General features: G+C 35.3%; 18 protein-coding genes across 35 annotated transcripts; 8 read left to right on the forward strand and 10 right to left on the reverse strand.

The window, feature by feature from the left end:
* The first annotated feature begins 1,626 nt into the window (after positions 1–1,626).
* LOC142552341 (protein unc-13 homolog) lies at positions 1,627–7,361 on the forward strand. Its single transcript, XM_075662087.1, has 5 exons — positions 1,627–2,248; positions 3,851–4,717; positions 5,265–5,723; positions 5,947–6,139; positions 6,220–7,361. The coding sequence occupies exons 1-5, from the start codon at positions 1,694–1,696 to the stop codon at positions 7,146–7,148; spliced, it is 3,003 nt and encodes a 1,000-aa protein (XP_075518202.1). The 5' UTR covers positions 1,627–1,693; the 3' UTR covers positions 7,149–7,361.
* A 2,314-nt stretch (positions 7,362–9,675) lies between these two features.
* On the forward strand, positions 9,676–13,448 carry LOC142552340 (uncharacterized). Its single transcript, XM_075662086.1, has 2 exons — positions 9,676–12,383; positions 12,831–13,448. Exons 1-2 carry the CDS (start codon positions 9,758–9,760, stop codon positions 13,280–13,282), a joined length of 3,078 nt encoding a protein of 1,025 aa, XP_075518201.1. The 5' UTR covers positions 9,676–9,757; the 3' UTR covers positions 13,283–13,448.
* A 9,702-nt stretch (positions 13,449–23,150) lies between these two features.
* Positions 23,151–25,814, forward strand: LOC142552342 (pentatricopeptide repeat-containing protein At4g17616). The gene has a single exon (XM_075662088.1). It carries the CDS (start codon positions 23,596–23,598, stop codon positions 25,690–25,692), a length of 2,097 nt encoding a protein of 698 aa, XP_075518203.1. The 5' UTR covers positions 23,151–23,595; the 3' UTR covers positions 25,693–25,814.
* Positions 25,815–26,526: 712 nt separating this feature from the next.
* Positions 26,527–29,541, reverse strand: LOC142552343 (serine/threonine-protein kinase Aurora-2-like). The gene is made up of 9 exons (XM_075662089.1): positions 29,400–29,541; positions 28,505–28,621; positions 28,087–28,233; positions 27,916–28,011; positions 27,528–27,623; positions 27,339–27,435; positions 27,021–27,138; positions 26,859–26,931; positions 26,527–26,763 (listed from the first exon to the last, which is right to left on the reverse strand). Exons 1-9 carry the CDS (start codon positions 29,430–29,432, stop codon positions 26,662–26,664), a joined length of 879 nt encoding a protein of 292 aa, XP_075518204.1. The 5' UTR covers positions 29,433–29,541; the 3' UTR covers positions 26,527–26,661.
* A 942-nt stretch (positions 29,542–30,483) lies between these two features.
* Positions 30,484–47,018, forward strand: LOC142552344 (calcineurin-binding protein 1). Of its 4 annotated transcripts, XM_075662092.1 has the most exons (20): positions 30,484–30,615; positions 30,707–30,781; positions 31,396–31,515; positions 31,643–31,683; positions 32,324–32,535; positions 32,741–34,533; positions 39,813–40,022; positions 40,138–40,839; positions 41,016–41,251; positions 41,350–41,560; positions 41,671–41,826; positions 42,040–42,197; positions 42,285–42,477; positions 42,760–43,145; positions 43,759–43,939; positions 44,767–45,008; positions 45,239–45,902; positions 46,248–46,320; positions 46,420–46,566; positions 46,651–47,018. In XM_075662092.1, the coding sequence occupies exons 1-20, from the start codon at positions 30,610–30,612 to the stop codon at positions 46,719–46,721; spliced, it is 5,877 nt and encodes a 1,958-aa protein (XP_075518207.1). In that variant the 5' UTR covers positions 30,484–30,609; the 3' UTR covers positions 46,722–47,018. The 4 variants fall into 4 exon arrangements, with proteins under 4 accessions (XP_075518207.1, XP_075518205.1, XP_075518206.1 ...); XM_075662090.1 differs by having other exon boundaries at positions 46,420–47,017; XM_075662091.1 differs by having other exon boundaries at positions 44,779–45,008; positions 46,420–47,017.
* Positions 35,068–39,187, reverse strand: LOC142552346 (uncharacterized). Its single transcript, XM_075662094.1, has 5 exons — positions 38,822–39,187; positions 37,015–37,994; positions 36,119–36,928; positions 35,906–36,024; positions 35,068–35,793 (listed from the first exon to the last, which is right to left on the reverse strand). Exons 2-5 carry the CDS (start codon positions 37,739–37,741, stop codon positions 35,323–35,325), a joined length of 2,127 nt encoding a protein of 708 aa, XP_075518209.1. The 5' UTR covers positions 37,742–37,994; positions 38,822–39,187; the 3' UTR covers positions 35,068–35,322.
* A 324-nt stretch (positions 47,019–47,342) lies between the features above and the next one.
* LOC142552347 (phospholipid-transporting ATPase 2) lies at positions 47,343–61,595 on the reverse strand. 3 transcript variants are annotated; one of them, XM_075662097.1, is made up of 26 exons: positions 61,459–61,595; positions 61,095–61,333; positions 60,394–60,607; positions 59,609–59,725; positions 56,714–56,806; positions 56,464–56,638; positions 55,735–55,901; positions 55,547–55,651; positions 55,222–55,319; positions 54,993–55,135; positions 54,209–54,305; positions 53,956–54,065; positions 53,682–53,846; positions 52,368–52,522; positions 52,164–52,244; positions 51,905–52,025; positions 51,639–51,745; positions 51,012–51,143; positions 50,634–50,787; positions 49,865–49,982; positions 49,584–49,757; positions 49,392–49,443; positions 48,725–48,852; positions 48,228–48,378; positions 47,767–48,113; positions 47,343–47,631 (listed from the first exon to the last, which is right to left on the reverse strand). In XM_075662097.1, exons 2-25 carry the CDS (start codon positions 61,217–61,219, stop codon positions 47,778–47,780), a joined length of 3,318 nt encoding a protein of 1,105 aa, XP_075518212.1. In that variant the 5' UTR covers positions 61,220–61,333; positions 61,459–61,595; the 3' UTR covers positions 47,343–47,631; positions 47,767–47,777. The 3 variants fall into 3 exon arrangements, with proteins under 3 accessions (XP_075518212.1, XP_075518211.1, XP_075518210.1); XM_075662096.1 differs by having other exon boundaries at positions 47,343–47,665; XM_075662095.1 differs by lacking the exon at positions 47,343–47,631 and having other exon boundaries at positions 47,650–48,113.
* Positions 61,596–68,022: 6,427 nt separating this feature from the next.
* Positions 68,023–75,539, forward strand: LOC142550817 (uncharacterized). The gene is made up of 5 exons (XM_075659865.1): positions 68,023–68,163; positions 68,518–68,607; positions 68,714–68,833; positions 73,751–74,124; positions 75,143–75,539. Exons 1-5 carry the CDS (start codon positions 68,023–68,025, stop codon positions 75,537–75,539), a joined length of 1,122 nt encoding a protein of 373 aa, XP_075515980.1.
* Positions 72,902–81,565, reverse strand: LOC142552348 (vacuolar protein sorting-associated protein 32 homolog 1-like). 7 transcript variants are annotated; one of them, XM_075662101.1, is made up of 8 exons: positions 81,402–81,565; positions 81,108–81,246; positions 80,706–80,805; positions 79,523–79,608; positions 79,347–79,438; positions 78,513–78,627; positions 78,252–78,435; positions 72,902–73,086 (listed from the first exon to the last, which is right to left on the reverse strand). In XM_075662101.1, the coding sequence occupies exons 2-7, from the start codon at positions 81,177–81,179 to the stop codon at positions 78,256–78,258; spliced, it is 645 nt and encodes a 214-aa protein (XP_075518216.1). In that variant the 5' UTR covers positions 81,180–81,246; positions 81,402–81,565; the 3' UTR covers positions 72,902–73,086; positions 78,252–78,255. The 7 variants fall into 7 exon arrangements, with proteins under 7 accessions (XP_075518216.1, XP_075518215.1, XP_075518214.1 ...); XM_075662100.1 differs by lacking the exon at positions 72,902–73,086 and adding an exon at positions 77,522–77,797; XM_075662099.1 differs by lacking the exon at positions 72,902–73,086 and having other exon boundaries at positions 78,104–78,435.
* Positions 81,566–88,057: 6,492 nt separating this feature from the next.
* Positions 88,058–90,641, reverse strand: LOC142551059 (protein neprosin-like). Its single transcript, XM_075660101.1, has 6 exons — positions 90,501–90,641; positions 89,986–90,072; positions 89,552–89,836; positions 89,160–89,375; positions 88,917–89,063; positions 88,058–88,456 (listed from the first exon to the last, which is right to left on the reverse strand). The coding sequence occupies exons 1-6, from the start codon at positions 90,633–90,635 to the stop codon at positions 88,076–88,078; spliced, it is 1,251 nt and encodes a 416-aa protein (XP_075516216.1). The 5' UTR covers positions 90,636–90,641; the 3' UTR covers positions 88,058–88,075.
* Positions 90,642–95,553: 4,912 nt separating this feature from the next.
* On the forward strand, positions 95,554–102,617 carry LOC142550819 (uncharacterized). The gene is made up of 4 exons (XM_075659866.1): positions 95,554–95,664; positions 95,753–96,249; positions 101,593–101,854; positions 102,441–102,617. Exons 1-4 carry the CDS (start codon positions 95,554–95,556, stop codon positions 102,615–102,617), a joined length of 1,047 nt encoding a protein of 348 aa, XP_075515981.1.
* Positions 102,618–102,706: 89 nt separating this feature from the next.
* LOC142552349 (vacuolar-processing enzyme-like) lies at positions 102,707–107,981 on the reverse strand. Its single transcript, XM_075662106.1, has 9 exons — positions 107,703–107,981; positions 106,354–106,518; positions 106,119–106,275; positions 105,880–105,965; positions 105,589–105,788; positions 105,307–105,355; positions 104,111–104,320; positions 103,553–103,759; positions 102,707–103,156 (listed from the first exon to the last, which is right to left on the reverse strand). The coding sequence occupies exons 1-9, from the start codon at positions 107,907–107,909 to the stop codon at positions 102,974–102,976; spliced, it is 1,464 nt and encodes a 487-aa protein (XP_075518221.1). The 5' UTR covers positions 107,910–107,981; the 3' UTR covers positions 102,707–102,973.
* Positions 107,982–109,103: 1,122 nt separating this feature from the next.
* LOC142552352 (uncharacterized) lies at positions 109,104–118,140 on the forward strand. Of its 3 annotated transcripts, XM_075662112.1 has the most exons (6): positions 109,104–109,212; positions 115,266–115,368; positions 115,434–115,531; positions 115,921–116,026; positions 117,075–117,218; positions 117,653–118,140. In XM_075662112.1, exons 2-6 carry the CDS (start codon positions 115,315–115,317, stop codon positions 117,905–117,907), a joined length of 657 nt encoding a protein of 218 aa, XP_075518227.1. In that variant the 5' UTR covers positions 109,104–109,212; positions 115,266–115,314; the 3' UTR covers positions 117,908–118,140. The 3 variants fall into 3 exon arrangements, with proteins under 3 accessions (XP_075518227.1, XP_075518225.1, XP_075518226.1); XM_075662110.1 differs by having other exon boundaries at positions 115,266–115,531; XM_075662111.1 differs by lacking the exon at positions 109,104–109,212 and having other exon boundaries at positions 114,952–115,368.
* Positions 110,264–113,694, reverse strand: LOC142552350 (uncharacterized). 2 transcript variants are annotated; one of them, XM_075662108.1, is made up of 2 exons: positions 112,237–113,694; positions 110,264–112,154 (listed from the first exon to the last, which is right to left on the reverse strand). In XM_075662108.1, exons 1-2 carry the CDS (start codon positions 112,300–112,302, stop codon positions 111,672–111,674), a joined length of 549 nt encoding a protein of 182 aa, XP_075518223.1. In that variant the 5' UTR covers positions 112,303–113,694; the 3' UTR covers positions 110,264–111,671. The 2 variants fall into 2 exon arrangements, 1 of the variants encoding a protein (XP_075518223.1); XR_012821732.1 differs by having other exon boundaries at positions 110,279–112,154; positions 112,237–113,691.
* Positions 118,141–118,191: 51 nt separating the features above from the next.
* On the reverse strand, positions 118,192–120,518 carry LOC142552351 (putative protein phosphatase 2C 72). Its single transcript, XM_075662109.1, has 5 exons — positions 120,228–120,518; positions 119,517–119,846; positions 119,303–119,417; positions 118,824–119,047; positions 118,192–118,612 (listed from the first exon to the last, which is right to left on the reverse strand). Exons 1-5 carry the CDS (start codon positions 120,399–120,401, stop codon positions 118,433–118,435), a joined length of 1,023 nt encoding a protein of 340 aa, XP_075518224.1. The 5' UTR covers positions 120,402–120,518; the 3' UTR covers positions 118,192–118,432.
* Positions 120,519–121,651: 1,133 nt separating this feature from the next.
* LOC142552356 (uncharacterized) lies at positions 121,652–124,002 on the reverse strand. The gene is made up of 3 exons (XM_075662118.1): positions 123,611–124,002; positions 122,652–122,810; positions 121,652–122,182 (listed from the first exon to the last, which is right to left on the reverse strand). Exons 1-3 carry the CDS (start codon positions 123,905–123,907, stop codon positions 121,829–121,831), a joined length of 810 nt encoding a protein of 269 aa, XP_075518233.1. The 5' UTR covers positions 123,908–124,002; the 3' UTR covers positions 121,652–121,828.
* Positions 124,003–124,266: 264 nt separating this feature from the next.
* LOC142552354 (uncharacterized) lies at positions 124,267–130,038 on the forward strand. 4 transcript variants are annotated; one of them, XM_075662116.1, is made up of 7 exons: positions 124,267–124,490; positions 124,846–124,916; positions 124,994–125,103; positions 125,242–125,727; positions 125,802–125,892; positions 125,972–126,086; positions 129,897–130,038. In XM_075662116.1, the coding sequence occupies exons 1-6, from the start codon at positions 124,352–124,354 to the stop codon at positions 126,056–126,058; spliced, it is 984 nt and encodes a 327-aa protein (XP_075518231.1). In that variant the 5' UTR covers positions 124,267–124,351; the 3' UTR covers positions 126,059–126,086; positions 129,897–130,038. The 4 variants fall into 4 exon arrangements, with proteins under 4 accessions (XP_075518231.1, XP_075518230.1, XP_075518229.1 ...); XM_075662115.1 differs by lacking the exon at positions 129,897–130,038 and adding an exon at positions 126,319–126,555; XM_075662114.1 differs by lacking the exon at positions 129,897–130,038 and having other exon boundaries at positions 124,268–124,490; positions 125,972–126,254.
* LOC142552353 (glycine dehydrogenase (decarboxylating), mitochondrial-like) lies at positions 126,744–134,798 on the reverse strand. Its single transcript, XM_075662113.1, has 15 exons — positions 133,362–134,798; positions 132,838–133,083; positions 132,681–132,758; positions 132,502–132,602; positions 132,235–132,430; positions 131,998–132,123; positions 131,676–131,861; positions 131,469–131,582; positions 131,162–131,314; positions 130,780–130,968; positions 130,615–130,692; positions 130,408–130,533; positions 130,223–130,321; positions 127,377–127,494; positions 126,744–126,959 (listed from the first exon to the last, which is right to left on the reverse strand). Exons 1-15 carry the CDS (start codon positions 134,595–134,597, stop codon positions 126,865–126,867), a joined length of 3,141 nt encoding a protein of 1,046 aa, XP_075518228.1. The 5' UTR covers positions 134,598–134,798; the 3' UTR covers positions 126,744–126,864.
* Positions 134,799–139,733: the final 4,935 nt, after the last annotated feature.

Below are 139,733 nucleotides of genomic sequence, written 5' to 3' on the forward strand. Positions count from 1 at the left end.
TACAAAAACGCATCAACGACAATGTTTTTTCACTAAAACCGTTGTCGTATACTTTTTAACAACGGTTTTAATAAAAACCGTCGTCTTAGGTGTGTTTTTTTATGCAGCTTAAAACCGTTGTCTTTTGGCGTTTTTTTGGGTCAAAGATAAGGGTTTATATTAACGTGTGTTTTTGGACAATCGACAACGGTTTTAGAAAAATCGTTGTGGATTAGCGTATTTTTTGGACAAATCACAACGACTTTTGTAAATTGTTGCTATATTTAGCGACATATAGCGACTGTTTAATCAAAATTGTCGTATGTTTAAATTGGCGACGGTTTTTGTTAAAACTGTCTCTATATTTAGCGACTATTTTTTTAATAAAATCGTCGCAAATTTTAAATTAGCGGACAGACAGGCGGTTCTTCGTTTTGTCTATTTCTAAATAAGTTATAATTTCTCATCCCACTGTAAAGTTCAGTCAGATTGGCATAATGCAGACTACAAATTGACTGCATTAAGATAATTTGGTTACTGATCCTCCAAATTCTCGCACAAAACATCAATGCTGGAAATATTGGAAATTACATGTTGGACAGGCGGACGGTTCAAGAGAGAGCATAAATTACATTTTCGATAGTTCAATAATTCACAATATTAGTTTCTGATCATTGAATATCTGATCATGTTAAAAGGTGCATAAAATTTCTGATAAGTATTAAATTTAAACCCCAAGAAACATTGACCCAAATAGAAAGAAGTACAACAAATACACCGCAAAATGTGCTCTAAAGCACTTTTCTTTAATGAATAACAGATCCATGCCAAGGCGTAATCAGATTTCAAATTTGAAATAAATATCCAACCTATATTAATCTTGTACCAACACGTGTTTTTTTAGTGTGATTATATACTCACTCACACGCACTCGAAAAACTTCTTAGGGTTCACACAATCCAAAATTAACCAAAATCAAGCACGCTTAACTTTGAAGTTCTTAAATGATAAGCTCTCGAAAAGAAAGTGCACATTGATTACATAAGTAATATCTATCAATCTTTTATGTCGTCCTCGACTACATAATCTCATTTTTGAACAGTTTTTAATAGGGGTGAAAACATATTTTCATGAAAATCAAATCTGTTAGTGAGTGCTTAAATAAAATTTTCAGTATCAATGAATAGGTAAATCATTGGAACAGTGTGTGAGGTTAATAATCTTCATTAATTAAATGATACAAGATCCACTATAATTATATTATATATAATGATAATAAGATAAGCTGTAATGTAATGCAACATGGAAAATGATAGGTGGCCAGAATCAATAATTATTTTATTATGCTGAATGTCTCACCAACAGCGCCACCGCTAACTGCAATTACTGTCTTAAATTATTTTTCAAATATGCTAATTCATATTTTAATAATACTTTATTATTATTATTATAAATAAATACATGCAATAATCATCATTGACGTGTCATTTGAATTTAACTTTTGTCAAATCGAAAATATTTTGTAAATATAATTAAATTTGTGTATGATTTAATTAATTTTTGTAATAATAGAAATAATTGTTATAGTTTAAGATAATAGAGGGGAGGGGGGTTTGTGCAATTTATCACAATTGATGTGTTACAAAGCAAAATTGGGATTAACGACACTTCCCCTTCAGTATATTTCTCTCTCTACCAATCACGCGGCGTAACAATGGCGTCTCTCTTCCGAGACCTCAGCTACAGCAGAAGAGATTCCTTCTCCTCCTCTAACTCCGCCGCCGCCGCCGCATCTCCGTCATCGGCCAACTCACGTCTCACTGCCACCTCAAGTGCCTCGTCTTTGTCGCCGCTTCCCTCTCCATTCGGCGACCTAACTCCCACTCTCTCCTCTGCAGAGCTTCGCGCCTCAGCTTACGAGATCTTCCTTTCCGCCACTCGCTCTGCCTCCACTAAGCCTCTCACTTACATTCCCAGCAGCAATCACGGTAATTCGCCCAACAATTCGAGTACTTCAAACGGCAATTCGAGTAGTACTTTGCAGAGGTCATTGACTTCGGCGGCGGCTTCTAAGATGAAGAAGGCGCTAGGGATGAGATCCAGTAGTTCGAATCGGAGCTCCGATTGCGGGAGTCCGGGTAATTCGGGTTCGGGTGGGAAATTTAAGAAGCCAATGACTCTGGGGGAGTTGATGAGGGTACAGATGAGGGTTACGGAGGCTATGGATACTAGAATTCGGAGGGGTCTGCTGAGGATTTCTGCCAGCCAGGTCAGTTATCACATTACTCTCTATTTTTTTCCCATTTTCATCTCCATCGAAGAAATATTCTGTCTTTGATTGTAATATGTCACCGTTGTTTTAATTTGTTTAGGAAAGGAGTGATCTGTCGGATTTGGTACTGTAAAGTGTTGTTTGTATGTTTATTTTTTCAGATTGAATTTGATATATGAGGTTTATGAGAGGCATTAGAAAGTGGGAACTGCTTGATCTGAAGGATGCCGTATGGATGTGATTAAAAGAGTAGATTTGTTACTGTTTCTTGCATCTCTCGTTTGTTTTTTGTTGATAAAGTTTTTGGATTAGTTAATGATATGTTTGATTGTCTGGGACCAAAAAATTCCATTCTTTATGTTTTTCCAGTTTTCTTCATGATTTAGCTGTTTATGTTTGTTCTTGAGTTCTTGAAAGACTTCAGTTTTTATCAGTGTTCTAAATGGCGGTCGAGACAGCCGCCTAGGCGGTAGACGGCCCTCGACTGCACCGTCTACGCATGAGACGGGTGTTTTAGGCGGCCCAAGTTATACGGTGTTAGGGAGGCGGGTCGAGGCGGTGAGCAGGCGAGCAAGATGGACAGTCAAGATTTTTAAGTTGTAGTCAACAATTTTAAAAACTTAGTCAATGTCAACTAATTTTAAATCTCATAACCCTAACATACCCACTTTCTTTTTTTTACTTTTGGTTTTCACACTCAACTCTCAGATCTCGACCACCAAGCCCACCACACACTGTCTACTTCATGCCGCCAGATGCCAGAATATTTAGGTTAGGCATTGCATATTTATTATTTATCATACTTTTTTATAATATTTCAGATTTTTTGAATTCAAAAATCAAATTTTTTTCTTTATTATTTATTTATTTATTGTCGAAGATTAACGGCGGAAAAGAATAAATAACCGAAGTTGGAATTAGCCAAAGTCTAAAAATATTGTTTGGGAATATGGGGCGTTGTATAATAAAGAGAAAAGAGATTGGATCACATGCAAGTTGTGTAAGAAGCTTATTAAAGGAGGAGTTTATAGGATGAAACATCATATTGCGAGTATTGTATGAAGCTTCTTTGTGCTTAAATATTATTTAATTACACATCTTACGTAAAAAATGATTACTATTTGTGATTATATTGCATGATTATATATGATTATCTATAAAAAAATTACTTCAAAAAAAATTCAACCGCCTGGGCCGCCACTGCCTCCCGCCATTTACAACCTTGTTTTATCCTAATGTAAGTCGACTCTTGATGACTAGACTTAATTTATGTTTTGACTTTTCAGGAGTAAGAAGCAATTTAGGAGTTATATGACGTCATTTGTGATTTGTTTGATGACTGTTGTTTGCTAGTGTTTTGAGTTTTCCAAAATGTGACTAATGTGCTTATTTCTCTAATTTTTTCCTACTGGCTTTATCTGTCAATTGACTCTCAAAGTTTTATATACCATCACATATATGGAAATTTATTCTACTATGTTATTTTGAACTGTAGATGTACTGTATTTTGTTTTTTAGCTAGTTCAAATATTTAATGGATTGTCTATACTTCATGTACTGAACCATAAGGTAAAAGAATTTTTTTTTGGGTCGTTATAGGTTGGAAGGAGAACCGAGTCAACAGTTCTTCCGCTAGAGCTTTTACAACAATTTAAAGCCTCGGATTTTACGGTTCAAGAAGAATATGAAGCATGGCAGAAGAGAAACCTTAAAATGCTCGAAGCTGGACTACTTTTGCATCCTCACACGCCGTTGGATAAAGCTAATACTGCTGCTCAACGACTACGACAAATTATTCAAGGAGCCTTTGACAAGCCACTGGAAACTGGGAGAAACAATGAATCAATGCAAGTCCTTCGCACTACAACAATGGCGCTTGCTGGAAGAACATCTGACGGATCTCTGGAGTCTTGCCACTGGGCAGATGGTTACCCATTGAATATCCGGCTCTACGAAATGCTTCTCGAAGCCTGCTTTGACATAAATGATGAAACATCTATTGTAGAGGAAATTGACGAGCTGATGGAGCTCATAAAGAAAACTTGGGGAATCCTTGGACTAAACCAAATGCTACATAATTTATGCTTCACCTGGGTCCTGTTCAATCGCTATGTGGCGACTGGGCAAGTTGAAAATGATCTAATATTTGCCGCTGATAGCCAGCTCGTTGAAGTCACAAAAGATGCAAAGATAACAAAAGATATAGTTTACTCGAAGATTTTAAATGCTATTTTGACTGCTATATTGGGATGGACAGAGAAAAGACTCCTGGCATATCATGAAACATTTGATAGTGGAAATATAGAGTCCATGCAGAGCCTTGTGTCGGTTGGGGTCTCAGCTGCTAAGATTTTGGTTGAAGATATATCAAATGAGTATCGCCGCAGAAGAAAAAATGAAGTTGATGTGACTCGCAGCAGGATAGACACTTATATAAGGTCATCTCTGCGCACGGCATTTGCTCAGGCAAGTTCCTCTGTTGTTCTTTTAGAGCTTCAATTTTGAAAGGAAAACCTGGTAATCTTCATTAAATTGTGAGTCAGGTGGTCAGTGACTGCCTCGGCATGTGAGCTTAATTAATTTCTTCCTCTGCCTGTACAGGTGATGCATATGTAATTTTGTGATCCTTTGTAGTCTCATTACTTATTTAATGCGTAAACATTCTGAGTGATCACATTTTTGAATTTTTTATGACAAACGCATGCATCTACATCGATCATACTCCTCATCCATGATCAGTCTACCAACTAGCAAACAATTCATTTTCTTCAAATTACACCTGTCTTGAGTTAGGGTCCAATCACATAATTAGCTATTTCCGGCTAGGAAAAAGAGTAGAAAGACATATACATAGTAACAGCAATGGATTATGTGCAAATGATCTTGGTACTTTCCTGAATTTGAAACCCTTCTACGGTATATAATGGATCTGGTTTTCTCCCATGTTATTCCTTTTCCGATCAACTCATGAAATATTCAGATAAGAAAGATATTTACAGTCTTGACTTTACAGAGGATGGAGAAGGCCGATTCCAGCAGGAGGGCATCTAGAAGCAGCCAATCAAATCCCCTTCCTGTTCTTGCAATCCTTGCAAAGGATGTTGGCGAGCTTGCAGCAAAAGAAAAGGACATGTTTAGCCCTATTTTAAAGAGATGGCACTCTTTTGCCGCAGGTGTTGCTGTTGCCACTTTACATGCTTGCTATGGGAACGAGTTGAAGCAATTCATTTCAGGTATCACAGAGTTGACCCCAGATGCTGTACAAATACTGAGAGCTGCAGATAAGTTGGAGAAAGATCTTGTCCGAATTGCGGTAGAAGATTCAGTGGACTGTGATGATGGTGGGAAGGCTATTATTCGTGAGATGCCTCCTTATGAAGCTGAAGGTGCGATGGCTGAAATGGTAAAAGTTTGGATAAAGACTAGAGTAGAGAGGCTGAAGGAATGGGTTGACAGAAATCTCCAACAAGAGGTACCTTATATTGATTCTCTACTATAACAGCAAATCAGATTTTATACTAGTTCATAAATTGAAACGATCAATTTTTTATTTTATTTAAATAAAATTTTTTACTACTGTTATCAAAGGCTGTTGTCGAAAAAGAGTTCACTTACTGCTGTTTCGGTCTTGACAGTGGTAGAAATGGTTTCTTCGTAATGGAATTTTTCATGCCATTGTATTTCTCCAATTTTAGATTTGGAATCCACGAGCCAATCAAGAAGGATGTGCTCCTTCAGCTGTAGAGGTTTTGCGAATAGTTGATGAGACCTTGGATTCTTTCTTTCAGTTGCCGATATCAATGCATCCAGCACTGCTCCCTGACTTAATGACTGGACTTGATAAATGTCTTCAATATTATGTAACAAAAGCAAAATCGGGCTGTTGTGGTAATACTGCTTAGCTTAACTAAATTTTGATGAAATTGTCAATGTCCCAGAAGTCTACTTATGAAATCTTTGGTACGCAGGATCAAGAAACACTTATATTCCCACAATGCCGGCATTAACCAGATGTACCACTGAAGCGAAATTTCAATGGAAGAAAAAGGATAAATCAATATACTCTCAGAAGAAGAATCCTCAGGTTGCTACAGTTAACGGGGGTAGTTCTTTGGGGGTTCCGCAACTTTGTGTACGTATAAATACCTTGCATAAAATACGAATGGAGTTAGAAGTTGTTGAGAAAAGAATAGTAACCCTATTGAGGAACTCAGAATCTTCTAATTTAGAAGATTTTTCAAACGGATTGAGTAAGAAGTTTGAACTCACGCCAGCTGCTTGCATCGAAGCCGTTCAACAATTGTCTGAAGGAGCTGCTTACAAAATTGTCTTCCATGATCTCGGCCATACTTTATGGGACTCACTGTATGTTGGTGACCCTGCATCGTCTAGAGTTGAGCCCTTTCTCCATGAACTTGAGAACACTCTCACTATTGTAGCAGACACTGTTCAAGAAAGAGTGCGCACCCGTATTGTTGCTGACATAATGCGAGCTTCATTTGAAGGTTTTTTATTGGTATTGCTTGCTGGGGGCCCTACACGAGCCTTTTCTCGCCAGGACTCACAGATAATAGAGGATGATTTCAAGTCCCTTAAGGATATATTCTGGGCCAATGGGGATGGATTGCCTGCTGACATAATTGATAAGTTTGCAACCTCAGCAAGAGATATACTTCCCCTTTTTCGAACGGATACAGAGAGCCTCATTGAGCGGTTTAGGCGCTTGACTTTAGAAACATATGGTTCCTCTGTCAAATCTCGACTCCCATTACCTCCAACATCTGGGCAGTGGAACCCAATTGAACCAAATACGTTGCTGCGAGTTTTGTGCCACAGGAACGATGAAACCGCGTCAAAGTTTCTCAAGAAAACATACAACTTGCCGAAGAAACTGTGATAGATGCTATCTTTTGGTGCAGGATTGTGGACTATCAAGTGCATAACTTGGCCATAATTTCTGCTGTTTTGATTGCCTTGAGACGCTGCATAGCCTTGTACAGTAATTCTTCTGAAACTTCTTGTCGGGTCAAGTTTCAGTGGGGATTGGATTATTGTTGTCTCATTCTTCTATTTTATTTTAATATATATAATGTATTTATTCCTATTGCTTCGCAGTTGGTTGGCGTATGGAAGATCCTTATTCATTTGTTCGTTTATTTCATTTCACTCACTGTATGCATATTTTTTTAGTGTTTTTTGTTGTTATTATGTGTCCATGTTTATCTGTGTAGTGATAGATTTGCTATAAGTTGATTGAAGGGAGTGAAGCATTTATTTTGTGGGACAGCTACATTTCTTCTCACTTCTCCTTCGGCTTGAATAAATACGAAGGATCAGTTTGGATGTAAAAGGTTATTTGATTAAGTCTTTTTTTTAAAAGAAAAAGAGAAACGATAAGTATTCTAACATTCGACTATCGAAGTAATTTCTTTTCCCTCCTTTTTCGAAGAGAAACACAAGGAGACGTCTGAAAATTACAGAATATATTATCTGATTTTTTTTTTTTACTTTTCTAAAATTTAAAAAGATTTTGAAAAGCATTTAATAATAATTTTTTATTTACACTAACTTTTCGTTTATTGAAAGTAGTTTTTGAGAACCAAATCGCTTCATAATGATAAATGCAACTGTGGTCAGCCCTACTTACGATGTCAATACGGACCGGCGACATAGGACCGGGTCAGTTTGCAACTTGAAATTAGGTGGGGCGGGCCACTTCATTGTCAACTAAGCCCAACTCGAGTTAGATCACGGGTTAGGCGTGCCGATCCGACAATTTTTTTTAAAATAAATTGAGAAAATGTTAATAATTTTTTTATAATAACAAAAATGTTATTTTATAAATCTTAATCAAATTAATTTAATCAATATTTAAAAACATTACTTTAAGAAATTAATAATGTTTGGCCAGTGAATTTGATTTTGTTGAATTCATTCTTTAAAGAAGTTTCCACTCGGCTGCCAAAAAAAGATTTAAAAAAAAATAAAATGAAATAAAAAAATAGGCACAATGATTGTCTGTCTTCTAGAAAATGGGCCCAGTGAGATTTGTATTGTTGCCAAATGTCGAAGAAATTAAGCTTCTTACAAAAAAAATGAAGTTGCCAAAAACGAACATTTGGTCTAGATGGAATAAATACAATGTTTTCATCCTGTTTCTACTTTTTTGCCTGCAAACTACTCGTCCTCCAGTCTTTAAAAAAAAAAATTAAATTTATTTGTAAGAAATATATTAAAAATAAACAAAGTGTCGGAATCTAGTCATTTTCAAACAGAAAATACAAATTCAGTAACTAGATTGAAGGACTAATTGAGATTTGATCAAAGTAGAACAAAACATATGCTAATCTAATTTATTGATCTGATTATGATGTAATAACAAAATATTCAAAGTAGTAAAAGATCTCGCTGGTTACATTTGTCATCTCTATGAGTGAATTTTAAGGTTAAAGAATAACTCATTAGAGTTGTCAAACGGACAACACCAACCATCGAATGGGCATGGGTAATCATGTCACAATCTGTTTCTTGTTTAGGTTGACTTGATCCATGACGCAACAGATTAAACAAATAAAAAAGTTCGTCAAAATAAGATATATACCACATAAAATTATTTTGAAATAAGATAAATTAGCCTAAAATTTCCACTCAAAGTTTTTGCTTGCAAACTAGTCCCCCTGTCAGATTTAAATACCAAGGGATCCCTATTGTCAAATCATAGAAACTCTTGCGAGACGGTCTCACGAATCAATTTTGTGATATATATATTATATTTGGATCATCCATGAAAAATATTAATTTTTATTGTAAATACGGACAGAACCCACGAATAAAAGTCCGTCGAATAAATATCTGTCTTACAAACAAGAGACTTGTTCTTATCAAATATATAAAGATATAACTATATTTGATTATTATTTTTTATATATATAAAATAGAGCATTTCCGTTATGAAAACACCGATTGAAGTCGTTCTCGTTTGATCTAAGTTGACTTCTGTGTTATACTTTAAGACGAAATTAATTATCAACTTCATCATAAAACAATATTATCCATTTATTTCACAGTCGTTATAATGATACTTACGATATACTGTTATTTAAATATGAGTTCAGTATTATGTAGCTTGCGAATAAAATATCATACGATAATTTATTTATAAAAGTATATTATTTAAATAAGTTATTCTCCTGTCACAAATTATTATAGATTTGATCTAAAGATATGGGTTACAATTTCATTTTTATTGAAAGGGTAATCATCTGAAAATAATTAACTTCTTGATTGTTCGCATTTTGACCATATAATTTCGTTATCATCATTTAGTTATTAATTTATAAATGTGGTTCTTTTTTTTAATGTAATTAATAATAATAATAATAACAACGTATCTAATTTTATCCAGACAGAATTTATAAATCTCAATTATCAATCCTTTCAAACTTGATTACACCAGGCAGGCAAAGTAGCTCATTCCTTCCCCTCCCGCGGTGCCGCAGCCATCAAATGGCGAATCTGCCCTTCACCGGTACTAAAACCCAACTCTCCTTTGCCCTCCTCGTCCTCTCCTCTTTACCCTCTTTCGTAATATCACAGTTCTCACCGGCGGAAAGAGCCGCCCTCCTAGACCTGAAACAAGAATTCGGCAACCCCCAACTCCTTCAGACATGGAACTCCACGTCCTCCCCCTGCGACTGGCCGGAAATTCGGTGCTCCCCTGAGGGCTCCGTCACTGGAATAGCCCTTCAGAAATACGACCTCGTCGGATACATCCCAGATTCCATCTCTACGCTCCAAAACCTCACTTTTCTCAATCTCTCTTACAATCTTCTCCCGGGAAATTTTCCCACAGCTGTTTTAAACTTCTCGAACCTTCGATATCTAGACCTCTCTCAGAACAATTTTGTTGGAAATATTCCGGTGGCTATCGACAGGCTCCGCTTGCTTCAATACCTTGATCTCAGCTCCAACAACTTCACCGGAGATATTCCTCCGTTTATAGGGAATTTACTTGAGCTGAAAGTATTGAATTTGCACATGAATCTTTTCAATGGGAGTTTCCCGAAGGAAATCTCGAATTTGGTGAACCTTGAATTTCTGAGATGGGCCTATAATGACTTCTTGCCAGCGGTGATACCACCTGAGTTCGGAAAGTTGACGAATATCAAGTATATCTGGATGAAAGACACGAACGTCTTCGGCGAAATTCCGGACAGTTTCCGGAATTTGTCAAGTCTGAATCATTTGGATTTGTCTATGAATCAATTGGAAGGCGAAATTCCTGGTGGGTTGTTCTTGCTGAAAAATCTGACCTATCTTTATTTGTATAATAACAGATTTTCAGGTTCCATTCCTCAAGTGATCGAATCCTTGAGAATGGTTGAGCTTGATCTTTCTGGGAATAAATTGAATGGAAGCATCCCAGAAGATTTTGGGAAGCTGGAAAAATTGGAGCTTTTGAATTTATTCGCCAATAAATTCTATGGAGATGTGCCATCAAGCATCGGCAAATTGCCAAGCTTGAAGATATTTCGGGTTTACAAGAATAATTTAAGCGGGCTTTTACCACCTGAAATGGGTGTGTATTCAAATCTTGAAGCTTTTGAGGTTAGTGATAACTTTTTCACTGGAGGGTTGCCGGAAAACTTGTGTTCCGGTGGTTCTTTATCTGGTGTGGTTGCCTTTCACAGCAATTTAACCGGAGAGATTCCGAAATCACTTGGAAATTGTCGGACTCTCCGCTCGGTGCAGCTGTATGGGAATAATTTTACAGGTGAGATTCCATTAGAGCTTTTTACTTTGCAAAACATGACTGAAATCATGCTGAGTGATAACTCGTTTTCCGGCGGGTTCCCGACTCGGGTAGCGGGAAATTTGACTCGGTTGGAGATCCGTAACAACCAGTTTTCCGGCGGAATTCCTGCTAGAATTTTGACTTGGGAAAGTTTAGTTGTGTTTGATGCCGGTAACAATATGTTTTCGGGGTCGATCCCGGTGGAATTAACCAGTCTCAGTCAACTTACAACTCTGAAATTTGATGGAAATTCACTTTCTGGTAGGCTCCCACCTGAGATCATCTCTTGGAAATCTTTAACTACATTGGATCTTTCGAGAAACCAACTTTCTGGTCCAATTCCCTCCAGCTTGGGCACTTTACCCGACCTTCTCGATCTAGACTTGTCCGAGAATGATTTTTCGGGAGATATTCCGTCTCAATTAGGCAATTTGATGCTCACATCTCTTAACTTGTCTTCGAACCAATTAACCGGTGCCATCCCACGTGAATTTGATAACATGGCTTATGGAAACAGTTTCTTGGACAACCCTAATCTTTGTGCCTCCAATCCAACCTCCAGTCTTCCCAAATGTTACACCAAAATCCAAGAAACCAAGAAACTGTCAACGAGATTTCTTGCTGTGGTTCTAGTTCTGGCTGTTACACTTTTCTTGATCACCATTTTGATGATCCTGTTTAGAGACTACAGAAGAAAGAAGCTCAAACGTGACCTCGCTACGTGGAAACTAACCTCATTCCAGAGGTTGTATTTCACTGAAAACAATATTCTCTCAAACTTGACGGAAAGCAATGTGATTGGAAGCGGTGGATCAGGGAAAGTGTACAAAGTTTCGGTTGATCGAGGAGGTGAATGTGTTGCTGTAAAGAGGATTTGGAGTGACAGGAAGTTGAATCATCTGCTGGAGAAAGAATTTTTGGCTGAGATTCAAATTCTTGGCTCAGTACGGCATTCGAATATCGTGAAGCTCTTGTGTTGCATCTCGAGTGATGATTCAAAACTTCTCGTGTATGAGTACTTGGAGAATCAGTCTCTCGATAGATGGCTACATGGGAAGAAACAGAAAGACTTATCTCTCAATATTTCTGTTAACAACATTGCCTTGGATTGGCCAGCAAGGTTAAGAATTGCCGCTGGAGCTGCACAGGGCCTTGCGTACATGCATCACGACTGCACACCACCAATCATTCACCGTGATGTGAAATCGAGCAACATTTTGTTGGATTCTGATTTCAAGGCGAAAATTGCTGATTTCGGGCTTGCCAAGAGTTTGATTAAGAGAGATCAGCCTTACACCATGTCTGCTGTTGCTGGCTCATTTGGTTACATTGCCCCAGGTAATAAATAATGCTATATTAAGTGTTAGAAACCAACTTTGCCCCCTCTCTAGCTACACTCTTGAGTAGCTGCCTATGTGATCGAGCATGCGATTTGGTTGCAATATAATCAACAAGATAAGAGTTGCACAGTAACTGTTAGCTAAAGTTTTTGTTCAGTATGCCTCAGCGTTACTATTAATGTCACAGTCAATATCACATATTTGATTCCGATGACTTGCACTGTGGTGGCATTTTTGGGGTCTCAAGTAGATGACTATGTGGCACAACAATAGAAACATGTATCTTTGGCTACGATATTCGATTTTTGTTGTTCTTATCAGCTTTAGTTTTTTATACGGACAGTGACAAGCATAGGATCATAAACAAAATATAATGCTAACCCCTTTCTAACCGTGTAGGCACACCTCTTTGTACCATCTAACCGTGTGTCACTACTTTTTGCAGAGTATGCCTATACAAGCAAAGTAAACGAGAAGGTTGATGTATATAGCTTTGGCGTCGTGCTGTTGGAACTGGTGACTGGGCGTGAAGTAAACTGTGGAGAGGAGCACACAAGTCTTGCCGAATGGGCGTGGAGGCTATATGGAGAAGGAAAGCCAATTACCGATGCTTTAGATATGGAGATGCAAGAAGAACACTACTTGGAAGATATGACAACTGTTTATAAACTGGGGCTCATTTGCACCAGCACATTGCCTAGAAACAGGCCTTCAATGAAAGAGGTCGTTCAGATTCTCCATCGGTGTAGATCTCTGGAGGTTTACGACGGCATAAAGATGGGAAAAGAGTATGATGCCGCACCCCTTCTTCAAGATGACAAGTATCTAAGAAGCTATAGGTGTAATTCGAAGAAGCTGATGGATTTAAGTGACAGTAGTTTGGTGAGCCTTGCGTAACATTGGATAAATCAGATAGCAAATACAAAAAATCCCAGTGGATTGTAAAGGTAGTGTATTTTAAAGGATTTAGATGTATATTTAGAGTTTTTATAACAATATAATTAACGTATGTGAAATTCAAAAAACCGGTAAGTATTATTTCCCCGAGTTAAATCACAAGGAAAACATGCAATTACAACAACTAATTAAAATATAAATCCATATATCATAACACGCTAGGAATTCATGTCGAATTATAAGAAAATATAAATAACAGTAAACACGTACCATAATCCATTGATTGATCTAGCGTCAGAGTTATGGATCTTCCAAGTCAACAAAGAATCGACCACCTTATTCTTGCCTTTGATGGGAGAAGGAGAAAGATCTAAAATACGTGTGCCGTATGTATTCTGTGTTATATTCGCTGTGCCTTGGGGACCATAACCTTATGTAACCTTAGCAGTCTTCCACCCATCATAGAAGACCTAATTGGGCTGGGTTTCTACACATAAGGTAGACCATACCAATTTATTTAATACTTTGGAAACCCATAATTAATTAGATCACTTTATTGGGCTCTTTATTAGATAACTTGTCCATGTACAATTAATTAAATTATGTGAGCCCACAAAATAATTCCAACAATCTCCCACTTGGGCCACATAAGTTATCCGGATATTGTACATGCAAAAACTGGATTGAGATCTTGTTATCTAAACCAAAATATCCCTTAACAATCTGGTCTATCAATTATACCAATATCGAACCAAAGCAGTCATCGCTACATTTAAAATCACTAGACTCATCAATGATCACAACATTAGCATAATCAATAACATAGATCAAGTATGGATGTGTAGCATGGAAATACATAAATGTGATCCAAGAATAAAACATGTATTTCCAACTGGTCCTCCTAATTACTCAAATAGTCCAATAACAGACTTTCAACCAAATGCTGAACCACAATGAAAGTCATCACTTTATTTCAGAGTAATTCAAATAAACCATAGTTTGTACAGAAACTTCATGTCAAATGAGTCAAACCGAATACAAACTCCCACTGCACATGCATATCAACTATATGGACAACACCAATGTGTGTCACATGCCCAAAAAATCTTGGGTGGCCAACCCATGACAACTGCATCCGCAATTATAGAGTTTGCAATAACATGCTCAATTGACACATAACCACTCTGAATTATTTCCTTCCAACTGGAATCTTCATGTCAATATATTTTGACTTTGACAAGTTTCAGTTGTTTTTTAAGTATAATATATCGGCTTTATTTTCACAATTGATCCTCAATGATTTCTTAGACCAATGATCATTACCGGTGATAAAATTCCGCAACTTTATTCGGATTCCAAATATCCAACTATTTCCAAATGTCAGATTTTCGATGTGTGAACATAAAATCATTAGTTCACTTTATGTACCGCATAACCCGTTTAACAATACAATGTCGGGTTTCTTAAATATCTGTCCAACATTCTAATGATGTTCACCATATTTAAACAATGTTCTCTATAAATATGAATGAGATTACCACCTGATAAAATTTATACCACCACATATATGGACATAAACATTAATATATTCTTCTCAATGTTGACTTTCCAATATACTCACTCCCACTAAAGTCAATATACGAAATTAATTTGCATTTAATTTCAAAATTTCATGCATGCATAATGTCAATGTCATTTAAAATATTGATGTTCAATTTATCAAGCTTATCAATCAAAGAACTCATACCAAACATATTTGAATTTCGAAAAATTAAAAATACCACATGGATAAAGCAAAAAACTTGATTTGTTCAAACATGAAACTAAAATCAAATTTCGTTTTTCAAATTCAAATACCAGAAAATAAAAAAAAATCAGTTCCTAAATAAAGCTTTAAAAAAAACACCAACAGTTTTATTGTCATTTTCCATAAGATGTATCTTTCACCATCAGTTGGCAACTGGCTCTTTAGGCAACCCTTTCTTTGCACGCCAATTGGCGTATTTGGGACAATCCTTCTTCAAATGCCCATCAGTCCTTTTGCAAAAGAAACAAGTGATCACTTTATCTTGTTTCTGTTGCTCCAAATGCTGTGAAGTCTCAGAGTTTCCTTCCTTATTGCTCCATTTCCTTTTCTTATTGATGCAATTACCTTGATAGTTAGATGCCAAGTGAGCACTTTCAATCACATCTTGTTTCAATCTCTCTTCCTCTGAACGCACTGCGCAATAAGCTCATTCAAAGTCCACTTTTCCTTCTGGGTATTATAACTTATTTTGAATTGATTAAATTGCGCAGGCAGAGAGATCAAGACTAAATGCACGACTATGTCTTCCGACAATTCCAACTTGAATGCTTTTAGTCGAGTCACAAGATTTGACATTTCCATTATGTGCTCCCTTATATTCCCTTTCTCTTTGTACAGCATTGAGACAAGTTTATTCAGAATAGTACTTGTCTCGACCTTTTCGTTTGCAGCGAAACGATCTGCTATTTGAGTAAGGAACTTTTTGGCATTATTTTCTTCAGGAATTGCACCCCTTATAATATCTGGAATGGAATGTTTCATAATCATCAGACTCATGCGATTTGATCGCTCCCACTTTTCCAAAGAACCCTTTTGATCAGCAGTTCCTGAACTGGTCAAAAGTGCGGGGCGATCTTTCCTTAGCGCATAGTCCAAATCCATGCAGCCGAGCACTATCATAACATGCTCTTTCCATTTATTGAGGTTTGAGCCATTAAGTACTGGAATGTTGTTCAGATTGACAGATATAGAAGATGCTATAACAAAAATAGAACAAAAACTCACAATAAAATATAGTCCATGCATATATTTAAATTAAATAAATCACAAAATATAAGCATGCTGGTGGTGGGCCCATAAAAAAATGTATCTAGCACAACATTGATATTTAGTCTTTGAACAAAAATAACAATTTGTAAGTGGTACACTCAAACATCATGGTTATTAAATATTGATAATAAATCCGGCCAACAATATGCCTTTCTTTGGACCGACAATTGCATGCATGGATAAATCCGAAATTATCACATATTTAGTACCACATATTGTGCTAAAATTTGGCCAGAAAATGACCTTCCTTTGGGCCGATCATTTTCCGCATAAATATAACACAATTTAATATCATATAATGTGTCTACGATCTGGCAAGAAAATAATCTTTCTTTGGGCTGATTAATTTCTGCATAGTTTTGACACGCTTTAAGACGACATAATTATGTGCTTATAATCTGGCCAAAAAATAACCTTCCTTTGGGCCGATTATTTTCTGCATAGATATCAACACATTTTTTTTTTAAAAATCTGCAATCTGGCCAAAAAATAGTCTTCCTTTGGACCGGCTATTTTTCGCATAGATATAAATGCACTTGAAAAAGATATATTGAATCTAAAATCTGGCCAGAAAATAATCTTCCTTTGGGCCGATTAATTTCCGCATAGATCTAGATGCACTTTAAAATCATCTATTGTGTTTGAAATTTGGCCAAAAAAATAGTCTTTCTTTGGGCCGACTATTTTTTGCATAAATTGAAACACAATTTATTTTGAACTTGAACAATATATACATATCTCAAAAAATCACTTTATTAACATGTAATTTAAATTTAACCAAATTTGAGATACAAGATATCAACTTAACTTAAAATTTTAACAAGAAAATTTAGTTTACCTTAATTGGGCCAAATAAAGCATAGAGACTAAACATGTAAGAAATAAAATATATGCATCTTATAATTATTCATCCACAAATATTTTATCGAAATAAACAAACACGATAAAATAATGAGTAATTCTATATTAATTTTATTTCATGCAATTAAATTTTGAAATGGTCGAATTTAATTTTCACAAATCAGAATTGCGGAAGTCAAAATTTAATAAAAGGTCAAAATTCTGGATTTCAAAATTTGGACAACCAAACAAGGCCTTAAATTCAACAAAAAATTATCACCAAAATTCGAAACCCTAACCCCAACTCACAAATTAAAGCCGCTAGCCGCCGCGGCCGCCGCCTGAACTCCGACCAAATGCCGGGAAAAGACGACCCATAAGTCGGCGGCCACCTCAGAACAGAATCAGTTTAACATCAGGCCGAAAATCGGCCGAAATATGGCCAAAAAAAAAAACGCATGAGATCGCGATTCATGATGATATCTCGACGAAATTCGATCGATACAGAAGCTTTTACGGCTAATTGATGGAGGGTTATGGAGCGCAAAAGTGTTTCGAACAAAAAAGCCTAAGAATTCGTCGCCGGAAAGAGGCCGAAGAACGTCCGATTTGGCCCAAAATCCGGCTGCCAGTCCATAATTCGAAAATTCGAATTTCCCATTTTTATTTTTTTTTAATTTCGAAAATAAATCTGAATTTTTTGAATGAAAAATTCGAAAATTGTAGATCCAAAGAGCATGAATTTATTCAAATCTAAATTCAAAAAATTTAAAATAATCAGATCTGAATCCAAAAAATTATAGACAAGAAAATCGTATCAGATCTGGGAATAAAACATAATTTTCTGTTTTGATCCATCAATAAACAAAATTCTCATAATTCAACATGAACGTGGCTCTGATACCACTTGTTGGAGATTTAATAAAATAAATCTATAAATCATGTGATTAAATCCATATATCACAACACGCCAGGAATTCATGTCGAATTATCAAAAAATATAAATAACAGTAAACACGTACCAGAATCCATTATTGATCTAGCGTCAGAGTTATGGATTTTCCAAGGCAACAGAGAATCGACCACCTTATTCTTGCCTTTGATGGGAGAAGGAGAGAGATCTAGAATACGTGTGCCGTATGTATTCTATGTTATATTCGCTGTGCCTTGGGGACCATAACCTTATATAACCTTAGCAGTCTTCCACCCATCATAGAAGACTTAATTGGGCTGAGTTTCTATATATAAGGTGGACCATACCAATTTATTTAATACTTTGAAAACCCATAATTAATTAGATCACTTTATTGGGCCTTTTATTAGATAACTTGTCCATGTACAATTAATTAAATTATGTGAGCCCACAAAATAATTCCAACATATCTATGAAAGTGATCATAAGTTTTGTTTTCCAATTGTGAAAAGATAAACATGACATTGTTATCTACATAAATCTAAAAACTCAACAAGAATATATATGTATAATTGTAATTGTCCATCCACTATATAATTAATAGTTAATGAATTATCACAACAATGTATATCGATTTTAGTAATTTATATCACTTCAAAAATAAAATGTATCTTCTATATTAATTTTATTAAAGAATTCATCTTTATATTACATTTAAATGTTTTATTCTTTTAATTTTCTCTCTACATGTTTTTTATAATTTTAGTATAATTTTTAATTAAGTAATAAATTATAGTATCACAAGAACATATATGAAAAAAATTAACTATATATGTATTAATAGAATAACATGATAAATATAGAATAATATGATAATATAAAATTTAATATTAACATATTTTATAGGTTTTTTAACTAAAAATTGATATTAAAAAGTTTAATATATTATTTAGGAGAATTTATATCAACAATTATGAATATTAATAATCTCATAAAATATGAATCTCCTGGAAGAATTCAGAGAGAGTATAACTAAAAAATTCCATGCAATTGATCATCTAAATCTATCATCAATCAAAACCATAAATATGTCATGCACGAAAAAAGATATTAATAAATAATTATAAGACACATAAGTTTTTTTCTACTATAAAACAATATATGACATAATCTTTATAATAAATATAATTATAACGATCATTGATTAATATTTGTGAAAATATTAAAACTTTTACATATGAGATTTTAATATCATTATGTAATTATTTTGAAATCAAACTAACTAATTCACCAAATAAAAAAAGTATTTTTTATGAATGTTTATTTCTTTGGTTATATTTTAAATTTTAATTCTAATCATCACACCAATAATTTAAAATTTTTATTAATGTGAATGTGTATTTCATTACACATGTCGATTTATTTATTATTTTAAAATTATATTTAACAAGAAATTAATAGTCATTAATGTTAGTCTACAAAAGATAGATTTTGATATAAAATTAATTATCAGAGATAAATAATTATAAAAACAAAAGGTAAAAAAATCACGTATTGAATATTATGAGTTATATTTTACTATTAATATTATTATTTCATTAATTTTGATATTGTTTTGATGAGTTAGTTACGAGAGTTTAAAATTGATAATTATTTGTTCTTAGTTTGCTTAAGTTATATAAATTATGATTTATGCATTGATAAAATCTATAATTCGGTTGATTTTTATATTATTATGTCTTATACATAGTGTTTGGATATATATTGTTTAATATATAAAATAAAATCAATATCTTGAATTTTAATTTGGGAAACAATTTTAAAAGTAATTAATATAAGTTCTTAATTAATTTATTCATACAATACGACAAAAAATTAAACTCATATAAAAAACAAAATGATTCAAATTATTTTTAAAAAAAAATTAAATTTTTTATTATATAATTGATATTTGCGTAAAAGAAACAATCCAATAGATCAAAACTGCATCAGAATCTAAACATGTATAAAGCATCAACATGTGTTCTCATGGCTTCATATCGTATCGAGCATTATTCTTTGCTCCATCGAGGATGGTTTTGTCAGCATTGATGAAGAAGGCAGCAATGGATGCTGTAAATCATCCAAAAGAATTTAAAAAACAATGATAAATGCATATTTTTCCTTATGTTTGTGCTATAATCGATCGTAACAAATATTTGAGCAGAATCCTAAATGAAGTACATGTACCTCCAGAGATTATGAGAGCTTGGCCAGTGTAATTTATGCTTTACATTGGCCTAGGGAATTGTACGAACTGCAGCCAACTGCATTGTGCATGGATGAAATCAAATTAAATTGTTATAATAATCTTGTCTTCTTTGCTCATGTTTGTTTGTGTTTTGTTTCCTGATCAGTTGTTGCTATGAAGTTGTCGGATCAGAGAAAAATGTGTGAAATAATAAAATAAGTGGAAAGGAGATGATCAATTAATGGATGGTGTCAAGTGTTTGCAAGAACACAACTCTCTCCATACCATGCAGCATGATGCATACACACGCACCTCTGACTTTATCAATTTACTTCACCAACATTCTTGATTTCATTCCTTTATTTCTTTGGGTAGAATAGAATTTAACATAGCATGAAGAATTTTTTTTAGTGAATCAGCATATTTGATTTTAAAATAAAAATATAATATAATTATTTAATATATCAATAAAAATTATTAAAATTTGAATTAAATAATAACTGAAGGTAGTAGCATACATAAAATTGGGTCAATAAAAAATATATTATCCACTAAAAATTTAATTAAATAAAAATAATTTTGATTTTTTTTAAATTGAGAAAAGGGAGTTGGCTCTGTTAATTAGGTAAGATCATTAATTAGCTTATTAATTAGTTAGTTAGATTTCACTTTTTAAAAAAATATTTTTTAAATGGTCTCGTCTTCAGGTTTCGGCGTTTCATTCTAGCTATTTTTGTGTTCCTCACAGCAAACAAAACAAAATATAATCAAATATCATTTGAAAGTTTGAAGATTTGTAAGAGAAGTAAGTATATATTCGTAATACTATTAATATTATCGTAATGTTGCAGCAACTAAATTTGTTTCAGTTTAGGTCTTGTCGTTCTTGGTTAGAATTTTTGTGGGTGGAGTTAGTGTGAGTGTTTACGATCGAGCAAGGTAGTGTGGATTGAGTGTGCTAAGTGTGTGGGTCGAGCAGGTGAGTGGAGTGTGCTCAGTGTGTGGGTCGAGTGTGCTAAAATGTCAGTTGAGTGTGTTAAGTGTGTGGGTCGAGCAGCTCTTCACACCTTTGTATATTTCAAATGATTGAGCCGTGGGTTGAGTGGGTCGAGCATGTTGCATCTGTTAGTATTACTTCATGTGATCAAGAGAAGACGTGAAAGAAAAAAATAAAAGAGATTTTCTTATATTGGAGAATTTGGTAGAAGATCTGATTGAATGATACGTAATTTGTTTGAATTTAAAGAAAACCAATTTTATTAATGTGTTAAATTTTGTTTTTTTCTTGACAGAGATTTTAATGTGTTTGTGGTGGAGTGGGTCGAGTAGATTGAGTTTGGATGGAGTGATTATTGTAATGTGTTTGTGGTGGAGTTTGGGTGTAGTGTGGGTGGAGTAGGTGGAGTTTAGGTAGAGTGAGTTATTGTATTGTGTTTGTGGTGGAGTGGGTCGAGTAAGTGGAGTTTGAGTTGAGTAGGTGCATTTTGGGTGGAGTGGGTCGAGCTCCACCCAAAATGCACCTACTCAACCCAAACTCCACTTACTCGACCCACTCCACCACAAACACAATATAATAACTCACTCTACTCAAACTCCACCCAAACATCAAGCCTCGACCCAATGCCTCGACCCAAACATCAAGTCTCGACCCACCACTTGGGTCGAGCTCGACTCAGATGCAAACAAGCTCGACCCAGTGTGAAGCTTCGACCCAAAATTCGTTATATGTGTGCTGTGTGTCGAATAAATTTCATAAAAATAGTGGAACCTAAAAAATTCATAACAAGTTTCACTCCAACATGTTCCCTCGACTGAATATTTAATGTATCTCAATGTGTCGAGCCTCCATGTTATTCGTGTACTGAACATGGGTCGAGCCAGCTTCCATGGTCGATGGTTCGACCCAAACCTCCACTTTGGTCGAGCTCGACCCTGTCGAGCCTGGTTCGACCCAAAAACTGCAAGATGGGTCAAGCCAACCTCCACTTTGGGTCGAGCTCGACCTATTCGAGCCTGGCTCGACCCAAAACCTTCAAGTTCAGTCGAGCTCGACCCAAAACAATGGGTTGGGTCTTTGGTTCTTTTGGCTCGATCCAATGAATTGTTTTCATTGTTCAAAATAAATTGAGGTGTATTGGAATTACAAAATTCTAATCAAAACTTCTTAAATAGATCACATAAATTCAACTCAAAATCAATAAAAATATCAAATATTGTTTTTATCTCAAATACTGGAACTATAAGTAAGTATTATAAAATTTGTATAGAAGTAATATTATAACAATTTTACAGAAATCAGTTTTTTTCGAGATTGTGATTCATTTATTGGGTAGGAGTGTGAGTGGGTCGAGCAGGGTGTAGTGGGTCGAGCATGGGTGTAGTGGGTCGAGTTGGGGTAGTATCTTGTTGCATATTTCAAATGAGCGTGGGTCGAGCATGTGGAGTGGGTGGAGTGAGTTTTGTGCTTTTGGGTGAAGTTTGGGTACATTTTGGGTGGAATGGGTGGAGTGAGTGGATTTTGGGGAAGTGACTCTGCAAAAAAAAAATTAATTGTAAAAATTAAAATTGTTTTGTGTTATAGTAAAAAAATTGGGTTGAGACTCGACCCAAACATCAAGCCTCGCCCACCACGCGGGTCGAGTTCTTACAAGCTCGACTGGATGTTAAGTTTCGACTCAATATTCGCTCAGTGTTGTCTCGTTGGATTTCTTCCAAACATAGACTCATTGTTACTTGTGCAGTGCAAAACCAAACAAATTTGATAAATTTGACAAAAATGGTGATGTAAAGAATGATAGAACCGGAAAGATTGAGAAGTTCGGAGTGAAAAGTGAGTCGTGAAAATTTTAAGTTTTTAAATTAATAAAATTTTAAATTTTATTATATATAAAATTAAAATTAGGTAAAATTAAAATACACTAATCAAAAAACTTAAATGTAAATAAAGGATAATATAGTAAAATACACTCACTCCCTTTTATCGAATGAACACTCTCACCACTCCCATTTTCCTTTTATTCCCAAAAAATTTGAATTTGATATTGTCGTAAACTGAAGAAGCCCTAGTTTTTTTTTTTGCCAAACTATTTTCAACGAGTTCCTCATTTTTTTAATCCCTTGATTTTCTTTTTTGTGCTATGAGAACAAACTTCAGAGTGAAAAATTGGAGTTGGAGATGGAAAACAGTACAGAGTGTAATCGTCGGCGCAGAATGAAGTTGGGGTTCAGCGAATTAAAGCTTTATTAATGGAGATGGAAGGAGCCTGCTAAAACGGCACCTTTTGGTTCCACTTCCTGCAGCTTCTTTTTTTTCCTAAAAAAATAAATTCAAATACCCAGTAGTTGTTTCTGTTTGGGGAATATAGAGAAAGTTTATATCCTGAGAACTAATTGAGCTACAGAAGCTCCTTAATGATGAGATTTGGATTATATTATCGTAATGAATGTGTTGGGTGGCATTTTTGCCTTAACATATGATGCGAACATTAATCAGAGTTAGGCATAGGGGAGTCCTGAGTTTGATATTTGGTTGGAAATTTGCACCCAGCCATTGTTTTAGGAGTTTTCAGTTGTTGGATGGATATGATAAACTTTATGGAAAGCCATTTTCCCGGTATTTATGTATTGTTGGTGCAAAGCCAGAAAAGCTACGGTTGAAAGAATCATCTGACTCGATTTTGATGCAAAAGATTGATGGGGCTTTGAAAGAGCATCAACTAGATGAGGCATGGGAGACATACCAGGATTTCAAGCGTCTGTATGGTTTCCCCGGCCAGATTCTTATGTCCAATCTGATAACTGAATTGTCTTATTCAGCTGACTCTAAATGCCTCCATAGAGCTTTTGATTTAGTTCTTTCTATTTCGACAGTGAAAACAATTTCCCTGCAGCCTGACTTGATGACGAAGCTCATGCTTTCTTTGGCAAGGGCTCAAATTCCTGCTCGAGCCTCAAGCATTTTTAGACTGATGTTAGAGAAAAAAAATCTACCATCACTTGATGTATTGCAAACGGTCTTTCTACATTTAGTGAAGACGGAGATTGGAACTCTTTTAGCGGCAAATATTTTAGGTGAAATTTGTGATTGTTTTCAGAAGTTAGATTCAAACAAATCAGCTCAAACAGTGTTGACAAAGCCCAGTGTGGCCATTTTTAACCTCATTCTTGATGCTTGTTTGAGGTTTGGATCACCTTTAAAGGGTCAGCAGATTATTGAGCTGATGCCAAAAATAGGAGTTGTTGCGGATTCTCAAACTGTTGTTATTATTGCCCGGATCCATGAAATGAATGGCATGAGAGACGAGTTAAAGAAATTCAAGAATTATATCGATGCAGTTCCAGTCACTTTGATCCGCCACTATAGGCAGTTTTATGACTGTCTGCTGGGCTTGAATTTTAAATTCAATGACATTGATGCTGCTTCTGCTCTCTTGCTGGACATTTGTGGATGTTGCAAGTCAAATCCGATTCAAAGCGGTGAGAGAGCACGACATAAGGTATGTACGGTCTCAATTGGATCGGACAATATCAAAAAGGGGTTGAGACTTCAGTTTGTACCCATTCAAGTAAACATGGATTCTGTTTGTAAAGTAGATGGCAGAGAAGAGTTTATCATGCATAAGAACGGAAAATTTGTTCTCAGCAATAAAGGGTTGGCTATGCTCATCATAGGATATAAGATAGGTGGGAGAATTAATGAGCTCTCGAAGCTCCTTATTCAGATTCAGGATATGTTAGTTTCATCTGAAAACAACACTTTTTGTTCATATCTGATCCGTTCTTGTATCCATTTGGGATGGCTTGAGACAGCTCATGATATTTTAGAGGACTTGAAATCTGAAAATTATCCTATATGCGAAGATTCGTATACTTCCCTTTTGGCAGCTTATTTTGATAAAAATATGTTAAAAGAAGCAGAAGGACTAGTAAGGCATATCAGGAGAATCCGCCCTGATATAAATGTTTCTGATACAATGGTTTTCTCCTCAGATATTTCTAGTAAGTCTGAAGAAGCCAGGACTGCATATTTGAAAGAGCTCACTTCATTCTGTGAATCAGATTTAGCAGAATCCATTGCCCATGGTAGATCAGTTTTCCCAATGGTGCATGAGTATAATTCCTCTATCTACTTCTTTACAAAGGCCAAAATGATCGGAGATGCCATAATGACATACCGAAAACTGCAAGATATGAACATCCAACCCACCACATCAACTTTTTTCTATATGATTTGTGGATATTCTTCGTTGGGAATGTATCGTGAAATCACAATCTTATGGGGTGATATCAAGAAGTACATGTCGAATCAGAATACAGTATATAACAGAGATCTGTACGAGTTATTGTTGTTAAATTTTCTTCGGGGTGGCTATTTCGAAAGGGTCATGGAGCTCATTGGATTTATGTCAAAGAATAGCATGTACCTAGATAAGTGGAATTATAAAACAGAGTTCTTGATGTTTCACAGGGATCTTTATCGGAGATTAACAATGTCTGATGCGAAAAATGAGGCTCAACTCCGGAGGGTTGAGTACGTTCAGGCATTTAGAAAATGGGTTGGCATTAGTTGAAATGCACTGTAAAGTTTGAATCCAAAATCAGCCATTGCTGGCTGTGTTTAACATCTTTCATGTAGTAATGAGCATTTGATGTTAGAGACTTGTGCTTTTTTGCAGCCAATTAATTACCATAATCCTATCATTTCTTGGGTATCATGGGGCCGGGGAAATTTTTTATTATATTTAACCATAAAATGTGACATGTATCCGAAAATTCACATCTTGTTTGTTATTAACTATACAAAAATAAATAGTCATTTGTATTGGCCTAACCTTTTTTTGGGTTATGCACTTGATTAAATTTATTGACCAAAGTGACAGTTCGACTCTTTAACCAGTTTAAGTTTCATACCAGTTTGTGCAAAATATTCAAGCACATTTAACACGAAAAGCATAAACAATATTGCCATAACTGACAGGATGTTGGACAAGGCCGTGTCTTTGACTTATCAACCGAGATTCCTGAACCCTAGAGAAATAGATCAATTCAAAAGAAAAACACCCTCGGACCAAACTACTGGATAGTGGGAGGAATTGTGAAGACGTGCTCAGGTAACAGACACCACGATTGACATAAAAGTGCTTCGCACTTGAATACTTCATGTTTGCACGATTTGGCACCAAGTCTCTATATTTGTGCCACTTCTTGGAGTGTAGAAGACCAATAACTTTAACTATAAACTTGCAACATTGAATCAATCTTGATTTTCTAGCTTAAATGACGAGTCCTTTTATAATTTATATTTCTGTTTGTTTCTTAGGTTGACTTTTGTTGGTGCGATTGATTTTTTAGTGACGGATGGAGAGCACCAAATTATGCTCACAATTTAATCAACGGTTAACACATAACACCACAAAAGAACAATTTGGGATTACGACGGTGAATCATCAGTTCAATCAATTTAAGGATGCACCAGAATTACAGATTAATTTTACAAAGATAGCAACACATCAATGTGAGGTTTTTGGCGAAAAGTTGGTTCAACTTCTGTAGACACCTGATGGGTCAGCATTTTGCACAATCCATGGATGCTCAAGCAGCTTGTGCAGAGGCAGACGCTGTGAAGAATCCTTGACAAGCATCTGTTTTGAACACAATCAAACAACTATTAACTTAGGCCAAATATCCAAACTTTAAATGGAGTATGTGACAGAATACAAGTAATAATCTAACGTACCTGACTTATGAGATCTTTGGCAAGTGATGAGACAATAGGCTTTGTGGGGAATTTAAATTCCACCTGGATAATCCTGCACATTAACATAGCCCAAATGTAACATTAAGAGCAAAGCAAACTATAATGTGCTCTTCAGCAATGTGAAATTCGGAAATCATTTACCTTTTATACGTGTCTGAATGTTTTTTCTCTTCGAAAGGGGGCATCCCATACAGAAATTCGTAGCAAAGGACACCGAGACTCCAAATGTCCACACTTGCATCATGCTCCACGGTCTCCACTGTAGAAAAAATAATGTTAAATATTAACAAACTGGAAATTCATATATTGTCGAAGAAAACAATTTGTTGACATGTTCGCTTAACATTGGGTGCGTCCATCAACTCAATTACTTAAATGCGCAACATAGCAGTTTGAAAATTTTCCCACCAATCCTCAATCATGCGCTGACAACACATTCCTACTAGAAAAAGCGTATACCCATCTCCGGTGGAAGATAATCCAAAGTTCCACACATAGTCCGCCTGCGATTGAATGTGTGCACGGACCAACCAAAATCTGCAATTTTGAGCTCACCCTGACAAAGAACACCAAAGAGAGAGAGAGAGAATGCAGCAGCACTCTTTCTGAAAAAATTAGAGAAGAAAATAAACAAAAACCAAAAATTACCTGTGCTCCAACCAAAAGATTCTCTGGTTTAATGTCTCGATGAATCACATGTTTTCCATGACAGTATATTAGCGCACGAGCTAATGAAGCAACATACTGCTCAATGCGTCCAATAAACATACGAAAACCATTACATCTCGTCAGATCATTAGCTAAAATGTGCACCAAGGAAACTAAAATCATTCCTACCATGGACATGTTCGAAAATCAAGATCGGTACTCAAAATTCAAGTTGCTTGAAATGAGAAGACAAAAGAAATTATAATTTCCAAGCAATAACTGAACACATTCTGAGGAAACTAACCCCCCTCACTCAACTAAGGTATATACTATATGGCGTGGGAAAGAAATAGAAAAAGACCGCAGCACTGATAGAGAGAGGACTCGCCGTAGCTGCACGTCTTTCACTGAAATATTTGCACTTCTGCAGCTCTTTGTAGAGTTCTCCCTTGGCAGCATATTCCAAAATCAAATAAACTCGTTTCTGTGGATTATTGATAACCGTCAAGTCTTGAACAGATTTTATTTCATGCGCAAAAATAAAGAAAAGCTGTCATGCCTGGTCATAAAAGTAACCATAGAGTCGTAATATGTTTGGATGTCGAAGATGGCTCTGTATTTCAACTTCACGGCGAAGCTGGTGCTCAACCTGAGACTGTTTCAGCTGGCTCTTAAATAGCACCTTCAGTGCAACTATGTGATTGCTCTGCTTTCAAGAGGAAAGGGGTTGTTTAGTTCATTTGTACAAGAAATACTCCAAAATTATTCACCAACATTCCCCCTTTTTTTACTTGGCAAATGCCATTCCCATCAAAATGAAACAAATCAAATGTTTATGCGCGACCATATTTAATGTCTAGTACCACTCCAAATGAAGAAAAGGTGACATATTTTAAAATTAAATGTTCGAGCTAACTAATGGAAGTCATCCATCGGTGTTCAATGGAAGAGAAGCTCCCTGATTTGAGTAGACTCACCCTCTTTTCCCTAGCGAGATATACATGCCCAAACTTTCCTCTACCAAGAGGCTTTCCTATGTCGAAATCATTGATAGTCCACCTTTTTTCGTCTGCTGTTGTGCTCTCTGACGAAGCCTACAGCAAAATGGAGAGCATAAACATATACTCAAGCATATCTACAAAGAGCGCGCAGATATAGGGAATGCCACTCGTACAAGCATATTCTCATATTGGTGACAGGTATATCATAATAGGAAACAAAAGTTATAACGTAGACTCTAGAGACTCCTCAGCCTAGAGGAACTCTCCTTAGTTCCAGCACAGAAAATCTAATATGAATGAAATTAATCACCACAATTGCACTTAACGTCAAACAAAAGTTATACAGAATTCAAACTTACAACAATGAATTTCCTAATGAAATTTAAGCTATATTCCTCAAAAGCCGTGATTTATCTCACATAGATCTACCCAGTGTAGATAATCACTTTTCACATATGGTACACAAATACTTTATGATAAATCTTCATGCCAGATCCCCAGCCAAATCTCTTTTTCTCATAAGAATCACGTGGCATCATGGAAATGCGAATTCATAATCTTAAAAAAGATGAACTGGAGCCCGAAAGAAGAGCTCATAACTAGCTAAAAACGGCTAATCCTCATCCTCTATTATTACCTGTCAAATTAATCCTTATTCCGCAAAAATGTCAATGAAAAAGACGGAGACGGCCTACAACCCTAGCAAAAATTTTCTCAAACATAAAAGGGAAAAAAGTAGAAAGAATCCCAAATTTATCACAGAAAAGACACAAGAAATCGCAAAATCCTCGCCATTGTCCGTGAACAAAATTTGAAGAGAAGGGAAAAGAAAAGGCAAATTCCTGAAAAGGAACGTCATTGGTTCTATTACCTTGTGTTCTTGTTGAGACTCGGCAATCGCCATTTCCGAAACCACACGAACTCACACGCTCAGAATGTGAGAGAGAGAGCCTGGAGAGAATTCGGGGAAGGCGAACGGTGTTTGCAGTGCTGATTTTGATTTGAAATTTAAGGGATGGGATTGATTGAAAGAAGGTATTTTTTTTATTTTGTTTTTTATTTATGCAACGGTCATATTCCCCACGTGGTTGGTTTTGCTTTTCAAATTTTTGCCATCAAGAACCGTTGGGTTTGTTTCAACCTATCCGTGAAGGCACTGCCTGTACGGGCCGTGCCCATCTCCCTGTAAAAAAAAAAAAAAAAAAATTGGCTCGGATTTTGGATCGACCCCTGCAGGCAGTGCCCGCAGGGATAGGGTCGACCGAACCGAAACGTTCTTTGTCCGTAGCTTCTTAACGAATATCTTATTTATTACGCGATATTCATTAAAAAATTAAATATTTTCTTTGTATTAAAAACAAATATATATATATCCTACACAAGCTCTAATATTTCTTTTGATTGAGCGGTCGACTTTATTTCTAAACAAAAGTAGAATTTCTTTGGTTTTACGATGATGATATATCACCCACCCCCATCATTTTATTTCATTTAAACTAAACTATAACAGTGACATGTACAAGATATCTATTTATAATAAAATCAAATTAATTTTTTTTAAAGACCTTCAAAAAGTTGGTCAATGAGCCGTTTTCTTACTCAGAAATAGAAAGAGATAGACAAGATGTATACATACTTACTGAAGCTGGGCATGATATTTTTAACTTGATGATGCTGCCTGTATGGTCTGATCTAATCTCAAATTTTACACCAATTTGTAAACTGATATACATATTATGGATTTTTTTAACTTTATCATCATCAATCTCTTATTTAATTTCACTTTTCATTAACTTAATTTTTTTTTTGTTGAAATAATGACGAGTAAAATTATTTATTATCATTATCTTGATTATTTTTAAATCTAATCTAACGAATCAAAGGTGGTATTAATTATATGTTTTTTTTTTCTTTTGTTTATTGAAAAGATTATCAATTAAAATTTATTGATTATTAAAATATAGATTGGCAAAGTACAATGCGGCCATCGATAAGGTTAGAGGGGGATGAATAGAGAATACTGGAATTCAAGCACACCACTTTAACTTCACAAGGCCCCGCCTAAAATCTCAATACCCCAAATGATGGTAAGCGTTAACTCTAGTGTAGAAGAAGCCTTAATTTCAGCCGATTTATCGAGAATAGTTTTCCGCCGTTCTTAATTTTTGTTGGTTGCAGTTTTCAATCGCAGCTATCAATGATACAGACTCCAGAAACCTGTGGCAACCATTAGCTCCGACAAAAGAAGCGCAGGCAAGAATTTTGTGCTCGTGATCCCAATTTTCGTTCATGCTTGCAATTATGTAGTTTTGTTCGACTTGGTTTAGTGTTTTCATGTTTGGAAAGTCACCCCTATTGTAATTTTCCGTTAATATTACCGTCTGAGACATTCTAAATTTCAACTTTGGATGGAACTGGTTTTAAGTTATCCTTTGCTTGGCTGATACCACCTCTCTCTTTGTTGCTAATGATATTGCAAAGGAGCGTTCTACCTTGGATTTAATTTCATTGTAGCATAAAGTAATCACGAAGCTTGGTTTGTTCATTTGAGGAATTTATCTTAACAGTTGTTTCCTGAGCCAAGCCAGAGTCGATCTCAAGCAGCTTGATAATATTTTCTCTGTTATTTTTACGTTGCTAGCTTATCCAGCACTAATCAACCAAGAACAAATGATTTTCAATTTTTTGTAAAATGAGATACCTGAGCTTAAACAAGGATTTTAGCAATCCATCAAGAGGTTGAATCTCGAGTGACTGGGATCATTTTTCTGCAGTATCTGCTCCGAAGTATTCTAGCTATTGTGTCTTATCCACTAGGTATTGGTTGTAAACTTCCCTCTTTTCTATAATTGAACTTTGTTTTCCAGGAGTTTCGTTTATCACAATTATATCACGATGGACTGTTGAGATTACAAGCTAAAGATTATGAAAAGGCCCGGGAACTTTTGGAGTCGGTCCTACAAGATCCATTGACATCAAATGCTCAGGTTGTGCAAGCTCTAATCTTCAGCTTTTTTTTTTCCTTTTGATATCTTTTCTTCTTTCATGTCTATTTCTTCTTTTGATTTTTTTCGCTTTACGTTATTCTGTATATATATTTTTTGTTTATTTCAGGTGGAAAATAGTGCTAGTGGTGGTCATCTGTCACAGCTCAGGTAATAAACATTCACAAATAAATTTCCTTTCAAACGGTTTTGATATATGTATGTATGTATGGTTATGTTAGGTACTCCATTGGAGATAATTTTTTCAATGATCACTCAGCATCCATATGGAGGCGTTCATTTATTGGTTTATTTGCTAGGCAGGAATGCCTATGTTTTGTTTTTGTCTATCCTGTAAGATGGACAAATTGCTTGATCCCACTATCATTTTTATACCAAGTTTGTCCATCGTTGAAATGGTGATGGCTCTATCCCTTTGGCTACCTTGGCTTTACGCAGTCATAGCATATTCAACAAAGAATCCTTCAATTTATTTTATAATGCTTTTATATACATGCAAATTAAGTATAACCATGTTGAAATGGTCTTGGTAGTTGAATGTTACTGCTTTCTTACTATACTTTATGCTCTCTCTGTTATTTAAACATCTAGTGATCAGTTAAGCTATAATTGAGCATATCACAATTTGGTATCAGTTGAGGGTTTTTTTAGTATATCAATGACGATTTATTTTTGTTTGATTGCTAGTTACCAGAACTTGGCTTCTGGAAATTTGCAATAGGAATAGTTATGATCCGTTTGAAGCTATTTGTAAACATTTTTTATGACTCGACTTCTTGGTTGTCTGCAGATTTTTGGCACTCAAAAACCTTGGCATGGTCTTTGTTCAACAGGGCCCTACCTATTATGAGAGTGCTTTGCGGTGCTATCTGCAAGCTGTCGATATTGATGGCAAAGATTCTGTTCTTTGGAACCAGTTAGGTACTCTGTCATGCTCGATGGGGTCTTTAAGCATCTCTCGGTGGGCTTTTGAACAAGGACTTGTTTGCAGCCCTAATAACTGTAAGCTTATTTTTGTCTTTCTCCACCTTTCATTTTTCACATTTTCATTTAAACGCTACTATATGCCACCCATATTCCCTTTTATCTTGTACTAGATATTTTCATAATTTTTAATTTATCTAACAGCCACATTTCTCCCCAGGGTATATTGTTGACATAAGCCATGTCTCTACCAATTAATGTATGGTTTATTGACGAACTGCAGGGAATTGCATGGAGAAACTCTTGGAAGTTCTTATTTCCATTGGTGATGAAGTGGCCTGTCTTTCTGTTTCAAAACTAATATTAGAACATTGGCCATCTCATTCTCGCGCTTTGCATGTTAAAAAAACCATCGAGGAGTCTGAACCAATACCATTTACCCCTAGAGGTATCGATAAATTACAACCGAAACATGCACGACTGAAATTTCCAGAGAAGAGAAAAGCATCAGATGGGGAATTGGACAATACCACGGCGTCTAAAAAGCTGAAGCAAAAAATTGAAGTTCAACTCTCAGAAGCCTCCTGGATAGCACTTGCTTGTGAGCTACTGGAGATCCTACAGAAATCTGGGGATGTTAGAGTGAGCATACAGTTGTCTTCCTCATCGGCAAAAGTGACAAGTTCTATTGAGATGAAAGAATTCGCGTGCAAGCCAGGTGGTACAGGCATCCCTGTTGTTGATCATAGCTCTACTAATGATAAGGAAGGAGCTGTACTCGAAGAACAACCTCAAGAGAGAAGAAGCAGTCGTCTTGAAAGACTTAGAACTCGTAAACCAGGGAAAGAAGAATTAGAATTTTCCACAAATAAGGATCTTGCTAAAGTTGTGAAGCAATATCTAGTACCTTATTTGGTCAGCAGAGTTAGTACTATAAACTGCGAGCAGAATTCTAAGGTTTCTTTGGATTGTTCTGAAGAAGCTTCCAATTTGTTAGATTCGGAATCTGCTGATGTCATTGCATTTGTTCAGAGTACGTACAATAACTGTGGTGCTTACCACGTGAGTCACTTGCTTTTAGAGAAAATTGCAAATAGAGGCATTTTGTATCAGGATACTATTGTAAAAATATTGGACTTGGAGAAGTCGACAAGACTCTGGGGACAGGAAAGAACTCCTGAGTGTAGTCTTTTTCTTTCTGAGCTTTATTATGACATTGGGTTACTGTCTTCTGAAACATCAAAAAAGAGCAGTTTGATGTCAGAGGCATCCTACCATCTTTGCAAAATTATAGAATATGTAGCCATGGAATTTCCTTTCCATATTACTGGAATGGATGAGAAAGAACATTGCAACATGACAGATGTTTCTGAAAAAAACCATAATACTGTGATGGACAACAATTTTTTGTCAAATTATAGCCATTGCTTCTGGATACGTTTTTTCTGGTTAAGTGCACACTTGTCTCAGTTGGAAGGTGACGAGGTAAAAGCTCAAAGGGAATTATCTGTTGTATCGTCCCTTTTCATGGACAAGGATAAAATGAACTGCCCTCCTGTTTCTATTTGCTTGCCGCACTGCAAAGCCACTAAAAAGCTGTCTATTGATAGGGTTCTTCATGAAATCAATTTGATTGAGGTTAATTACTTGCTAAAGAAGTCTGTAAGTGATATGCTTGAGAAAAACATGCATGCAGAATGTGTTGATCTTCTTGCCCCTCTTCTATTATCAGTAAATGATGTTCATTTTGATGTGTTATGCGCCTCGGGTCATGAAGGTAGTGGGTTTATTTCAATCGAGCTATCTGCATTAGATGTTTTAATCAAATCGTGTGAATTAGTAGAACAGATGTACGTTGATGTTTTTTTGGGTTGTCATAGAAGGAAACTCCAAATACTTTTAGCTAGAGCTGGTCTGGAAGGCAGTTCTACTGATAACCATGCATTTTCTTTTTCTGAAAGTCAATCAAATGAAAGCTTATGGCTGCAGTGGAACCATTCAGTTGCTGAAGAGGTGAAGGCTATATCTCAATCTGCATCAAAAATCAAGAGCACCATCAATCCCATTGACTTTATTGTAAGTCATTGTTCCTCAAATTTGTTATTGTATTTAGGTTTTTGTTGAGTATTACGGAAAGCCTTGAATAGGGTTTGGCAATGGATTTAACAACAAACAGCAACAAGATAATCATGATTCGTGAGTTAGGATGGTACTTTTCTATCTGAAAGCACAAACTTATTGATTCTTAGCTAATATGACAATCAACTTGTTTGATCTCCCTTTTTGGTGCAATCTTGTTTGTATTTCTGATTTTTTATTATCTTGTCTATGGTTGAATATTAGAGGTTCCTTATAATCTTTCAGGGTGCTTTAGTTATTTTGTTCCAAGCAATTAGGCAGCCCTTATCATCTTGTAATCCCTTGGATTCTTCCAGTTTACTGTGGGTTGTTTAGAAATATGGGGGAATGACATGCTTATCAATAGCAGATCAATTTTTTTCTTAGCTCCTCTTTTAGAGCCATTTGCTTGAACATTTGTAGCTTTTATATGCATCTGTGACAGTAACAAGATAATCAGAATTATATATTTTCTTGCAAAGGAAACTTATGTATAATATTCATACCCAACCATAGTTGTCAAGGGCGCAAGGCGCACCGGGGCGCACAAGGGCTCTGGAGCCTGAGGCGCGAGGCGCAAGGCGAGGCGCGCGCCTTACCGAAGCAAGGCGCACGTTTTTAATTATTTTAAAAAATATATTTATCTTAGAATAATATATTAAAATATGAAATAATTAAGTCATAATGTCACACAAAACAATAAATAATTAATAAGCTCATAATAATAAGTAACACGATTAAAATTCTTCAATCATCCAAATCAAGTTCATCTTCTTCCATCGAATCATCAGAGTCCCTAGAATTTTCGGACTTGTATTCTTCTTGATCTTCACCACTTTCTTGATCAACATCAATTTCTTCTTTCTCTTCATCCAAAAGATGTGAAATTGGTCTTTTTCTGGTTGTTTTGGATGTAGATGCCCTTACCTCGTTTGAAGAAGATGAAGCACGAGATCTAAAACCATAAATCGGCTCCCCAACCCTAGCCGCTCGGCCTACATCACCCCATGTCAAATCATCATCCCCAAAGACTAGATTATTTTCTTCATTGTCCAATCCTCCCATCAACCATTCATTGCTATCATCGATATCATCCAATGAAATAGGATCAATTTTGTCGCGCAAATCATATCGACGTTTCAATGCCCTGTTATATTTAATGAAGACTAGATCATTCAAATGTTTCTGCGCCAACCTGTTTCTTCTTTTCGAATGAAGCTGCAAAAATTTTAAAATACATTCATCATTCATGAATTGTTCAAAATAATAACTACAATTAATATATCAAGACTCAAGAATATTTATTCAATGTTAAAATTTAAATACTTACATGTTGAAACATACTCCAGTTCCGCTCACAACCAGAAGCACTGCACGTAAGGCTGAGAATTCTCACAGCAAAATCTTGCAATTGTGGGGTCGTAGAACCACAAGCCAACCACCATTCAGCTGTCAAATGAGATAAACAAAATTTCAAAGTTAAAATTCTTCAAGTTTTCAACAATATGTTATGATCTTGAAATAAAAAACAAGAAATAATTACCTGGTGATAATTTATTTCTATGTCTAATAGCCATAGAACCGCCAAAAAGCCCATCAGCATTTTTATATTTTGAGAGTTGATATGTGATTTTATCTTGAACGTCAACATCTTCACACATCTTTTCAACACACTCGTACAACCCCTTCATAACTTCAGCATCTTTTTCTATCTCAGGATTCGTATAAAAGAATTCCGGGTTCAAAAAGTAACCAGCTGCATGCAAAGGCTTATGAAGCTGATCCGTCCACCTTTTATCAATGATTTCAAAAATCTTTTGGTACTTCTCTTCATTGTTGTTGAAAGCCAAAGCAATAGCCTCCTTAGCTCGATCCATAGCCTCGTACATATACCCCATGGCAGGTTTTTTTTCACCATCAACTAATCGAAGCACTTTAATAATTGGGCCACCAACTTTAATGGCATAAACAACATGATTCCAAAACGAAGGCATCAATATAATCTCTGTTGCACGTTTACCTTCTACCTCCTTCGCAAATCGACTCGTGTTCCACTTTTCTGAAGTGAACATCTTTCTTAAATTCACCTTCTGTTTTTGAAACCTTTTTAATGTCAAAAAAGCAGTGGCAAAACGAGTTTTCCCAGCCCTAACCATTTCTCTTTGACCTGTGAATTCTCTCATCATGTTCAAGACTTGTGGCCTATTATATATATAGCCATTCACCATCATCCCCCTTTCATAAACCTTCTTCAGTACAGGAATTTTGAACAAATCTTCAAGCATTAAATCCAAACAATGGGCAGCACATGGAGTCCAGAATATGTGTGGAAATCTTATCGTCAAATACTTCCCTGCATATTAAAGATTAATGTTATTCCTTATAAGTAAAAAATTTAATACTTATTACAAAGTAATATCTTGAATTCACATTTCATACCTGCTGAAATATTTGCAGAGGCATTATCTGTAACCAGTTGAACAACATTCTTTGGACCAATTTGCTCCACATACTTTTCAAGTAAGTCAAACAACTTGAGACCGGTATGAGAAAAGCCGGATGCATCCACAGATTCCAAAAATATTGTCCCTCTTGGACCATTCACCAAAAAATTAATCAAAGTTCTATTTTTTCCATCAGTCCATCCGTCAGCCATTAATGAACATCCATATTTTTTATAGTCTGCCTCGTACTCTTTCAAAAGGATTTTCGTACTTTGTATTTCTTTATTTAAATAAGTTACCCTAACTTCATGGTAACTTGGGGGCTTCCAATCATGAGTACAATAAGATGCAGCTCTACAAAATTCCTTGAAACTATCATACTTTACAGCATTGAACGGAATACCTGCATCGTACATCCATTTGACAAAATACTGTACCACAGAGTCTCTCACTTTTTTCTGACTCTCATCATATTTCTTTGAATCTTTTGCTCCCTTCTGCTTTCCTTGACTAACAACCTGATCCATATTGTTGACAAAAAAATAATCAAGAGGACCAACAGTCTTTGTCTTTTGACTTGAGAAAACAGGGGGGATGGTGGCGGAACTCGCTGTTGAACTAAATATTGGTTGTTTCCCTTTTCGAGGGATTGGAACCACATCATCATCTTCCAAAATTTTCAATTGCTCATCAAATTCATCAAAACTAGGATTCATGTCCATTTGCCGCTTGATTTCTTTTTTTTTTGATATGTAAACTTGAATTTCAGTTCTAACATGCTCGGGGCATTTTGGACATGCTTTGGCATTTCGATGACCTCCAGCAAGATGTTGCTTGAGACGAAAAATTCCTCCCTTGAGAATTTTGTCACAAAAAACACATTGCACGGAATTAGTGTCTTTTGGATTGATTAATTTCCCATAATTTCAGCCAGGATCTTTACGATTCTCCAAATTTTCAGAGGCAGACATTAACCTGGAGAAAATATTGCAACATATTAATCAATAATTCGGTATATATACAATAACATAATTTATAAAAAAACCCGAGGTAGACATGACCACAATCTCAGTTTATGGCAATGAAAGTAGTTAAAAGATATTTCTCAATTATTCGTGGGTCATTCATCCACATCAAAGTTCTAATATTCATCTTCTCAAATATCAGATATCTTACAATCAAATATTTCACAATTAAATATTTACGAGTCTCGTGATCAAAATATTTAAGGTTTCCGTTTCACGATCAATTAATTAATATTTATTTACTTTTTTATTTAAGGTAAAAATTTATTTTTTGAAAAAAGCTAACATGGAGCATGGTGGGATGCGGTTGGCAGCCACCACCGCGCTGCATGCAGCAATATATTTTTTAAAAAAATAAAAAAGTGGAAAATTCGAGAGACAATTTGTAAAATAACATCATTGCCAATTATTTTCTTAAGATGAGCTATGATACTTTCAAACATACACATAGTTATTGGATTTATCATGCCACAAAAAAGATATTAAACTCTTAAAGGTAGTGGGATCCCTGGTTTGTCTAAAGATTAAAAAATATTAAAAGATATTAAAGGCAGTCCAATTGATATTATTGATTACGTGTTCCTTTAGCTGTGGTTTCATGGATTCAAGACATGTGTAGTTTTTAATATGCTTTGATTTCTGCATGCCTTTCTCCCAGTTCTCTTTCTTTGCACATGTGCTACATTCTTTAATATGAATTCTAAAAGAGGTACCGGCACTTCTGCTTTTAAAAAGTAAAAATAGAAATAAGATATCGACAATGTCAAGAACCGATACCTGAGCTTCTTCAATAAATGGTTCTTGGCCTTTCTCTTGTCTTATTCACGCTGTCGTCACTCGTCACGTTGTTGGCTGTATTCTGTGGTAGTCTTCACAGCTTTGTCGCTTATATAATTTCTTACCTGGGCTGCTAGGGTTTGGGATTGGGCTGGGCCTTTTACCTTTAAGTTAATATTAAAAAAAAAAAAACAGAGAAGTTGCATTTTGAAAATGCAACTTCTCTGTTACAGAATTTTTAAAAAAAAAAGCAATCTCAGGCGCGCCTAAGGCGCGCCCGAGAGCCCTTCCAAGGCGAGCCCAGGCGCGCGCCTGGGCTCGCCTTTGTAAATTGTTGCGCCTGGGACCCGTGCCTGGTGGCGCCTCTCGCCTCAAGGCGAGAGGCGCTCGCCTTTGACAACTATGTACCCAACTGGTTTGTGCAACCATTTGCAGAGTATGTATGCAAGTATTGATTCATTCACGGATATAAAGTACCAGAAGCTAAGACCAAAATATGTTTATCTTCCAAAATGGCCATTCTGAAATACAGACATTGATGAAAAATTCCGGTGGTGATCAACTATGTGAAACATGCTATCATCCTGACTATATATGTGTTGGTAAAAAGGCTGAATAATTTTGTTTTTGCTGGATATCATTTTCTGCCTTTTAGAATTTTTATTTTGTACATTTACCATCTATATTATTGCCTTATTCACATGTTTTATGTTTACATCACTTTAGAAGTTTTTGTTTGGGCTTAGATCATTCTTATTTATTTACTGATCACATGAGCTAATTTCGTCATGTTCTTTGTCAATGAATTTTCGATAAATATTTATATTACATAACACGTCCCATTGTGTAGAGCAATAATTTGAAAATGCTTAAGATTGTTCAGTTCTGGATAGAAAGAGGCAATCATAGATCGCTTTTTATACCCGAACTTAGAGAAATTTTACTGGATTGACATGCTATATTTCCTGACTTGTTTGTCAATGTCTTGCAGAATAAAGTTCCCATGGAAATTATTGGTGATATCCAGTGTTTATTGCTAACTCTCATGTGCAATATTGCTAATTTATACTTCTCTAAGAAGTCCTCTGGGATTGGCGTCCCAGATTCAATTGAGCTCACTGAACGATGCTACTTTGTGGATGCTGCTATTGCCTTTTGTAAACTTCAGCACTTGAACTTTAATGCTCCAATCAAGTCTCAAGTGAGCATGTGCCTATCTTCTACCTGTGATTGCTTTGTTTAATTGGTCCATCATTGCTCCTCTATTTTCCCTCTCCAGTTTACATTCTAATCTTCTTTCATTTTTTTGGGATCAGACTGAATTGGTCGTGGCGATTCATGATATACTTGCGGAGTTTGGTATCTGCTGTGCTCGAGGGACTGATGAAGCAGAAGAAGGAACGTTCTTGAAACTTGCAATTAAGCATCTATTAACCTTAGATATGAAGCTTAAATCTAATATTCACTCTCCTAAGAAAGGGCAAGAAACAAAGTTCGATCTGCACACTTCCAGCAAAGATCAGTTTACAGAGTCAGAGAAGCTATCCCATGATAGTCCTATCCCAGGATCTCCAAATGTATCACAACAATCCCATGTTCTTGATAATGATCTGGATAAAAAGGCCAGGGATGCAGCTAACACTTCAGAAAACGTATCTGTTGAGAGGTTAAGTTCAGAAAGCATTCCATCTTCCTTAGATAAAGAGAATCTAGGGAAAAGCAACACGAATGTTGGTTATGGGTCTGATAGCACACACAGCGAGCGAGAAATAGAGAACAACCATATTATTGAGTGCAGTGATGAACTAGCTGAGGATGAAAGAGAGGAACTTGAGCTTGGCATTGATAATGCTTTGGATCAATGCTTTTACTGTTTGTATGGTTTGAATCTGAGATCAGATTCATCTTGTGAAGATGATTTGGTAACCCATAAAAACACAAGCCAGGGAGATTATCAGACCAAGGAACAATGTGCTGATGTTTTCCAATATATACTTCCATATGCAAAAGCTTCATCTGTGAGTTTCTTGACTCGTCTGTTTCTTCCTTTCTGTTTTTCTGCTTTCAAGACCTCCCTCCATCAATATGGCTTAGTATTCTTTTTGTTGTGCTATGATTAAAATATACGGGATAATGCTTCTAGAACTGAGCCATTGAATTTACTTTGGTGTACTAAGATGTGTTTGACTTTCAGAGGACTGGGCTGGTTAAAATTCGAAGGGTTCTCAGAACCATTCGCAAACATTTTTCCCAACCACCCGATGATGTTTTAGCTGCAAATGCAATTGATAAGTTCTTAGACGATCCTGAATTATGTGAAGATAAGCTCTTAGAGGAGGCTGAATCAAACGGCTTTCTAGATTCCACTATGAAAGTTATGTTTTCAGAGAATTCATTTGGTAAACTACAGAACACATCATCAGTAGAAAGGTATTAATATATACTGAGGTTGTTGATTCGGTTAAATTTTTTATTACATGATATCACTTGGAGCTAACTTCACTATATGATAAACGTTTTGTTTTCAGTTCTGACCCTTACGTGGAAGTTTATTGCAACTTGTATTATCTTCTCGCACAGTCCGAGGAAATGAGTGCGACTGATAAATGGGCTGGTTTTGTTCTAACTAATGAAGGAGAAGAATTTGTAGAGCAGAATGCAAATCTATTCAAATATGACTTGCTGTATAATCCCATGCGTTTTGAAAGTTGGCAAAAGCTTGCCAATTTATATGATGAGGTAAAGTTTATGACATTCTTCTTTCCTCAGACAACATAAAATGCAATAGGAGGGAGGTTAAGTGATCCAAGCTTGATACTGCCTAATGTTTATGGTGCTTTATCATGCAGGAGGTGGACTTGCTGCTTAATGATGGCAGTAAGCAAATAAATGTTCTGGGTTGGAGGAGAAATTCTAATTTACCTCAGAGAGTTGAGGCAAGTCGAAGAAGGAGCAGAAGGTGTTTATTGATGACTTTGGCTTTGGCAAAGACAGCAAGTCAACAGGTTTCATTCCCTTTTTAACACTGATTATTTTTATATTGCGATGATAAGAACTCCATGCACCTCATGCTGGCTGGCTATTTTTTTTGCTAGAATGTTCTCTGCATCGATGTTGTGGTGTTGAATTATGGATTGTGTTGATTTTTTAGCTGATGCCTGTAATTACAATGTTGTGCAACTCTTATTCATTGTTTGCTACTGTTTTATTGGTATCAGGGGGAGATACACGAGTTATTGGCATTAGTATACTATGATGGACTTCAGAATGTTGTACCATTCTATGATCAAAGATCGATTATACCGCTAAAAGGTGCGGAATGGAAGATATTTTGCGAGAATGCTCTGAGTCAGTTCAAGAAAGCCTTGAAACACAAGTAACTTTCATCCTCTTGAATCCTGATATCTCAAATGCTTTCTTTCCATAATCTGATTATGCTACCTATCTATTGAAAATTTTGAAGGGAAGATTGGTCTCATCCATTTTATGTGGGGAAACTCTGTGAGAAACTTGGGTACTCTCATGATATAGTGTTCTCTTATTACACCAAGGCTATTGCCTTAAATCCATCAGCTGTAGATCCATTCTACAGGATGCACGCATCACGGCTGAAGTTGCTCTGCAAATGTGGGAAGCAAGATGAAGAGGCCTTAAAGGTTCTAATCTAGTACACTTGATGTGATTCTTTTTTCTGAGGACTGTATATGCCTTTACTTCTCCTATTTATTTGTTTTTTTTTTATTGCTATGGAAATCAGTGCGCAAATTCTTTTGTATGGGTGAAAGTGAGGTTACATTTGCATAAAGAATCCATAGAAATGATTTTCTTGTGAGCTCTTTGTTGAATTTTTGTGATCTTTAATTGATCAATGTCTACATGACATCTACTTGATTACTGCTAAAACATTGTGGTTTTGATCAGTATTCTATGTGTTGCAGGTAGTTGCGGCGCATTCCTTTGTTCAGTCAACCAAGGAATCTGTGATGAATATTTTCAGTGGGCTCGGTTGTGAAAATTCCAAGTCATCAATGTATGTGGAGGATGGAATTTCTTGCACCAATTCCAAGCTTGTTGGACTCCATCAATTTGAGAAGATATGGAATCTGCTTTATAGCGATTGCCTTTCTGCCCTAGAAACTTGCGTGGAAGGAGACCTCAAACATTTCCATAAAGCCAGATATATGATTTCTCAAGGGTTGTACCAGAGAGGTGGACCTGGGGATCTAGAGAAAGCAAAGGAGGAGCTTTCTTTCTGCTTCAAGTCATCTCGCTCTTCATTTACAATAAACATGTGGGAGATTGACAGTATGGTAAAGAAAGGAAGGTACAGAAATCATGTGCACATCAGCTTTAATATCAATATTGAAGCTTATTCTGTTGCATCTCTGAATAGGTCTTAAGCATCCAAGGTCCCAAAGGAGTATTAGAAAACTGAGAATTTAACATAAGGGCTTAGAAAGTTTCAAGGGTTGGGACATACTAATAAAATTGAAATTTAGCAGGCATGTGCGTCATCTTTTTCAATCTATCATATGTTTTTCGTCAATTAGGTGGTTGTTAATTCATTAGTTTTAATCTTTGCAAAGTCACTCCAATTTTACTACTTGGCATATGTCATGAGCCTTCATTGCATCAATACGGAAAGTTCAAGCCCAAAGGATTACTCTGCTAATCTTTTGTAGGATTTGTCTGGTTATCTTATCCTTTATTTAAGTTTTAAATAAATAAGACCATTACATAGTTAGAGTGACTTTTATTTATATTAGGATATGATTTTCTTTATTTGAATCATCCTACTCTCTTAGGAGATCACATGGTTCTCTCAAAACGAGCCTCGAAACTCTATCCAAAATATATTGATCATCCCATAACATGATCCAAACCTGGGACCATAACAACATCTTTTGTACTTTTAATATCATCTCTTTGTAATACAGGCGCAAGACTCAAGGTCCTTGTGGGAACAGGAGAATTCTTGAAGTTCACTTAGCAGAGAGTTCTCGAAAATTCATAACTTGCATAAGGAAGTACACACTGTTTTATTTGAAGTTGCTGGAGGAGACTGGAGATATCTCTACCCTTGATCGAGCTTATATCTTTCTTCGGGCTGATAAAAGGGTATTGCGTCTTAATGCCTCTGGCCTATGATAATATTCTTGCAGTAACCAGAGTACTGGGTGCTAGCAGAGAGGGACATTGTTTAGAAATTTTTTCAATTTTGACAGCCCCCTCAATCAGAATTGTTGTGGATTTATCATGAAGAAGAGGCTGCAATGATTCTAACTAAAGCAAAGTGGTCCACCATACTGAAACAGAGTAACTAATGGCTGTTTAGAAGAATTTATGTGCATAATTGCTAAAATAACTTTTGATATACTTGTTAAAAAAATTTGTTTCAAATGATCTGTGGAGCCTTCTATTTTCCAATTTCATCCTCAGTTTTAGATACATGAGTGCACATCATCTGTGGCCATGTGATGTCTTTGGGCAAGCTAGTTCAAAACATCTGGTGGCAACATGGAAAAGTAACCTATGTGTTTCTACAATTGTTGCCGTGAGCGAAAATGTTACAGAATGAGTTCCAGTGTGGAATATTTTCGTAGAGCCAGAAGAACGGGTAAATTTTGGATGAAAGGAATTGAGATAAAACTTGGAAATTCATTTTTTGCCTCTCCCTTTAGGTTCTCCTCCGGTGAATGTGCTATGTGTTCATCACTATTCTACTTTGTTTCCTCTTTTCTGTAGAATGCCATGAAAGTACTTTGGCATGGAAACACTTTGAGATGTTTCCACTAATTAGGGTATCTATAGGGAAATCCAGATTGATGTCCACTTTGCAGTACACAAATGTTTCTTTTAATTAAGAGTCTATAAATCTGACCTTAAATAGGTGAGAATGATTTTACGATAAATATTTATACTGGAAACTGTTATGTCTTACTCAGTGGTTAATGCAGTTCTCCTTGTGCCTAGAAGATCTGGTTCCTGTGGCTCTTTTGAGGTACATCAAGTCCTTGACCATGTGTATATCTCAAGTTGGTCCTGGCTTTGATGCCACTATCGAATCCATCGAGCATTTGTTGGAGAGATTATTCAATTTGTTCTTGGAGCGGGTCAATTTATGGCATGATATTTTCTGCTTGCCTGAGCTAAAGGGCTCGGAGTTGACAGAAAGCAGCCTGTACGGGTAAGTGTACCAGAGAGAATTAGTATTCCAATAAAAGTGATAAATGCATCAGCATTTGTTTTTTTTAATCTTCTTGTTATTGTTTGCAATCACTAATAAAGGGTTTCTATCTTTCCAGTTGAAAATTTTAATGAACAAAAAAATGTCTATTTTCAAGTTGAAATATATAGTTAAGTTTGGTTGCTTGATCTTGCATGGCATTTGTCTTACCATTACATTTTCTCTTGCAGATATCTCTATGACTTCATACAGCTATTGGAGAGAAACGTAAAGGTAGAAACACTTGAAGGCATAAATGAGAAGATCCGAAAGCGACTGAAGAATCCTAAGTTGTCCAACAGTATTTGTGCTAAAGTATATAGGCATGTTTCTGCTGCCTGGTGTAGATCCCTTGTCATTAGCATGGCTGTTATTACACCCTTGCTTTCAAGGCTCTCAACTGAGATTTGTGATGTGAATTTATTGGGTGGTGGACTGGAAAGCGACCCACTACTTTGTGTTGATCTGCAATCAGAAGAATTGTGGAGTACAGCTTTTGAGGATTCAAATCATCTCAAGAATCTTGAAACCAAATGGAACCCTTCATTGTTGAAGATCAAGAATGTTATAATCAAGAGAGTTTCAGATGAAGATTTGGAAACGGCAGCCGCACTTCTCAGATCTTCGTACAACTTTTATAAGGATACCTCTTGCGCATTGCTTCCATCTGGTATAAACCTTTATATGGTACCTGCTCAGCTGGCGACAGAAACATATATCCAACCAGGCATTGATGGGGTTGACATACTTGACATGAATACTTCAAGGAAACTTCTGTTATGGGCTTACTCACTTTTGCATGGCCATTGCCCAAACATCTCACATGTTATCAAGTACTGTGAAGAGAACACAAAGGTACGACTTGTTAATACATACGGATAAACCAATCATGTAATTGGTGCAAAAGGAAATAAATACTCGGCCACGAAAAGAAAAATATAAGCATACAGTGAGAAGCTTTCTGCAAAATTTTAGACTTAGAACATAGGCTTGAGTCAGATTCTTGCCATTTGATGGAATACATCAAATGGAAAATGCGAGTGTCTCGGATTTTATGTTTGGTGAAGGTTGCCACCAAGTCATTTCCAACTTAATTTTGCCTCTTAAAAATCAATTTCTTGTTGCAATAGCACAAATATTAATTCCGTAATTTTGGTTTGCACTGGGTAATGGATTTTATATTCTGTTTGTGCATTTAAGTCGAGGATCAAGAAAGGAACAGGGGGTTCATCCACTCCTCCGAGTGCCCACGTGTGTAATGCCACTCAATCAGGTCCTTCCCAAAACTTTCTTGTGGTTTTGCAAATAGATAGTATTGCCATAATCATGCACATTCCTTTCCTTAAATTTGATCCGAAAATCTGCAATGCAGGTGGCATGAAAGATGGGGTTGGTAAAAGCGGTGAACCAGAAGTCCATCCCCTACCCCCTTTTAGTCATATTGCTCTATTACCTGAAACTCAGAACATCCATAAACCGGAATGCTCCACTTTGGTAGATTCCGAATTCACACAAAAGGGTACATCGACTTTGCCCAAGAATGCAAAGATTAATAACTTGGACGAAGATTTTTTTACTGAAAATGAAGGCAAATGCGTTACAGTTGATTCTCAGCCGGAAGCTGGCAGTTCTTGCAACGAACAACCCCCTACATCTTCATCACTTTGTGGGTAATCACGGAATGGTGAGAATTGTGGACCATCTGATGAGAAAGAACCGATACTATCAGCAACACATTCACTTCAGTTCAACGATTCTGAGTTGAAATAAACAGTTTGGATTTGCAAAATGAGGTTGCGAAATTGAAGGAGGTTTAATTCCGCCTGATCCTTTCAAGAGTTTATATCCAATTCCGGCGTATTTTACAGTGTTCTTGGGAGGAATTGTATACCTGTATATGTACACAACTCAATATGTTCCTCAAAAAATCTGATTCGTGTGGATTAGTGAAGATAAATTATTTTGAACCAAATCCAAAATTTTTTAACATAAAGTCGCAATATAAAACATGTGTAGTATTATGGCCGCCGTTACCCATACGTTTGTTAATCATCACAAACAACGATTAGATTACTTTCCAAAAATTTTCATTCAATTCACTTCATTTCCTTGAGGTTTATATATCATTTTCAATATTAGCATGAACTCCAATTTTCTTGGTTTTTGAATTGAAAATTGATCCTTGATCGGTTCTTGTTTCCTAATTAAGAATTTGATTGTTCTTCTGTTCATAAAATTTTTGAAGATTCAAATAGTAAAATCAAAGCAGAACTTTCAGATCAAAACCCACCATTGTTTTCTTAATTTTTGTACAGTTGATCGATATCTTGTATTGTTATTCTCACTGCGGTTATGTTATACTCTGTTGAGTATTCTTCCCAAAAGTGGAAGATGAACGCAATGCACGCACACTGGGTGAAGCAATTTCAACAGGAGGGTTTGGGACTTTTCAAAGTAGTGTTCACTTTCACCGGTATCAGTTGGCTTTCATCCTTGAACTAGCTCCAAATTAGTTGAAGTCGATCATGAATATTGGATCCAAAAGTTGCCTCTTCATAATTGCATATATCTGCCTTTACTCGCTCTTTCCAAAAGAAAGTACAAGTATTCGTTATTTCCTATAAAAATTTGTGAAGTAAGTTCAAGAGTAAGCTTGCCCTATATATTTTAATTAACTGAATTAAAAAACAGGTAATATGCTATCCTAAAAATTATTCACCTTTGAAATCTTCAGTTATCCTTACTATTTCTTGAATAAATAGAAGATAATCTAGACTGTGACTGAAAGAAATCAAATGGTGCTCCTGTTCCGATAGAACGTCTTGTGGCATTGGGAGAATCAGACAGCAGAGGTTCGGATACAGAATTGCGGTTCCTGGATTGTGATATAGATAAAGGGGAAAGATCTTTTTCCAAAGATCTCAACTGGGGCTCAATGTTCCCCAGTGACAGGATGGGCCCTCCCAAACGTTCGGCTTGTTGGAGTATGTTGATTTTACTTGACCTGTATGTGTATCGAAAGTACTTCAAGGCAAGGACAGGACCCATTCCTGCCGCCACAATTACCTGAAATACCAATAATGGACAGAGTCCTAAAAATTAACGAGAGAGTCGATTGGGGGGGGGGGGGGGGGGGTGTTTGGGAGTTACGGGGAAAGAGAATTATAAAAGTGAACTTACAATCATTGTGCACCAGTATGATTGCTGCCTACATAGACGAAACATGATTGTGTACATCCCGGATGACGGGAGAGCGCTGACAATCCAGTTGATGGCATAGAAGGCCACCAAGTTCCCCCATATTGCCAAATGTTGCAACGCTGTAAAAGAACTGCAAAAACAATCCAAAAAATCAAACAAAAGGTAACTATTTTGAATAAGAAAAGAAACATAAACTACCTGAGACCAACCAGAAACTATTTCCCATTTTGCATATAATTTCAAGGAAAAAAAATTATTTTCATACTTGGTTTAAAGCCGCAAGTTGTATTAAAATTTTGACTGCATTGTAGTAAAAGAACAGACCAATTATCATCATTTGTAAGAGTAACAAAACTTAATTTTTTGCATTAAAAGGCTTCAAACAAAATATAAAAATGCCCACTCATCACACATCACATGCTGATTATCAGATGACCGTGTTGTGAGATAAAATGCAAGAGAGAGAGGTAACTCACTTGGTTTCTATTGCAACAACAAATGCCTGCAACCAAATACATCCAGATAGTGCCACCATAGATATCTCCTCCATCTCACTTTTCTCAAGAGCGTAAGAGTGTATGGTCATGCCAAAAACAACAATTGCCTGAAGAGCATAGAGAATTAACACCACTAAGTACTTTGCCATGGAAAGATAACAATTTCACCAAAGTAAATAGGAACAATAAACAAAATAAACTTCACAGGATGAGTTGATGGTGGATTGATAATGAGCTCAGTTAATTTAAGTTCTGAGCTCCAGACAGATATGATCCACCTGCTTTTGGACTCCAACTTCCTATAGAATAGGAGCCACCACCCATTCATGGAAAAAGGTTTATAGTGCTTCATTCATTTACTCGATTAATTCTCGGTGCAGCCAACATTTGTCCAACTATGTAAAATGTTTTTGTGGAGATCTTTATAATCCAATTCTTCTTGCTATGCCTATAAATTAATTTACACTGTATTCGTGACCAAAAGGTTGATTGCTTCAAGATTGCCACAAGGGTGTCCAAGGAAAATAATAGAAACTGGTAGATTGTTTTGCATTTCTGACTTTAATACATTTCTTCCTCACTCAGAACCATTTCACTGCATTTGTGTAAGAAAACAAGGCAGAAATCAAAAGCTAAAGATACTCACATGAAAGAGAGATCGCCCAAACCATCCCGCAAATGTACTAGGATTAAGAAGTCTGTTTCAAGTTTGACTTGATTAGTCAATATACCAAATAGTAGTATTTAAAAGAAAAAATATTGGGACCTGCTGTTTAATCTTGAGTTTAACATACAGAAACAATAATGAACAATGTGTAGCAAGAACACAGATTCTAACCTTCCAGCTTGGCAGTAAAATAGAATTTGAGGATGTCGCATTACAGTTTTTTCACTGAGATCTTTGTCAAGGACATTGACTAACACGGGAACACTAGTGTAAAAAACATTATAAGCCATCAAGCTGACAGAGTTGAAAAGACTGGTCCCTGAGATGCCTGAAATGAAAGAGAAACTGGAAGCATTCTATTGTTAATAACTAGTTTTGCAGATAAATATAACATTACAGCTAGATATCAGGAACGAAATGAAAATAAGTGGAAATCAAATAAAGAAACTTACAAAATCTGGATAAAGCAGATCAGCAAGGATTTATAAAAGGAATATTGGGAAAGAAATGCCGTGCGATTATAAGAGTAGCGTCCATGCACAAGTATCAACCTTTTCAAAAATCTGAATTCTGCAAGGCAGGAATTGTTTAGTGTATTAGTGGTTGCTTGGTATAATGTAAGATATAGCTCAAGCCCAATTCCCACATATGAATGCTTTGTCAAAACAATTTTACACTATTCTCCCTGGAAAGATTAAAAAAACCTATTTAGAGTGAATCGATGTGTGAGTCGATGAATATTTCATGCAGGTGGATACAAGGAACATTATTTTGGATGGAATAAATTGCATTTTACGGGAAAAAACGCCGAGTCTAAAAAAATGTGAGATGGCCATTTAAAATCAATCCACAGCACTTTTGGTGAACACGGGAAGGAAGAACCGAAAGAAAAGGGAAAATTATACAAACTCCTCACAACAACAAAATAATAATGCATGTAGAGTTCTAAATATCTTTCAAATACACTAGTTTATTAAGCTAGTGAACTATCTTCTGCAGTAACGCATGCACACAGGCCACGAAGCAATTTAATATCTTTCCTATACCCGCTTACGATAGTTGGCTGCTTTCAAATCATAGCAAGTAATAAAAATTTCAATAGTTTACAAGTGTTTCGCTATAACTTCATGGAAAATTAAATAAAAAGTCCCAGCAACTCTGGGTACTCGAACAACATAAAGATCCTATTAATTTTTTAATAGAAAAAAATGAAGTTCTTACTTCCAATGCTATAATCAGCAGCCCTTGCTGCCTGCAGTCCTTCTCTGCCACTGATGCCAACCCCTATATCAGCTTGTTGAATCATCCTGACATCATTTCCACCGTCCCCAATGGCCAGTGTCCTGTAGTCGCATGATTTCAAAAGTTCTACAAGCTGTGACGGGGAAAAAAACTTCACTGGTGTTACCCAGATAAGAAGGTGAGTATAAACCTGTAATATCATTTCAAAGGAGGATGCATAATATGCTCAAGTCTTTCTAAGTTCTCCTTTTTCCATTAATCAGAACAATCGTTATGCTGTTGAGACCAGAATACGCATACACCAACTATTCAAGTGAGTAAAGCAGATGGATACTAAAATGATATTGAGAAAGGTACCTGTGCTTTTTGAGATGGAGTAACGCGGCAACATATTGCCGTCCTCGACAAAATTGCAAGTTCTGTGAATGATTTACTATAGTGCTTAAGGGCAATCTCAAGAGCCCACCCATCAACAACAAAAGCTATATCCTGCGACACAGAATCTCAGTTTTAAGAAATTTCCGTATCTTTAAATCAATCAATGAATTGCGTAGGAATAAAATACAGTGAAGTTTCATTGATAGAACACAAATAACATAGTATAATAAATATGGAACCTTGATTGATTGTGCGCGGGTAGTTTCGCTTTCATACCCATATACTTTTTGAGCGAGGGGATTTTACTTGCATATTCCGTACTGCTACAACTACAAAGGGCCAATTTCTGTACATTCTAAAACCCACTACATTTTTCTCAGGCTACATATATTCAGGGCACGCAAATGAATTGATAACTATGTCAAATTATCTGTTTCTTTGTACAAGATGATTAATCATTAAGAATCCTCTTGAACAAACAGTAGATTGAACAACATTTTGCTTCAACAATTAACACATGAAGAACGTAAAGAACACAAAACTTTCTAAGTACCTACAAATTGTAGTTCAGCTTAAATGGTGATTGGTGAAACATGAAAAATATACCTTAGGTTCTGCATCCGTGATTCTCATTGTAAGCAACACTCTTTCTAGATTCCTACACACTTCATCTTCAGTTTTCCCATTAAGTATCAGAAGCTGACCTTTCGGCTCTGTCAACAATGAATGAAGCTGGTTTGACATGTAAGATTATACATATATGAAGCGGAATTCCTAGTATTGTTTTTGTGAATTTGGTACTTATTTATTTTCGGAAGTTTAAATTGTTACAAGCTAGTACTATACAAAAGCAAAGCCAAACTCGAGATCACCTGGGGACACGAAATTGCAAGAAAGAGCAATCTGAATAGCAGTGTTTTGCTTGTCTCCAGTCAGCATCCAAAAGTTAATGCCTGCTTTCCTGAGTGTCTGGATTGTTTCTGGAACACCATCCTAGGTCATTATAAGAAGAGAATAAGTATAATGGGAAAACCTGCACCAGTAAAAGATTAAGGAAGCTGCAGCTGGAAACATAGAGGTTACGCGCAGTGAATCTGCTAGAAAAGGACTTCCCTAATTAAACAGGATTACCTGCAAACGATCTTCTATGGCAGCAACACCAAGAATATCAAAACCATGCTCTAATCTCTGGCAGACTTCAGCCACTCTCCACTGAAAAATTCTATAAAAGGTAACTATCTTGTTATGCAATAAACATATAACTACATGCATAGACAGATGCTTAGCCAGGTGGAAAAGAATGAGAAACAAAATGTGGAAAATTTCTAGCACAACCTCTCTATCCACTAATGTACTATTAGCCTCATTGAACAATGATGCCCATTCTTGATACTCATCATCATCTAATTCACGCCAAGCAAGGCACAAGGTCCTGAGGCCTAGTTGAGCATATTGTTCCACAGCTTCAGCAAAGGTCCGTATCTGTTGCCCTGACAAATACTTCACATTTAAATATACAAGGAAAAATTTTCATCCTATTCTGCAAAACGAAAATCGATATTGTGGGAACCAAAAGTTAAAACCCTTGGGCAAATGCTGAAACAGAACGAGCAAACCGACTAATAAATATTTCAAAGAAACTAGCAGGATGGCAAAGCAACAAGTATAAATGCAAATAAAAGGACAATATCTGTGGGAAAAAATGATAAAGATTAAATGTAAATTAAGTTCTTGGACTATGAAATATATACATGGGAACAAAATAGGGACATGATAACTACTTATGGTTACCTAAGAATTTTAATTAAGAGGAATCATGTTGACAAAAAATGTATTCAATTTTAAATTGATGTATTGCTAGCTCAATATGATGTGAATTAATTTCACATGACATTTCAAGCTGAACAGATAAGATCCACCCAACCAGGTCTATGGGTGTGTCAACGTAAACTCGCTGAAGATTTAAATTGATTGTGGCCAAGAACAATAAAAGCATAGAGTAGACTCAATAGTCCAACATGTAGTTGTTCAATGTTCACTGTATCAGCCAAGAACGTAAATGAAGCTTCTAATATATAAATAGACTTTGGTCAATCGAGCAATCGAAATCACTAGAAGAATCAACTTTCACAAAAATAAAAGGCAACAAACGCATCTGGTAGTCATATTTTCCTTTAACATCACCAGTAGTATATAAATAATGATCAAATCTTCCAAAAGTCAAAGAACGTGGAACAGAGCCTGACAATGATATTCATAAAGGTAATCGTATAAAATCAATATTTTTCCCGCTACAAAAGTATATTTCTTGGACTGCGATCATATTTCCAATAGATACCTCGTTTTGGTTTTAAACAGTACATTTACAACTAGTTTATACCTTGAATAAGGTCCATCTCCAGGATTAAAATGGCTATCAGAAATCAATTCAACACAGATGCTCTATAGTTTTATTGTGTAGCAAAAAAGACAAAGCATGTGCAACCTTGGGTATGAAGTAAGCAAGTTAATGGAAGGTCGTGAAGTAGTAGTCTAATTTCCGGGTGTGATTTCTCAAGCACTGAGTTTAAAATCATACAACCCGTTGACAAAATTTTCAACTTTCTCCAGCAATGAGTAAAAAGTCGACAACAAATCATGAAAAACTACCTGCACGTGCGTGAGGAAGAATAGATTCGTCTGCTCCTTTAGACAGAAGTAAAATTTTCCCACTTTGACAGTCTTTAAGCACTATAGACATCCTTTTACGATCAGAAGTGAATTCTAGAATGTCTAGCACTTCATACTGTATTAGTGAGGAATTAAAGTTGATGTCTGCATAACCAAGAAATTTATGATATCTCAGGTATAAATTACCAAAATACACCGAAAAGCATCATGCTTATTGACAATGCCTAGAATATACCAGAACCATTATGCTTACCAACAATATTGCCACTCTTCCTCGCATAAACCATAAGCAACTGTGCAGCAGCACGTACAAGAGCTTCTTCATCTTGGGATTGTGCCTTGTATGAAATTGTGCCGCTATTGCTGCATAGGGAAACAGATAATGCAGCAACAGACATGGCCAATAGATTCAATGATACCACAGACATCGTTAAATACACTAAACATCAAAATTCTGGCTTCTTCTGTATAATTCTTATTGTGGCAAGCATTTGATAACAAAATACCTTTTCACGGGAATAACAGTATTGCAAATGGCCATAACTTTTAGAAATCGAATCACATCAGGAGTTCCACTCGAGACAGCATTAAGCATTTCTGCATCTGGACATGGAAAAATACAGGACGGTCAATCCCTTACACTTCATATGTCTGCCTAAAGGATCCTTGCATGCGCAGAACCCAGGAAATGCAAAAAGGATTCTGTTAAATAGTATAAGTAAAACCATGTACACTAACAAAATCAACAAATGTTGCATGAAAACCAATGACACTAGCAACTAGTACCACAAGGATGAGATTTTCACTTTAGCAAACATCAAATGACTATGACACTAGTCAACTTTATATCCAAATTCAAAATTATAATCTCGTGTACGGTGTAACAACCATTTGTTGCTTCGTTGAGGCACCACCAAAATCGGACATCAAACATAAATAGCATGCACGAGTTTTCTGCTTCATATAGGGAAGTCCGAGAGGCGTTCCTTTCTCTAAGTCCAAAAAAAATCACCATAATAGAACATACAAATCTATGCAACAAAGGCAAGTATACACTGTTTTGTTTAATATAGTATCAAGACAGATAAGATTATATTGTTTAATTATTACAATAACCGAGCAGATAGAATTAGTACTAACAAAAATTATGTTCAAAGACAAGAAACTACAACAGTCCATCACACCGTAATTATAGATGATGCACATGAAATGACTTTTAGCAATAATCAAACTTTCATGGGCTAAGACTGAAAGATATTTGCTAAGTCCAGATACATCAAATAATTTTACCTGATAAAGCATCCCCAGTCTCATTCCCATAATAAGATCCGTTTATGCAACATCTTCTGAATACCATTTTATTTTCAGTAAGTGTTCCGGTTTTATCTGTCAATATATATTCAACTTGCCCCAAATCCTCACTAATAGCTGTGCTGGCAAATACAAGAAACGAGTTCAAATATATCAAATCATGCATGTATAGCCACAGAAAATGCCACGAGCATCTAAAGTTTCTTACTTGGTCGCATGAGACCGAGTTCCAGTCTCTAGATCAACCATCTGGTCATCCCAATCAATAAATTTTGCATACAGGCTTTTCACAAGATCTAAGGATACCTTCATCAGAGAAGAATGAACGTATACCAAGATAACGATTTCACAATCACCGTCACATGTTAATTTAAGTTGTGATTGCCAATTGCAGCAAATCTCATAAATTGATACAGAAAGGGTATCTAACAAAAATGTAGCCAGATCACAATTTCTTTAAAATATATAAATGTCTTTGGGCTCCAACTTACCCATGAAAATTGATTCTATAACTACAAGACTCAAATGTTTACCTTTATAGATATGGGGATCATAATGGAGCAAAGAAGCTCAAATCGCAGAGGTATGATGAGCAGTTCATACCAAGGCCCTTCATTTGGATATTGGACATACCATTGCTACAAGGCAAATCAACAAAATGTGGAATAGTTAATTACTGAAGACAAAAGCAACAAGTATATAGTCTCTTATTGAAACAAACCTTCCTCGCTTCTGTATCCTTCCAAACATTCCCAGCTATGCCTAGAACGATAACGACAACTATCTGGAAGACAAATATTGCTCCAGTCAATTTGTCAATCATTGCATCTACAGCTGTAAGCTTTGGTTCGGGCACTCCTCTACTCATGCCTAGCTTGGTTTCATTGCCTACACATAAAACGGTGATTAAGATCACCAATTCTGTTAACAAATAGGTGGAGTAGGAGGCAAAGCATAGCAATTTGGAATCTTTAGTGCAGTCCAGGATCAACAAATAATTACAAAAAGAGATGTAAGAAGTACTGGCACCCAAATGAAAACCAAGTATGTGCAACCAAAGAAGTACAGAGAACAGGGACGAGGAGGGGGGGTGTTCGTAACTATTAACGGTAACTTTACAGTAAATTTAAAAATGATCGGTAATGACGCATCCTTTTACAGGTCAAAATAGATTAGCTCCCGGAAGAACTGCAAAACATACATACAATGTATTCCAGCTCAGAACCATTCATCCAAATAGGAGGTAAAAGTCCTCTTCCACTTCTCATGGTATCTTGCTTATCAATTGCAGCTCCTTCTTGTAACTTATTGTTTACAACACCAAAAGAAAAATATAATAATGTTTTTTTATCGGTATCCCTAATTGAAAACTCAATTTTACAGTTAATGAGTAATAAGTTTAATGTCTAATATACAGCTTGATCTCAGCGCACAATAGTTACACACTTGCCTGTGTAAACAGCAACTCCACATGCCCACTCTGTATTCCTCAAGTAGCATGATTGAAGAACTGTATTTTTTATGGTCAGCGGGCATATATCATTATCAATAAATGGAGGAAACAGCCGCATGTTTGCATCACATCTTCTAATATCTTTATCGGGACTTGGACACTCAATTACTCCCTGGTAAAGAGGATATTATTAAATTGTGTTTCCTGCACATCATCGGGTTATTTAAATGCAAACAAAACGCCTTACCTTGATTTTGTGCAGCAACTCAAAATCCATTCCCATGCAAGCAGAAGGTATCACTCGTGTTTTCAGGTCAGTCTCACCATCTAGTGCTGCTGTCTACAAAAAAATACACATTATTAATTCCCATATTGTAAAATTAGGTATATCAGCTAGGAACTTTGTCATAGCATAAAACATACGATATTAAAATTAAAGTATTGAGATTTCTAACTATTCATGTTCACAAATACAATACAATGTTATAGAACACGAGATCATTTTCAGAATACTACCCAATAATTAAGCCTCACAATTTTGAAAATGTGAATAACCAAAGAATTCAAAGGGGAAAATTCAGCAAAGCTAAAACACATCACAAATTATCAGTCTTTGACATATCTTCTCAACAGTTATAACATGGCTACAAATTACCATTAAAATGAAGTGTTTCTGCAAAATTTAAAAGTCTACATGAGATACAATCAAAATAGATATTTTGATCTTGATCTTTTCTCAGCACTATTTCCTCGTATCCTCAACATTATCAAAAGTTCTTCTATTTTTCTCCATCCACACGGACCAACATATGTCATGAACCACCGTTTTCCAAAAGATTATGCCTCTCTGGCCAAGAAAATGTCTAAGATCTGTATTGAATAAATCTTTAATGGATTTCGGCATCATCCAAACAAATCTCAGTTCTTCTAAAACTCTCGCCCACAACCCACTCGTGAATGTACAATGAATCAATATATGATCATGTGTATCCCTGTCATTCCGACACAACACACACCAATTTGGGCACAAAATACACGTAGGTCATCTCTTTTGGATCATCTCCGAGGTCGACAACTTACCCAGAACCGTTATCCACGAGAATACTTGAATCTTTGTTGGGACTAGAGCTTCCCAAAACATTGTAAATTGGAAAAGCGCGAAAGTTGTATAAGATCGTTTTTCATAAATGTCGTACGCTGATATATTGACTAAATCAACAACAATAGAGACACCCAATGGGCCACGTTGTGTTAGAATCTGCATGAAGCTATTAATGAAACCACCTACAAGTCCTACCACTTTAATTTTGGTTGCCGACAAGTCTTTGAGCAAAATAGTGTCTTGGCTAATGTCCACCAATCCTCCACATTGCTCTCTTATACTCTTGAACGGATCTATCGTCCACAAGTCCCAAGGTATCCCAAAAATTCTCACTCAACTGTTAGAGCACTCAAACACTTATCTTCCTAATAATCTCTTGCCTCCAACACTCAAAAGACAGGGTAACTTTCTTCTCAAGGAAACATATCTTCAATTTCAAATAAAAAGAAGTGTCATCTTCGTTGTTCGGCCACCAAACAGTTAATGGCTTGGAATGGAAACATATCCATCCGCCTCTTAACCGCCTTACCAAGAACGATATGCACCATTTCCCAAGAAATATTAACACACTCTTTTGTGATAATAAGTGCTTTCTTCCAATCCTTAACCAAACACGGACGAAAGTGTTCATATGCATCCATGTTTCATGAATCTCTTGTACTCAATATGACTTTTCCAGTTTGCTATGGTTGCTAGAATCCATCTGCTCGTGGATATATTTCATTCACATTCCTCTTCCGCATAAATTTGGATACGTGGTTTGCCAAGCATTTTCACTCCCCTCATAACGTCCACTTGGTACTGTGACACACTACCTATAGCACATCCGTCCATATTTAGACACTTCAAGAAAACTGGCCATAGACATATTTTTGCATAGATATTATTGCTTCTTTACCCCCGAACCGGTTGAAATTCGGACATGATTTTGGATTGTTAATGTAGTCCCACATTTTCGACCATAGTCAATGGGCGCACTCAAAGTCCGCTTCCAGCATGTAGCTTGCATTTCTTGTTCTTTCTGTCAGACAGATTGAATCCCCCCTCCTATCCACCTTGATTAGAAACAATTTTTGCTTGATGTTAAGTCTTTCTACTACCTGAAAGATGGAACGGTCCCAATATTCCCGTCTGTTCATGTCTGGGTTCGCAGCAGGGAATGATTCACATGGTTCGGTTCGACAGGTTGGATTTGCAGGGCTAGACACTTCATGGTTCATGAACTTAGTCTCGGAAATTTGGGTTCACAAGACTATGGTTCTCTCTACTGAAGCTGGGTCGTTGGGCTAAGGTTCGCGATTCATTTGGTTTGAAAGTGAAGTGTATTTTAGCGAAGATGAGAATCTGGTCCAAAGGCTAAGGTTCGCTCTTCAACTGGTTTGAATATGAAAAGGATTTCAGCTAAGATGAATAACGGAAGAAAAAACAAGATGGTAGTGAAAAAAGCCGAAGAGAAAAGGCCCCGACAGCTGGCGGCGGCCAGCGAAGAGATGTGGTCGGCGACGATCGGAAATACGATGACACTGGTGGATGAAGATGAGTTACAAAGGAAGCTGCCTCCGAACGATAAGAAAGAGCATTTTCAAAAAATTATCTCTCTATTACCATGTTCCAATCCCGTTTTGTGACTTACTAGACAAGCTTCCTTTAATCTCAACTAACACTGGTAAAACTCTCTGAATTCCCCTTTAATTGCATAAAATCTTGTACTGAGGCGTAGTCTACTTGATTGATTTCTTGCCATTTATTTCATGGACACTTTCACTTTAACTTTTATTGTTCAATAGCTAATGCTAAAACCTCCAACACACTTGAAAATTTTGAAAAAAAATCAACTATTTGTATCCAGAAATATGGAGTTGGAAAAATCCAAAGAACAAGAGCATGTAAAAAAAATCTGCAAGTGTCCATTTACTGTTTGATCTCGGTTAAGCATCGAAAAAACACATAAAATTTTAAATTAAAGGGGGAAAATTAAGCTAAACACGGGGTAAGAAACCAACATGAAATATTAAAGCAAAGGTGGAAAAATATATTTACCTCCACATAGCATATACCCAGTGGATCAGCAGTGCCAAGTAGGACAAGATCACAAGGTACTTCATCATTTTCACGCAGCCAAACAATGTTACCGACCTTAATGTCTTGAGCTTGAATCTAGAAGAGTATTATGAGGACAAACGATAAATGATTCGATACGATAGAACCAGCATTCCACGGCAAGCATCATGTTTATCCCAAAACACTAGTTTCATCTATTCTATATGCTACATTGACTGATGGCAGCATATTGATAACCCGTGCTTGTCAAAAGGGTAAATTATAAATCTCAAAACATAACAATCATCAGGTTTTTTACAAGAAAATGATCTATATCGGAATCAAAGTAACAGTTCCCGATTAAGACTTCGGACAACATTAATCTTACTTTGCCTGATTACATTTTGTCTGCACTCATTCAGAGAAGCATAGCAAGCTATTCAAACCACAGAACCAAGATATTCTATTTCAAGTGCATCCAAGACCGACCACCTTGAAGTGGCACCACTTGAACTCATGACAATTAACAATGGGAAATAGAGGACAAATAGTAAAATAGCAGAAATTATTTTACCATGAAAACCAACAATAAAGAGAGAACTAAAAGGGCCCCCTCTCTCTCTTTTTGACAAATAGAGAATTAGAACTAATTGCTAGAAGTACAAACATAAAATTGCAAAGTAAAAATGGATCTCATTTGACCCCATAAGAAATGGAGAGAGAAAATTAGAAAATAATCTAATAAAAATAATACATAAACAAATAAAAAATGAAGCACCAAATACCAGCTTTTTGATTCCTTGCCGCACAATCCACACTTCTTTCTCATTTGCTTTCTTATCGGAGATATATCTATTGTAATCATCCCATGCTTCTTTTGTTGCAGAGACTGCAAATATGAATATAAGAGGACCCCATGTACTAGCAGGATTCACTGGAGTTATCAGAGGCCAAAGTTGAAGGCACGCAATCAACAAAAAGTACTGATTCATAAGTCGGCTAGAAACAAAGAGAATCGTTAGAGACTATAAAAATAATGTAAAGCATTCTATGTAGATTATGACAAACAATATGTGGACATAAAAAATTTCGCTCATATAAAATTGCAAGCAGCCAGTTGGCAGACATTTGAAACGGTAAATAAAGCATAAAATGAGAGAAGAAAGTAAATGTGCTGAAAACAGATATGCTATGAGATTCCTAATACAAAAATAGTAGGTAAATAGATGAGGCAAGGGCACAGTTGTCCAAAAGAAACCACGATGAGGCCAAAAAAAGTTGGAAAATAAAATCCATTACGAGTGCATCAAAGGGAAACGTAGCTCATCCTCTTAGTGAAAGGGAGGTAAGTTAATAACTAACTAGCATCACAGTCACATATAAATATAATTATTCATGCAACACCAGTATGCATAAACTGATTAACACCAATTTCACTAGTACACATTAGAGTTTACTGATGGGTCTGCAGAAACAACTAGTTTACCTGAATTGTTCCCATAAATTTTTTGGGAGAAAGTTCCATATGGTATACTTTCTGTTAGATATCCGATTATCACCGTAGAGATCCTCAGCTAGATTGTCGTCGTTTATATAAACACGTCGCCTCATTTTCAACTTAAAGTCATGAATCAGAGATTAACATGTCCGATCCAGAGCCAACTTGGATTGAAGGGATGCTGGACTCTTAGCAGTGCCCGATGAATCAGAAAGATGTACAGCAAGCTGGTATGCGAGTGTTGAGATTTCTTAGATATTCATTACCGGAAAAAAAATTATAATCCTCGTGACATAGGAATAGATTCAGCATAAAAGATTCAATCCGTCCAACAGAAAAAGGAAACTTTTACCTAGGAACTGATTGGCAAGCAGAACAGCGGATCCAAATCCTTCAGAACGACTGTTTTGCGATTTCAGTTGTTGAAAATCTCACTGCGATTTAGTTAGTCAGTCAACATTGGGGAAAACTAATATAAGGCTCCCTCCCTTTTGTCTATTGATTAAATAAATATTGGATATTCTTGGTTTTATTCCACTCTTGTTATATCTAATCTATTTATACCATATTATTAAATTTAAGATATTAAAATAACTAACTTTTGATGTGTTTGTTTTAATAATCATATATATTAATAAAATGTAAAATTTTAATTAAGTCACGTGTAGTTCAGTTGATAAATTATTTGTTTCTTAACCATCAAATTGTAAATTCAATTCTTTTTTGAGTCTTTTTTTATTTATTTTTTCAATTCATATATCAAAATTATAATATAGTTTCTCAATATTTTTTATAATTATATTTTGATCCTCATTTAAATACAAACCAAATGAATTATAAAAAATATTGTACAAACATGCAACACGTGTGTCGATACTATAATGTGTGTGTGTGTGTGTCAACTTTACCATTATATGATATTAATATTACACTTTTGTTTTTGTTTAAAAAAAAAAAATTCAACACACACTTTTATTTTTATTTTTTTATTTCAACAATTCAAATATCAATTTAGTCCCTCTATAATTTGTCAAATTTCATTTTAGTCAATCGATAATGATAAAAAAAAAGACTGTATAAACACACATCGCGTGGTAAAGTAACTAGTAAGAGGAAAAAAAAGCAAACTAAACATCAGAGGATAATTAACAAAAAGATTGTATACACACGCATCGCGTATGCAGAATAACTAGTATATATATATACATGTATATATATGTGTGTGTGCACGCATGTATCATACCCGATAATAATAATTAAAAAACATTGTAGTCTTGTTTAAATAACAAGTGGCCCATGAAGGGTATCCAAAGCTAGCTCATTATATTATTTATCGAACGATAATAGGCACATGAAGGGAATCCAAGGCTAGCCCATTGTTTTATGGACCCAAAGTTTCATACAAAGTATCACGTAATTTCGATCGAGTTGACAATCGTCACCTTGAAAAAAAGAAATTTATTATCTTTTTTTATAAATGGGAAAAAGAACAATCTTCGTCCGGAATATTTCTAGAGTAAATTGCTCATAAATCCCCAAACCCAAACTCAACTTTACCCAAACTCCCTACACCTCAAAACCTTCTTTAAACTCCCTAATATTTTAAAATGGATAAAAATACCCTTATTCCTATTTTAAGTTTAATTGATCCTCACGCTTCTCAAATGATATCAGAGCGAAAGGTTGATTTATTTCAAACACAGATTTTATTTTTTAATAGTAACTAATTGTAAGAGAAGGAGAATTTCGAAAAAATTATGAATCCGAACTTAGGTTCGAGAAAAATAATTTACAAGAGCTATTCCAATATTTTGGGATATACACAAGTTCATCTAACTATTGTTAGATATCAGAAGCAGAAAGGGACGCATCAGCACCCTCAGATAAAATCTCAGGTAAACTTATGATTCAAGCAAATAAGTTTCTGGAGATAGTACCAGACTCTTCTAAGCTCTCTTTAGATCTTAGAGAAATCCAAAAAACAGTACAAAATTATGGCAACATGCTATATTTTGTACCTCAACGGGTTGAAGAAGACCTTAAAACCCAAGAAAAAATTCTTGGAATATTAAAGGATATTCAAACAAGAATTCAGAAACTAGAACAACAACCAGGTTCTAGTAAAAGAACTTCAAGAGAATGGTTACCACCATCATTTGGCACCGAACCTTTGTTACATCAACAAGGGAAGGCCAGAGTGGTGTCAAAACCATTGACTGAAGAAGAAAAGATGATCAATCTAATTAAATCTGTCTCAAAAAAGAAATTTATCTGATGACAACTTTAGAAAGGATTGGTCTGGAGGATTTACAAGAGCTTGCGGAATCTTTCGCAAATCTCAAAGTGATAGATCTAAAGATGAACACAGCAGGAGGAGAAATACCTGCTATAACCTGGTCATCTTCTCAGGAACCACCCAGGGAAAGTGTGGGATCTCAGAATGTAAACATGAGAGAATCTCAATCTGATTTCCATACTGGTGGAGGATCACACCCTGCGGGAACTAGGACAAGGAGAAATCAAATTCCCTTGCACCAAACACCCTACGGGAAGACTGTTTTAGATCCGATACATCCTTACGGGGTTATGTTTAACCTTGATGTATTAGATTTCAAAAACAGGGAAGATCTCATAGATGACTGGACATCTGCTATGATAATCGCAGCAGGAACACTTGATCTCAACAAAGAAGGATTCATTAAACTTTTAGAAATGAGTCTAATGGGATCGGTGAAAATTGCTTGGGACATGACTTCATTAGAAATGAAAGAGTCGGTCCTGGCCGGAGAATCTCTGAGCGAGATAGCCGAAAAAATGGCCACCCTATTTAAAGCACAGTTTATAGGGGTAGACTATTTTAATAGTCAGGATACAGAGAAGAGGAAGAAATATACTCAGGCTCTGTATAGTCTTGAATTACACGATATATGTTTAGTGGATGAATATATTATGTTATTCACTAAATATCGATGGAATTCAGGAGTCGAAGAAGATATAGCTATGCAGCTTTTCTTCGCAAAAATGCCAAGCCCTTGGAGAGAAATGCTTATAAGGGAATACGTACCTGGAAATCCAGATACGTTGGCACGAAGAGCTTCTTTCCTTAAAGGAAAATTGGCAGAATGGTGCCATATGGCAGCATTACAAAAGAATTACAAACGCTTAAGGGGTATCAACAAAAGAACTCCTCTGTGTTGTAAAGAAAATGATCTTCCAACAATTATTGGAAGTAAACCACAGAAGCATAAGAGGAAAAGTTTTAGGACTCATCCTTATGCTAAAAGTGGAAGAAGTTCTTGGAAGCCAAGAACTGTATGGTTTAGACAGAAAGCCAGATCTTATAAATCTGGACAAAGAAGCGGACCATCAAGGAGTAGGATATCATCCCAAGCATCAAGTACATCTCGAAGCACATGAAGAACACCTACGAAGAAAACTTTCAGAAGAGCTCATACTCGAGCCAATGAAAGTTTCAAGGATTGCAATTACTGGACATGTGGGAGCAAGAGGTCATATTTCGGCCAACTATCCAGAAAATGAAAAAAGAGGTATTAAACGCTTCGATCCTACCCCGGATATTGAAGAAGCATTTTATTACCAAGATCTTATTCAAGTATACCGATTTGAGGACATTGTCTCAGATGAGAGTATATATGAAGAAGAAGTTCTAAGTCAGGAAGGATCCGATGGAACTGAATCGGAATCTGACTGAGGACGAAGTGTTTCGACACGAAACACATGAAGATTTGTCTGGGTTTTTCAGTCAGACAACAATCTCTCATAATATGGTCCAAAGGATCATGAGAGAAAATCCTAGCCTACAGAGATATCAAGGATTCTCTGCAGGACAGGTAGAAAAGTTCTTAGGAAGTCTTGGCCTAAGGAACAGAAAGCATCATCTAATCTATAAAGTTTCTAGAAAGGAAATGGCAATCCCGATGGAACTTACAGGAAATAGAATGGAGATGCAGTTAATTCCTTCCGAAGAAATTAAGGAGGAATTACAAAAACTCAAGATAGAAGTAGCAAGGACTATGTCCTGGATTCATATTGGAGCAATCCAAATTATGATAAAAGCTACTTTTAAAGAAGAGATAGATTCACCTATTGATATTGCTATATGCGATAAAAGAATGGGGAATCTACAAGATTCAGTATTGGGAACAATCTCAGGGAATTTCTGTGCAGGAAAGATTGTAGGAGTAATCTATCCAAGGATAGCCTACAACCTGGCAGATCGAGATTTCAGCCGAGCCTTGACATTGCATCAGAACTTCAAGGAAAAAAGGTTGATGAAAGAAGGTAATAGGCCATATTCTATTACCTATCAAATTTCATATGCTCTATCTAATACACATCATTCTGAATTGTTTATTAGAAATGAGTTTATTGAAATCCCTGAGATATTCGGAAAAGTTGCTCAGGCAATTTATCCAGAAAGAGTCGAGTTTCCTTTAATACAGGAAACAGATATCCAGATCCAAGACAAACCGATTCTACAAAGCAATCAAAGTCTTAGATTGGAATCAAGAAGACTATCTTTTCAAGGAGATAGAATTACAAGTTACAGATGGGGAAAACCGCCTGTCATAGAAACCCAATAGGAGCCGAAAAATTTTTCTACAATGAAAAAACTTAGATGCCCAGAAGGGTGGAAGGAAGTGATATTACTAAGCAAAGGAATCAATTTCCTTGTAATTCAATATACTATTTGGAACAACCTATGATAGGAACTTACCGAGGACTGATTAATATCGGAGAATTGGAAGTTCATATTCAAGGAATTCCAGGGAAAGAATTAAATCGACTGATTCTTGGACTAGAGTTTCTCGAGGAACATAAACCTTGGAAACGTCTAGAGTATGGAATGGAGTTTATGGCAGATGATAAGATGTGAAAAATCCAATGACCACAAGTCCATTCTCCATATATATTCCAATAGGAATGTTGTATGAACAATATAAGGCAGAATATTTTGCTGTTTATATTGATTCAGGTGCTGGAATCTGTACAGCAAAAAGAGGTATTTTTCCAAATAATTGGGAAGAAGAATTACCAAAGATTGCTGGAAGAGATTTTTCCAGAAGAATCTTAATCTTAAGTAAAGGGATTAAGATGACAGAAATCATGATTGATGGTGCTGGACAAACACCTTGGTACAAGGTAAAGACACCACCAATTTATTTTCATGATACAGGAGCTGACATATTGTTAGGAAATAATTTCCTACAGATGTTCAAGTCCTATACTCAAGAAAATGAGACTAGAAGATTAATGTTCACAACACCATGTGATCACAAAATCATAGTCCAGAGACTAAGAGAGACATTTTACAGAAAATTGTCAATCCAGTTTCGCAGCAAGCGTGGTGATTCAGGACAACTTCTGAACCCAAAAATGAAGGATTCTAGATGGTTTGGAGAAACAATGCTCCAGTTAAGGGCAGATCAAGTACTCAAACCAAAAGATATAGAATGCCTTAAGATAACTCTACAAACAAATGAAGTAGAGTTTGAATCTAAGGTATCATTGGAAGATGTCAAGAAAAAGATCAAAGAAAATTACAACGAAGATCCCTTGGCATGGTGAGACAGAAATCAACTCAAAGGTTGCCTTAAGATTAAGGAAGGCAAAAGGTATGAATTTGTCCGTTGCAAGCCTATCCCAATGAATATCATTGATCAAAGGGATATGCAGATTATAATCAAGGAACATTTGGACCTTGGTTTAATCAAAGCAGGTATGTCACCATATAGCAGTCCAGGTTTCCTGGTAAGAAACCATGGTGAGATAAAACGAGGAAAACCCAGATTGGTTATTAATTATCAAGAAATTAATAAACTTCTGGAGTTTGATAGGTATTTTATACCAAGCAGAGAACATCTAATTAGTTGTATACGCAATACAAATATATTCTCTAAATTTGATTGTAAGTCCGGATTTTATCAGATTCGGATGGAGGAAGGAAGCAAGAAATTCACAGCTTTCTCCACACCTCAAGGACATTATATTTGGGAAGTGTTACCAATGGGATTGGCTAATTCACCCCAGATATTTCAAAGGAAAATGGATAGTCTTTTTAAAGATTATTTTAAGTTTATGTTTGTTTACATTGATGATGTTTTAATAGCATCTAAAGATATGAATGAACATGTTAAGCATTTGGAGATTTTCTCTAATGTTTGCAAGAAAGAAGGACTGGTTTTATCTGAAAAAAAATCAGTCATTGCTACAAGAAAGATTGAATTCCTCGGAATTGAAATCGATGAGTCAGGAATAATTCTGCAAGATCACATAGTTGAAAAGGTGCAGAATTTTCCAAAAAGTCTCAAAGACAAGAAACAACTTCAAAGTTTTTTAGGAGTTGTTAATTTTGCTGGGATGTTTATCAAAAACCTAGCAAAACACAGGAAGGTGTTCAGTCCATTATTGAAAAAAGATACAAGATTTATATGGACAAAAGAACACACAGAAGGACTTGTCCAGTTGAAGAAGATTTGTAAAGATATTCCGAAAATGGCGATTCCTCAAGATAAAGATAATCTGGTATTATACACAGATGCCAGTGATCATTGGTGGGCAGCAGTTCTTACTAAGCTCACACCAGATGGAGAACAACCATGCAGATACTGCAGTGGGTTATTCTCAGATGCAGAAGCCATTAGATGGCATATCAACGAAAAAGAATTTTATGCAGTAAAAAGGGCTTTTGAAAAATGACCATTATTTTTACTTGCAAAGAAATTTACTTTGAAAGTTGATAACACACAGGTAAAAGCTTTCTTAAGGAATAGAATTGAGTCTAAACCCGAGAAGGCCAGATTATTAAGATGGCAGGCACTTTGTCAGAATTATATTTTTGATATTGTGATAATAAAATCTCATGAAAATATTCTTGCAGATTTTTTAACAAGAGATGGACAGCATTGACATTGATGCTATTATCAAGATTCAGAGGCATTTGAGGGAACACATTGAAATGCTTCAAACCGAGTTCAACAAGTTGGCCGTTAACGCAGAAGTTGCGGGAAGGCTACAACAAGCTGATAAGAGAATTGTCTCTGATCGAATTACAGGTTGTTTACAGGCATATACTCAGTTATGGTCTGTAATGCAAAGGCCTATCCTCCAAGGCATTGAGAAGCCATTGGTTTCCGAAATGGAGAGTTTTCGAGTACAGGACCCTATACCTGTAGCGGGGGATTCAAATACCCCTTGCACAAGTGTTAAGTCGGGATCATTACCAGATGAGTCGGCTGAAACAAAAATTGAGACTCCTGATCCTTATCTTGAGTCTTCAAGTCAACCCTTCACCTCGGGGATTGAAAAGGGAGAGATCAACCTTAGGCCTCATATTGACAAAGGCAAATCTAAGGTTGGTACTAACGAAGCAACAATTTCTCCATTTCAGGTTTATCAACATAATTGGGAGAAATTGAAGACAAGAATTTGCATTAACCCAACTACCAACAGGGTTGATGTTTCAGGAAAATACCCCAGGGTATGGATGAAAACAAATTCATATCCAAAGGAGGTTAAAGCATGGTATGAATTCGGGGCTCTTGCCTCAGTTTTTACTACATCACCTAGCTTTCCGGAAATTTCAGGATTACCAAAATGGATCCAGGAAGATGTTCATGAAACTTGGGCGAATAATGATTATTTGTCCAGAGGAGATGTTTTGGAGCAATACTTTTTTAGTGCAGCACCAGAACCAGCAGGAAAAGGTTCTCACGAAGCCTTTCATTCATTAAGTTAAGGAGGCCGGATACAAATATTCAAAAATTTATCAAGGACCCTCCGACAGAAGAAACACCCCTGGTTGCTTCAATTGCTGAAGATGACATTTCTACCAGAAGAGCTTGGGGTCTATGGGTCTGTCTCACTGAGATGGACAAAGTCAAGTTCCCGTTCAAATTTTATAATCATTCGGTGAACGGATCATTCCTGTTAAACACTATGACAGGAAAAACCACAAGTTTTGCAGAAGATTTATTTGAGAAAAAGAGAAATCTTTTGTGGAACAGCAAGCTGCCGGCTAGTAAAGAAACTCGCCGAAAATTCTGTAACATGGCACATATAGGAAGATGGTCAGAAAACATCTGCCTTGAATGCCAAAACCAGAAGGAACCTGAATTCGGTAAAGGATTCAAACCGAGATCTGATCGGAAACACTTTACCGACACAAGCACAAGTGGGGATGGACCACCTTCACGTTTTCCTCGAGGACAACGAAAACCAAAGATTCCTCGACAAAATTAAAGGTGTACATGTGATCAAGCTCACTAGCAAAAAGAAAACCCACCATGTGAGTGGAAGGACAAGGACCACCAATAATGGGTGGAAAATGACAAGGATCATTGAATACCTAATTTAAAAAGGGAATCCAATGAATAAAAGCAAGATAACTGGTCCCGAAATTTTCATCTATAAATAATGATAGATTGGAACCAGTAAATCACACCAAGAAAATCAAATGTATTTTACATATATGAAGGTTTTAAAAAGAAGACTCAAACATGAAAGGAAGGAGTTAAAAGCCCTCAGATCATTAGCTCAAACGTTCCAAGAAGAAGGGAACAAAATTACAGCTGATCTTTTTCAAACGCATTCCTACTGGCAGTGCGGTGAAATAAAAGAATGGGAAAAGTTGATGTCTATATTAATAATCTAGAAAAAGACAGTTCAAGAAGGGACCACTCAACCACTACAAGGTCCCAAGGCAAGCTGTAAAGGTTTATGAAGATTTGAAGTCCGAATTTCAAATCCGAAGGAGCCGTCTATAAATAAGGATGCAGAAGGAAGATGAAGGCATCGATCAACCTCTTCATTTTTCTTCAAATCATTTGTAATAACTTTCTTTCAAGTATATGTGTGTAGTGAGTTCACCTACTATTAGTAGCTAAACAAGTTAGAGGAGGTTACTATGTATTAATAAAATGTTGGTGTTTGAATAAAGAGATATTTGCTCTTAGCCCCTCTCATGTATTATTTTCAAAATTTTATCTTTTATTGTACACCCTAAGGTATGAAACGAATTAGGGTTGTGCCAAGTACTGCTGAAGGAATCTACGTCGGTAACCATCGGTTGCATCGCGTGGTTGGACTGTGAGGAGCAGTATGTAAAATACGGTGGATATAACCCGGTGGTACTCCGGTCAGAGAGGTAAAAGATTTGATTTATTTTACGGAAGTATGATGGGCCATTATTTAAAAATGAAAAATTAATTATTCAAAAATAAAGATATAAGAGTAAATTTGAAAAATTAAAAGAAATGGGGAGTTGAAACAAAGTTTTAGTGGGATATGGAGTAAAGAGAAAGTTAAGAATGAGTATAGGGATTTTTTGACAAGTTCCCCATATTTCTATCTATAACCATTTATTTATTTATTTTTATCATTTCCCGAGTATTTAAATGTTACTTTTATATTTTAGGAATTTTGCATAATAATAATTTAAAAATGGATTTTACATATAAATTTTTTAACTAGTGTAGAGTATTATGGGGGTGGCACTCTACTCTCTGGCATGCATTCCTTGTGTATGTTGGGACTTTTGTGGACAAGATTTGAGAATGTGGATCACACGATATCCAATTTTAAACAAGGCATTGGTTTACATTTATCGAGAGAGAATATAATATTTATATAATTAAAATCATGTAAATTGAATTATGTTTGTTCCCTTTTATTTGATAATACTAATAATAATAATAATGCATGAGGGGCTAAGATATATGGAAATGGATTAGGAATTATGCTTGTTCTAAACAAATATACACAAGGCATCGGATATATTTTAAAAAATAATGATTTGACAGATAAATAAAAAGAAAAGTCAAATGAATATCCAAAACTACCTACTGCAACCTTTCGCGTGTCGCATCTTAGGGAACAGTGCACCGGACACGTGTAGGTACCTTTGGACTGCGATGCACACACATGGAAATTCGTACATTTTGGTGGCAAATTAAAATTAAAAATAATAAACTGAGAATAATTTTGAAGTAATTTTTTGATGTAAATTTCAAAACCTCAGTTTATTTTCTTGTACATTTAAAGTTAGTTTAAACTCTAATATATTTAAAATTTTGTAAAATCATCCTTGAACTCTTTTTTCTACAAGTGACGTTGTTATACCTATTAAACACGTCTAACGATATAGAGCTACGTAAAGTTTCTAATCTATATATTGTTAATTAAAAGGTTTTTTTTAATAATTCATCATGCTTTCGTATAATAAATTAAAAATTTTAATTCTTTAACCAAAATGTGGTCGAGTTGTATCCACTGGGTTTATAAACGAGTCGGTCTCTTGTGAGACGGTCTCACGAATCTTTATCTGTGAGACGGGTCAACTCTATCAATATTCACAATAAAAAGTAATATTCTTAGTATAAAAATTAATAATTTTTCATGGATGACCCAAATAACAGATCTGTCTCACAAAATACGATTCGTGAGACCGTCTCACACAAGTTTTTGCTTTTATAGACTACTGATCACCTGCATGGTTGTTCTCCTGTGTGAGCTTCTTAAAACCGCTGATCACCAACGATCATTGGAATCAGTGTATAATATCAGATCCTCTTCATCTGAAGAATAACTACTTTTGGAAGATTTTTACAAACTCCTTTGGGTGACTAATTTCTTTTGTATGTTCTTTTATTTTTATAATCTTGCAATTTCTCAGTAATTAACTAAACATTTTTATGTATTTTGCTAAATCCTTAATGAACATTCTAGCAAAGTTAACAATTTTTAAAAAACTTTGAAATATATGGGGTGAGTTTATCAATCTCAATGATAATACTTAACAAATATAGTGTCTGTGGTGTCGAGAAAGCAACGAACTTCTTGCTTTCTTCTTCCATCCAAATTTGATAGAATCCAGACTTACAATCATATTTATAGAATATTTTAACGTTACATATACAACTAATCAAATGTTCTCTGCTAGATATCAAATATATATCAAACTCCAATATTTTGTTAATTTCTTGATAATTAATACCGCAACATGAGTTTGTTTATTTCGATATCACCATGATTTTTTCACCAGAAACCTAGATTGTTCTATGATGATATTCATGTTTTGATTAGTCCAATGTCCAGATGTTCTTTGATAATAATTTGCATATCATTTTGATCAATTATGTTCATTGGGATATGATTACATATAACAAATTCATATTCTCTGTCTTTCATGATGTTAATGCTGACTTTGAGTTGATTTTTATCCAACCATGTCAATGGATCTTTATTGTAATTTTCTTTGATATTTTTCTTGACATCTTCCAAAGATGTTTTCGATTCAAACTCTAAATCATTCTGGTGTAGAGCTATCTTGAAGAATTCTATTTCTTTTGGTCGGAGGTCTTTATCTGCTCTTAAATGGAGCATTGTTTCTCCAAACCCTCTAGAATATTTCATTTTTGGGTTCAGAAGTTTTTTTTCGGCACCATGCTTGCTGCGCTGCAAAACTCGATTGACATTTTTCTATAAAATATATCTCTTAGCTCTAGACTATAACTTTGTGATCGTATAATGTTGCGAAAATTAATATTGTAGTCTCATTTTCTTGTATATATGATTTAAACATTTGTAGGAGAATGTTTCCTAACAAAATATCAGCTTCGGTATCATGAAAATAAATCGGTTGTATTTTTACTTTGTACCGAAGTGTTTGTCTAACACCTCTGCCGTTTAGCTATATTGATTTTTTTTCTCTTTGCACGATTTTTTTTTTTTTAAACAAGGTACACACTTTCATAATGATATATGGAACAATCAAGTAAGGCAAATGATAGTTGCTAAAAATTTGATTGCTCCAATTACGCAGATCAAAGTGAAAAGATTTGATTAGCTCCTAAATGAGTCTATATATTCGTAGACCGAAATAGAAAGATCTGATTGGCTTGTTAAAGAGTCCACATGACTATAGACGATCAACTCGTAAACAATACATATAGTCGTAGACCTGTAAACAAAAAACTTCGTTAATTATCACTTACGTCACGAACAAACGTTAGAAGAGTAGAAGACAATGAGGTAGTGTGATGAAAAATGAGGTGCAGTCATCTATTCCATCAATAACTAACATACATTTTATTCAAAGAAAATTGTTCAAAAGCAATTGAATAAAACTCCGGACTAAGTTTTGAGACTAGTTTCGAATTCAATTTCAATAATCTCTCCACAAATAAATAAATAAAACATGTTCTCCATCTCTATCTAAAGCAGTGGGAAAATCGAGCTCATTATTGGTCCAACATTTACGTTTTATTCCCTTTCATCTTTTAGGTGGAAAATTTATGAACATATATGAGATTGCACTACGAGTACTGCTGTGAAGACACAGCATGTTGCAGTACTTCAAATCGAATCGAAGCATTTGGTCGGAAATTCAACTCCGCTAGATAAACATCTCATCTCCCGCAAGTAGAAAATCTACCAAATAAATATATCTGCACGTATATCCAACAGCATCTGAACCCAACCATAGTTATCTCTAAATCTTTAACCATGGTAAAAAAATCAGTTTAAATTGAACCCTTCCGCATTCGATCGCATGGCGATCAAGACAGTGCCACTACACTAAACTGATAGTACAAAATGATGATGACGATCGGAGAACCTCATAGGTCCAATCCCACGGTCGAGGACCCGTTGGCTCGCATCCCCATAATATTTATGCAAACGGCAACCATCATGGTTGCCTGCACGAAAGCGCTTGGTTCGAGTGCTGGCTCCACCCAGCTCGATACCGCACGCAGCCGTGTAAAGATGGGACTCGCTGCCGGCGTCGCGTCTGTTTCTTCGCTCACACGCCGGAGCAGCTACGAATTTTGCCACATGCTACTAGCCCAGACACGTCCCCAAGTGTACTTAGAGGCGTCTCGTTTGTAGCCTTGGGTTTGTTCGGATCTTCGCCGAAATCCAGTTCATACTCGCCGTCGGTGTCTCCGAAAACATTGTCACCATGGTTTGCCGGAATGGCCGTTCCGGAACTGGAACGGTGACCGCCGTTCCAAAGTTCCAGGGCAAATCGGTGATTGTTTTGTAGCGTTGTTCTTCGACTTTTTAGCGGCGATTTAACGTCGATACAGAACGGAACGGCTGAGCGGAACGATTATGTGTAGAAGAGGCATGGTTCGCCGTAACTGGAACAGTGACCGCCGTTCCAAAGTTCCAGGGCAAATCGGTGATTGTTTTGTAGCGCTGTTCTTCGACTTTTTAGCAGCGATTTAACGTCGATACGGAACGGTTATGTGTAGAAGAGACACACTCTTTTACATTGGATGCAATCATGGTTGGACGAAACGGGAACGGAACGGGCGTTCCGGAACTGGAATGCAAGCGACCTTGACGAGGTTCCGGGGTGTAGGTTGATGGCTTGTATCGGCGTTTCATATACCGAAAACGGGGATTTAACGGCGGAACGGCACGGAACGGAAGGGATATGTACAGCTGCAACAAGAACAAAAAATCTGTGTGTAAAGAAGAGACTACAAGTCAATTATTTCTATTGAGAAATTTTCATTGCAAAGTGTGAAAAAAACTAAGTTAATTATAAAATATTTCTATTTTAATTGATGTTAAATAATTTGTAACATCATTTTATATAAGATTGATGTTTATTATTAGTCCATCACTCTAAATTGATTCAAATTTGTGCGAAATTATATATATCCAATCGAAAATATTTTAAAGTTTTAATTAATTAAATACAAATAATTTTTAATGGTATATTTAATTTTTGATATGGATGGAAATATTTTAAATATAATAACGATATAAATCGTGTTCAATAAATTGTTAATAAAATTTTAAAAATATTTTAATTTCTTATTTACATCAAATAATCTATTTAAATTATATTTATTTTAATTTTCATATTTCTAAATATTTTCCAAAATTTTTAATTTTTATATATTTATAATATTTTTTTAAAATACTCGTTCCGCGAAATTTCATTGTAACTGGAACGGTAGCATCCGTTTCGATCTCCGCGACCGCGACAGCGAACCATGATTGTCACCGCCGCTGGCCCGTGGGGAGCTAATGAACATAAACTCAGTTGATCAACTCGCTGAAGCGATGCGACGGCGTTTGCAAATCAACAATATGAAAATGGGCATGGGCTTGGGTATGAGCCCACCCTCTCGGGGAGCCGAATTCGGGTTGCCCCGTAGCCAAAAAATGATCCGAACCATGTTCACTAGCTTGCCATCTACTCCTATTCGTACCCGTGCCCTTAAACATGCGAGATTGGGTCCTTGCGACATATGGGAAACGTCTTGCCAAGAGGACTCGTTGATGGAATACCCGGAGTTTCGGGTCGGACTAGTTGACTTTGCGAACACGGATCCAGATGTTGGATCCAAATTGGTCAACTCATATTTGATTAGTCTGATCGTGCGAGCGGACTGACTCATGGAAGCTGGTTTGTTAATACGGTGTGCTAATCAATTTATCTCTATTTTGTTGTGGTTCCTTGGTACTGTTAAGGCTACCTTTGGTTGAAAGATAAAATTATGAAATGATTAAAAAAAAAATGATAAAAAAGATGATTGAAATAGATAATGATAAATAATATTATATTTGGTATGATTGTTAAGAATGAGATAATTAATAATCTTTTGATGAATGGACAAAATTGTCTTTCTACTTTTGCGGCGGTGGTGATCGGTCGGCGGCGGCGGCCGGCAGGAGGAGGAGGTGGTCGGATGCGGCGGCGGGCGGTCGGTGGAGGGAAGTGGTGGTGAGTTTGGATTTAGGAGAAGGGTAAAATTGGAAATATATGATGTATTTAGAGTAAGATAAATAATATTAGGGATGAGGAGTGATTATTTTAATATTTGTGTACGTAGTCATTCTCACGAACATTTGTGTACGTGGGATAGATGGTAATTCCATTTGTTTAATATTATAATATTTATTTAGAGGTTGCAGACAATAAACTAAATCAAGCATTATTCGTATGAATGTTCTAATTCACAAAAGAGGCAATATAATAAACTAAATCAAGCATTATTCATATGTACTGTTCTCAAAAGAAGTAATATTATAGTTTTAAGTTTAATTTCGATTCAAATTACGAATAACATATATTTTACAACTGTGAACTATTTTGATATTTATTATCAAGTTATTTGGGTAGTACTGACTGTAAAAAATATCTAACCAATATTAGAAAGTTGATGTCGACGTTAAACCCACCTACATCTCAATCCAACTAAATCGATAAAGAGCATCTCCAACAGCTAGTTTATTCATCTGGGTTCGTTTTTAAAAAAATGAGGGTGTGAGGGAAGGTGCGATTGGATAGTGGGGCTCAAAATAGTTGTTTTTTGGGTTTGTGATTGTGAGGGACAATGGGTGTTAAAAAATGAAGGGTTCATAACTGGAGATGCGCTAGTTAAATAAAATTGAACATGCTTACACAGGTATGTAGCAATCATCTCCCGCAGACACAAATACATCGGAGTCATAAATCTTAACGAGGGACAAAAGAAGGAATCATTTGTTTTTAAATTTTACTGCGTGATGATTTTGGTCCCCTTCTGCGTAAAAGAACAAAGCAAAAGTCCGACAGAGGGGGGAAACTAAAAAGGACGTTTGACTCTATTGATTAATTGGCAGAATACACTAGATGAACTGCACAAAACAAAAACATAAAAAGAACTTCTTTTGGGGCTCTCAATTGTTGTATTCAAAGTTTGAAAATGATATTTCTGCCTAAAAGCAAGCCCTTTGACACATGAATGCTGCTTGACCCTTTTCTTGTTAAATATAATATTTAATATGTATTTAATGTGCTCGACCCTTTTCTTGTTAAATATAATATTTATTGAACTTTCTCAATATTTTACCTTTATTATTGACTCCAACCAACATATAAATGAGACACAAGGGTAGCAAAGTCGTTTATTGAGTCTTAAAAATGAGACTGAGAATCAAATATTAGACCAGCGGAATTAGATAGTACCAGTTGAAACGCTCGAAGTTTGGTTCGGACCCATATCAAATTTACTTTAGCTCAATTGATGTTAATAATATCAAGCTGAGTCTTAAGATAGGTTAACATTACTCAAAAGAAACGAGTATGTTTAAACTAAGTAAGCAGATATTTACTCGAGTACAAGTCAAACATCGAAATTTGAGTTCGATCGAATTCGAGCTCAAGAGCAGAAGGGTTTTAATTGAGCTCGAGTAACTAGGCTCAATTGAAGCCCTGATGGAGGCACGTGTGTTCATATATTCTATTTAAAGTTTTTTTTTCGTGTAACTTTAGTCTCCACTATGATTTCATTATCATGCCATTATTAGCATTTTGATGATTATTGAAACCTGAGTTATCAGACGAGCTTCAATTGCAGCAGATTTTCAAGTTAACCCATTATTATCATCTTTTCAACTTTTTAATGAATTGTGAGCGAAAATGCACAATTGACATATAAAACTTGAAGTCTTAGACGTCCTTTTCATAATATTAGCACAAATAACGATTCAATGAGTGAACTGAATCACTTATATTAGCTAATATACTTGAAATGGACTCCCAAATGCCGCAAAGAAAAATGCGTGCAGATGATCACAAATATCTAGTCTCATATGCATATACAGTTCCCTAAATCCGTGAACGTAACCTCCATGAAATCAATCCGAAAATGGGCCAATAGCTGAAGCTCAGAAGCTGTGATCACTCAAATACACACATTTGGCCAATTAAAATTGAAGATTTAGTCTTTGTAGAAATTACATATAAAACTGCTGAATATCAAATATCAATCTTTAATGACCAACTTCTAAATCATTTTCCTCATATACGCTAATTAACGAAGAATAATAAAGAACTCTAGTATTACTAGAATAAAGTGTAGAGTTTCGATTAAATAACCACAAAAGCGCGCAGATAGGTACATGATTATATATATTTAAAATCACAGGATTTTACGCCCTTTTTTACAGTTTTTTTTAACTACTTTCTAATATGACGAAGTAAAATGCATCTTTACCACATGTTTTATGTATGGATATTTCATCAAATGGCCAATAACCAATAGTGAATTTGCATGATCCAAAGAAGTCCTTTAATTTCAATTAAAAAGAGCCTGATTACTAAACCAGGTCAGAAAATACCTGCTTAAAGGGCCATTTCCCTCTGCAATTCAGCAAGTTCATCGTCCTCATCTTCGACCTTCTTTGCTGGTTGCCTCCCAGCAGGAACTCGAATAGGAGCAGCAGGAGCGGTCGTCGCAGGATACAAGAGCTGTTCCTCCAGCTCAGCTTCTTCAAGTTCTTCAAGCTCTGCCTCCAACTCATCCTGTGGAGGAATAAAGCGTAAGAGAATCCTTCCAAACAAGTAATGTGAAGATGAAGCTGTCATAAACCATAGCTTACTTCATCAAAATCAGCTGCTGCACCAAGTGGTGCTGATAATGCTTCCTGAATTTGTTTCATATTTTCAGTCTGCTCATTGATCTCATCCATTGTTTTGTCAACGTCATCTATATTACTGCAACGCCATGAAAACACAAATACAACGTGAATCAGATAAAGTTGGTAGCGCACCAAGCTAATTTGTTAAACCTTATATTAATCATGAAATTATAGTTAATGAAAGCGCAAAGCACACTACTAGAGGCCAGGCTTAAGACGCAAGTCAAGTGGCACATCTGACATCTGATAGACGAGAGGCTATTGTGGGGAAAAAAAATTAAAATTTAAATGTAGAAAGAAATTGTTTCACGTGGGCTTCTAATACGTAATTACAATCCCTTCAACCATGATGGGCCAAATATTTGTTAGACTTTGTAAAGTAAATAAGAATGATTATTACATTAAATTAAAATCACAGCAAATCTTTTCATTTGCCGTGTGTTTAAAACTCACCTTGAGTGTTAAAGTTGCATGTTTTACGCCGAAGCGAACACGACTTGTTAAAGGGTTGCCCATGGTATATCTCTAGACTCTAGGCGCAAGGCCACTAGCCTAGAATTGCTAAAAATGTGTATTCTGGTTCATTAGTTTGCTATAGCGATACATATAAGAATAATGTGAAGCGGTTCCAGGGTATTAATTCATATTGTAAGGTACTTATTTGTTTTCTTTAATTTCATTATCACGTGTGTCAGTGGTGGTTTTTATCTGCTCTAGAATTTCTTCCTGCTTTAGACTTCATTGTTCCAATATATAAATCAACCAAATGGCTCAGTGGGGAACAATGCAGCTTACGTGGCCTTCTGCATAGCTTTCATTGCAGCTGCTCCAGTTCTCAAAGCGCCAACCGTTTCTGTAGTGGCTTTTGCCCCCTCTAGCATTATCATCTGGAACCGAGGTGCACATACAATAAAACAGGGACATTTGAGAAAAGCTACATGACCATGAAAACTACATCAATATAAACTGACCTGGTCATGAATGCGCAATTGGAAATTTCCTAGCTGTTCAATTTGCTGTTCATAAAGCTTTTTCCTCTTTAAACATTGTATGGCCGCTAATAGTTAAAATACAAGAATTTCATTTCACTGAATATACTGCAATTGAAATCTTAAGAAATCGAAAACACACAGATGAGTTGAAATTTGTGCGGCACATTCAATAGTATAAAAGTAAAACCGAATGCTAAGTAATTTCTCTCTATCTACGATAATTACTGTATAGAAAAGTCTAATGTAGACCTCGGTGGCTCTGTTGTAAATTAATTGCTACAATGGTGAGTTAACACAGTTGCTGTGCTGACAAATTATCCTAAGCAATTTGGATTTTACCTAATATGGACATTACTTAATATGGACACGACATATCGAGATATATGTTTGAGGCAAATTCGTGTCCTAGGAAGGATCGAATTCTGCAACTAAAATACAGATTACTTGCACAGAATGTTTAATGTAAGAATATATTAATTAAATTTCCATGCAGGTTGTGGAATGTATTTGGAAGCAACTTTCCTAACTATTGGGAAAGTCTGTATCATCGTAAGACACCACTGAATCTTTTTCAAGATTGACTCAAATATCTGCAGTATGCTCGTTAAAATGATTGAGTTAAGGATTTATGTCGAAGCTTTTGCAGGGAAAAAAATTAGAAGTTCATACTTCCATTACACAAGAATTTCATGTAAACATTTCACTTTTACTCCTGATGTTTGGTCTTTAAACACACAGAATGCAGCTAACATCATTGTTCATCATGATTTCATGATATTTTGGTTCTTTTGGTTTCAGGAGATTGCACGCAAGCCTGTGGGAGAAGATATTTTGTATAACTTTTGGGAGATTGAAGCAAATCTTTGGAGGAGGGCCACCAATCCACTTGAAGTGAGTTCAACGTCCAGTTGTAACATTCAAGAGGATCTTGACAAAACTCTCAAAGAATAAATCTACACTATTCACAATCAAGATGTTGAGTTCCAATATTAATGAGGGAATCTTTTAATTGCAATAATACCTTTGCACTTGCTCATTATTTAGAGGATTATTGAAATCTAGGTGTGACCCCGAGAGGTAAATGAATCTCATAAAATGTTAAGAGCACAGTTAATTAACTACTATTTAACTTAAGAACACCAACTTCACAAGTATATCATACCCCTTTTATTTTTAGCTCTAGTAAAGTCCTTAGCCTTTTCGACTTCTGCGGCAGCCTTCTTCAAGAGAACTCTCTCTTTTTTCTCTAACATTTCAAGAGTCTGCACACCTCCAAAGGAAGAATAGGTAAATTATGCTGCTGGTATAGAACCAAATGGATTGCATTCTGAAATTTCTAGATTTGAAAACGATCTTGATTTTTTTCACCATTTACAGAATAACTTATCTTCTCCCATATAATTTCATGACAAAAGTATTTTCCATATTAATGAATTATAAACGTGATGATGTTTACTCACATGATACTAGAAGATTGTGATGCAGAAATAAACAATAAATAATTAGATTGCAGCATATACTCATTTACACAAAAGATTTAAACAAAATCGGATCAGAATTGCACCTCGTTTAACTTGTCTAGAGTAGCAAGAGCATTCGTCTCTTGCTTAGGCTTTGCGAAGAGCCCCGAAAACATCGTTGCTTATCTTTTTCAAACCTATGATTAGCAACGGGAAATAAAAACAGAATTGAAATCCTTAAACCTGCAACAAATTCCGAAACTGCGTCAAATTTGATCCTTAGATCTGACAAACAATAGGGAACTAAAAGTTGGTAAAAATGGACAGCTTCCACTGACAAAAAACAAATAATTTATATCTGAACATATCATTCAAATCGTAAGTAAATGAGTACTGACTTGTTGTGTAGACCGATGATTAGATTCAGCCTGGAATTTTGGAGGAGATTTTGCAGATTTAATATAATAACAAAGGTAATTGGTTGGTAATAGAAAACGTGTTTCCAAACTCTTCGGGAAAGAAAGGAATTGTCGGGCGACTTGTTTCTTCGAATAAAAATAAATTATTGGGATAATAATCCCTATATAGTCTTCATTTTTATCAATTTTACCCGATGCACTATCTCATTTTTCAATGGTCTCGACTTATAAAATTTAGTCATCTCGTTAAAAATCAATATCAATTTTTTAATTGAATAAAATAGAAAACATGACTGTTTTAAAATAGAAAAAATATATGAATGTAATTAGGAAGAGTTGAAAAAAAAATAGAAAAATTATGTAACTATAAACAAAAGTTTCATATTATAAGAATTACACTGTAATAAGAGGTATAAGTCGATTGGTAGCGTACTCAATCAAACGAGTGATTTTCTCCCCCAACACGGATCTCATACTACCCCCATAAATTGAAAACCCATAACCCCAATTGCTAAGAGAATACCATTTAGTTGACATATACTTGTTTGAACAATCTCAGTTAATCATGTCTTTTTTTGATAAGAATCAATACGATCTTTACAAGCCTCCTCCTCCAAATGAGTTCAGATTATAAGAATTAATGATAACGACATAAGATAAAAGTTTGAGTAACTAGTCTCGGGATAATAAGACCTTATTTGCTTGATTTTAGATTTATCAAAAGATATATGTGTTTACATTTTTGGAGAAAAATTGGTGGTTTGACGGATTGAAATGCTTATTGTGGGATAAAATTTGTTTGAATTTGAATAAATATATTTAAAAATCAATTGATTTAAGTGAACACAAAATTAGATATTATTTCAAAAAAAATTAAAATTAAAATTAATGTGAATATATGAATGTGAATTGCGAATTTACATCAATGTCCTTACATTCATTTAATAATAATCATTAATACATGTTTATATATGAATGTGAATTGTGAATTTACATCAATCTCCTTACATTCATTTAATAATAATAATTAATACATGTTTAGTTTTTTTTATTTTTTTGTGAATTTACACACTCCATTTTTAATTTTTTTTGGTTTCCATGTTTTTCATCTATTAATTAATGAAATTTAAATTGAAGATAAATGAATTTTAGTCTTTTCCAATCTATTAATTAATGTGATTTTTTTTATTTTTTGTGAATTTACACACTCCATTTTTTATTTTTTTTTTGGTTTCCATGTTTTTCATCTATTAATTAATGAAATTTAAAATAAATTGAAGAGAAATGAATTTTAGTCTTTTCCAATCTATTAATTAATGTGAATTTACACACTCTATTTTTAATTTTTTTTTGAATTTACACACTCCATTTTTTTTTGGTTTCCATGTTTTTCATATATTAATTAATGAAATTTAAAATAAATTGAAGAAAAATGAATTTTAGTCTTTTCCAATCTATTAATTAATGTGAATTTACACACTCCATTTTTATTTTTATTTTGTTTTCCATGTTTTTCATCTATTAATTAATTAATGAAATTTAAAATAAATTGACGAGAAATGAATTTTAATACTTTCCATTCTATTAATTAATGAAATTTAAAATAAACTGAAGATGAATGAAATTTAGCATTATTTTTTGTTGTAATGAAATTTGCACTCTATTTTTTAAATTTTACGATATAACTGATACGATATAGCTAATACAAAATTCACAACTAACAAGTTAAATTCGATTAAAGAAAATCTATATCTATATCTATATCTATATATGAATGTGAATTTACATAAATGTCCTTACCTTCGTTTAATAATAATAATTAATACATGTTTATTTATTTTTTTTGTGAATTTACACACTCCATTTTTTATTTTTATTTTTTGGTTTTCCATGATTTTCATCTATTAATTAATGAAATTTAAAATAAATTGAAGAGAAATGAATTTTAGTATTTTCCAATCTATTAATTAATGTGAATTTACACACTTCATTTTTAATTATTTTTTTTTGTTTTCTATGTTTTTCATCTATTAATTAATGAAATTTAAAATAAATTGAATAAAAATGAATTTAGTATTTTTCAATCTATTAATTAATGAAATTTAAAATAAACTGAAGATGAATGAAATTTAGCCTTATTTTTTGTTGTAATGAAATTCGCACTCTATTTTTAAAATTTTACGATAGAACTGATACGATATAGCTAATACAAAAGTCACGACTAACGAGTTGAATTCGATTAAAGAAAATCTATATCTATATTTATATATGAATGTGAATTGTGAATTTACATAAATGTCCTGGACTTCATTTAATAATAATAATTAATACATGTTTATTTTTTTTGGTGAATTTACACACTCCATTTTTATTTTTTTTTGTTTTTCATGTTTTTAATCTATTAATTAATGAAATTTAAAATAAATTGAAGAGAAATGAATTTTAGTCTTTTCCAATATATTCACATAAATGTCCTTACCTTCATTTAATAATAATCATTAATACATGTTTAAATTTTTTTTTTGTGAATTTACACAATCCATTTTTAATTTTTTTGTTTACCATGTTTTTCATCTATTAATTAATGAAATTTAAAATAAATTGAAGAGAAATGAATTTTAGTCTTTTCCAATCTATTAATTAATGAAATTTAAAATAAACTGAAGATGAATGGAATTTAGCCTTATTTTTTGTTATAATGAAATTTGCCCTCTATTTTTTAAATTTCACGATAGAACTGATATGATATAACTAATACGAAAGTCACAACTAACGAGTTGAATTTGATTAAAGAAAATTAACAAGTATATGATGTTATGATGTGATGTTTTGACATGTTATGCTATTTTACGACATGTTTACCCTTATGCTAAGATCATGAAATGTATGTTGAGTACAGTAATTTTCATTGTTGCATGTTATATATATGTATTTGTTATTAAGTTACAGGTGTTGAGTCTTTAGACTCACTAGGTGTGATTGATGCAGGTGAGCATATTGATCAGTATATCGAAGGTGCCGAAGACTAAGTAGCCGGAGCTGGATGTGCGCACGCTAACCCGATGACCTTATTTTTTCCGCACGTTTTCATCTATTAATTAATGAAATCTAAACTAAATTGAAGTAAAATAAAATTTAGCATTCTTCTTTTGTGATAGAATTTGCAATCCATTTTTAAAAAAAAAAATTTATATCTATAATGAAATTCAATCTATTATCTATCTATCTATCTATCTATCTATTATTATTATTATTATTATTATTATTATTATAAATATATGAGTTTGAATTGTGAATTTCCATATATGTCCTTATCTTCATTAAATAATATTTATTACTACTATAAATATATGAGTTTGAATTGTGAATTTACATATATGTCTTTATCTTCATTAAATAATATTCATTAATATATATCGCTTTGTTTATTTTGTTTTCATACATTAATTAATGAAATCTAAACAAAATTGAAGAAAAATAAAATTCAGTAAAAATTTGCACTCCATTTTTAATTTTTTTTTTGTTTTTCTTGTTTTTCATCTATTAATTAATGGAATTTAAAATAAATTGAAGAGAAATGAATTTTAGTCTTCATTTTTTGTGATGAATTTGTACTCCATTTAAAAAAAACATATCTTTAATGAAATTCGAAACGATAATATTAATAAATATTTTTTTGTTTATTTTCTATCAGCTATTAATGACTTCTAAAATAAATTAAAGAAAAATGAAATTTAACCAACTTTTTTTGGAATAAAATTTAAATTTATCTTTCATTTTTTGAATCTCCATTTTTTGTGATAAAATTTGTACTCTATTTTAAAAAAAAAAACATATCTTTATTGAAATTCAAAACGATAATATTAATAAATATTTTTTTGTTTATTTTCTATCAGCTATTAATGACTTCTAAAATAAATTGAAGAAAAATGAAATTTAACCACCATTTTTTGAAATAAAATTAAATTTATCTTTCATTTTTTGAAATAAAATTTACAATCTATTTTTTAAAATATATATATATATATATATATATATATATATATTTAATGAAATTTAAAATAAATAAAAGAATAATGAAATTTGCATTTTTGTTTTATTTCTATTTTTTATTAATTAAGAAATTTTAAAATAAATCGAATAAAAATGAAGTTTACATTATTGTTCAAAATTTTATAATTCTCCAATTTTTATTAGGTTTTATGTGAAACAGTTTCATTGTTATATAGTCATGAGAGGGGCTGACCCAGTTATTTCAGGGGTGAAAAATAATTTTTTTTCACGATTCAAGTCAGATATGAGACATATTTCACAAAATTCACTCGTGAAACAACCTCATAGGAGTTTCTGTGTCAATTTTATTTTAACTTAAATAAATTAACATCTATGAATAACATAAATAATAATAATTAATATACTTCTCTTCGCTTGTTTGTTTTTTTTCCATCTATTATTTAATATATTTTAAAATAAATTGAAGAAAAATAAAATTTAACCACCAGTTTTTAGAATGAAATTTAAATTAAACATTCATTTTTTGGAATGAAATTTACACATCATTTAAAAAAAATATCTTTAATAAAATTTAAAATAATAATAATAAATACATATTCTATTGTTTATTTTTTTCTCAACTATCAATTAATTCTAAATAAAATTGAGCAAAATGAAATTTAGCCATCATTTTTTGAAATGGAATTTATAATTTATTTGTTTTAAAAAATATATCTGTAATATAATTTAAAATGAATAGAAGAATAATAAAATTTACAATATATTTTCACAGAATGAATTATATCCTTATTTTAAAAATAATTCTTTTTGTTTGACTTCTCTTTTTTTTAATGAATTTTTATAGTTCTCCAATTTTTGAATTGTGCTTATGTGAGCCGATCTCATTAATATATCCTTCAGATGGCCAACCAGTCAATTTTCAGAGTGAAAAACAATGATTTTTCATGATTAGTGTAGGACATGAGACATGTTCTCGTGAAATAGTCTCGTAGGAGTTTTTATGAAATTTTTATTTTAAACTTGAGTAAATTAACATCCATAAATAACGTAAATAATACACGATTAATAAATTTGAAAACTCTAATAAAATTGTGTGAATTTACATATATTTCCTTATTTTCGTTAAATAATATTAATAAATACATGTCTTTTTTTGTTCGTTTTCAGGTATTAATTAATTTTATAATAATTGAAGAAAAATGAAATTTCATTTTTGGAATGAAATTTACAGCTTTTTAAAATATATATATATATATTATATAATATATATATATATATATATATTTAATGAAATTTAAAATAAACGACACAATGTCAGCAGTTTAACTCACTAAAACTTCATAGGAGTTCACTCATCCCAATACTACCTTCACTCTTGCATGTTTAACCTAGCAAAACTGAATGATAGTGAAAGATTTATCTTTTAGTTCGAATGTTGCTTAATCTTTATGTCAAAATTTATATTTGTTACCTACGACGCATTATTTATTTCTTATAATTGTGATTTACCATGCAAAGCCCTATACTAAGCAAATGGTGAATATAATGAGGATTGCATTGACGTGACTGTCAATTTTCCAAATTGTAAAACCCTATGCATGACAAACACAAATAATTGTTTGGTATCATAAAAAAACATTTCAAAAGAATCAAAATGAGTTTAAATTAATTTTATGTGTAATAATTACTCTTATATACATCAAATGGATAGAAAAAGTGGAATAAAAATGAAATCAAATCGTTTTTATGTAAAACTAATTACCAATACCCAACCCAAGTTTTAGATCACACTAAAAAAAAGGTGATCATTACTTTACTTCTTTATGTTACAAGTATAGAATAACAATCACAATTGAAGATGAGAATGAGATGGCAATAATAACATTATTTGGAAAAGTTGCAGCGTCTTTTGTTGGATGTTCTATTGAAGATTTTATTCAAATTCATGACCAGGTATAAGATAAAACTAACAAATGATTTTATATCTACATAAATATTGCATCTAACAATAAAAATTTTCAATGCAGAATTTATCAAATAACCCATATAAAGATTCGCTAAATCAACCAAGCTCCAAGCTCCACACATTCTTGTTCAAGTTAGATAATTCATTGGAAAAACGTGATGAAGTGTTAAAAATTGTGGCAGAAGCTATTGAGATACATGTCAATTATCCAACAACAAATGTCAATATCAAGAAACGGAGATCTCGAAAGATTATCAAGCCAACTAAACAAAGCTGTGTACCACCAAAGGTAGAAAAATCAAATGAAATAAATATCAACAAAAACATGAAGATCCATGAAGACGAAGATGAAATAGAGATTCGAGATGAAGAACCAATTGCCGAGTAAAAAAAAAAAGATAAGAAGATAAAAACCGATGGACACAAAAAGATTTCAAGAGGTCTTCGAATCAAAGACAAGAAAATGTGATGATTTCATTTGTAACTAAATAATTAATTATTTATCTATTAAAAGTTATTCTTATTTCAAAAATAATTTAAACACATTTAAATAAAATTATCATAGACAAATTATCTCTATTTATCAACGTGCAACGCACGTGCATTTATCTAGTTATTATTAATTTTATGAAACTAAATCGTACATAAAAAAATAAAAGTAAATTGTAAAGTCTCAAGGACATCTGGGATTTCTACCAGGTCCTCCATAGTAGAACTCAGGATCTTGCACATAATCACTGATATAATACGTATCGTAGCAATCATATTCATCTGTATAACTGAATACCCATTGCGGAAACCTCAAAATCAGGTTGTTTTCGAGTACTCGCATTCTCTTTACGTACCCAGAATCGCCGGATACGTAGTCCGCGAAGTGGCCGCTGCCCATGCCCGTGCCGGTGTGGGGATGAGTTCCCACTCTCGAGCTGTAGACTTCGCCGCCCCATTGTACGGTCTCGGCGTGGTGGCTGAGAGCACTGAAGAGTTTGGGCGGCCAGTATCCGATGTTGATTCGTTCTCCATATTGCACCCACCAGTTATTTGTGGCGGAATCCTCAAGTGTGAAACAATTAATGATAAAAGGAAATGGAGTGACTAGTCAGATTACATGCAAACCAAAAAACACAACCATAGTTTAGTTTGTTATTTTTACAATAGCTTCGGAAATTATACATGCTTAATTTGTGTAGATTTTGAAGCCTTATTATTAATGTGTGATACAAAATATCTTCGATCAAATAGTTTAAATTTCAATGAACTCTAGTTCAAAAGAAACTTAAAGACAAAGGAGTAGTTCTTTTTTCTAGCTTTAATCTGAGGCAATGTTTGGTCCGAATCATTTTGTTTTCACATAAATTTAAAGTACTTCCAAAATATACTTAGAGTCTATTTATCTGTAAAATAAAATATGAACCAGATTGGATAAAAAGATGTGCTATGGAGTGTGAAAGCAGCACATTTGGACTAAAACCGTAAAACTTATATAATATGAGAAGCTAAAGAATTCTTTTAACCTTGTGGATGTAAATGGTTATTTGATATGGGAGGCCAGTAGGATTTGAAATAGGATAGATTGCGGCACCAAGCGCTATCTCATTGCTGATTTGAACAAATCCAGGACAAGTAAGATCGAAGCACCCTGTTTCCTTCGAAGCATCAGCCTGATATATATCAACAAAGCATATAGCATTATGTTAATGTAGATACATACATACATCAGCAAAAACGCTTAATGCATTCTTTTTTCATCGACTTACGGTCCAATAAACAAATAGTCGAGTCTGCCTATCTCCGTAGACACTGGGATTCACAGCCCATCCTGATTCAATCGATTCATAATCATAGTAGGGCCCGCTTTTTAAAGCCACCTGAGAAGTGCTGTATTCATCATCTGATTCTACCGAAGGGTTCCAAACCTTGATGTCTCCTTTGGCTCCTAAATAAGCATACCCTTCCGTGTGCAAGATTGCCAGCTGCAAAAAGTGGAGAGATTGTGAAAACTAATGACAATTATTTATGGGGCTGAAATACGTTACTGCTCTTCCTAGTTGTATGTAAGAATATAAGAAAATATATATGAAGGGTGGTGAACTTTCCTGTTCTACACCCTTTGACCTATGAGAATGGATTCAAGGATGGTCTTACATACCGAGTGATTTATCTGTTGAAGATATAACATTTTACTTTCATTAGACTTCTCATCATAATGCAGAACAGTAGGCTTTTTCCTACCATAGCCATCGATTTTGTCTTTGGTTGGAACGTGGTTTCCTTGTATTCTTCGAATTGGAATCGTTCCTTTTGGACAACTACCACTTCTCTGCCAGAGTTGAGTCATGACAGTCCTGGAAGAGTCTACATTTCTTCCCACGGACATTTTCTTGCCTTTCGTCGAGGATGCTGCATCCGTCTTTATGGCATTGCTGGGGTACCACTGAGAAGCAATGATTTTGAGTTTTTTATTACCATGTTATTACCGTATTACAGGAGCTATTATATTTTTAAGAATATAAGTTTTAACTGGGCACAACTGATATAATGTGATACTATGATATAAAATATTGATAATTTGAGAGAGGGTACCTGGATTTTGTGATCCATCAAAGTAGGATGATCAAAAGCTGGCTGTTTGTAGATATTTATGCAATCAATGATATCTCCATCCTCACTCTAACAAGACAGAGATGATAAGGTTTCAAATACAATTTAAAATTTTTTGCTTCATATTTGAAAAACTTTATATTTTCTGCAGTGAAGGAAAGAAACCATAGGACTAATACTTTTACTAAAATCTGAAGTAGCCCTTCGAAGAATGTTAAAAAAAAAAAAGGGAAGAAAAGGTAGTTCTATATTTTCAAGATGTCAAAATAGTTGAATTGCGTCATACACCAGATTTTAAAACAACCGCAAGTCCAACGAGCCCATGGGATTTGGGACGCGACACCTACTATGATTTTTTTGTCATGAAGTACATACATATATATGTTTGCACTGTCTGTCTACCGATTGAGATTAAAACGATAGACCAAACAAGATGATAAAAATGAATGAATTATTTAGGTTTAAAAAAAAAAAGCGAGAGAAGGGATTAGGCAAACCTGAATGCTTGTAACTGCATGAAGTTTCTGAAGATTTGTTTTCCTAAATGATTCTTGTTTTGATAGAGAGACATTGACTACCATATTACTACGAACTATCGATAAAGAAATTTGCAAGAAATATATCACGACCATCCATCTGAATTCCATTGTAAAGTACTATATTTTTCTTGTTTTCAATTCAAGTTTGTTCAATGCTGTCCTGTAGTATATATGTGTTAATTAGTTGAAGAGTGTTATGTAAGCAATTTACATACAACTCAACTCAAGACAAAAGTCCCACAAATAATTGCTTGAATAACTGCAAACACATTTAAAGTCATTGTTCGCATGACTTACTTACCACGACCATCTAAAAGTAATTGGGAATTTGAATTACGGGAACAAAATATTTGTTGTTTTTGCTATTATTTATTATGAAATACCGAATGAGAAATTGCATGGAGCTCTTCTCTCACTGCCTTTAAATGGCATCACAGGGGACTCAAGAATTTTGTTTATAAATTGCTGGAAATATAAGTACGAAATTTTGATACTATTTAAATGAATTAAAATATATCTAATAGCATTTATTAATTGAAACAAATCAAACCACAAAATCAAAAATCATGACCACAAACACACTTTTCAATATACTTCTTGGTTAATTTTGATAATTCAACAACTCTTTGTCGTAGTTTCTTATAATATACATATAATAATTTCGGTTTTCTACATTTTTTTTATCCAGTGATCTTATTTTCCAAATATTTATTTTATTTTTGAATGATTTTTCAGTTTTTGACAATCATCAACTATAAATCATAAGAATAAATATTGTTTTTAGTCTTGATTGGTTTTTACTTGTGACTAGAAGTATGTATAACCTATATATTCTTCAACAACATAACCAATGAATGGTGCTGTAATTTCTTCAAGTATCGTGATATTTGTAATATCATTTTTATATATTTAGTATCAATATTATCAACATATAGCTATAAGTTTAATAAATTTTTAACAATTATTACTCAATCAGTGTGAGAAAAAAACTTGAAAATCTTTTTAAATGGCTATATCTTAGAACCGTGTCATCGTTTAATTTGACGCAATTCAGGAAAGTCATTTCGTTCGTCATTTTTTAGAAGATTTGGAACAATGATTGCGTGCATCATATCATGAGGATGATATAGTTTCAATCTCATAAACAAAACAAATTTTATTCTATCGAGTTTACATTTTGTTTTATAATATTTTATATATTGTGGAACGACATACAAAATTAATTATTGTATTTTAAAAATCTTGAGAAGGACATGAATAACGTAATTAAGATATGATATATCATTCAAATATATATATCAAAGTATTTGTCTTATTCAATATCTCATCTAATAATAAAATTGTTTAGATTTCATGAGCATCTTATAATAGACAAAATTAATTTGATGAAATATTGTATAATTCAATTTGAATTTCACTATTCGGCTAAGTGAATTTATTTGGCGAGTAGTTCTCTATATTACCATCATATATCTCATGAATTAGTTTGTTAGTCAATTTAACTAAAAAAATAGACAAAAACAACCTCTTAGCCAATTCGAAATCTATCGAGATAATATTGGAAGAAATAAAGTGCAACCGGCTCAATGTCTCAATTTACTAAAAATGCACAAAATTGATCTATTGTGTCCACAAAGCTTTAGAATTGTTCTCATACCATTAAAAATAGAATGAGAATTATACACAATTATTTTTTTCATGTATTTCTTTTTCTGAATGAAGAATTTTTTTCTCTTTGTTTATTCTTTGAGAAATATTGATATTTTATATAGTATCAATATGTTGCAAACCATAAAGTAGCAACATAATCACTATATAACCCTTAAAGGTTTACACATACAATTTTCCAATTTCTTCTTCATTGTGCTGCGTTGAAATTTAAATATGAATCATTCTTGATCTTAATATTTTGCTTTAAATACGCCTTCAAATATATATGTAATTGTTTCATGTCACTTAGTTAGACCTAATTTCAAATATCTAAAAAACATGTGTTTGAATTATATCATACAGAAATAGGGACATAGTAATACGCAATCTTATTTTTTAACATGTTTTTTTCATCCACTATGTTTGTCATAAATTTTTTGTTCAAAATTTGATTCATTTCTTAACTACATGTATGAAGAACCAATAAATTATATAATTCATAAAAATCATATATTACCGTCTTCGTAGAACATAAGACCCTAAATATGTGGCTTTGATTGGTGTACTCTCATACATATTTTCATATAAACAACAAGACAAATAATAGAATATCAGAAAATCAATTGCCGCCAAAAATACTAAACAAAATGAATTTAAAAAATTCATGACACAAACAACCTCCATAAAAAATGATAACTCAAAGTTCAAAAATAATTTATTTAGTATAATAACAAAGAAATTGAAGTATAAACGATCAACAAAAACAAAGAAATTGAAGTATATACGATCAACAAAAAGCATAAATCACTCTCAAATTAAATACTAAATCATATTATTAAAAAATTTTATAAATTTTTCAATATTTTTTTCAAATAAAGAGAAGAGCCTTATTAACGTCATGGTTTCATAAATATTTTACTTTTTCAAAAAAAAAAAAAAAAAAAACACAAAGGAAAAAATGGTGCCTCAAAGTCATCATGAAAAATCCTTTAATAAAACATTAAGAAATAAAAATATAATACGAAGTCACACAATTTTCCTTAAATCAAAGAAAAATATTAGACCGTTGACAAAATATATATGGCAACGACAAAACATACGTTAACTTGTGATACAATTAAAATTTAGAATCATTCATAATCATTTAATTAGAACAAAATCGTGTGCCAAAAATCTACTTGATATTATCTTTTTTAACAATTTATCCATGTTTGTCGTCCACCAGAGGACTCATATATCCACTAATTTTTTTAGTTCACCTATTAATTTCACAATAAATAATACTACAAAAATAATATAATCAAGCACATAAAAACTCAAATTCGAATACCTTCAATCATTTTAAATAAAAAATTTTGAATAGAAAATATAATAATGTTGAAAAAATTTTGAATACTGATTTATAGACAGAAGTCTGGAAATACATTTGTCTCAATAAATAAAAAATATTATCTCTTTATATTCTGAGATATAAGGAAAAAACGAAGAAACATTTCATCATTTTTAATATTTTATAAGTCGCTTCAAACTAAGTAATCAAAGCAAACTGAAAACATGCATTATGTGTTTAAGAATTAACAAAATATCTCAAGGAAAAAAATTAAAAATAATCATTTTGTGGGATATATAGTTTTGTTTTATATTTTCTTTCCGTGAAAAAACAAATCACATAAGGAATCCAAACACAACATGATCAATACAAACGACATATAACACCAAAACATGTAATGCTATGTTAAAAAACTCATCTCATTGCAAGAACACAAAATGATCAAATGAAGCATATTATTTAGTAATATTTATTTAGCAGCATATATAAAAAATTGACTAAATAGCTAAAAAATGTGTTTGAATTAACTTACATACAAACATTTTTCTCAATCATGTATCTCTATTGACACATAAAGAGTTTGAAAATATCTTTATTCTAAATGGGAGAAAGAAGTTTTATATAACCTTAATATTTATTAATAATTTATTTTTATTCAATCCGACTTATCTCCCTTCATCTGCCCATTATTACCTATCATCAATATGGTAGATATTTTTCATGAATTTGACGAAAATGTATAAATTTAGTAATTAAAATTAAATTTAAAAGTAAATTAAAACAATAATTAATTTGATTGACTTAAGTACACTATTAATGATCTTATTAAATTAACATAAAAAATGGCTTAAATAACATCATGAACATGACAAATTGTTAAACAAAAAATGGTAAAATGGTAAGGTTACAAATGAAAATAATATATTTAATAGATAATATTTATTTAACATCATATATCGAAAATTGACTAAATAGCTTAAATGTTTATATTGAAATCATCTACATACAAATATTTTCTCTCAATCACATATATTTGTTGATACATAAGTAGTCTTAAAATATCTCTATTGTAAATGGGAAGAAGATGTTTTATATGACCTTAATATTTTTTAATTATTTAATTTTTTTCAATGTCACTCAAACAATAATTAGTTTGATTGACTTAAGTACACTATTAATGATCTTATTAAACTAACATAAAAAAATGAATTAAATAACATCATGAACATGACAAATTATAAAACAAAAAATGGCAACATGGTAAGGTTACAAATGAAAATCATATATTTAATAGATAATATTTATTTATCATCATATATCGAAAATTGACTAAATAACTTAAATGTTTATATTGAAATCACCTACATACAAATATTTTCTCTCAATCACATATATTTGTTGATACGTAAGTAGTCTTAAAATATCTCTATTGTAAATGGGAAGAAGATGTTTTATATGACCTTAATATTTTTTAATTTTTTTCAATGTCACTCATCTCCATTCGTCTTCCTATTATTACTTTAATGTTAGTAATATTAATAATTTTTTAAATATATAACATTATGAGAGTGATTTTCTATTAATTTGATGTCATTGTATAAATTAAAGTAATTAAATTTAAATTTAAAAATAAAAGTAAACTTTAAATTTAAAAATAAAAGTAAAATTAAAATAATAAATAACTTGATTGAGTTAAGTGCTCAACATTATGATAAATTTATAAGTAAAATCAAAATAATAATTAATTTGATTGAGTTAAGTACACTATTAATTATCATATTAAACTAACATGAAAAATGACTTAAAGAACCCATGGACATGACAAAATATAAAACAAATGAAAGGATAAAAAAGAAAACTCACAAATGAAAGTTAAGTACACTATTAATTAACACATATTAAACTAGCATAGAAAATTATTTAAAAACCAAATGAACATGACAAATTATAATTATAAAATAAATAAAAGAGTAAAAAGGTAAGCTCACAATTCAAACTCATATATTTATAATAGTAATAGATAACAGATATATGGTTAAGGTTAATGATAATGATATCCCATTGACCACACCTTCTTCCCCTGAAGTTGTTCTTTATGACCTTGCCCCTGGTTTTTCCAGTGTTAATTCCCCTTGTTGTCAAGTGTGCATTCCCCTTCGTAATTCTACTAGAAGTTCTTGGCCTCCTATTTGGACCAAGGATACCATTTGTTCTTCTTTATCTGCCCCAGCATCCACATCTTATCCTTTTCACCAGTACATTTCTTATTCTAAATTTTCTCCTCAATATCAAGCCTTTGTTTCCTCTATTTCTTCCATTTGTTACCTTTGACGAGGCAATTACAGATCCTCGGTGGAAGGAGGCCATGGATCACGAGCTTGCTGCCTTGGACAGTAACCACACTTGGGTTGCCGTTGATCTACCCCTGAGAAAGAGACCAATCAGAAACAAGTGGGTGTACAAAGTTAAATATAGAGCTAATGGTAGCGTGGATCCTTTCAAGGCTCGGTTGGTTGCTAAGGGTTATACGCAGCTTGCTGGTATCGATTATCATGATAATTTTTGTCCGATGGCTAAGATCGTTACAGTTAGATGTCTATTGAGCATCGCCGCAGCCTCTCGTTGGTCTTTACATCAAATGGAAGTAACCAATGTTTTTATTCAGGGGGAGTTGGATGAGAAAACTTACATGGTTTTTCCTCGAGCATTGGCACTCATGGGGGGAAGGTATGTAGATTGCCCAAATTCTTATATGGTCTCAAGCAAGCATCGAGAAAATGGAACCAAAAGTTTGCAAGTATTCTGATGCAGGCGGGTTTTACACAATCCAAACATGACCATTCATTGTTGTGAAGAAAACAGAGAAGAATATTACGATCCTACTATTTTATATGGATAATATTGGGATTATGGGGAATGATGGTGCTTCGATTGCAGATCTTTAGAATCACTTGCATTCTGCCATAAAGATAAAGGATTTGGGGCCATTAAAGTTTTTTCTTGGCATTCAGATTGCTAGATATGAGGACGGGATTTATTTGAATCAACGAAAATATGTACTGGAACTCATTTCGGAAGCAGGTTTATCGGGATCGAAACCTTTTAATACACCAATGGAGCAGCTGTTGGTCTCACGTGCGGAATTTGAGATAATAAAATCCGAAAATAAAGAATAAACTGGACACCGAGATTTACGTGGAAAATGCCTAAAAATTATTAGGGTAAAAATCACGGGCAAGATGAAAAGAATTCCACTATAATATTTTGTGGTGTACAACTCACTCACTGTGTTTCCAAAGAGAACACACACTCTCTTAATACAGGAGAACAAAACACCTCACAAATATTATAGAACTAAGCACTCAAATGCTTATAAGATGAGAGAAAACTCGAAGAAGGGATAATTTCAGAATGAAAGAGAGAGCTCTATTTATAGAACCCCTTGTCAGTGTGAAGACGCGGATAAAACGCGTCTTCCATCTTTCCACGAAATTGCCAACCCACGTTTAAAATTCAGCTGCCCAATTTCTGACTCCCGACATGCATTTAATGCATTCACAATTGCTTGCCGACATTTCTCTCACTTGGAGATTTGATTGAGAATCAAACACATCTCCACACATCTTTTTAATCTTGCCATTACATGCTGCTTACGTTTCTGCTAGGCCATTTGAGGATCTACACCACTCAAACTTATCAGTGTTCACTGGCTTGGTCAAAAAATCAGCTACGTTTTCTTTCGTATGGATCTTCTGCATATCCACACTTCCTTCCTCTACTACTTCTCGCACAAAATGAAATTGTACTCCAATGTGTTTCGTCTTGGAATGAAAAGCTGGATTCCTTGCGATATGCAAGGCACTCTGTCACAAATCAAAGATACTTTCTCTTGTTTGTGCCCGATCTCCTCCAATAATCTTTTAATTTATATTGCCTCCTTTCAACCTTGAGTAGCTGCCATGTATTCTGCTTCTGTTGTAGATAATGCCACAACTGTCTGCAGTTTTGAAACCCAGCTTACTGCTCCCCCTGCAAGTGTAAACACATAACCAGTAGTAGATTTCCTCTTATCAGAATCACCTGCATAATCTGAATCGACATAGCCCCTGAGTGTAAAATCTGATCCTCCATAACATAATACAGCATTCGAGGTACCCTTAATGTATCTAAGGATCCTCTTAACAGTGCTCCAATGCTCTCTTCCAGGATTCGCCATATACCGACTAACTGCTCCCACTGCTTGAGCAATGTCCGGTCTTGTACAGATCATGGCGAACATTAGACTTCCCACTGCTGATGCATATAGTACTCGAGACATCTCCATCCTCTCTGCTTCACTGCTAGGACACATCTCGGAGGATAACTTGAAGTTAACAGGAAGAGGGGTCGATATTGGCTTACTATCTTGCATGTTGAAGCGTTGCAAGACTTTCTTCAAATAATTTTTCTGGGAAAGCCAAATCTTTCTGTTGCTTCTGTCTAGGTGAACTTGCATCCCTAGAATCTTGTTGGCTGGTCCCAAGTCCTTTATATCAAATTCCCTAGCCAATTGTGCCTTCAATCCTTGGACATGATCTTTGTTGGGGCCTGCTACCAACATGTCGTCCACATACAACAGTAAAATGATATAATAATCAGCGGACCTCTTGAAATACGTACAAGGGTCTGCACTCAATCTGTTGTATCCAAGGCTCATGATATAGGAATCAAATCTCTTGTACCAACACCTCGGCGCCTGTTTGAGACCGTACAGAGATTTCTTCAACCTGCAAACCAAGTTCTTTTTGCCTTTTTCCGCAAAACCTTCTGGTTGGAGCATATAGATTTCTTCTTCAAGATCTCCATGAAGAAACGTCGTTTTCACATCTAGCTGTTCTAGATGTAGGTCAAACATCGCACACAATGCCAACACCACTCTGACTGTTGTAAGCCGAACCACAGGGGAAAATATCTCATTGAAGTCAATGTCTTCTTTCTGAGCATACCCTTTTACCACCAATCTAGCACGATACCGCTCCACTTGGTTATTGTCATCACGCTTGATCTTATAGACCCATCTGTTACCAATGGTTTTCCTCCCTTGTGGTAGTGTAACAAGATCCCAAGTTTTATTCTTGTCTAATGCCTCCAACTCTTTTTGCATTGCTATCATCCACAATGATACATCCGAGCTTTGAGTAGCCTCGTGAAAACTCGATGGCTCACCATCCTGTGATAATAGACAATATGCAATGTTACTTTTAGTGACATAATCTGAAAGCCAACCTGGTGGTCTTCTATCTCGAGTTGACTGCCTCACATTGGAAACCTCAGACTCAACATGCTCTTGTTCTTCGTGCTCTGGTACTGCTTCACAAGAAACTTGACATTCGTCCGTCTTATTTTCCACCTGAAAAATAGCAGTTTCTGAATTCAGTGTGCCTTTGTCTCCCTTTACTTTATCTTCCTCAAAGATAACATCACTGCTGATGACAAGCTTGTGAACAGTAGGATCCCACAAGCGAAACCCCTTTACTCCATCAGCATAACCCAAGAAGATACATTTTCTGAATTTCGAATCCAACTTTGATCTTTCTTGCTCATTGTACAGAACGTACACCGGACTTCCAAATGTATGCAAATGAGAATAATCTGTCGGCTTCCCGGTCCACATCTCCATCGGAGTCTTCAAATCAATCGCCACTGAAGGAGAACGATTGATAATATAACAAGTGGTTTTGACTGCTTCTGCTCAAAATGACTTTTCTAGACCTGCAGTCCTCAACATAGCTCTTGTTCTGTCTAACAAGGTTCTGTTCATCCGCTCCGCCACTCCATTCTGTTGAGGTGTGTAAGCCGCCGTGAATTGTCTCTTGATGCCCTCATGTTGACAATATGCATCAAACTCGTCACTGGTATATTCTCCTCCATTGTCAGTCCTCAGACACTTGATTTTCTTTTCAGAATCAAGTTCAACCCGCGCTTTGAAATCTTTGAAGATCTGGAAAACGTCTGATTTCTTCTTGATTGGATACACCCAACATCTCCTAGAGAAATCATCAATGAACGAGACAAAGTATCTCGCTCCTCCTAGGGATACAACCGGTGCTTGCCAAACATCCGAATGAATCAGCTCCAATATGCTTTTGCTCTTGGCAGTAGAAGGGCCAAACTTTAATCTGTGTTGTTTACTGGTAACATAGTGCTCACAAAAGGGTAGTGAAACTTTTGTAAGTCCCGGCAGCAGCTTCCGTTCTGAGAGAATTTTCAACCCCCGTTCTGACATATGCCCGAGCTTTCTATGCCATAACACTGTTAATTCTTCTCCTGAACCAATTGATGTAACAGCTAGTTCTGCCTCTTTGTGTGTTTTTCCCAAAAGTACATACAGATTTGCAGCAAATTTTTCCGCCTTCATAATCACAAGCGTGCCCTTCACAATTTTCATGATCCCGTTCTCGATACGAGTTTTGCACCCGATGTCATCCAATTGCCCCAAAGACAAAAGATTTTTCACCAGTCCCTTCACATGTCGTACGTCCTTAATGGTGCGAATGGTTCCATCAAATATTTTAATTTTGATAGTACCGATCCCAGCGATTTCCAAGACATGATCATTTCCCATGAATACAGATCCTCCTGAGACTGGTTCATAATTATCAAACCATTCTCTCCGAGACGTCATGTGCCACGTCGCTCCTAAATCCATAATCCATGTGTCACAAAACTTGTGTCTGCCTTCTGCAACTGTTGCCGCTTCGCTAAATAATATTTCACCACTGCCTGAAGTACTGGCTGCATTTCCTTGAGAACTTTTATCGATACTCGTACACTCTCTCTTGAAGTGCCCTTTACCGCCACATTTAAAGCAGTAAATATTTTTCTTCTTACTTCTCGACTTTGATCTACCTCGCCTTTGGCTCTCACTGGAGTCACGGTCCATAAATCTTCCTCTTATCATCGGTAAAGCCTCTGCTTGCTTCGATGTTACCAACCTATCTTCCTTATTCTTTCGCTGGCTTTCTTCTCCGATAACCGCAGTTAAGACATCGTCGAATATTAGAAAGCCCATAAGAATATTGTTGGTAATGTTGATGATAAGTTGATCTTATGAATCTGGTAGACTTTGAAGTAGAAGCTCCGCACGTTCATTTTTCCCTATTTTATGCCACATGGAAGTGAGTTGGACAAATAGAGTATTTAGTGTATTGATATGGTCGGTCATCGATGAGGATTCCGCCATCCGAAGAGTATAAAGTCTTCTCTTTAGGAAAATCATGTTGTGTAGCGACTTGACCTCGTACATCTTTTTCAGAGTATCCCAGATAACTTTGGCTGTTTTATCTCAGAGATACTTGACAGAACTTCGTCTGTTATAGCCAAGTGTAAATTGGCAACAGCATTATCATTCATCTCATTCCATTTTCCATCATCTGTAATCTCCACCGGTCTATCTCCAATAGTCGTCAAGCAATTCTCCTTTCTTAAAACTGTTTGTATCTTTATTTTCCATAGCATAAAATTGCTTCCGTCGAATTTCGCTATCTCGTACCTTCCCGCCATTATGTCTACAACAATTTTTAGTAGACTGGACAAAATAATCCCGCCTTAAATAAAAATTATCAAATTTTCTGATGTGGAAGATCAGTCTAGGCTGCAACTACAGAGCATACTCAGAATTTTAAGAAATTTTAAACCAAGGCTCTGATACCACTTTGTTGGTCCCACGTGCGGAATTTGAGATAATAAAACTCGAAAATAAAGAATAAACTGGACACCGAGATTTACGTGAAAAACCCCTAAAAATTATTAGGGTAAAAAACCACGGGCAAGATGAAAAAAATTCCACTATAATATTTTGTGGTGTACAACTCACTCACTGTGTTTCCAAAGAGAACACACACTCTCTTAATACAGGAGAACAAAGCACCTCACAAATATTATAGAACTAAGCACTCAAATGCTTATAAGATAAGAGAAAACTTGAAGAAGGGATAATTTTAGAATGAAGGTGGAGCTCTATTTATAGAACCCCTTGTCAATGTGAAGACCATCTTTCCATGAAATTGTCAACCCACGTTTAAAATTCAGCTGCCCAATTTTTGACTCCCGACATGCATTTAATGCATTCACAATTGCTTGCCGACAGCAGCATCTGAAGTTAACCACTACTGAATTTGATGACACTGCGTTGGAAGGAAAAACTAATGATAAAATGTTGGTTGATCCTGCAGGACCATACAGGAGATTAATAGGTCGACTATTGTATCTTACTGTTACAAGGCCATATGTAAGCTTTGCGGTTCAGACACAAAGTCAGTTCATGCAAGCACCAAAAGATTCACGCACGGAGGTTTTTTTGAAAAAAATAATTTGTATTCTATTATCATATAATATGGCATATATAATCTGATGTTACTTTTTTTCTTTCGCATCTCTCTAGCATTAATTAATGAGACGGGCATGCAATAAATATACGTCAGGAATATATCTTAACTACACGTGTTTTAAAAAAAAAAAGTAAGTAAAATCGAAATTTATAGTTTCACAATGCCGTTATTGGATTTGCATTGCTGCTTAATTTCTAGAAAATATTTTTTTAAAATTTTTTTTTACACAATGTGATTGGTGTTGGATTTACTTTGGATGAGATATTTTTCTCATGGATATAACGTCATTTTAGCATATTTAATAATAATTTGCCAAGTTTTTTTAAAAGAAGAAAATAATTTTAGTGCTAAACGTGCTGATTAAGTTGGAAAACGTAAAATTGCGGGAAAAAGTATTTGGAGTAATAACTTCTCGAAAGGGAAGGCGTGGTCCGAAAAATGAATCCAAACATTTCCTAAAATACGGTATAAAAAAATGGCAAATCTCATCCATTCAGTTACTATTTATATTATATGTTAAACAACTGGATATTCCACCATGTTAGCCAGACTCACATGTTCTCTAGCACTCCATTGCCTATTAATGTCACAGCCCCCACATGGCTGCCACTGTTGGATGTCACCGTATGGAGTAACCTTTCTCATGGGTTGATTAATGTAAATCCATTTGGTAAACGGTTATCTGTAAGTTCATTAATGAATACCAAGAGACCTTATCATGTTTAACAATTTCATCCACAGCGGAACATTTAGAAGATATGAACTTTTAAGTACTATATTTCATGATACGCAAACACTCAGCTTGAAAGAGACAATAATACAAAGTTTCCACTTATGATAAGATATAATAACAAGGCCGAATTCGACCAGTTTCCCAGCTCTGAGGGATATCTATAATATTTCCCAGAGAGCACAACATCAACAAGAACTATATAACATTATTTGATGCACCTCTAATCTGTATAAACGTTGGAGGTATTGTATCTGACAATAGATTGTATCAACACTGTAATCTATAATTGAAGCCAACAATTTACATTATGAAAGAGAAGTTTTCGTGTTTCCAGAATTTTACTGAGACATCAAGCACTGAAGCCCCTATGGAGAGAACTCCAAGAATTGGAAGGAAAACTGGTGCAGGCTTGAGCTGAGGCCTCGGCCATCTGTTCTATTTTCACACCAGCATTGCAGATATTGGCAATTGAGCGCATGTGCTTCATCCCATACTGAGACAGCGATCCACAATGAGTCTCAAAGCTTCTAACCTGTACAAAAGATAACAATAGGATCATTTCTAGGATGTAGATCTAAGATTGACAGCTAGATGATCTACACAGAATTAATAATGCTAAATTTAATTTGTGTATATCATTGTGTATATCGTTTTCGAGGGAAACGCCAGACATTCAGAATTGATCTTTACTATCAGAGCAAGACCTGGAAAAGAACTAAGATGCACATCAATCAATAGAATCAAAGAGTTGATTCAGCATAACTGTTCAGAAGTAAGAGAAAAAGTATTATTTGAGTTGTCATTATGGGTTACAGAAAAAGCAAACTATGCTTAGGGAGTGAGGACTTGAGAAGAACATTTTAGCGGACTCCTGACACTCATAATTGACAAATTTTCTTACAGGGACAGAATTATGATATTAAGTTACCATTGATCTGAGGCAAGCCCAGTCATCAACAAGCGGCTGCCCAGCAGGTCGAAGGGTCTTCAACATTTGAGGACCCTTGTCAATTCCGAAAAGAAGTTTTCCAACAAGTTCGATACTGTGGTCAATATGACTTCGGTGTCCCATAGCTTCAGCCAGCTGCTTTTGAGCTGAAACTTTCCGAGCAGAGTCTACAGGAGCTTTGCGATACTGTCACAGGTGAATTGAGAAAAGCAGTCATAAAAACAATTATAGCCGGAGAAAATTATTCTTAGGTTCTAATCTTGCCATGTCTGTTGGCTCTCACAGTTTTGGGCCTACCTCCTTCAATTTGTTACGAGTTGTACGTGTACAGATTGCTGTAACTATACATCCATCAAATTCAAGTATAAAGGTAGGCACTTCAAGTGGCACAATTTATTAAATGATGGTCTTAACATTATTTAATCAGCTATTCAGTCATAACTGCAGCTTAATTGCTCTACAACAATCTCCGGATGTAGTCACAAAAAATAGACTCACCATGATAAACACATTCACTTCCACAAAAGTTGAATATACCTTATGCCAAAAATGTAGAAGATCAGCATCTCGCTGATCAACAGCTTTTGAAGATGGCCGAAGAGAATTTTCATCAACAAAAGTGAAATTATCATTTGCAGGATCTGTACCCAAGTATGTATAAAGATTACCCACACTTAGCTTCAGATCACCATATTGCATCACATGGGAGCCATAGTAAGAATTCTCATTAGCAGTTCTTGTCTTAACCTGCACATATCAACATATGCATTCATTCCAAAACGATATAAGGAAAAACACGAAACGTTTAGGATATGATACACAAAATATCATAAAAGCAATTTAACCCCGTATTTGTAACGTCGCATTCCCAAGATCATGTGAGTCCATTACATGGAAAGTTTGTGCACAGTTTTTGTATGAAAATGATGAGGAGTTCAACATTGTTCTATCAACCAACAGTAGGGGTGTCAAAATGCGACACGACCCGTCAACCCGACACGACCCAACACGAAAAAAATCAGGTTCGGGTTGGGGTTTTTCGGGTTCGGGTTGGGTTGATTCGGGTTAGTGCCATGTTAGGCGGGTTTCGGGTTGGGTCGCGGGTTGACCCGCGAACTTTTTTTTTTTAAAATATTACCTATATTTTTATATTTTGTATACTTGAACAAAATTTATTGTATATTTATATGATAAATTTTCATCATTTAATATTTATTTTGCATATTTTTATTTTTTTAACAATTTTTTATTTGATTTAGTAAATATACTTTTAATTTTCTACGATTAAATTTTCAAATTTAAATCGAAAACTTTGTTATTATGTGTTTAAATTAAAATATTATTATTATTTTTTATTTTTTTGAATTTTTTTCATTAATTTTTTTTAAAAAATTTTAAAAAAATAAATAAAATTCGGGTTAGGCGGATTAGACGGGTTGAGTCGGGTTATACGGATTCGTGTTCGGGTTGGGGGTTTTCGGGTTACTTCGGGTTCGGGTTGAAAAAAAAATAAAAAAAATTTCGCGGGTCGACCCGAAACCCGACCCAACCCACCCGATTGACACCCCTAACCAACAGACTATTTCGATTGTTTAGTCCCCCTTCCTGGTTTCTTACAGTTTATAGTAAGAGCACACCCAGTGTGGCGTTTTTTTAAAAAAGAAAAATAAACAAAGAACATACTAGTTCGATATGATTGCTCAATGTAAAGAAAGAGTTTGATGAGATCTTACCAGTTGATATTGTTGCCTTAAGGTTTCAGTCCGAAGGTTGTGGACATCACTGTTCATGGTCACAAAATGAAAATCAATAAAAAATATAAAATATGACAAGTGGAAGTAGAAGTAGGAATAGGTTCATTCATGGAACTGCTTTTGAGTGGGTAATTAGCTTCAGTAAAGTAGCCATTGAAAATAAAGGTAAACTTTGCTGAGTTTGCATATAAGCTGATGCACTTCAAGTTCAAGTATACCCTGTCAACCATAGAAGCCCAAAAAGCAAAAACTAATGCATACCAGTCCTCCATCCAGGAAACACTATACAGGTCACCCAAGCAAGTTTCGTATTCTGCGGGAGGATTGGGATATTCTCCAGGGCAATAGGTTCCCCAGCTACTCTCTTCCGCATTTGATGCAGTGGTTGCATAAATATTAAGGCCTTCAGGAAGAAGACCCTCAAATATACTTCCAGATTCACAAGCTTCAAGGTAAAATACCTAAAAAAGTTGATATATCAGCTGTGCAAGATCTTTAATCTCGCTCAACAGGTAAAAAATTGCAACATGAAATAAAAGCCAGAATCATTACCAAGCTCCTATATGTTCCAGAGGCATGTTTCTGCTTCAAAACGTTGATCAGATTGTCCGCATATAGATAAGGAAATGTAGGCATCCCTGACCATATAATATAGTACACCAAATAAGCAATCAAATGCAGTCAATGAATAAAACATGGAAAGAAGATTTAGAAAGTGATGCTATCAGATCTAAATACTGTAAGCTTAAGTTTGAACGGTAAATATATGTTAATAGTAGTAGCTCACTAACCAAGCACCCCAGGACCACCATGATCAGAATAGAATATGAATATATGATCATTTGGACCACTGTCGACAACCTTCCCGCTACCTCCTCTAACAGCAGTTTTATTCCCAAGAAGGACGGCAAAAAAGTTGTCCACAGTTACATCATCTCCAATATAATCCTGCCTCAGGAGAGTGAGAAAAGAGAAATAAATTTTAACTGTCACTATGCAAATTAGAGACACGGGAATAAGACAAACCTTTGGAACTCCCTTATAGACATCCTCGCCATGAGGACTGTTGATGATGACCCCTGGCCTTGGGTTTTCTACATTGAAAGCAATGTCATCGTACATGAAAACCACAATATTTTCATCCTTGAGACCACCTTTTTTTAGGATTTGATATGCATGGCATACATCAGCCTATCACAAATGTAAGGACTAGTATCAGTGCCAGTTGACTGAAGGAACATCAAAAAGTCAAAATGCATATCCTGAACATAAAGGGCTTCATTTTTTAAAGACATGTATCTTGAAGCTGGACTGCATAGTAATGGCAGATGTATACTTTTCATAGTCACTTTATTTTCTTCTTCTTTTGCAGTGTAGATAGAATATTTCTTTTGGTATTAGAGCATCCTAATCTTCAGGTAGAGTTCCATCATCAACTTTAATTTTGCTTGGCTATTATTAACCTGAAATTACATTCTCTTAACAAGTAAAAGTATACTTTAAATTTTCCTATTTACATTTATTTGCGAAGGTTGCTTCGCACATGGTTAAAGTTAAAACAAAAATACCAATTGACATTCCCCTAATATCCCCTACATAAATCAATCAATATGAAAAACAAAGATGCTTCGAGAAAAACGTGTTCACACGACATCATAATTGACTAGGAATTTTACATTTAGTCGCAAATGGCTTATATCGTTTAGAATATAAATACAATAGATATATCTTAAACATAGGAAAGTTTTGTAACATATAGAAAATGAGCTTCTTCTCTGTGCTTCTCATCTCTAGTCCCTCACATTCCAGTTTGTGTATCGTTCCCTTCCCTACTATCCACCTTTCTTATCTTCTTTCTTTATTTTTAAGAAGCCTATTGCAGACACTCATTTGAAGAGTATGGTCACACAACACGATCGACTTAGACAGTAATAACGGTGTGTAACAAGTAGTTTATCGAATTGTTTAGCTCGATTGCAAGAAATTAAGCTCAAGCTCATTGAGTTTTGTATAGAGGAGCAAGCATAAGCTAGAGATTGGTCCATGAGTTGGCTCGCTAGTCCAGATTATGTTTAACGAAATTAGTTCATAAACTTATTAATAAGCTCGGATCATGGCTTTGACAGGCGAATTTGAACTTAGTAAGTCGCTCGGTGGAATAAATACCAATTACCGACACGACGTAAATAGCAGAAAATCTAACACGCTAGAAAAAAAAATCGCCAAATTTCATCAGAAAAATAGAAAGGGAAAACAAAAATTCATAATCACAGGTCATCAATTCATAAATTCGGAGCTCAAATTCTATACAAGAATATATATATATATATATTAGATGAATAAAAAAATCAGCAATTTAAGAGGGGCGTAATCACCTGATGGCGGTAATTCCAGTAACCAGAGGATCCGGCCAACAAGACAGCCCACCTGATGCCCACGGAATCGTTCTCAGCTCCGGCGGTTACCTCGAAGAATACGCGTGCTTCCTCAGAAGGAAGCACGATAAAGTCATCCCGGGCATCGGCGATGGCTACTACGGAGAATAAAAGGAGGTATAGCGCACAGGCGGAGCGATTCGTCATGACTGCCCTTGCGATGATAATACAAGGAAATATGTAATTATTTGACAGACCAGTGGTTGGGCCAATCCCCTCAGCTTACTCTGCCCGGGCACGAATAGCGCTTTACTTTTGAATAAAAAGATTTATTGTATTTCACTGGTTGGGCCAATCTTTACTTTTTGAATAAAAAGATTTATTGTATTTCATTGGATTAAAGATTTCAACTATTTTTGTCTGATTTAATTTAATAAAAAAGCAACATAATGTCACATTTAAGATATATAATATATTAGATCGCATATTAGTTTATTTTTTTTTAAAAAAAAAAAAAAAACTCCTTTTCCGGACATGAATTGTGAAATTACTACGAAATTGATTTATGAAGAATCTTGATGTTGCCAGAAGATATTTTTTATGAGATGAGTTTTTAAAAATAAGTCCGCCTAAAATTTTCTGCAAAAATTTGTGTGAGACGGTCTCATGGATCGTATGTTGTGAGAATGATCTTTTATTTGAGTCACTCATGGAAAAATATTGTTTTTTATGCTAAAATGATTACTTTTTATTGTGAATATTGATAGGGTTGATCAGTCTCACAGATAAAAATTCGTGAGACCGTCTCACAAGAGACGTACTCAAAATTTTATTCAATGACAAATTATTTGAATATATAAATAGAGAGAGGTGCACAAATTGATGCCATATATATGTATTTCCTAATTGAATTGACATATTCATCGTGTCTGAACCACTTGAGGGTGTTTTTATTTCCATTATTTCGGTTCATTACTTTAAATGATTAAGGTTTTTTTTTTTATTTCATATTCGTTAATCATTATAAAATATATTCTTTAAATTGAACTCGTTCAAATTGAGGTCATATCATTAAAAAAAACGATTGGATTAGCGACGATATTTTTTAAACCGTCGTCATGTGCGACAATATAATGGTGGACCGTCGCAACATTGCTATTAGCGACGGTTTATAAAAGCCGTCGCAATAGCGACGGCTGTGTAGCCGTTCTGAAATTGCGATGGTTTACAAAACCCGTCGCTATCTGCGACGGTCTAACTAAAACCCGTCGCTAAGAGCGACGTTTTTTGAAAAATTCGTTGCTATGATTCTTTATATACCGAGGTTCGCGAATATTTTCTTCAGCGATTTTCGCCTTTCTTCTCTGGTAGTGGCGAAAGTCTTATCAATTTTTTCGCAGTTTCGGTTTTTTTATTTTTACTAACGTTTTGTTCGTGTTAATTTCGTAGATTTGCTCGTCGGTGTGATCTTCCAACGTTACGTGGATCTGCATATCTTCGCGCACGCCAGGTTTTTAAAGCGTTTTCTTTATAGAAAAATTTAATATTTAATTTTAATTTTAATTTTTGCGTAATATTTTATTTATGAAATTTTGCTTAAGTATTTTGATTAATTTTAATTTTTTATTTACATGTTGATGAAAAACCGTCGCTTCATTAAGCTACGGTTTTTTTAAAAAACGTCGCTTAATATAACAACGGTTTTGTCAATACCCGTCGCTATAATAGCGACGGTTTTGTTGAAAAAATCGTCGCTTTCATTCAGCGACGGTTAAGTTAAACCGTCGCTTTTTAACCGTCGCTTTATATTAGCGACGGTTTGTATATAACTGTCACTTCAATCAGGCGACGGTTTGTATGTAAACCATCGCTAAAGTAAGCGACTGTGTTCTTCAACAAAACCGGCGCTATGATAGCGACGGTTATTGAAAAACCGTCGCTATAGAAGACGACACGACCTCCAAACCGTCGCTACCCCTTTTTTGTAGTGTATATTTCAAATGACATTATTTCGTGACTTTGAATTTCAAAACAGTTGTTGAAAAAAATGTGTACTCCTAAATCAAGTAATTTCAAAATCACCTAAATTTAATTCATCCGAACAACATGATTTATGATTTCACATCTATTCAACTAGTTTGTATTTGGATGCGACTTATGGGAATTTTATTGGAATATGCATTTGGAAAAAGAATTTGAAATTATTTAATATTGACACGAGTTTGACATGCTGACTCAAAAAATAATTAGTTGATTGAGAATTTAAAATCATTTTTCTATTAAATTTTTCAAAACAAACTAATGAATTTGTAATTATTAACATGAAATCTTTAATTTCAATTGAAATCCTTGATCAAAATGAAACATAAAGAAGAAAATTTAACGTATAGTTACAATGTATTTAGAAATAATATGACGACTTATTTACCAAGTCTAGAATCTAAAATCATATATATTTTTTAACATAGGCGTGTAGATTAATAATTTTTCTTGACAATGGAACATGCGAGAAAGTGCTTTCTTTTTAGTCAAAAACTTGTGTGAGATGGTTTCATGTCGTATTTTGTGAGACAGATATCTTATCTGGGGCATCCATGAAAAAAGTATTACTTTTTATACTAAGAATATTAATTTTTATTGTGAATATCAGTAGGGTTGATTCGTCTCATAGATAAAGATTCGTGATTCGTCTCACAAAAGACCTACTCTTCTTTTTAAGGCTAAGAGTGAACTCAACTCTAGCAAAGGTAGAGCAACGAATCCTGCGACAAAATTTTTTTCCCTCAAACCAAGAAATCGCACCATACACATCTACACATGCTTGAGAAATAATATTTCACGAAAAAGTTATCAATACCTTATTAGATGACCATATCACACAAAATTTATCGTACTGTTTACCTGACTTGCGTCGTTTGCAAACTACTATGTTATCTCGACATTTTACCAAGTACAAACTGAAGAATAATTGCTGCGAGTTTTATCATTATAAAATGCTCCGAGAAAAATATGAGTCAATCAATATATCCGAATAATCACTGATTTAAATTAGTGTTGATATAATGATCCAAATGCCCAACTTGAATATCTAGACGATCTAGTTGCCTTAAATCAAGGAATCGGTGTTAGAAAGAGGTCGGTGGTGTGCTCTGTCATAATCCATCCAACGCTCAAATTAAATACTGAAAAATATATAGTGATTAGTGAAATTGAATGCAAGATACATTAGTTCTCGAACCATAAACCAAACATGACACTTATAAAGAGAGCATGATATTAATTTTGGCAAGGTTTGGGGTCTACAACCTAGAAAACTAAATCCCCTTAATTCGAATAAATCCATTGTCCAATTAGATACTTTTTCGATGAATGGGAATTCATTTTGTCCCCTCTTAAGATATCGTCCTCTTTGGAATTCGGCTAAACAACCAATCTCAGAACCCTTGTACAAGTCATTTTCAAGAATCACTAGTTATTCGTGTCGAGGATCACCCTAACATGATTACAAATAGTCTACATCATCCTAAATCCACATAGATCCTTGTTCCCATTAAGAGCATATGAAGTACATTGGCCCCTCTTCTCAAATTGATACGCCGCCATTTTTAGTAAGATCTTCCGTTGACTTGAGACGTGCACTCGATCTCTTTGAAAGAGTTTGGCCCTAAAGAGGGCGAGCTCATAATTGTCAAAAGCGCGAGGCGCAAAAAAGCGCTCAAGTGTCTTGGAGCTTCAAGCGCGAAGCGCTCGTTTTACGGAAAAAACGCAATAAACAAAATATTATCAAAAAAATCAAAATAAAATAAAAAGTCTTTGAAAATGTGATAGATGAAATATCAAATGTCATTATAATCGTCATCTTCCTCTTCCAAATCTACGTCACGCCACAATAAACAAAATATTATCAAAAAAATCAAAATAAAATAAAAAGTCTTTCAAAATGTGATAGATGAAATATCAAATGTCATTTTAATCGTCATCTTCATCTTCCAAATCTACGTCATCGGCCCTATCACTTGATTTGTATCCATCGGTATCTTCTTCTTTAGTTTCATTATCAATGTTGATATCTTCTTGATCCACTTCATCCACAAGACTAGTTCGAGCTGAAGATTGCTTTCTTTTTGCTGAAGTGGATGATGATGCCCTTTTTGAAGTAGATGCATTTCGAGATCGAAAGTCATATGCACTTTCACCCACCCCAACCGCTTGTGCTACATCACTCCAACGCAAATCCTCATCTTCAAAGACCAAATCGTTATCATCATTCTCGTTATCACTATCATCCAACTTTCCCAACAACCATTCGTTACTATCATCTATTTCTGACAAAGAAATAGGATCAATCTTTTCTCGCATGGCATATCTTCGCCTCAACGCTCTGTTGTATTTGATATATACCAAATCATTCAATCGTTGTTGAGACAACCTATTTCTTTTTTTAGAATGTATCTGCCAAAAAAATAGAAAGTAAGAAGTTAGGTTCATACTCCATAATATAAAATTTAATATGTAAAAAAAACTTCTAACTTACATGTTCAAATACACTCCAATTATGTTCACAACCTGAAGAAGAGCATGTGAGGTACAAAATCTTCATTGCAAATGTTTTTAATTCAGGTGTTGATGCACCATAAGAAGCCCACCAATCAGCTTGAAAGTTGAAACACAAAAAAATATAAGATTAAATTTCTTATCATTCAAAGTTTGTATCTATACTATAAGTAAGTACTGTTTGAATATTTCCTCAAACATCAAATCTAAGCAATGAGCTGCACATGGAGTCCAATACAAGAGTGGAAAATTGTTTTCCAAAAGACGACCAGAAAAAATGAAGTAAATTTACTTTAAAAATCGAAAAATCAGATTTTAAATTCAATTTGCAATTTAAAATATTACATGCTCTAACATTGCAGCTTGCATTATCTGTTACAACCTGAACCACATTCTGTTCTCTAATTCTATTCACAAATTTTGAAAGTAACTCATGCATCTTATTAGCAGTGTGAGAATAACTTGAAGCATCCACCGATTCAACAAATATAGTTCCTTTAGGACCATTTACCAAAAAAATTATAAGAGTTCTACTTTTTTTATCCGTCCACCCATCTGCCATGATTGTACAACCATACCTAGCATGATCTTCTTCGTGGGATTTGAGAAACAGGTTCGTATTTGTCAACTCCTTCTTCAAATACTTTACTCTTACTTCATGATATGATGGAGGTTTCATTCCCACTCCAAAAGTCCCAATAGCATCAATACAAGGTTGCAAAGAATCGTATTTAACAGCATTAAAAGGAATTCCGGCATCATACATCCAACTAGCAAATTTCTGAACCGCATATTCTCTTAATTTCTTCTTATTTTCATCAAACTGGCCTTTATTTTTCGCACGTCTCTGTCTGACAATTTCTTCTACATCTTTCGCAAAATAAAGATCAATAGGCTCTGCTTGTTTACACCTTTTACCCTGCACCGTAGGGCCGGACATTGGTCGTTTCCCTTTCATTTTAGTTTGTATATCATCCTCATCCTCATCTTCTTCCAAATCAACAATATCATCTAAATGAGGAATATCATCCATTTGATTCTTCAAAACATTCTTTTTTTGCATGAACTCTTTAATTTCTTCTTTAACATGCTCCGGACACTTCGGACAAGCTTTCACATTTCTATTGTCCCCAACTAAATGTAGCTTGTGCCGATAAATCCCACCATTTGTTATTTTGACACAAAAACAACAGCATACAATATTTGGATTTTTAGGATACGGAAGTGTTGCATAATTCCAAGCAATATCTTTTCGATTTGATGGAATCGTTGTGTTTGACATGATTAAATACTGAAATATAAATATAAATCATATATTAAATTATTAAAAATAAAAAAAAAAACACAATTTAAATTTTTTTACAAAATTTCCTAAACTTAGGGTTTACCAATATTTGAATAGCAAAGAAAAAGGGAAGAAGGAGGTGGCGGCGACGGCGGCGACAGAGAAGAGACGCAGCGTCAAATAGATGCAGACCACTGGAGACTGGACTTGGGCAGAGGCAGAGAATTACTGATTACGCATGGCTGTTCTTATTTCTTAGACAATTTTATTTTACAATTGGGCCGGGCTTAAAATTGGATTTTGGATCTGGGCTCTTAAAAAATATCAAATCCTGCAGCTTCTTTGAAGCGCACAAGCGCTCGCCCAACAAACAAAGTTGAAGTGCAGTGAGGCGTGGGCTTTCTCAACCTGATGCGCTTCAGTTTCTCTTGAAGCGCAACTACAGCGCCTCACCTCGCCTCGCAGGCCACAAGGTTAGAATTCTAGCTCTTCCAGAGTGGTATCTCACTGATGGCTCGGGCCCGCCTCGGCTTGCGCTTGCGAGGCGAGCGCTTTTTACAACTATGGGCGAGCTCCAAGCTATGATTCCTTGTCTAGGACATAGTTCACTCTTTTCCTTGCTTTTTAACCTCTCGGGACAGTCTTCGAGCCTACCATCACTTGATTAATCCTTGAAGTTAAGCTTCCTGCAATCACTAGGTTTAAATATATTGGGTTCAAGTTTGATGAGCTACTGACCTCAGACAATATATATTTCACAAAAGTTGAAAAATTTCACTAAATTAACTCATGGATTTGATTGTCAAATCCAAAAAAAAAAAAAGTCACACGAAATTTTTTGACACAATTTTCTTGTTGTTAATCAAATGATCTACCCTGGTTGTCAATCGTGAAATATTGACATTTGACTTCATTATTGTTAACATCATTACCATGTAAATCTATATTAATAGGTAAAAATGTTTATTTTTCCATCAAGACACAAATCGATCCCGACTTCAAATATTTTTGTCTGAATTCAATTGAATGAGCTATTGGTTAAGTGAGAGATATAAAAAGCCCAAAGCTGAAAATTTTGGTCCAACAATATATGACCCAATCATATAGAACCCACATCATAAGGGGCTCTAACATCGCTTACACATTGTTTTCGATACTCGCAGGTAGCTGTTGTTTTTTTCGTTCTCTTATTTTCTCTATACTTTCGTTTGTAGCTTGATTTTATGTTTTCGGCTTTTTTTTCTTTTTTTTCCTGGGAAATTTGGTCACTTCTATTCTGTTTTTGGGAATTCTGGATTTTGGTAGGGTTTCTAATTATTTTTTCTTTGGCATGTGAACATATTTAATATATATATGCTTCTGCAAATTGTTAAATTTTACCTGTAATGGTTGCATCGATGTGAAAATTATTACATCTGGCTTAATAATCCCTTTAATGTTTTTTGAATAATAAAGAAAATGTGCTATTATATATTTAGTTATTGGAAATGCTCGGTAACTAGATGCATATTTGTTCCTAGCATTTTCCAGAAATATTCTTAATTCTTTTGTGCTTTTGGTCTCAAGATATGTCGATTATTAAATTTAGCTGTATTGCGAATGTGAATTGTTCCCCAGGCTTGATCATTTTCAGCGGAATTTGACTATTAATAAAAATTAGGAGTAAAAATATAGATTCATTTTTGGCCTTATGTGGTGAATATCTGACTTTGAAACTTCCGCAGTTTGCTGATTTCATGGAAGTAGGAGAGAGTGTGCTAGACACAATTTACGATGATGAAGGTATTGAGGATGGCCAAGATGTTGAGATGCAAGACGTTGAAGAGGGTGAGTTACTTCAACCTATTTCAAAGGCTGAATCAGGAGTAAGCTGTAATGTTGAAGTTAATCAGGTTTCCAACAAGAGGAATTCAAGACGTAAGAAGAAGAAAAAGAAAAACAAGCAAAAGACAGACAACTACATTGGTCCAAATGTTACTGATATCAACAGGTTTGAAACATTTTGAAGCAAGATTTTGTTCATTTTATAGTATCCCTTTGGCATTATTTCATCCTCGTATTTTTTTGGTTTTCTATTGTCATCCATAGCCTTATGTTACACTATTTTTGTACGGCACGGTGGCCTGAGAAGTTGCTATATCACTTATAGAGAGCAAAATAGAATTCTGTACCTTTTTGTGTTGATAAACGAACACCATCACAGACGCAACCTGCTTCTTTATATTCTGGACATGTACTCTATAGTCTGCCTACCAACAAGGATTCATATTTTCTGATGCAGTGTTTTCTAACTTTGCTAGCTTCAAATTCAACATTTCCCTGTTTTTAGGATTATTTTCATTTTTTTGGTGACTATTTCCTTTGTATAAATATTTGTAGGTTTGTTTTAAATGCGTGTAAGCGTTTGAGAGAGAGAAAATCTTATCTTATGTATACTGCTGTTGGTTGTCTTGGCGTCTCTGCTTTGAGTGATCTCGTCAAAGAGGTAAGACTTTGTTGCGTTGTTTTGTTGTACCACTTCATCTCTGGCCAACTATTGCTGATGATGTTCATTTTAAATTTACAAATTGTACTAAACTTGACTTCGACGGTTTGAACGGTGCTGTAGTTAGAGAATTTTGCTGATGATGTTCATTTTAAAATTACAAATTGTACTAAACTTGACTTTGACGGTGCTGTAGTTAGAGAATTTTGCTTGAATGATTTGCATGTTTATGATCTCTTAATTGGTTAACTGACTTGAGGGAGTTATTGTACTTACACTGCAGTGCGATGCAAGATCTACAATCTAAAAATGGGATAAAGTGCGTTTGATAAAAAACCGACTTAGCCGACATTTGGCTTTCTCATTACAATGCAAAATGTTTTTTCGACATGGTTCCAAAACTTGTTCTGGTGACAAAATGATCCACGTTAATCTTAGAACTTATCCCTATTTGGATTAACTTTGATATGTGTTTTACTTGGTAGGGGCAGTGTGCTTTAGGTTTTATGACATCATTATCATAGACTAACCACGCTGCTCTCACCTTTGAACCGTTTCCGACTTATCTCGTACTGCTAACTCATGAAAGTATTAGAATCTGTCACTAGTACTCTACTGTTTTGGTAAAACTTGGAATTGATCCTTGGTATTGTGATTAAAGGTGAGATTCTGGTTAACCATCTTTTTCTACAACTTTTAGGGATATAGTCTACTTCCTTCTCCCTCCTTAGTTCTGATTCTCAGTATTGTTTTCCCTCAATCGCAGATTCTTTTGGCTGAAGATTTTCTTGCTATCGCTCTCCTGAAACTTTGATCTGAGAATTGAGATAGCTTCTTGATGAACCACTCATAAATTTTTTAATGAAGGTTGATATTTTTGAACTTATAACATGTGAATGGCTGAACATTACTATTGACCTTAGGTTTTTTCAAGATCTTAGTTCTCCATATTGATAAGATTATTATTAGTTTCCTCTTCTCCGACTTTTTTTTTTTTAATTTCTCACGCATCACTCAAAAAAATGTTACATTGAACATGAACGTGCAGGTTGATGCCATTCAGGCCTGTGGAGGTCAGAAGACTGCTGACGGTGGCCGTTTTCGTAATGGTGGTGGCATATTGTGGAATATCATCAAAGCTCGTGATCCAAATGCTTACAAAGAGATCATGAGAAAGGGGAAAGAATTTGAGGTACACTTTCTACTCTTGTATTTTATTTATTTATTTTCCTTTTTACATATGCACTCACTTATGTGATTCAAGTACTGAGTTGCTTGCTCAAAACCAATTTCTTCATCACTATTCCTACTGTTTGGCAATCGACAATATTTGTATTTTATTACTGTCTAATAATGATTTGTCTGTTTGTTTTCCCTCGTATGTCTGCAACCAATGCATGCATCACATAGAAAGTGTACCTCAAATTTTCTTACATATGCACTCACTTATGTGATTCAAGTACTGAATTGCTTGCTTAAAACCAATTTCTTCATCACTATTCCTACTGTTTGGCCATGGACAATATTTGTATTTTATTACGGTCTAATAATGATTTCTCTGTTTGTTTTCCCTCGTATATCTGCATCTATCGAGTTAGTAACAATTTGGTTTGATACTTGTTGCAGAATCAATTCAAGCAGCATCATCAAAATAAGCAAGAACATGCACAACAATCAGAATCTTCTTCTGAAAAAAGGGTTCTCAATACAGTTAACCAGATTAAACCCAAGATATCGAATGGTCTGGAGCTTTTGTCATATGATCAGAACCAGCTTGAACAGTCCTCTACCGAAGAGAAACGTACGTCTGTTCATAATCGAATACGAATGCCAGTTACATACGATGATCTTCTCGAAGGAGAGGATCCCAAAGACGGATAGAACTTGTGATCGAACCATTTTTAATTTGAAAGTCCCTGAACTTCATCCAAATCCTCCTTCTACACCTTTTTTGGGAACTAGGTCTATTTGTGTTGATTATTTTCCTTTTTGTGCCTCTTGGATGGAGGGATGATCAGAAACATGAAGGCTGGCTTGATGCTTGTTTCTTCACGTATTTCAATTTTTTGGGGTTATATTATGATGATTCTCGTTACACTTTCTTTTGTTTAAAATTTTTTTACTTTATGCATGTGTACATGATCCTAAAATAGACGCCAATAAACTATTATGTAATATATAATCGTTTTTCATCTTTCAAAGACAAAATGCTTTATTCGTCTTTTGCATCGAAACATGACAAATACCAGCAACGACCAATATTCACTCCCAACTCTATCTTACTGTAATCGAGTACGTTTCAGGTTCTAACGAGCAAGTTTTGTCACACCCAAGTGACCAATGGGCGATAATGAGCAAGAGAACTAACTGTGCATACTCAAGAATCTGAACTCTCCCAAATTTTTATCATGCATTCATCTTATCCAAGAAGAGGCAAATGACAGTGCAGTCATCTCTCGTTGAGTTCGGAAACCTGTGTTTCCATGTAGCAATTGTTGCATCCACCACTGACTTTGCTGCTGCCTCTTCGCTATGTGCAGCAGAAACTATTGCAATAACATCGTCATTACTTAATACGTCCCACACCTGAAAAAAAAAGTCACAAATTTGGTAAATTAGTTCAATAATATTTCGATTTATATCATCGTGTGTTAAGTATATGCATGATTGTCAAAACCGTGATAACTTATACATAAGGTTTTATATGATGTGTGGTAGAAAGTAAGAACCAACAACTTTTTGATACATTTTTAATGCAGAAATTAGATTTGTATTTGGGTGGGTTTTTAGTTTTTACCCCGTCACTGACCAGAACAAGAAACTGATCATTTGAAGATAAATGATGATAAGATATATCAGGGATTGCAATTATGCCATGGTACTTGAGCACAAAGTCTCCAAAAGCTCGCGACATGGCAAGGCCTGGAGAGTCATCATGAGGAAGCCATACTCTCTGAATATGCGGTTCTTCTTTCAGTGCCAGTACTCTGCCATTGCACTTCCTTATTCGCTCAGCTTCGGCTGAAAAACAAAATTTTGATTTTTGCAAATATTAGCATCGTTTATACACAAGCAGAACCGTGTTGCGTAGATGTTTTTGGGGAAATTCTATGTTAAACCCGTCTAGAACACATCTTTAGATCGATTCAAGGGTGTTTACTGGATCAAAACCCACCCAAAGTCTACGTTCAGCATGGCAAAAGCCTACTTTTTATTGGGTTTCTTAGTTTATATGCATTTATTTTTTAGCATTTCTATCATGGAAAAGAATCTTACAGGGTAGTCCTGGCTTGAAATCAGTAGTTAACTGAATCGCCACAACCCCTTCCACGGTTTTTGTTCCTAAAACTGCCCTCGAATCGCCTAGATTCACAATAATTATATCTTCACCCTGTAGGGAAAAGAAAGGGAATACCATGTGATTCCTTCAAACATCAATCAAATAACTCTAATTGGTCCTACGCATTCAGATAATAGTTGTTTACAATACCTGTTGGACAGCAACAACGGCGGTAGTTCCACTGCAAGAACAGTCCAAACTGTCAAGAATCTTGATTTCCTTATCCATGGCTTTGAATGCACTCAAACAGGCCTCTTTCCATTTAAAGAAATTCTTAGTTGGTTCTGATTTATCATAAGTTTTGGTTTTCAGATCGTTTTGAGCAATATTTGTTGGAGACGAAGCGATCTTTGCTATGGCATTTCTCTGGTTTAGCAGCAGAGAAGGTAACCTGTTTCTCACTAGCTTGCTGACCATGTGTCCGTTTTTTCCATGTCCATCAAAAACTCCACAAAATGCTCCATCTTCGATGCCATAGCCCTGCATAAGTGCCAGGAAGTTAAGTATCGCTCCAAAGTTCGACTAAATTACATCACATATTCATGTGTTAATAGGATAGATCAGAATCTCATTTGATAATATTAGAATCTTCACAAATGGGATTAGAGAATCAACAGCCTCTCAAGTCTCAACAAACTGTTCAGTTCAAACTATATGTATTTGAAAACATGTAAGACTGAAAATTCCATGTATCCAAATCGTCTTTGGAATATATTTAAATGAGAAACCAGTGGACTAGGCGATCCAACAAAGACAGTCTTCCCTCTTTTTGCATGATAGTTTTATAAAAAAAACATTTTCATTATACCAGTGGATCATACACGAAAACAGTCGTTAAATAAAAGGCAAAAGTAGATGTACCTGGTAAAGAATTGCAGAATCTTGATTTAACTCTTTGCTTCCTGCATGGGAATATGTGGAACCAATTTGGAATCTATTTTTACAAGCACTGACTTCTCTGTAATGTACAGAATTTTCATGGCCATAAGAATCATCATGTATTTCTGATGAAGAAACAGATGCACAGATTCCCATTTTTTGTTTTTTCAACGCTCGAAAGTTTTCTTGTTGTGCATATACTTTAGAATCCAACAAATGGAGGAGAAGGCCCCATATATAGGGAATCGGGGACCATGGAATATACGGATTTGTATACTTGAAAGAGTGCTAGTGGCATTTAATAAGTTTAAAGACCCAATCTTTTTCAATAATTGATAGTTTTTAATTATTTATGAGTAACCCAAGATTCATTTCAAAGGTCATCTTAGGTGTACTTGTGTAGGATTTTATCAGTTTGGGGATGTAATAACCACTAGTATTTAGTTTGACTTTGGAAGAAAAAGCTCTGGCCAAGCTTTGGAAAGTGATCGTGTTTTAAATTCGATAATCTTTTGAAGAAAAAATAAATATGATAAGATATATATTTTAATCAGAGACGTGTTGTGAATTGTGATACAGATTTCGTTAATCGATGCATAAAAAAGATTACTCGATTCTCTGTTATATATTTATTATATGTTGGTCTTGGGCTAGTTACGTTTTCAATTGAAATAATATTAATTAGTGTTTTTAATTCGACTGTTAACCACCTTGCATCGCGCAAACGGATCTATGTATATGTAGTTGGCTCCAACCATTTCAATAATTAATTTCGACGTTCACATCTAATTAAGCCAGACTCAGTTTCATTTTAATTAATTAAGATCTAAATAAAAATCCGATGAAAAGGTCTAACAAATACGAAAAATCCATTGTTGGAATGGTGAACGTTGACTTTTTTTTTTTTTTTTTTCATTTTCTGGAAAATGAATACCAAAGCCTAAATGAAGATATCTTTTCAAATCTTTGGAAAGTGGCGACTGATAACGACAAAAATTTGATCGGTAAAGATAAGAAATATATCAAAAAATAAAAATAAAAATTGAAATATGACAAATTCAGAATACAGATTCCTTCCAAGCGTTGCTATCAACATATACAACATAATATACAGAATACAGAATCCTTCCGTTTGTATTGGAACCCATAATATAATCTCGACCCAGGCAACTTCTTTTAAAGACGACATTCTTATTACATCCTAATCAATGGATAAGCATGCGCCACGACTTGTTTCAAATATGGGACTAGAGATTGAGGCATTCTTTAAAACGCACACTATTTTAAAGTTGAACATAGAAGATACAAGCCTCCACGGTGAATCAATTCCAGACCATCTCATACAAAAAGCAATCCAACAATGCAACAGACTTTTAATTCTCCAAAGAAGATAAAACACTGAACCAGAGTTCATAGATTCCTTTGATTCAATACCAATTTAACTTGGTTGACAACAAGGATAGCAACGATGAAGAAGTTACAGACGACAATTTTACAAGGCAAAAACATAGTTTCTGGTGAAGTGATCAACTAAAAACGTTGATAGCTCATGCCATAACCCAAGACGGCAAGACCTCATCATATTAGCTGGATACAACTATATTATCATCTGTTGGAGCTGATTCTGCAACGGGAGACTTCTTTGTCAAAGATTTGGGTAAGTCTACATCATCTTGCATGCAACGCTGCTGTGGATGGGACAGAAGCACACACATGTGACGGAAAAGAGCTCGCGTCAGTCCTTGACCGCTCTCAAATATGTATCCCTCGTACTCACTGATTCGTTCAAGGGCTTCCACCAGGGTATCATACACTGTTTGTGGGCAATTATCGGGTCCTGGTTTGTCATGCAGGTACATAACATCCAAGGTGAAGATTTTTGGAGATGTTGGCAGTTGGAATTGCGGCGGTGTCGATGACCTACAATAGAGTAAGATCTGAAATGGCATAAAACATGTAGAGTGTTAGCATGTAATTTTTGTTATAAAAAAATATAGAATCATATAATACTATCAGAGAAGGTGTCTCGGGTTTGCTTTATCCGCAGTTTCTATTACAATTGGTTCAGTAGAGTAGTTAAAAAAACGCGTATAAAAGTGTTTGGATCGCTGATATCATTTCAGCAAAGCATGTGTTGTGAGGGGTGGAGCCGGGTTGGAAACACTCTCGATGAGGTCATACAATAAGTTTTCTGAGAAAAGTTAATCCCTCGTTATAAGTTTAGAACATGCAGCATGGACATGTAAGAACAATATACTAGGAATGGTCACTAATAAAATTTCCAATAAACCACAAACCAAAGCAGGTGCAGTCATATAATATGGCTTGCAGGGAAATATTCCACCATTGTATGTGATGAACTAGACTGTTAAAAAGTATGAGAAAAGTTAAATTATTGTTCCTAACCACTCGGAAGATCCGATTCTGTGCACGAGATTTCTTTGCTTCATGCGTCGATACTCTAAACAGTTGAGTCAGATCTGCATTGCTGGACGATGAATCTACCGAGATTGCCCTTAGTGCTGCAACTGCAGAACCAACGTCACTGCTAAACTCCTTTTGGAGCTTCACAAACAAAAATAGAGAAAAAAAATGCAAAAACATGGTTAAATAAGATTTGACGGATGCAGGCATAAGTTCATTAGGTAAAAAAAAAAATGGTCTCAGAGCACAAAAAAAAAGTAAAAAATATAACAATGAATACACACAGTAATGACCAACACACACTTCATAGAAGTATAATGCCCAAAAAAACTTCTAAAATCGTACGGGGTGAGCCCCTTTAAGAGATGAAAAATATTCTTCCTAACCGAGCTTTCCTAGATAAATAGTTTCCTCTATGTTCACCATTACAACTCACCGAGCTTCCAATTAATCCTAGATAAATATTTTCCTCCACATTCACCATTAAAACTCACCCAAGCTTTCCTACATATTGCACTTTCGTACCATTATCTAAATTTCAACAAATGTAATTCAGCAAATATAAAAAATTTAAATGGTAGAGCCAACGAAATTTCAACTTTCATCAGCTCAATAGCAACATATTGCCTCTGTAAATTATGAGGAACATGCCCACAAAGAAAAGAAAAACTAAATGGAGCTCACAAATCACCGAGAAAGTCAAGATCTTTACACTTGAGTACTTGAGTACATTACCACCACCCATTCCACTCACAATCGAACCGATTCACATTTTGGAAAGTTGTATGATTAGCAACGAACCAACCTCAATTTTTTGGTCACTAATTTATAAAATCTAGATTTTTGCTCCGATTCAAAGAATAACGCTCGTGTTAGGACAAGTATGATATAAGTTAGATTTAATGCTAGAACAAGGCGAAAATTGAGAAGGGAACGAATACCCAGTAAGTGGATTTTGCAAGGGCGGCGAAAGCAAATCGATGATCGGAGTTAATAGTTAACTTAGCATTAATGAACAAAAGTATCGCCTGCTTTATGGAGTCCAATCTCGTATACGGCCGCCCATTCGGCCCGTTCACCTTCATTTCCACCATGGTTTCTGGGCCCACATCGATGCAGAAGAGTATGTCCTCACTCGAAAATACATCCGGAGGGAGTGTGAATCCGCCGCCGTGAAGTGACGGCGACGGCGGCGCTGCCGTGGGTGAAGCGGAGGTTTGGCCCCCTGTGACATCCATGCGTCTCTGTTGCCTGTCTGATCTTCTTCTTTTCTTAGTTGGATCAAAATCGGGGATGCAATAGATATCAGGCTCACCTCCTATCAAATTAGCCGGTTCGTGATTTCGATCTTCCTCTTGTTGTGATAAAAAAAAAAATCGGGGATGCAATATAGATCGAGCTTTAGCTCTATTATTACTTATTTATTTCTCGTGACTCAGGTTCGACTTCGAGTATTTCCATTCTTATAATATGATTTAAAAAAAAAAGAAAAAGAAAATGGGGATGCAGTAAAGTTGTGATATTTTATAAAATGTAAAATCTAATTTAGAAAGAATTGCAAAATCAATAATGTTTTATTTCAACGCCCAAGTCTAAACACTAGATAAAAAGAAATAATGTGACCCGGCCCGGCCCACGAGCACATACATTTACTTGTACTGGGACAGGGAGCTGCTTCAAAAATGGCAGACAAGCCAAGCAGGGCGTTGCTCTTGTACGGAGACGGATTAGCTGTGTCGATTGGCCCCGATCACACTCACCTCCATTCCTTTGCGTCGCGGGCCTGTTGTGGCTTCTTGGCCCTCCCTCATACTCCTCCAGGTCCCGCTTCTTGTTTTTATTTCATCCGCCTCTCTTATTTTCATTTGTTATATTGATAATAATTGCTAGCATTCTGTGGAGATATATGTTTGCTTTTCTCTCTCTCTCTTTCTCTCTCTCTCTCGGTTATGGCAGTTAGCCTAATCATGAACCCTTCTTGCCGATCAAGAATAACCTAAAAATTGAAAATTTCTCCTGGATCATGTACCTCTGAAATATCCAATTGGGTACAAGACATTTTTTCTGAACATATTGTAAACATGCCGAGGCTTTCCTTTCGTCTGTATTTATTCATTCTCGAGAAATTCTTATTTCATTTGTTGTTCGACAAATTTACTTGGAGATTATATTGCAGGAAATGAGGATGCGAGAATAATTAGGGAGTTTTTGGAGTTGCTAGATGCAAATGAAGCATTTGACAATGCGGTGAGACACTAAGACTACTCGAGACTGCTGTTTTATATCAGTACTGAATTTTACCAGTCCTTGCAATGATCACATAGGTAATGAAGCTACAGTGGCTAACATTTCCTTTTATGATGCGTCAGGATGCAGAAGTGTTATTTGAACATAAATCTCAAGAAAAGTGTGAATGCCTGACCATAAGAGAGAGGTTGAGTACTCCATTCGATTTCCTTCATCTAGCAATGAAATGTGAATTTGTCTTTATTTTTCAGTATATGAAAAAAAAAAAAAAAAAAAAAAAAAAAACCTTGTCCCCTGGAATTCACTTCTTGGTATTCGATTTTAGGTTCATGGGAATGAAGGCTGCTATGATCACTGACAATTTCAGTTTGAAAATTATTGGAGACAAACTTGGGTTAACCGTGTTCCAATGGAAGGAACTATGCAAAGACAGTCATTCTCAGGTCGGGATGCCGGATTTAGCCTCGGGAATACTGGGATTGCTTGGATTCGAAGAAGGGAAGACATTAAACACCAGCCAGTTTGATCTAGTTTTTGCGCATATTGGTGCAAACGAAATGATTCTCGATTCAAAAGAGATTGAACTTGTAAACAATTTGGCTGGTGAAGTAATGAAAATTGCAGAATCTGGAATCGATATAAATTCTCGTTTGCACATGTCTATTATAATGAGCTATGGATCTGCCCTTGCGGATGACCTTTTAAATTTTTCCTTACCTTATACTGATTCCATAACATGTAGAGAACTTTCATCGGTAGCCCCTCACCAAAGTTACACGGTGAAAGGAGGAAAACCGAGGGAAAATTTTAGGTGAGTGAGATATTAGCGAGTGTCTTATATTATTTCCTGAGCATTAGTTGTCCATATGATAAAATTATTTACAGGCACCACTACCCCATGCTGCTTGCTCAGTTTCAGAATGCCGTGACTCGCAAGGATATGGTGGAGATGTTTTCTTTTAGAGATTTTGAAGCGGTACATAGCAAACTTTCTTTGGATGTGGGCGCATAATAAATTTCTGCTTTGAATTAAAATTTGAATTCGTTTGATGCAGAATGGAGGAAACCTCGTTATACCTGCTGATAGATTATTACATGAAGTAGCTTTCAAACTTTGGAAGTGTCCAAAGTATGGAGCATAAATGTTGGTTAGGTATAAAGCTGTTGCAGGTAACAAACATAAGACATGAGCTACTTCGCTATCTTCACCTCTAGAAGGCCTTCAGTGTTTTTGGGATATTCTGCTGATCAGATTTTTCTCTTGTTTTTCATTTCATTTCCAAATAAATGTCTTATGTTTAAAGCGCGTTCTTAGTAATTTTATGTCTATCTGAGTCCTCTCGCGACTGTGATTTGACCTCATACTTTACCAGTTTGTTTCCTTTTCATCACAAATCGCCAGGTTTAGGTGCCCTGTAAGAATTGAAAATCACAAGTTTCGAAACCTGCTGAAACCAAGTTGAAAGTGCAGACATTTTTTCTATTTGGTGGGACATGATTGGATTGGATTTGGATCCCCTTGAGCTAGCTTTTGAGATAGTGTTAAACTCAAGTACATGATCTTAATAGATTCAATGTCTTTTCTACTTCTTCGGAAGGACAAAATATGTATGTTATGTTGTTTTTAAGTTTAACAGTGAAACATATCTTTACACTACAATAATATTTGTTTGTATCAGTCAAGAAACAAATGATCAAATAAATATAATTTTTATAAGCTGGGATGAAATTACCAGAAGTAGACTCAAAATGTAAAAAACTAACCCCCTGTTATGTAAAAGACTAACGAGAGTGGGGGAATAAGAAATAAGCGGTGGTTGATTATGATAAAAGAAAGTTGCTATCAGCAACAATTGTATTACTGATATTGAGTGTAAGAGTGTGAGTATTTTACACCTGGTATGTATAAGAAGAAGACAGAAGTGAACCCAAGAATTCTTCAAAACTCTCATGCAGTGGCTGCAGCCGCTTCTTCAGCCATCTGTGATACCGGAAGGAGAGTGCAGATAAGGTTGCGATCACCGTATACATTGTCCACACGTCCTGTGATGCAAACAAAATTGTCATAAAGAGATTACACAATTTCAGTTGTAGAACTCAATTATCTGAGAAACAACTGCCACGCCCCAGGACCCACAAGTTCATTACCGATGAGCGGATATGTGGGATGGGATATTACAATATATTGTTTTACAAATTTTAAATCATATTTATACTATCATGTTCATGGTGTTTTCATACTATATAAAGCGTATTGAATGCATTTGAAATTTAAGCCAGAATTTAAAAACTTCTATGCATCAGGCATTTGACCATGGATGTAGTCCTTAGGCCCGAACATCATATTTGTTTCATATTGCATTCTCTCTTTGCTCTCTGATTATTGTTCAGATGTTAAAAAAGAAAGAAAATAAAACCCCAAAAATGGAATCAGAAAAGACCAATAGCTTCTGGACACACCTGTAGTTGGCCAAAACTTTGCGGTTTTGAGCCATGCAGCAGGGTAAGCAGCGTATTCACGTGAATATGGTTTAGTCCAGGTATCGGCCATGAGCAATGATGGTGGATGAGGAGCCCCCTGGAACAACGTATACCATTGAAAAAAACCAGTACCAGCAAACAAATCAAGAAGCTAATATATAAAGCTGGATCCCTTTGTCATAAAAGAATCCTAATGTAGAGCCCAAAATGCAGTACACGTATTAACCATGCATCTATTTAAATATTAAATCATTTAATTAATTTTTAATGAGTTTATCCATGCATGATTTATGAAAATGTATTATTTTAAATTAGTCATGTTTATGTGATGCACGTTAAAAATAATTTTTTTTGAGTTTTATGTTTCAGGCGATTATTTGAGGCGGGATAGCGGAAAAGACCCGGTGACGATTGTTGGCAATTTTAATGCGGTATTTTAATTTTAAGTTGAGATTGGGGCGTTTTAAATAATTTATTTAGTTAGCATTTTAAAGCCTAGTTTATGTATTTAGTGATTTAAGAGTTTAAAATTTTTAAACTTAGCATTTTGTGGACTTTATTTACTAAAGGGGAATTTTATAAAATTAGTGGTTAATTCATGATTAAGCAATTTATCTCCCCTAATTTCACCACTAACTCACGTTAGTCACACACACTCACACACTCACACCTTTTCACACACACCAAAGCCGTAACACACACACACTATCACAATTTATTATAGCTTTTATTTTTTTTTAGAAGCAAAACATAGGGTTCTAGTTCCTAGAGCAGCCGCCCCCTTCTCCATTATACTTCCAGCGAATTTTCGTGTGTTTCCTTCAAGGATTTCAGCGCCACAATCGCCCCGGATCAACCTCGCTTCCATCTTCGCTTCGGTATCGCCGGTTCGGTAACGTTTACGATTTAAAGGCATGTATAATCTCTCCTTTGCTGCGTCGATCATGTCATATTATGCGTTGCGTTGTTTTTATGCGTAAAAATTCATGTATGATGTTCATAGTTTGAGCGGTTAATTGATTGGATCGACTTTGAAGGAAAATTTTTAGATCTAAATCCCGTTTATACTGTTCTTGTTAAAACTGCGAATTTTCGGTCAAAATTTTGAGAAAACTTTCAACACGAAAAATGGAGAACTTTTTGATACCTTCGATTTGATATAAAATTCGAGTGATTTGGATAAAAATTGAGTGAGTTATGGTGTTTTTCGTGGGACTGCTCAAACTGCGTTTTCAGTAAATTATGATATTGATGCGTTCTTGAAGTTTATTTGTTGCAGGCTTCGTTGGAGATCGATGGGTGATCGTTGCTGCGTCTAAGTATGTTTAGTGTGGCGTTGGAATGATTTTTGGGTTGTCGTTTCGTGTTGGTAGGCACTTCTATGCATTAAAAGTTCTATGATGGGTTTGTTCGTCAATTGTCGTGTTCACGGTTTGTTGCATCGTTTGGGATGCGTAGTCGTATTAGAGTATTTTTAAAGGTTTGATTCAGTGCTATAGTGTCCTAGGAGGTGTCTCGGGCTGTCGATTCTTAGTCCATTTGGGTTGGTTGGAAGAAAGAAATGTCATGTTAAGTTTTTCACGCAGGTTTCGTCATACAGTGGCTAGTCGGACCCCTACACGGACCCTGACACGGGGTCCGTGCCTTCCCTTTTTCCTTCGCACACATTTTACCGAACCTACCTGGACCCTTACACGGACCCAGGCACGGGGTCCGTGTACTGCTTATTTTGGGAAAAATATTGATGTATGCTTTGAGGTTTGATGTCTTGGTTTAGTGCACTGATTTACATGGTCGAGTCATGGGAATTTTAGCATGTCCTAAGTAAGCGATTGAGCTTAGGTATAGGCATGATGATTACGTCTAAGTCACGCAAGTTAAACTTTTGAGCTCATGTTAGCATGTTGCAGCAACGGCCCCAAACGAGATCCAACGAATCCCTCAACGCCAAGTAAGTATGATGACGTGCAAAAGAAAACATTTTAAAGTTTTGAGGTATGCTAATTGCTTTGTGACCAAATGTATAAATGGGTTGGAAGTCGGTGAACGTGGCCGAGGACCTCTCCACCCCGTTAAACTTATGAACGGGTTCAGATCGGGATTGGAAAGCGTTAAACTTATGAACAGAGACCAATCCACCCGTTAAACTTATGAACGGGGATCTTATGTATGCGGCAGTGGATACGTCCCTGTCAGCCCAGTACTGTGGTGTGTCTGATCAGGCCTTATTATGTTATGGGTCACTTACTTTGAAACATGCCTCTACGCAAAATTATGCTTTATACGATCAAGTTTATGTTACGAGAATGTTTAAGAAAAGCTCATGTTGATGGCACGTCTAAGTTAAGCTCACGATGTTCAAGTTTCAAGCATGTTAAATTCAAGTTCAAGTATGTATGTTCTATTTTTAAAATTGCATGCGGTTTTATTATGTAGTACTCGCTATTTCCCAGTTTATACGTGTTGAGTCTTTAGACTCACTAGACTTGATCGATGCAGGTGAGTATGTTGATGAGGAGACAGGACGTGGCGACCAAGGGGCAGGCTTGGACTGAGCGGGAGGCTAACCCGAGGACTGCAATGTTTATGTTTTTATGCAAATGTTAATTTACTCTGATTTCATGTTTTGAGGGAAACACTTTGAGCAAACCTTTTGTGAGCAAATTTTATTGAAGTTATTTTGAGTAACCACGTCTTATGGGGGACTTGGTTGAGATATTTTATGGCAAACTTTGAAGATTCTGTTATGTTTAAGAAAATTTTAAATTTTTCCCCAAATTTTGAACGGTAAAAGTACGGTACGTTACACCTAAGTTCAACAATACCTTGAGAACATTGTTGTGGATGTCAGCTTTTCCTTTCTCAATAAGTGAAATTTCTTCTCTGATGGAGATAAGAGCATCACAGAACCTGTCAAGCTCTGCCTGTAAATAGAATGAAGCAAATTAAGAATCCCAAATGTGAAAGATGTTTGTTGGGCGACAATGATGCTTAAAAACTTTTGTTTCACCTTGCTTTCACTTTCTGTAGGTTCAATCATAAGTGTACCAGGAACGGGCCATGACATTGTCGGTCCATGAAATCCATAGTCAATTAGACGTTTTGCAACGTCTTCAGGCTCAATTCCGGCAGTATTCTATGGCAAAAGATTGCCACTTTAAATAAGAAATTAAAGGGAAGCTTTAAATGGATGGAGATGAGGTACAAATACTATCACCTTAAATCCTCTCAAATCTACAATGAACTCGTGGGCAACTGTCCCATTGACGCCCCGGAAAAGAATGGGGTAATGATCCTGTTAGCCAAAAAGGAGTTTAATGTTAGTAGAGATATATTTAGGGCCAACATTTTACTAGAGATATAGGGTTCAAGAACCAGAGACCTCCAACCGTTTTGCCATGTAGTTTGCATTCAAGATAGCTATCTTAGATGCATCGGTTAACCCCTTGGATCCCATCATGGAAATATAAGTGTATGATATGGGTAAAATGAGAGCAGAGCCCCAAGGTGCGGCAGAAATAGCACCAAGGGGCTGAGGTTGAGGCGGTGCTGGTATACCTCCTGTGGGTATCTGCATTTATCATTTAAAAGCATGTGTCAACGATGAGTGAGAGGGGAACCGAGACAGGGGCTGAGGTGGGACCAATGAGTGGGTCAGGTTTTGGATGCGAAAACATGTATTTTCAAGAAAAAATCACACTTAAAATTTAGAAAAAAATTGCTTCACAATGACAGATACTGATACATAATGAATTTTTGCTTACCACAGGATGTGAAGGTAGAAATGGTGCTAGGTGCTGCTTCACCCCAATTGGCCCCATACCAGGTCCACCTCCACCATGGGGAATACAAAATGTTTTATGAAGATTGAGATGGCAAACATCGGCACCGATAAATCCGGGGCTTGTCAAACCAACCTATTTAAGCATAAAGAAGGATTGAGTTGGTCTTAAAAAACACACCATCTTTTTTGGCAAACATGGGAAAAGTTTAATAATAAACTGATTTGTTGTCTTAGCTAACAACTTAAGCATTGCGTATGGGCGCAGAAGAATGTTAGGCTTACAGTACCTGAGCGTTCATGTTAGCTCCATCCATGTAAACCTGTCCACCATTGTCGTGAATTATTTTGCATATTTCATCGATGCCTTCCTCGTAAACTCCATGGGTTGAAGGATAGGTAACCTGAATTCAGGCAGAAAATGTATCAACACTAGCCATACGAAAATGACAAAGAAGCACATTGAGAGAACTGTGAGAATGATGGTTTATCCACACCATAAGAGCAGCCAAGTTCTCTTTATTTGCATCTGCTGCTTTCTGTAGCTCTTCAATGTTAATATTTCCCTTTGCATCAGTTCCAACTGCAACGATTTTCATACCACACATGGCAGCACTTGCAGGGTTTGTTCCATGTGCCGACACTGGGATGATACATACATTTCGGTGGTGGTCTCCTCTCGACTATATAAGAATTGAACCGGCGTGTTAAAGAATGTCACTGATATCAAAAGTAAGGTCGAGCGCATATGAAATTTCAAGATTGACATTGTACACTGTCGTAACATTTCTAATATCTCATGGAGGTAGACAAAAATACCATGTGATATGCCCGGATGACCATAAGTCCAGCATACTCTCCAGCAGCACCGGCATTGGGTTGTAGAGAGAAGGAATCAAACCCAGTAATTGTGCACAGCATTTCACCTAAATTTTTGAACATTTCCTGAAAGAAGAATATAATATGCATTGATATAACATAAAATTGGCGCGTATGAAATTCCACTTACAAAGATAAAGATAGAGGGATGTCATAATTTAAATAGTTTATACTTACTTGGTAGCCCTTGGACTGCTCGATTGGGGCAAAAGGATGAAGGTCTGCAAATGCAGGCCAGGTGACTGGCATCATCTCTGTCGTTGCATTCAGCTTCATCGTACAGGATCCCAATGGAATCATGCTGTGGCACAACGATAGATCCTTTGATTGAAGCCTATGAAGGTACCTTAAAAGCTCATGCTCTGTGTGGTACCTACAAATGCAATGTAGACGTTAGATTATCCCTTCAAACAATGATCCCCATGATCAACCTTTTGGCCTTACGAGTTGAATATAGAGTGAGTCAGGTATGGACTCCCCCTGGCTAGCCCTGAAGGAATCAGATTTTGAACCTCCTGTGCGAGAGACTCGGCAGTAAACGTCACCTGTTAATCATGATTATCAACCTCACGTCCTAAACTAAAGCTTTAACCCTCCTAGAAAGAAACAAGCATCAGACTTACAGGCTTCCCACAGGCAAACGCTTCAAACAGCTTGTCCACGTCTTCTAAGGTAGTTGTTTCGTCAAATGAAATGGTGATCTGAGTCATAAAGGGGAAGACTATTTGGAACTAATTATACCTATATATCAAGAGACACAAAGATTAATTGCGTGCTTACAGTATTCTTGTCCACAATACGTAAGTTTATTTCACTCTTGCAAGCGGCATCGGCAATGGCCTTTGAGTCTGCAGATTTGACCTTCACAGTGTCGAAGAAGGGAAGGCTCTGGACTACTACAGTCCCGAGCTTTTTCAATCCAGCAGCAAAGGTTGCAGCCAGTCCATGGACCCTTTGGGATATAGTTTTAAGGCCTTCTGGTCCATGATAAACAGCATACATAGTAGCCATGTTTGCAAGTAACGCCTACATGAACAGAAAAGGATATATTCAACGTAAATATTTGCTGCTATACTTTCAGTAGGAATTAAATATAGAAAAATTCATTCCATCTATGAGCTGGAGTAGTGTTGTATGCTCCTATTATCTCTCAGTTTGGCATTTAGAAGCAACTTCAGTGAAGTTGAAACGCTGGCAATGTTCAAAAAGACATCTTTGTATGAATACAAGGACCAGGATATGAAAAAGATTATACACAGAGAAATTTTGAAAAAGCAAAGACAAGGCAGACGAAGATCACACGCCTGAGCAGTGCAGATGTTGCTTGTAGCCTTGTCACGCCGAATATGCTGTTCCCTCGTCTGCATAGCCATACGAAGAGCAGGCTTTCCTGAAGAATCAACACTAACACCGATAATTCTTCCGGGCATCATCCTCTTATACTCTTGGGAAGTAGCCAAAAAAGCAGCGTGTGGGCCTCCATAACCCATCGGTACACCAAACCTTTGAGCCGAGCCAACCGCAATATCTGCACCCAACTCGCCTGGTGGCTTCAACAGTGTCAAAGCCAGTAAATCAGAGGCCATGACAACCTTAACCCCATTGGCATGAGCATTCTTAATGAACTCCCCATAGTCCAAAATCTCACCCTCAGTCCCCGGATACTGAACCAGCACCCCGCAGACGTCCCCCGACTTATAGTTAATCTTGTTAACATCTGACACAACCACCTTAAGATCAAATCCATCAGCTCTAGTCTTGCACACATCGATGGTCTGCGGGTGACAATTATTAGCAATAATAAAAGTTTTCTTCTTCCCCTTCTGAATATTGTTACACATAGCCATAGCCTCAGCAGCCGCAGTCCCCTCATCGAGCAAGGAAGCATTCGACATGGGCAGAGCAGTGAGATCTGTCACCATCGTCTGAAAATTTAATAAGGATTCGAGCCTCCCTTGTGCAATCTCAGCCTGATAAGGCGTATACTGAGTATACCACCCTGGATTCTCCATTATATTCCTCAAGATTACGGGAGGAACATAAGTATTATAGTATCCCATTCCAATATATGACTTAAAAATCTTGTTTTTAGATGCCAAATCTTTCATATGTTCAAGCATCTGTGCCTCAGTCAAGCCCTTGTCAAAAATAGGCAACGTCATCTTATCAATACGAATAGATTTAGGCACAGTTGCATCGATGAGTGAATCAAGACTATTGAAGCCCACAGATTCAGCCATTATGGATTGCTCCTCCGGCGTTGCCGAGTTATGGCGGCGGGGAAAGGTGTCGCTCGGTTTCAGGACCTCCATAGAAATGGATCGGGTGCTCGTGTAATGCAGCAAATTCCTCGGATTCGAAGCGGAAACTTTAAAAACATTGCTGCCACCGGGTATACCGCTCGGAGATAACGAGGAGACGTACCTGGGGGATTTGTACATTGATAATGGGCTGGTTGATCCGCCGCCACGTTGCTGCTTGGATTCTGAAACCAGGCGTTTGAGAATGGCCCGGTACACCAGTTTGCGAGCGCGCTCCATTTTTTTATGCAGATTGTTTATCTTAAGATGGAAAAAAACTCCAACAAGGGATGGAGGATGATCACCAAAGCCTAGCTTTGCATTTTGGTGATCTGATAGTGATAATGGATGGGGTTGCTGAGGTGAGGTACTCACCAGCACATTAAGTAAGGCCTAGCAGAATGGGAGAAATTCAAGATTTGGTGGTTGGCGGTGGTGAATGGTATACATTAATGTTGCAGCCAATGGTTTTTGGTAAAAATCCAACCTCTCTTAGTATATGCCCAATTGGAAGGGCAAAGAGATTGAGATTCAATGGATCAAAATGATTCTCTCACTCTCGGCTTATCTTATTTTTAGTGGCAATAAAATAAAAAAGTTAAGATATTCATCATGTGATTTTTTAAAATGTTTCTTTTAAAGGTGATACAAATTGGACCAAGGCGTTCACTATTTCTTGTAAAATTATAAGACTCAACGAATAAAATATTACAACTTTAATTGACTCCGGAAATTATGTGTGTAATTGCATTCGAAAACTAAATTATTCACATAGTTAGACAAAAAGTTACTACTGTACCGATCAAGAATAAAAACCATATTTAGTAATACAATAAATGAAATTTGAAAGATTTTTTTAATAAAAGGGTGGATATTGCGATTGGATACAAAAGCTTTTACCGCAAAATTAATTTTTATTTCTAAATAAATTATGTGCTAGTTTGTGTTTTTTTTCCCAAGAACTTTTAAAGAACCAAGAACCAGCAAATATTTTATTTGGATATTCTACAGTTTCTGAATTTTATATATATATATTTCAATCTCTATATTTTATACCACGCTAATGAAAGATTGAATGACAGTAACTGTTCCAAAGTTGGTTGGTGGCTTGAGAATCAATGAGGGGAGTTGGTGAATCTTGTCTTAGTGTGGGGCCTTGCTTTGCTGAAATCTAGGCCAGGTTCCGTTGGCAGCCTTTGGATTTTAAAAAAATAATTTAAAACTTGGACTAAATACAACCTTGAAGCCAAATGTATATTCTCTAGATGGGTAATAGTTATTGTGAAGACTTATTTTGACTAATTAAGTGAATAGGAGGGCTTAGATTGTTTATGGCTGTAAGTTGATCATCCAACGGCTGTGACGCATAATCTTGGAAGCCAACAGATTAAATTTGGAGATGAGTTAGTTAAGGTCGGTTAACAGAAGAAAATCTTCTTCTTTGTGGATATTCTCTTGAAACAGAGCAATAAGTCTTCGTCCATTTTTCTTTCTTCTCTTCAAGGCTCTTGAGTCTGGAATTGGGAAGCAAGGAGACAGAGCAATCTATATACAAACTTGGTATAGGTGTATAGATTTGTATTGAGAGCTGTCGACTGGACTATATTAATTACATGTCGGCTAGTGGTTGGGGAATAATTGGTTGGGAAATGAAATTTTCACACTGACAGAGAGCTCTCCCTTTCATTCTGAAATCATCATTTCTTCGAGTTTTCTCTAATCATATAAGCATTTGAGTTCTTAGTTCTATAATATTTGTTAGGTGTTTTGTTCTCCAGTATTAAGAGAGTGTGTGTTCTCTTTGGAAACACAGTGAGTGAGTTGTACACCACAAAATATTATAGCGGAATTCTTTTCATCTTGCCCGTGGTTTTTACCCTAATAATTTTTATGGGTTTTTCACGTAAATCTCGGTGTCCAGTTTATTCTTTGTTTTCCAGTTTTATTATCTCAAATTCCGCACGTGGGACCAACAAGTGGTATCAGAGCCTTGGTTTAAAATTTCTTAAAATTCTAAGTATGCTATGTGGTTGCAGCATAGACTGATCTTCCACATCAGAAAAGATTTTTTGAGATTTTTTATTTAAGACGGGATTATTTTTTCCGGTCTACTAAGATTGTTGTAGACATAATGGCGTGAAGGTACGAGATAAGCAAAGTTCAATGGAAGCAATTTTATGCTGTGGAAAATAAAGATACAGGCAGTTTTAAGAAAGGAGAATTGCTTGGCAGCTATTGAAGATTACAGATGATGAAAAGTGGAATGAGATGAATGATAACGCCGTTGTCAATTTACACTTGGCTATTGCAGACGAAGTTTTGTCAAGTATCTCTGAGATAAAAACAACCAAAGTTATTTGGGATACTCTGACAAAGATGTACGAGGTCAAGTCGCTACACAACATGATTTTCCTAAAGAGAAATCTTTATACTCTTCGGATGGCGGAATCCTCATCGATGGCCGACCATATCAATACACTAAATACTCTATTTGCCCAACTCACTTATATGGGGCATAAAATAGGGAAAAATTAACGTGCGGAGCTTCTACTTCAAAGTCTACCAGATTCATACGATCAACTTATCATCAACATTACCAACAATATTCTTATGGGCTTTCTAAGATTCGACGATGTCTTAACTGCGGTTCTCGGAGAAGAAAGCCAGCGCAAGAATAAGAAAGATAGGTTGGTAACATCGAAGCAAGCATAGACTTTACCGATGATAAGAGGAAGATTTATGGACCGTGACTCCAGTGGTAGTCAAAGACGAGGTAGATCAAAGTCGAGAAGTAAGAAGAAAAATATTTACCGCTTTAAATGTGGCGGTAAAGGGCACTTCAAGAAAGAGTGTACGAGTATCGATAAAAGTTCTCAAGGAAACATGACCAGTACTTCAGGCAGTGGTGAAATATTATTCAGCGAAGCAGCAACTGTTGCAGAAGGCAGGCACAAATTTTGTGACACATGGATTATGGATTCAGGAGCGACGTGGCACATGACGTCTCGGAGAGAATGGTTTGATCATTATGAACCAGTCTCATGAGGATCTGTATTCATGGAAAATGATCATGCCTTGGAAATCGCTGGGGTCGGTACTATCAAAATTAAAATGTTTGATGGCACCATTCGTGTAAGGACCGTGTATCGTATTATCGTAAATCCTATGTTGATTATCGATAATTTATGAAATTGTCATGTGATTATGTATATGATGTATATCGTGACAATGAAAGTGAGAAAATAAGTATTGGATATGAACTGACGTTGTAAGAGCTCGAGTGGAAAAGCCGGACGCCAATAAGTACAAAACCAATATTTTAAACAGAACATCTGGCGCCGGAGCGGTAGAAAATGACCGCCCGAGCGCCAGTGTACCAAAAGTTGGGAAATTGTACAGAACATGTGGCGCCCGAGCGGTAGAAAATGACCGTCCGAGCGCCAGTGTAGCACAAAATTGTGCTCGGACAGAACATGCCGCGCCCAAGCGGTAGTTTCTGACCGCCCGAGCGCGGTGTAAGTCACACTCGAGGACAGAATGTCTCGCGCTCGGGCGCGAGAATTCTACCGCCCGAGCGCGAAAGCGGTGAGGATAAGAATAAGCTTTTTCCTTCTTTTCTTTCGTCATTTCATTTCAGCAACTTCGAGGGAAAGTTAGAGAATTCGATTTCTTTCTTCCGAATCGACTTCGAAACACTGTCTAAACGCGAAACAAATTATAGATTCGGAATCTTCGCGTTGAGAGCTTCCTGTTGTGGTAAAGTTCTTCTAGTTTCAGCAGCTCTAGATATGAAAGTGCTGGAATAGCATGTATTTGAAGTCGAGATTCCTATATGTGGTAGAATAACCGACAAGAAACTCGTATTCGAAGTCGGAATTGAATTATGTTATGATTTTGATTTGATATGAATTTTCAAAGTTTCAAATGATATTTGAAACTTATATTATTGATTTTGGATCATGTTATTGATTGAAATGAGTGTTTTATTGATGTAGATAAATTATTATACTGATATCTTCAAGCTACATCAACTGGAACGAAGAATTGAGGTATGTTGCGACTGGGTAACATACGACAGGTATCTGTATCATATGATATATGTTTGATTGATTTAATTGAGAATATGTGTCTATATGCCTTATGTGATGACTTGATGTGGCATACATGACATTGTGATTGGAATATCGATGTATAAAATAAATATTTTGTCAACACACATCGTTTGATGCATACATCGATACATGACATGCACGTTGAGCTATGATCCTTGGATACCCTGATATGATTTGATTTGATTCTGGGGTTTGTGAACACGATGCTATGTTTGGCATTATGTGGCCCTTAAAGCATAGTCATTAGTGGCTTCGCTGATTGATTGAGATTTGGGGCATGTCCCGAGGATTTGAGGTGTTTGTATATGATTGATTTTGATTATGTGTGGGCGAGTTTTATGATATGAGATAAAATACTATTTTTAGTATTCAAATTATAGAAGAAATATTTTGGGCTCATTGTAAAAAAAAATTTAACTCGTTTTCCGCTGTAATTAGTTAACCCTAATCAGATTGTGTTGTAATAACGATTAGGAGCTAAGGGCCCCACAATTCGCACCATACAAGAATTACGACATGTGAAAGGACTAACGAAAAACCTTTTGTCCTTGGGGCAATTGGATGACATCGGGTGCAAAACACGGATCGAGAACGGGATCATGAAAATTGTGAAGGGAGCGCTTGTGGTTATGAAGGCGGAAAAAGTTGCTGCAAATCTGTATGTACTTTTGGGAGAAACACACAAAGAGGCAGAACTAGCTGTTGCATCAAATGGTTCAGGAGAAGAATTAACAGTGTTATGGCATAGAAAGCTCGGGCATATGTCAGAACGGGGATTGAAAATTCTCTCAGAACGGAAGCTGCTGTCGGGACTTACAAAAGTGTCACTACCCTTTTGTGAGCACTGTGTTACCAGTAAACAACACAGATTAAAATTTGGCACTTCTACTGCCAGGAGCAAAAGCATAGTGGAGCTGATTCATTCGGATGTTTGGCAAGCACCGGTTGTATCCCTAGGAGGAGCGAGATACTTTGTCTCGTTCATTGATGATTTCTCTAGGAGATGTTGGGTGTATCCAATCAAGAAGAAATCATATGTTTTCCAGATCTTCAAAGATTTCAAAGCGCGGGTTGAACTTGATTCAGAAAAGAAAATCAAGTGTCTGAGGACTGACAATGGAGGAGAATATACCAGTGACGAGTTTGATTCATTTTGTTAACATGAGGGCATCAAAAGACAATTCACGACGGCTTACACACCTCAACAGAATGGAGTGGCGGAGCGGATGAATAGGACCTTGTTGGACATAACAAGAGTTATGTT

The sequence above is a fragment of the Primulina tabacum genome, chromosome 7 (assembly GCF_025594145.1).
Source record: "Primulina tabacum isolate GXHZ01 chromosome 7, ASM2559414v2, whole genome shotgun sequence".
In the NCBI taxonomy this organism is placed as follows: Eukaryota; Viridiplantae; Streptophyta; class Magnoliopsida; order Lamiales; family Gesneriaceae; genus Primulina; species Primulina tabacum.

Coding starts and splice junctions, on each gene's coding strand:
- LOC142552341 (XM_075662087.1), top strand. CDS start 1,694: ATGGCGTCTCTCTTCCGAGACCTCAGCTACAGCAGAAGAGATTCCTTC. Junction 2,249..3,850: donor TGAGGATTTCTGCCAGCCAG/GTCAGTTATCAC, acceptor GGGTCGTTATAG/GTTGGAAGGAGAACCGAGTC. Junction 5,724..5,946: donor ACAGAAATCTCCAACAAGAG/GTACCTTATATT, acceptor CTCCAATTTTAG/ATTTGGAATCCACGAGCCAA.
- LOC142552353 (XM_075662113.1), bottom strand. CDS start 134,597: ATGGAGCGCGCTCGCAAACTGGTGTACCGGGCCATTCTCAAACGCCTG. Junction 132,124..132,234: donor AGCAGTCCAAGGGCTACCAA/GTAAGTATAAAC, acceptor TTCTTCTTTCAG/GAAATGTTCAAAAATTTAGG. Junction 127,495..130,222: donor TCCACAACAATGTTCTCAAG/GTATTGTTGAAC, acceptor ACGTTGTTCCAG/GGGGCTCCTCATCCACCATC.
- LOC142552356 (XM_075662118.1), bottom strand. CDS start 123,907: ATGGATGTCACAGGGGGCCAAACCTCCGCTTCACCCACGGCAGCGCCG. Junction 122,811..123,610: donor TTGCAAAATCCACTTACTGG/GTATTCGTTCCC, acceptor TTGTTTGTGAAG/CTCCAAAAGGAGTTTAGCAG. Junction 122,183..122,651: donor AGAATCGGATCTTCCGAGTG/GTTAGGAACAAT, acceptor ATGCCATTTCAG/ATCTTACTCTATTGTAGGTC.
- LOC142552346 (XM_075662094.1), bottom strand. CDS start 37,741: ATGGACATGAATCCTAGTTTTGATGAATTTGATGAGCAATTGAAAATT. Junction 36,025..36,118: donor TAGAAATAAATTATCACCAG/GTAATTATTTCT, acceptor CTCATTTGACAG/CTGAATGGTGGTTGGCTTGT. Junction 35,794..35,905: donor ACTGGAGTATGTTTCAACAT/GTAAGTATTTAA, acceptor AAATTTTTGCAG/CTTCATTCGAAAAGAAGAAA.
- LOC142552352 (XM_075662110.1), top strand. CDS start 115,278: ATGGAAGTAGGAGAGAGTGTGCTAGACACAATTTACGATGATGAAGGT. Junction 115,532..115,920: donor AATGTTACTGATATCAACAG/GTTTGAAACATT, acceptor AAATATTTGTAG/GTTTGTTTTAAATGCGTGTA. Junction 117,219..117,652: donor GAAAGGGGAAAGAATTTGAG/GTACACTTTCTA, acceptor TACTTGTTGCAG/AATCAATTCAAGCAGCATCA.
- LOC142552349 (XM_075662106.1), bottom strand. CDS start 107,909: ATGACGAATCGCTCCGCCTGTGCGCTATACCTCCTTTTATTCTCCGTA. Junction 106,276..106,353: donor TCTATAAGGGAGTTCCAAAG/GTTTGTCTTATT, acceptor CTCCTGAGGCAG/GATTATATTGGAGATGATGT. Junction 105,789..105,879: donor CTGGAACATATAGGAGCTTG/GTAATGATTCTG, acceptor CAACTTTTTTAG/GTATTTTACCTTGAAGCTTG.
- LOC142551059 (XM_075660101.1), bottom strand. CDS start 90,635: ATGGTCGTGATATATTTCTTGCAAATTTCTTTATCGATAGTTCGTAGT. Junction 89,837..89,985: donor TGATGGATCACAAAATCCAG/GTACCCTCTCTC, acceptor ATTGCTTCTCAG/TGGTACCCCAGCAATGCCAT. Junction 88,457..88,916: donor TAACCATTTACATCCACAAG/GTTAAAAGAATT, acceptor TTCACACTTGAG/GATTCCGCCACAAATAACTG.
- LOC142552351 (XM_075662109.1), bottom strand. CDS start 120,401: ATGGGAATCTGTGCATCTGTTTCTTCATCAGAAATACATGATGATTCT. Junction 119,847..120,227: donor ATTCTGCAATTCTTTACCAG/GTACATCTACTT, acceptor GCACTTATGCAG/GGCTATGGCATCGAAGATGG. Junction 118,613..118,823: donor TTGTTCTGGTCAGTGACGGG/GTAAAAACTAAA, acceptor TTTTTTTTTCAG/GTGTGGGACGTATTAAGTAA.
- LOC142552350 (XM_075662108.1), bottom strand. CDS start 112,302: ATGAAGATTTTGTACCTCACATGCTCTTCTTCAGGTTGTGAACATAAT. Junction 112,155..112,236: donor ATTGGAGTGTATTTGAACAT/GTAAGTTAGAAG, acceptor TTTTTTTGGCAG/ATACATTCTAAAAAAAGAAA.
- LOC142552342 (XM_075662088.1), top strand. CDS start 23,596: ATGATGCGAACATTAATCAGAGTTAGGCATAGGGGAGTCCTGAGTTTG.
- LOC142552343 (XM_075662089.1), bottom strand. CDS start 29,432: ATGGCGATTGCCGAGTCTCAACAAGAACACAAG. Junction 28,622..29,399: donor AGTCTCAACAAGAACACAAG/GTAATAGAACCA, acceptor ATTTTGCTGTAG/GCTTCGTCAGAGAGCACAAC. Junction 27,624..27,915: donor GTGAAAGACGTGCAGCTACG/GCGAGTCCTCTC, acceptor CGCATTGAGCAG/TATGTTGCTTCATTAGCTCG.
- LOC142552340 (XM_075662086.1), top strand. CDS start 9,758: ATGGCGAATCTGCCCTTCACCGGTACTAAAACCCAACTCTCCTTTGCC. Junction 12,384..12,830: donor ATTTGGTTACATTGCCCCAG/GTAATAAATAAT, acceptor TACTTTTTGCAG/AGTATGCCTATACAAGCAAA.
- LOC142552344 (XM_075662090.1), top strand. Junction 41,827..42,039: donor CAAAGACAGCAAGTCAACAG/GTTTCATTCCCT, acceptor TATTGGTATCAG/GGGGAGATACACGAGTTATT. Junction 43,940..44,766: donor TTCTTCGGGCTGATAAAAGG/GTATTGCGTCTT, acceptor TGTCTTACTCAG/TGGTTAATGCAGTTCTCCTT.
- LOC142552354 (XM_075662116.1), top strand. CDS start 124,352: ATGGCAGACAAGCCAAGCAGGGCGTTGCTCTTGTACGGAGACGGATTA. Junction 125,728..125,801: donor AAACCGAGGGAAAATTTTAG/GTGAGTGAGATA, acceptor AATTATTTACAG/GCACCACTACCCCATGCTGC. Junction 125,893..125,971: donor CTTTTAGAGATTTTGAAGCG/GTACATAGCAAA, acceptor CGTTTGATGCAG/AATGGAGGAAACCTCGTTAT.
- LOC142552347 (XM_075662097.1), bottom strand. CDS start 61,219: ATGAGGCGACGTGTTTATATAAACGACGACAATCTAGCTGAGGATCTC. Junction 55,902..56,463: donor TGGAGTTGCTGTTTACACAG/GCAAGTGTGTAA, acceptor TTTTATGTGTAG/GCAATGAAACCAAGCTAGGC. Junction 50,788..51,011: donor CTCCATCTCAAAAAGCACAG/GTACCTTTCTCA, acceptor TCCCCGTCACAG/CTTGTAGAACTTTTGAAATC.
- LOC142550817 (XM_075659865.1), top strand. CDS start 68,023: ATGGACAGCATTGACATTGATGCTATTATCAAGATTCAGAGGCATTTG. Junction 68,834..73,750: donor ACCAGAACCAGCAGGAAAAG/GTTCTCACGAAG, acceptor AGAACCTCATAG/GTCCAATCCCACGGTCGAGG. Junction 74,125..75,142: donor GCCGTTCCGGAACTGGAACG/GTGACCGCCGTT, acceptor CGAACCATGATT/GTCACCGCCGCTGGCCCGTG.
- LOC142552348 (XM_075662101.1), bottom strand. CDS start 81,179: ATGTTTTCGGGGCTCTTCGCAAAGCCTAAGCAAGAGACGAATGCTCTT. Junction 79,609..80,705: donor TAGAGCTAAAAATAAAAGGG/GTATGATATACT, acceptor TTTAACTATTAG/CGGCCATACAATGTTTAAAG. Junction 79,439..79,522: donor AATTGCGCATTCATGACCAG/GTCAGTTTATAT, acceptor CCTCGGTTCCAG/ATGATAATGCTAGAGGGGGC.
- LOC142550819 (XM_075659866.1), top strand. CDS start 95,554: ATGGTTAAGGTTAATGATAATGATATCCCATTGACCACACCTTCTTCC. Junction 95,665..95,752: donor TTAATTCCCCTTGTTGTCAA/GTGTGCATTCCC, acceptor TATCTGCCCCAG/CATCCACATCTTATCCTTTT. Junction 96,250..101,592: donor TTGGCACTCATGGGGGGAAG/GTATGTAGATTG, acceptor TTTAAAATTCAG/CTGCCCAATTTTTGACTCCC.